General features: G+C 46.7%; 2 protein-coding genes across 3 annotated transcripts; both read right to left on the reverse strand.

Moving 5' to 3' along the window:
• Positions 1-29,923: 29,923 nt before the first annotated feature.
• Positions 29,924-115,036, reverse strand: LOC147736746 (uncharacterized). 2 transcript variants are annotated; one of them, XM_086953462.1, is made up of 6 exons: positions 114,958-115,036; positions 114,365-114,418; positions 41,957-42,017; positions 39,172-39,244; positions 38,496-38,549; positions 29,924-35,247 (listed from the first exon to the last, which is right to left on the reverse strand). In XM_086953462.1, the coding sequence occupies exon 6, from the start codon at positions 34,120-34,122 to the stop codon at positions 33,178-33,180; it is 945 nt and encodes a 314-aa protein (XP_086809588.1). In that variant the 5' UTR covers positions 34,123-35,247; positions 38,496-38,549; positions 39,172-39,244; positions 41,957-42,017; positions 114,365-114,418; positions 114,958-115,036; the 3' UTR covers positions 29,924-33,177. The 2 variants fall into 2 exon arrangements, with proteins under 2 accessions (XP_086809588.1, XP_086809590.1); XM_086953464.1 differs by lacking the exons at positions 114,365-114,418; positions 114,958-115,036 and adding an exon at positions 55,181-55,639.
• Positions 108,803-115,040, reverse strand: LOC147736747 (uncharacterized). Its single transcript, XM_086953460.1, has 3 exons — positions 114,958-115,040; positions 114,365-114,418; positions 108,803-113,885 (listed from the first exon to the last, which is right to left on the reverse strand). Exon 3 carries the CDS (start codon positions 112,790-112,792, stop codon positions 110,933-110,935), a length of 1,860 nt encoding a protein of 619 aa, XP_086809586.1. The 5' UTR covers positions 112,793-113,885; positions 114,365-114,418; positions 114,958-115,040; the 3' UTR covers positions 108,803-110,932.
• Between the last annotated feature and the right edge of the window lie 6,856 nt (positions 115,041-121,896).

The raw sequence follows: 121,896 nt of genomic DNA on the forward strand, positions 1-121,896 counted from the left end.
TGCTGGCTTGTGATTGGCTGGAGCTGGCTGGTGTGCCAGGCTGCTAGAGTCAGGATGGGTCTGCCCCGGTGGTGAGTGGAGAGATCTGCATGACTGATGTGAGGGAGGAGTGCACCTGGGACCTGAATAGGGCTGGGCTTTCCCCACACAATGCTGGCTCCAGACCCTGTGGTGTGTCTGATGTCCCTGACCCATCCTGTGAATAGAGAGAGGGGCTGAGCAAAACAAAGTGCTCAGGAACCAGTTGTATCTGGTTCGCCCCTTTCCTGCCTCTTTAGACAAAGGAATTGTGTGTGTATTAAAAGAGGCTGTGACCTCTTGTAAAATGTTCTTGTTTTTCCTGACTAGAATCTACCAGGGGCGTGCTGCTGCTGGGGCCCAGGGGAAGGCTTGCCTCCTTGAGCCCTGCCCAGCCCCTAGATGCCCTGACCATGGACGATGGAGGATTTCTGGGGACCCTGCTACTGGCTTAATGAGTCCCTAGACCTTAGAGAGACTTTGGGGCTGTGGGCCGCCCCAACGTTGTTACCGGGTCTCCGATTACTCCTAAGATGGGGCACACCTTGTTTAAAGGCCCGTGTCCCTCCCAACGCTCCACAGTATTTTTGGGGCCTGATGATTTTAGGAGTCCGATTGGCTCCCCCATTTTCCGCCCCCTTTTCTCCCGAGCCTGAGAGGATCCCAGGGGGCACAGTCATTTTAAAAAGGCCCCAGTGGGGGTCCCGAGGGCCAGAGAGGAGCCCGAGCAGAGCCTCGGTGGCTCCAACATGTGGGGGCATTGTTTTTGTTCAGAGTCTGCGAGGTCCCACGTGATTTGGGCCGCAGCATTGTTCCCAGAGCCTAGAGGGCTCTAAAAGTGCGCCACATGTAATCCCAGAGCCAGATGGCTCAGTTTGGCCCAGTGTTTGTTCCTAGGGCTAGTGAAAGCCCCTGTCACAGTTTGATCCACAGCTGCCCAGCAAGTAGTGGGCAGCTGCACCGTTTAGGTTTTGCTTTCTAGGGACTTGTTCTTGGGACTCAGGAGTGAGTTGCACTCCTTCATCCCTCCCTTGGCCTTCCCCAGCTGCACAGCACTTAGTGCCAGCTGCAGCGTTTAGGCCCCGTTCTGTCCCTGTCCTCAGCTGCCCAGCAAGTAGTGGCAGCTGCTACGTTTAGGTTCTGGCGAAGTGACGCTACCTGGACTTTGATGTGAGTTATGTACTATTATGATTTCTGCGCTAAATGTGATTTATGGGATATTATGATTTATGCGCTGATGCTTTGGGTGTTAGGAAATTTACTGTGTGTAGTATGTTTTGTGCACCCTGTTTTCTGACACCGCTGAATGTGTTTTTATGCGTCATGTGTCTTCCCTACACCGCTGAATGTGTTTTTATGCGTCATGTGTTTTCCCTACACCTCTGAATGTGTTTTTATGCGTCATGTGTTTTCCCTACACCTCTGAATGTGTTTTTATGCGTCATGTGTTTTCCCTACACCTCTGAATGTGTTTTTATGCATCATGTGTGAAGCTTCTGCTTGTTCTATGTTCTAAGTGTTATTCGTACAAAGTGCTATTTCTACCAAGTGCTAGTTCTAAAAGTGCATATTCCTGACAGTGGCCCATGTGGCACTGTCCCATGTGTATAATCCCTTTTAAATTCTGCCGGTGCCTCTGGCACATTGTAAAGTGGTGTTTACTATCTAATGTGTTTTGTAATACAAAGGCTATTTTTACATATACCTTGTGTGGAGTTCCTTTTGTGGGGGGCTTGGGATGTTGTTGCTGGTGTGCGCAGATGCTTCACACATCACCTCTGAGATAAGCCTGACTGCTCGTGCCAAGCTACCAAAAGGGTGAGCAGGGGTTGTCTTGGCGGGTGACTTCCTTACCCTGACTTAGAATGGTGGTTTCTGCCTGGCTTTGGCGCAAGCCTTAGCCAATCAGAAATCCCATTTCTAACAAAGGTGAAGGAGAGGTTCACCAGGAGAGGTGGCCAGAGCGCTCCCTGGTGGGCAAACTGGAACCCATCTCTGTCTGGCTCCACTTGAGAAGGACGCCCTCTCCACCATGCACCCCCAAGGCTGCATGTGCTGCCTGTGACTGATGCCTTGTTCCAGTCTAAGGTAAGAAGTGATGGGTAAACAACGGACCCAATTCACAAAGATCCTTTGAACTCTCGCCAGAAACTCTGCAGTGAGGAGCTGCAGTGCAAAGATTCATCCACGACTCCGGGCGCTCTTTGTGAATCGGACAAAAGGACTTTATTAGAAAAATGTTTAATAGGAAGTGCAGATGTGACTATGAGCTTTCCCTGGGGGCCCAATAAATCCAGCTCTGTTCTGCAGAGTCTTGCTCTCGTGACCTTGAATAAATCTTAAGCAGATCGTTTTAAATAAGGTTTATCTTCAATTCCTTTTTGATGTCAGTGAGGTATTGGAGTCTATTACTTACATTTTGTAGAGAAATGTCTTTATGTTTCATGCAACATCCATAAAAAAGTTTCTTTAAGATCAAAACAGGACCGAACATATGCGAACTGGGAGGGTGCCACAAAGATTATTTTCAGTAATATTAGTGAGCTGCTGCTGTGCATTATTGAAAACAGACGTCACGATCCCTGGATATTAGATGTAAACACATTTCGACTTTGAACGAGTGTGCTGTGCACGGTCAGTGACCAAAGAGGCCAAGAAAGAGATGAAATTCAATCGAAAATTCAAAGCTGGCCCAGACAAGGGCCCCCAAAATACACTTGTGCCGGGCTCCAAAAATCCTCAAGATGTCCCAGCATAAGAGTATACTACCGCACAACATGTTGGCTAATGAAAGTATGACCCAACATTATAATTGAACTTTTAACGTATATACCTACTTGCTTATATTTTATTATCTAAAGAGAAGAAGCGCTAACTGTGTTGAACATGTTTTCTTATGTCTAATACGTATAGATTAATACACATCATGTGTATTGTAATATGCATAAGTTTGTGTCATTACAGCTGCTGTCCGGAGCACCTCAGTGTTAGAAACGGGGTTGTTGGCTGACATGGGTGGGAGCCCTGATCAAGCAGTAACCACAACTCTACTCAGGGTGAGGCACAAGCAAACCCCATATCCACCTGTGCCCAACCCTCGGTGAGCTTGTCGCAGGGCACTCAGGCTTGACTGAAGAGGCAATGTGTAAAGTCTTTGTGCAACACTTAAAACAGTGAAACGGTGGAAACACCACAAAAAGATCCCACACCAGGGTTAGAAACATAGTAGATTTTAGTAAAGAAAAAATCCAATCGGGGAAACCCTAGATAATGAATTTTAAAGTTTTAGAGTAAAATAGCGCAAAAAAGCACCAAACGCCAACAAGGTATATCTGGTCACACCACGCCTGGACAAAGGCACGAGTTCAGGCCGTCCGTGATGGAGCATAGGCCAGCTACAGGCACCCAGTTAGGCTGCTCAACTGTGGGCCAGGTGTATCAACCTTGCATTTTGCTTAGTCCCTAATAGCGAATTTTACTGATTCGCTATTAATGACTCGCAAAATGCAATGTATGTAGGATTCACATTTCAAATAGTGATTCCTACGTATTCCATTTTTTCGACTCGCAAATCCAACAAGATTCCTTGGCTGGCCTATTTGGCCAGGGCATTTTCAGACCTAGGCCGTCTGGAGCTTTTCACCTCCCCAGAGAATATTAGGATTCAAGATCTTGACCTTGTGAAAAAGTCTTTTATGGGAAGGAAGGAAGCATGCCGCGAAGAACGCGAATTGGTAAAACCGGCAGTGAGGGATCATTGCCTATTGGTTAACTCGCCATCACTTGCACCCTACCTTGGTTTTGTCACAATCCTCTTCCATAGGTTTCTTTTAACCAAATTTAGATTTAATTTGTTGCATTTTTATTTAGGTTCCTTTAATAATTGGCAGAAGCCAGAACTAGCCCCGCCCTGCAGCTGCGACCAGTTTTCAGTGCAAGATACAATGCATTTTGTTATGTTTTGTGGGTTGTATTTAGAGCCAAGGAAAAAAATGTTGTTGCCTATTCTTAAAGAAGCCGGCTTCACTCAGGTGAGACCGGCTCTGCTCTTTTTACAATTACTGCCTAATCCCCACATTACTTTTTGCATTGCTAACTTTCTGGTAGCCGCCTCAAGGGCGAAAGCTGTCTGTCAAGATTAGTTATCTATGTCAAACAACTTTTTTAATTGTTTGTCACATTTTTAAAATTTGTTGTTAACATTCAATGTTTTGTGTAAATAGGAAAAATTTTGTATGAAATGTATTTTATCCTTTTTCTCTCTTTGTATGGTTTTTAAATAAGCCGAATAAAGATATTTTGACTGACTGACTCGCAAATTGCAAGTCGCAAATAAGGAATGGCTTCCCATTCATTTCCATGAGCCAGGAGGCCCATAGAAATGAATGGGGATTGCACGCGCGATTTGCGAGTACCCAATAGGTACTCACAAATAGCGCAAGCAATTTCAAGGGTGCAAGGGTTCCAAAAGGACTCCTTGTTGTACCCCTGAAAAATGCATGTGTGCACATGTGGCGCACATACATACCTTAAAGGCATGTATGTGCACCACATGTCACTTCAAAAAATTAAAAAAAGTGATTACTTCAGAAAACTTGAAGTTGGTGGTAATTTGCGATTCCTTAAGGAGATATTCACAATTTGCGAGGCCTACATGAATGGCATTTAGGTAAACGCAAATCATTGTGATTATCCATATTGCAAATTCAAAATGCTTGATACATTGCAAAACGCTTCTGCAATTCTGCGAATCGGCTCGTTTGCGATCGCATCTGGCCCTAAGTACCTTAAATCCTGGTTGTGGAGTGTTGCATGGATCCGAAACATAGAAGTGGCACTCAGCTGAACTGATGCGTTGGTTCTGAGATGCAGCGAGGCTGCGGTCCAACATCATGTTACATCGTCATTGAGGATGTCATCGCCAGGGCTTGAGAAGCGAAGTTCAGGCATCAAGGATGGAGCGCGGAGCTGACAATGCATTTGTTCCGAAGAGTTACAAGACTGCAATGCGGAGGCCAACGTCGTCATCGAGCTGCCATCAATGAGAGATGCGGAGCCTGGGCTGAGGATCTGCCGTGCCATTGTTGCCAAAGATGCGAAAGCGATGCAGACCTTCTATGCCAGGCCCAGTCCACGCAGCGGTGGCGATACATGGGTGCTGCTCGAGGATACGCTCCTTAGCCAAGGAAATACATCAGTCTGGCGCAAGAAGGGCCGCTCAGCTGAGGAGATGTAGCAGTCCAGAATAGTGGCAGTCCTTTCGGCAGCACAGCAGTTCTTCTTCCTGGCAGAGTATCCACCTTTTCAGAAGCGTACTGAAGTCGTCATGTCGGAGGCCCTTTGTTAGATTTGGGGGTCTCTGGTTGGCACAGGTAGGGACTTGTGACAAGCAGGTACCTTCTCCTCTAGTCAGGATCAGGGGTTTACCCTCTTAAAATAACCCCTGCTCACCCTCTAGGTAGCTTGGCGTGAGCAGACAAGACTTATTCTCAGAGACGTTATAGGTTAAGCATTTGAAAACACACACACAGTAACCATGTGACAACACAACAAATAGACACCACACTGGGAATATATCAAAAATATGTATCTTTTATCTATGTTATGTTATGATTAGCGCTCCCGGTTTTATGGTATTTATTTTTTTGCCATTTCCGTCTGTATTTATCCATATTTATTTTTTGGGCATTTTATCTGTATTTATCCACATTTATTTTTACGACAAGCAGAAGGCAACGCTGCAGCTAGTATTTTTCCACATTTATTTAAATTGACAATGCACACATGCACTCAGTTGTTATTGGTCAACACAATACATTCATCGGAAAACTTTGCCATTCGCAGAATGTCCCAAATACGCTTAAAAGTGCTATCACAAGCCATTTGTCTCAGAGCCTTGCAGTTTCTGTCATCGGCAGGAGTGCTACATCCTCTCCCCCACTGAACACCATTCTGCCCCACTGAAAGAAACTCACACTCACTTCAGCTACAACCCAATCGTGTCCCGCTATAAACACCTAGAAGCAACTCAATTCAAACTATGCACTAGACAAGAGTAATTTGCTGCCTGAAAAAAGTAACAACATTCAGGCAAAAATAAACACTCATAGGGAATACAACTTAAAGCTTTTACACTCATTATTCAGAAAGCTAAGGACATGAAAAGAAAAGTAGTGCTTGACTGGCAAACTCTGTAAGGTGGCTCTAATGTGTTTGGGTCTGAATAAAACCAATCTGGCCACTTTTGCAACCACTCTGTCTTGTTTTATTTAGTTATATATTTATTGTTCTTATTTTTAAACCCATTTTCTTTCCTCCTAAGGCCGCGTTTTGGAATAGTTTTATTTGAGAATGTTGGGTTTGCACAACAAAGAACTGGGGTCTAGACACCTTGCATGGAAAATCGTCACTGCATTCTAACCTCTGATGGTGTATGTGGGGAGCTTGAATCGGTGAGAGCGGTAGGTGAGGAATGGAGGATGGGCCTCAAATTAGCATCTGTATGATATGCTTAGCTCCTCCTCCGTTAGAGGTGGTGCATAACCGACCAGCCAACAGCTTTACCAACATCTCTGGTGTACACAAGCAGTGGCATGAAGCTAGTCATGAGACGTGCCAGATGCAACAAGTTCAGTAAGTAGGTGACTAATGGATTCACCATAGATGTGTGTGTCTCAGGTCTGAATCCTAATGAGTCTTCGCAGCCTTCTTTCCTTCTAAAGTAAATAAAAGCGATACCACTTACGTAGTAGGCCAACAGTAGCACCACTTTATCATTCTTTAACCATCTGAATTATGGTCAAACGCAGGGCATGATGAAAGGTGGGGGGGGGGGGTACCTGGGAACCCGAATTTCCCAACTTGATTGGTGGTGAACTCTTTTTGTATAATGTTTCTAATATTAATTAGTGTTAGCATGTGATTTAAGGACACATCTTCAAAGTGCAAAACTTAGGGGAGTTCATTGACTATGTCAGTGTGTGAAGCAAGGTGTGCTTTGCGCAACAGAGGGGGTCTGATGTCATGGTGAGCCTTTGGTTAATGGGGCAGCGGAGTTGCAAAGGTGGGTGATTGTAACAGGGTCGGGAAGGGAGGCCTTGAGGACTGGCGGACCCCTGACCCTAACTCCCTTCCTTCCCCGCAGACTGACTCTCCAAGGGCAGAATGGGAAAGCCTTCTGGAACGGGACGGTGAATATGACCCCGGTGCCTTTAACTGGGCGTATGACGACCTAGACGAGACTCCGCCCCTTGCTGACGTCGGAGGTTCCAGATTGGTGAAAGGGCAGGAAGTCCTGTATGCGTGTTGTGACATCACCCCAGAGGTCGGAGAAGGAAGCGGAGAAGAGGAACCGAAGGTGAAGCGAGGAGAAGACGGAGAGGACGAGAGAAACGAGAGCGGAGGAGAGCCAGGAGGCCAATGACCCCGTGAACCTCCGTGCCACACACCCGAGGGAGGAGTGTGGCTTTCTCAGGTACGGCGGCGTTGGGCAACCTGGGTGGGGAAAAAGAGCACCCCTTTGTAAATATTGTAGATTCCCCTGTGTGTGACTTTCCTGTGTTCTTTCCCATACCCTCCACCCCTCCTGAACCATCCCACGTTCCTCACGACACTCCTCCTACCTGAGCACGAGCACGTTCGTCTTGTACATACCACTGGTGCTCCCTCACAACCACTCGGTCCCAAATCGGGTAAGCCGGTAACAGGCAACAAACTAACGGCTTCCCTCTGTTGGTCTCTTTTCCCTCGCGGTCCGGAGACGGCGAACCGGAGTGGGAGGAGAAGACATCTGCCAGGAGCCACCTCGGCCAAAAGACTCCGCCACCACGGACAATCTGGATTTCGCAAGAGAGAGACTCACCTTTCGAATCCGGCGAACCCTGAAAATAAAACCCAGTTTGAAGAAATACTCTGGTCTTCAGCCTGTTACTGTTACCGCGCCCATTTCCACCTCCCCTCCCACGCCCACAGTGATCCATCCGGATTCCTCAACTGGCAGATAGTATTGAACCAATTTGGGTATCCTAGCTGGCGCCAGTGAAAAAAGCTAACCATGTCCTGGTACAATTTTCCGACACCGGGACATATTGGGCGCAGCACATTAAGGGAGTGAGGGAGACCTCTTGTTTTCAACTCCAGCGGCCTCAATGCAGATGCCAGTTCTTTTGGTTTCATTTTGGATGAGAAAAAGTAGGAACCTAACACCTGGATGCGATGCCATTGAAGAAACAAAGTCCAGAACTGAACAGGGAAGTTGTCTTACAAGATCCCTCTGCTGCCTTTGTTCTCGTTTTGCAGTTACCATGACGTCATCACCCCATATCACTTATAAAGATGGACAGCTAGACAGACATATGCGTCCTAGATGATGTTGGATATAAAGCTGAGTGTGGGTATAGTGGAAATGCATCATTTTCGCTGCTTAAAATCATCAGGCCTTGCGCACTCCTTAACCCCTTCGAGGCTAATGACGAGCTGGCCTCGTCATGGCGCTTACCTGCCGTGCGCGGATGACAAGGCCAGCTCGTCATAAAACAATAAAAAAGAAGAAAACCCAGCGCAGGACGGGAAAACGCCTAGCAGCCATGGGGTTAAACATTCATGAAGAGGGCAGGTTTTTGGCTTCTTCTTTGCGTAGGCTGAAGTAAATATTGGGAACCTTAATACAATATCCTCTTCCAGCTTATTGTAAAGCCTTCCAGCGCAGCCCGGGCTGAAATACAAGAATTGGTTTTTTTTCCCTCCGCTGCCCACTCCCCCCTGTCCACCCAGGCATGTCTGAGAGTGAGATCGCCGCCCGAGACACGGGAAGGGAGGGGGCTGACTGCGGTGTGTGTGAGAGGGATTCACCTCAGAGGTGGGGCGCTGAGAGCAATGCAGCCGCGGATCATCTGGGAGCTCAGGGCACTGTGCCTCCTGCCAGGACCCCCAACGTGCAGGTACTTACTGAGCGCTAACACAATTAACAGGAGCAGCAGGCGTTGTGAGAGTGAGATGGAGGGGGGCTGCACACAACACAATCCGAAGAGCTGAATGGGACAAACAGCAGCAGCACCAGAGTGAATTATTTAGAAGTGGCCAATGTGATTACGCTGGAATCTGTGTGCCTCGGGCTCAGCTCTATGCGCTACCTTCCGATTCCTGCTTTTGCCACCCCGCCCCAAACTGCATACGCCACTGACTCCAGCCCAAGCCCCCCCACTCCCCGTACTTGCCTTTCTTTTGGAAATGGCTGGCCACGCTCACTCGACCGGCGTAGTGGAGCCCCAGGCAGGCCCGGCTCCAGGAATTTTTATTTGGGTGGGACAAGGGTGCATTTGGGTGGGCCACTGGGGCTCGATTTGTCGCATATATTTCTGGGCAGGCCTACTTCGCGGCCCTCCTTTATCTCTTCTTAGTCTTACAAGGCCCAGCAAAACGCACTCTTTTCCAAATTCCTTTCTAAATGTCATCACTCTCAAAAAGTGTTTTTTCCATGTAATGTTCCTTTGATGGGAAGAGGAGGTTTCTGAGGTGGGAGGATCAGGCAAGTGACACTTCTCGGGCTCCCCCTGTGCGAGCCTTCATGGAGAATCCCTCTTCATTACTACCTCCACCTGACCATGGACTCTGCAACACACTCCCTTACAGGCTTGGATATCCACTACTCCTCTCCAGTGCACCTTATCTCACAGCCGACCTCGGGCCCCAGCCCCATATCAGGCACCATCGGGCTCCACTTTCATTTTGCCCAGTAAAAACATTAGTAAAATCACCTTCAAACTTAAAACATTGAATATAGCAGTAAAGTGGAGAAGTGTGGCTCACTGGTTAGAGGAGGCAGACCTGGAAGCAGAGGTCAGCCCGGGACCAGGGTTCAATTCCCGGCTCGGTGGGGTCTTGAGTCCTAAAAAAAAATGTCCATGGACTCGACAATTCTTGCTCGGGTGCCTACTCGATTCACGGGTTCACACTCTGCGACTGTGAGCAATAGCTTGCTTAATCTCCACAACGGCCCCTCGCGGCGGGATGCCTGGCTTTCACCTTGCGGATACCCTGCCGGGGTTATCTCACAGGGGAATACTAGGATGGGTTCCCTAAGCAAGCGCTTAGAAACTGCTTGGTAATTTGCGCTATATAAATTCCTGTACATTTACATTTACAAATATAATTAGCACACACTTTAATGTATGTTCCACAGTGGCACTTATGACCCGGCTGCTAATTAAATAAACAAAAAACGAAAGGCCATGACTGATGCAAAAGTCTTTTTTGGCACCGTACCATTAACCTCTTTTTCCGTAAATACCTTTACTACTACCTTCCAACAGTGCCCCTCATCCCTCCATTACCGACCCTATTGACCTCCTCCTCGGATTTCCTCACACCACAAGTGCCGCTCATATCCCCCATAGCCCCTCCCCTTCATGACCTCCTCCTCAAAGACCAGTACCCCTTATCTCTGTAGCCCCTCCCCCTCATGACCTCCTCATCTGACTCCCTCGCTACCACCCCCACCAGTGCCCTTCATCTCTCCCTAGCTCCACCACCCCATGACCTCTTCCTCAGATTCCCTCACTGTCATCCTCTACCAGTGCCCCTCATCGCTCCTTAGCCCCTCCCACTACCTCCTCCTCGGATTCCCTCACTGCCACCCTCCAACAGAGCCATCCCCTCATCTTTACGTAGCACTTCTCTCATATGCATTTCATTTGTTGTATAGCGCTACTCATATCAGTGTAGTGTGTCAGTAATTTACATCACACACACATTATACAGAGACAATGAATCATACAAGTATGTAAATCAGTCTACAGGGAATGTTACTTAAGTAAATGAGGTTTACAAGGTGTATGAATCACGTCATCCATACTGGTGGGCAGTATATTTTAAAAGGGTTTGATATGGGGAAAACTTAGGATTTAAAGAGTATTCCATGGGGGTCAGCTTTACTGATAAAAATGTACATCTGCCCAAACATACTCATTTTAGCAACATTAGAATTTATTTTGTCTTAAAACTTAATAAAATCTTTCTGAACTTAAGAATAATGAAAGACTGAGTAAGTTCTAACTATATCACAAAACAAAAAAAGCGAAGTTTTAACTATACCATTCATGTTTGTAGGCAACTCTTTGGTGACAGTTCATTGGTCACCGTCCTATGTTAGGATTGTAACTTCTGAACTGCAAGTAACACAAGGACCTCTGTGACAAAGGCAGTAACCCACTGAGCTATCCACATAAAATTCAGTTCATCTGCATTTAAAAACTACTAACAGACAATTGATTGCTCTCCAGCAGGATCTTTAATCACCAGCGGTATCTGGGCATTTTGTATCGTTTTATTGTTGTCCTGCATTGGCCACAATATTGATAAAAACTTTTAAATGAAGCACACGAAGTATGTGTCCTGCTGGGCCTGTGCAGATTTTAAAAAGAAAAAAATGTAGTAAAACATTCTCTTACCTACTCGATTAGTCAAACGTTGTGTCACAGCCTTTGTGATAAGCCACTGCAGGGTTAGGAAAGGTGACTAAGAATAAACAAACTTCTTTTCTCCTGCGCCGCATAGAAAAATAAATAACGCAGCAGAACAGTAGATAAAGGTTACCAAAGGTTACCGTTGTCAAAGAAAGGATTTGTCACCTTTCACCATACAGAGATGAAGGGGTGAAAAAATAAACAAAGCCTCATTAACATGTTAATGGTCTTTAAAGACCTGTTAAGTACTCGGGTGGGGGGCTATGATAATCTCTAATACTGTCTCTGCGTGCGCGCCCGGGAATCTGTCTCGGCCCGGGCTGACAGACACGACCTGTGCGTTGCACGCCTGCCTTCAAGCCCTCACTGCCAGGGCCAAGGCTCCTCTTTGGGTGGGACAGGCTCATGTTTGGGTGGGCCTGGCCCACCCGGCCCACCCTCTAGAACCGGGCCTGGCCCCAGGCATGGCTGGGGCAGCTAACAAAAGGCCAGAAAAACTAAAGCTGGCGTTTCACTTTACTGAAGGCAGCCACAGCCCTTGAAACAGCAGGAGGGCGTGACGAGGCAACTTTGCTGAAGCAAAGCAGCGCGCAAAATGTGCTAGTATTTTCCCGTTTTTACATATAAATACAGACAAAGGAAAACATGTTTTCCGTCTGTATTTATATGTAAAAATTCGTTTAAATGGAAAACCAGGAGCCCTAGTTATGATTTTGTTAAGCGCGCAGCTGCCCCAACTAAGGGGCGTCCCGGCGCTGTCAGTGTAATTGTACAAGGTAGCAGATGCAGCCCAAGGTAACAGAGTCCCTAAGTCAGTGGAAAAAGAAAGGTCTTAATGGCTTTCTGGAAAATCAATATGTCCTCTATACCACGAATGAAGACTGGCAAAGAATTCCACAATTTAGCTGCCAAGAGCCGAAATGAACAGCCCCCGGCACGGCATAGTTTAGTACTTGGTATAGTTACCAGATGTTGACCCAAAGAGCGCAAGCTACGTTGGGGAATGTATGGGGTAAGAAGAGGGCGGAGTAGCTCAGGGCTGGTACCTTTTAGGATTTTAAACGCAATACAGAGTTTTAAACTGGATTCTTACTTCGATCGGTAGCCAGTGTAAGGCTCTGATTGTGGTTCTGGCAGAACATCTATGTGGGAGTCCCACCAGTGCACGGGCTGCCGAGTTTTGGACTCGTTGGAGTCATAAAATCTCGGCTTTGTTTGCGCCTAGAAGAAGAACGCTCGGATAGTCCAAGTGCGATAAAATCGTAGCCTGGACAATGAGCTGCCGGACTGGCGCATTAAAAAACCTCAGGATAGGATGGAGACCTCTCAACAAGCCCACACAAGTCGCTGCCACCTTCTTCGTGTGGGTCTGAAAGTTGAGACCCGCGTCCATCCAAACTCCCAAGTTCTTAACCACTGGCTTGGATGTTGGCATGGTGCCCAGCGAGGCCGGCCACCAGTGCTCATTCCAGAGGGAGATGTTTTTCCCTACCAGCATCACTTCCGTTTTACTGGCATTTAGTTGTAAACAGTTGTTAGCCATCCACTGAGCAACTGTAGCCATCCCATCTCTAAACCTCGTGGCTGATATGGAAGGTCCGTCTGCTAAGGTAATAACCAGCTGAGTATCGTCAGCGTACGATACCAGCGTTAGGGCCCAATCTCTTGCCACTACCGCAAGCGGTTATACATAAAGATTGAACAAAGTCGGGCTCAACGCAGAGCCCTGCGGAACCCCTTGGCCAATGGAATGGGATTGAGATAAGAATGGCGGAGCCGAAACCCGGAAGGATCTGTCAGACAGGAATGCACAAAACCATTCCAAGGCCCGTCCCGTAATCCCTATTACCTCCAGGCGATACACCAAGATGTCATGAGACACCGTATCAAAGGCAGCGCTAAGATCTATAATATAAGCGCTGCACTTTGACCGGCGTCAAGAATCGTTCTTAAATGCTCAGTGGTGGTTAACAAGGCAGACTCGGTACTGTGACCCGATCTAAAGCCATTTTGCGACGGGTCCAGGATGTTGTTAAGGGTCATGTGCCGAGATAGCACCTCGTTCACATGTGCCTCTGCCAGTTTAGCGACCCACAGAAGCAAGGAAATCGGCCTGAAGCTGTCTGGAGAGGATGGATCCAGTGTGGGTTTTTTAATAATAGGAGAGACCCAAGCCTGTTTCCAGGCCAAGGGTACTCTGGCCGGGGCGAAAGATAGATTAAGTATATGGCCTAACGGCTGCTGGACAAGCTCCATAGATTCCATAAATTGCGCCGGCCTCATGGGGTCTGATGGAGATCCCGATTTGACCTTATTACAGAGTTTCACGAGTTCCTCACAAGAAATCTCGGGTATAGCAGTCAAGGTAGAGACCCCCTCACAGACCGTGACAGACCTCGGGACAGAGGAGAGCTGTGGGAATGTATCATAAATTTTCTGCACTTTATTTATAAAGAAAGAAGCAAGCTCCTCACAGTGCTGTGCCGATTTTACATAGGAGCCCGAAACTTTGCTGTTCTTCAGCTCCTGGACACTCTTGAAAATGCATTTCGGGGGGTTGGAACTATCCCTAATTTCTTCAGCATAAAACTTGGCACGTGTGGAGCAGATCATTTTGTGGTAGTATTTTAGTTTGGCCTAAGACTTAGCACAAGACCAAGATAATGACAAAAATAATCCAAGATACTGTTAGCAATGCAGTTCTTGTTTAAACTGCGTAGTTGAAAGTTCTGTGCACTTCGCACTGTCTGTGCGGCTCTCCCGGGGATGAAATGTGCCTAGAAAGAGTCTAATAGGCGCAGCGGACGCTCCGGTCCGGTGTGCACACAAATGCAGTGCGAGTCTCACAGTACCTTAGATCGTTGTGTCCGACACAGACAATGCGTGTAAAATTGAAGGCGAACCAGAAGCGTTGTTGGCCCCTCTTTGGTGCGAGCCCTGGCTCGTTGCAGGTGTCTTGTGCGAGGTGTAGAGCGGGGGCCACGGGGAGCGAGGCGGATGGTCCTGGCTTTCATTCGTTACAATGCGGCGTGCGAGTCGGGCCTTCAAGAGCGGGGCGCCTTTCAATCCCGGACAGCGCGGTGCGAGGCGGACGGTACGCTGCAGGCGTGCGAGCGGTTCTCAGCCCTGCGGTGCGCTCGTAACTTCAAATGCCAGCGGCAGGGGCACGGTGAGTAGTGCGGCTCGAAGGGGGAGGGTGAAGCGTTGTGCGGTGCGGCCATTTTTCTTACAGTGCAAGCTACGGCTCGTGGGGGAGCGGTCTCACTTTGTTCGGGTCAGACAACTGGCACAGGGCTTCACTGCAGGTGAGTCTTCAAGGCGCACACAGATCCCGGTTCCAGCGTTACAGGGAAATCGGCAGTTTCCAGCAGCTCTTTTTAAAGCGGTGGGAGTCCAATAGTCCTGGGACTCCATTCAGGGGGCAAGCTCACCCACAAGCCCTTGGAGATCTTTGAAGCACAAGTTGAGCAAAAGTCTTTTCCAGTCTTTTCCCCCTCCTTCAGTAGCAAGACAACCACTGCAGGCCAATCACCCAGGTCAGGGACAGTACTCCTCCTTACAGCTTTCCCAGTTCCTTCTCGTCGGGCAGAGATTCTTCTTGTTTCAGCAGGATCTGATTTCTTGGGCTCAGGGTCCCAATACTTATACTGCAATTCTTTTGTTCTTCCAGGCCAGGGGGCCTTTGCCCAGTTCAGCCCAGTTCTGGAGCACTTTGTTTACAGGACTCTGGCTTGTCTTTTTAATGTGCAGGGCAGAGACATCAGACGCTCCACAGGAGGTGGAGCCAGCATTGTGGTGGCAGAGCACAGCTCTATTCAGAGTCCAGGTGCACTACTCCCTCCCATCTGGATGTAATCTTCCTATTCACCACCTGGAATTCCCCAGCCCTGCCACTCACAGAAACCAGACAGCAGATACACATCCTAGCAGAGGCGGGCTGAAAAGGTTAGGCAAGCAAATACCAACTTTCTAAAAGTGGTATTTACAAACACAGAATATTAAAATAAACTTTACTAAAAGATGTATTTTATTATTCTGAGTTTAGGCATACTAAACTCGAATTTCTACCATGTTCTCTGAGTCTGTTAGGATCATAGAATGCAATAATTCTAACAGCCCATTCTGACCTATGGAGAACAGGTAGCCTTGCAATAGTGAAAAGCAAAAATTGCTGTAATTCACTATTAGGACATGCCCCACACATCAGGGCTTGTACACCCTTATACTTACAATGCACCCTGCCCTTGGGCCTACCATAGGGGTGACTCACATGAAGTAAAGGGAAGGTTTAGGGACTGGCAAGTCGGTGCACTTGCCCAGTCAGCATGACAGTACCACACTGCACGCAGGTTCTGCAATGGCAGACCTTAGACACAGTTTACAAGGCCGCTTCTGTGGGTGGCACAACCAGTGTTGCAAGCCCACAAGCAGCATTTGGATTTACAAGCCCTGGGCGCTCCTGGTGCACTGTACTGGGGTCTGACAATAAACCAAATAAGCCAATCATGGTATCCAATCAACATATACATTTTATACAGGGAGCACTTGCACTGTGGCACTGATGGGCAGTGGCACAGTGCTCTGAGCAGCTAACACCAGCAAAACACATGAAGTACAGTAACAAAAAGTGGAAGGGAGACTCACGCCAAGGTGCCAGGTCTAACACCCTTCTTTTATACACAGCTGTTTTTTTGAAGTGGGGAGAAACCTCTAGAGACTTGCCTTTGAAGTGCACAGATGCCTGCCCTGCCATCACTGGCTCCAGACTAACTGCAGGGCGTAGGCAGCCCTTTGTGTGGGGACAGGGCGCAGCCTATTCAGGTGTAAGTGAGGCTGAGTCCAGCTCCTCCCTCCCATCCTGCCAGGATAGCCCATGCAGTCACATCTAAGCTCCAACCGGGATAGGGGCATGTAGGTGGCGGTTCCTTTGATGATTGTCTTGACATCCGTGAGGATTAAGAAGTTGAGGTGCTCCATGTCTGTTGGTGTGTGTATCATCTTGTAGCTGTGGGGTGTTGCTGCTACATTGTCCGGGGTTTGAGGATGGGGTGATCCGGGTTTCGGTGATGAACATCACATCCAAGGTGAGGGCGGTGATGGTGTCCAAGATTTCTGTGTCATGTTTGCAGAGAGATCGGGCATTGAGCAGTATGCAGTAGAGCTGTTCCTTGGTAGTAGGATGATGGTTGCGTGAGGGTGGTAGGGGTGTCTGTGTTGCAGGTGAAGCGGAAAAAGCAGCAGGTGTAGTGCCTTTCTGTGGTTCGTGGAGATGTGATGCAGCAGTTGCTGTTGCGCTGTTTGGGGCCAGGAGCTCGACGGCGGTGTAACAATAGACGGCCAGGGTTACTGGTGCTGGGCATGGTCCGGGCGTGGAAGGGCGCAGATAGGCTTGCCTTTGGCATGGCACGGCCATGCTGCTGCATCCTTTAAGTAGGCAAACACAATAAGATGTTGGACAGATCGTTGAAACCTTTCAGACACTCGCCTGCAGTCACTATTAGATTTCGGTTAAATCCATCAGCAATGTCGTCGCCAAATTCATCACCCCCTAGATTGTGGCTCCAAATAATACATCTACCTTGGCGACCTCATCTCCCACCTCGACGACCCGAACAACACCAACCCCACCAGTCTCCTTGAAAGCATGAGCAACACTGGCCTCAAGCAGCTGGTCACCAGCCACACACACAATGCAGGACACACACTGGACCCGATTTTCACAGGCAGTGACAATGTCAAGTTCAGCCACGTCACTGACCTTACATGGACCGAGCACAGCATAATCTATTTCACTATCACAAGATCTCCATGGCCCACCAACAAGATCCCCAACCCCTCCACCACCCATGGAACAAAATCACTGAGACCCAGTGGACCGCTGCCCTCAGCACCTCCAGATCTGACACCACAAGCAACCAGGAGCAGGCTGTCCAGAACTTCTCTGACTGGATCTCCAACAGAGCCGACACCACCATCCCCATAAAACTGTCCAGCACCAACAGGTCCAGCAAGCACACCAGTCGGTTCACCCCGCACTCTGGACCATCAAAAGTGAATATAGGTGATTAGAAAGACAATGGTGCTCCAGAAGGAATCTCATGGACCTCACCACCTTCAAATCGGCCCTCAGCGATTATCACCTTTGCCTCAAAGATGCCATGAAGGAATTCCTAACAAAGTGCTTAGAAGTTAGTTCCAATCACACAAAGGAACTCTTCAACATCATCAGAGAGTGTGCCTGCCCTTCAGCCTCCGAAAACACCATCAGCCCCCACAACCTATTTGCGACAACCTGGCGGACTACTTCTATGACAAAATATATGACATCTATAGCAACTTTGACCCAAGACCATCTGACTTCAGCCAACTCCTAACACCCGCGGATGCCACTACCACTTGCTCATTGCCTGGGAGCCACACACAATGCCGAGTTCATCAGCCACCAAGACCCCGATCCACTCCGGAGCACGGACTGACCCCTTCCCCCACCACGATTTCAACCCAGGGCAGAAAGATATCAGCACCGCACTCTCGGACTTCCTCAACCAACCATCACCAAGACCACCATCCCCAACATATGGAAGCACACAAAGGTTAAATCCCTACCGAAGAAGCTCTCCGTTGACCTCAACAAACTCAAGAATTACCACTCCACCCCCCTGGTCTCCTTCCTCGCCAATCCTAAAGCCAGAAAAATGAAGTCAGCAAAATGGGAGGTCAGGAGGCAAAGAGTCACGGGAAACCACACCCTGGATGCCAGATCTAACAGTTAGCAAGTTCTATCATCCCACCACCCTGAAACTATTACCAAGCTCTAAGCTAAAGCTTAGCACAAGCAGTACATAGCAGCCCTGTAAATCGAGTCTCTTAAGATGGATCGCACATCATACCTTCTCTCAGCGTTTAGCTGATCTCTATCACAGCTTTGCCCAAGTATGATACCCAGGGCAAGGCTGAAGGCCACTACTCTGCGCCACTCCCGGAGCCCGTCTTTGACTGTTTCTCTCTGCAAACCAGGGTGACTCCTGGCAGGATGGTTCCATTGTGAAGCCCTCTAGTATTGAGGGGTGCATGGTGTGTCTAGGTATTGGAGTAAAGGTCACAAGAGTATTGCCACCTTGAGGCACAAGTTGTGTCTAATCTCACCCTCGCCTCGTACACGTGGATACAGCGCAAGAAGGGCATCGCCACCGAAAGGGGTGAATACAAGTGGTATCCATTCTGATCCTCACCCCATACAGGAGATAAAGGAACAGTAAATAAGATGATCACTTTAAAGGGATTTGTCTTATTCTCAAGCAGAAGAGGAATTAAGGGCACAGCAAGGGAACTGCATCCTTGGGGGCAGGGGCTCACAAGGTGTGTGTAGTCTGAAATCACTTCCTGCGCAGTACTGCTCAGTGGGCTGTGTACAAATCAGGGTCCAAGTGGATTTCTAATTGGCATTGGTGCACTGAACGGAGTTCTTGCACCAGAGGGTATGAAATACAACCCCCGCAGCTTGAGGGGGGGGGGTTTCAGATCGTGACAATTTAATCCATGGAAGTTTGAATTTTGCCAGCATCACTCGACAGCTTTCCCACCCACACTAAAGGGAGCGTTGATCTGTCCAGCCGATGAGTTATGAGTTAGGAAACCCCTTCAGCTGTGCATTTCGTAGGATATTTCAAGACACCTCTGCTTTCGATGACGTTAAAAAGGAGGTCTGTCTCCAGCTCCGCTCTTCCATATAGTCACAGGACTCCTTTGTGACCTGGAATGTTCTTTTAATGTATGGCAGATGGTACTTTATCCCTTATATAGCCTGCCTGCTTTATATGTTCATCACTTGGTGCTATCAGAAACCATCAACACTGGCTTTAGATTAACATCACAACATTTATGAAGCAAATAATTAGCCCGGGTGGTAATGGGGAGATTTACATAATGAGGAGAGATAGGAGCCTGGTGTTACTGATTACCGAGGGTCACCAGATTGTTTACATAGGAACAATAGGATTGACTGTTCTATGAATATTGTAAAGGACACAACACCCCTGCTTCGCTTCCCCACCTCCAGAGCACTCACTTCAGGTGTAGGTGAGAGACAGCATCGACCTATCTAGGGAGAGAGGCACTAAAATGGTGTTGAGGACTTTTATGGCATCAGGGACACAATGAATGGTGCGAATTGCTTGATGTCACACAAGTGCTATCAATTTGGTTATAAAACTCTTGTATGCGATTGGCTGCTGTGAACAAAATTGCAATAATTTGGGAAGTAAGAGAAGCATAGTCGAAAGCCTCTGGTCCTGAGAGAGAATCAGCTCTGAAGACAGTTACAAAGACCCCAACTGATTACATACGCGGGCGAAACCCCCCGGTGACTCCCGCTGAAGCTCTACATCTGATTACAAGATGGACACATACCTGGCCACGTACGTTTCAGCGCGAGTGCTTCTCTTCTTGAGGATACCCTTTCGCTTGACTTGATGACTACAATTTCCTCCTTATTCCCATTTATGCAGTGGGGATCTTGTTCCCATTTCAGGGACTGTTCCACTTCCAAACTGTGGTCCGACTTTACTTAGAAGTTACTAGGTGTATTGTAACTCTATTGTTTCTTCTTGTGACTTTGATTCAATTTATTTCACATTCGTCATTTTACGGAACCCTCTCATTCATCCCCAGATGAAAGGGCTTCATATTGTCTAACACATACCGATGCTGCAGTTCCATGAGGCGGATTGCTCTCAGTTATTCCTTGATCAAATTAAGGCCGAGGTCAGTGCTGTTTTCATTTTAAACATTCCACCTGGTTATTTGGAGCTAGCAGGCAATAGCTTTCATCTGCACAGTGAAGAATAGTATAGACCCTCGCGCCGATACTTGTATGTCCAAATTGTTCTGCATTGAGCCCTGCCAAAATAATCTGCAGTTCTTTTTTCCACGGGCCTGATGCCGCAAGGTTGTCTTCACTCTTCAGAAGCCTGCCACAGTTATTCTAAGGGCCATCCTTGGACCACAAATGGGGCAATAGCAGATGTGTTTGTGCATTAAGTTAAGGGTTTTGCTATCTCCTAGAATCTCTTCTCTGGGAAGTCTCAGGGCCAAACAGTATTTTCCACTGTGGTGCCTTTCGTGCGCATCCTGTCTAGTTCAGCCTGAATAATGCGAGGCTCGGTGAAAAGGTATAGAGCCATTGGGTTGGCCTCGCACTTGCTCAGATTCACCACAACTCTTTGGGGTTCTACCTCGTTGGGTTGGATTTTGGCCCAAATTCTACAGAGGTATAAGTGGAGAAGGTATTTTGCTTTTTACAGGGTCCACTTCTTAGGACAAGTAAAGTCTGTCTGCGCCTACTGCATGCGTTAAATGCTAGTGTTCGGGTTGCTGTAAATGTAAGTAACATGGCAGCGATCCCTGCACAAGCACCGTCATAGCTTTTGAATGGAATTCATTTGGCAAGGCAGATCTTTAGCAGTGAATAGGTGCAGTAGAAACCAAAATAGACAGAGGGTACATAGAAGTGCAAAAATACATAACTGGTTGTTGAACATTGCAGGTCTTGGTATGGATGGCGGGGAGGTTTCTGTGGTCTTCTGGTGATGGCAGTTTCTCATTTAAGAGTTGTACGAAAGGCGGATCTGCTTTCATGGTCACCCCCACTTTTTGCTGGTGTCATTATGTTTTTCTGACTAGTCTGACGGGGATCCTGCTAACCAGGACCCCAGTCTCTGTACTTCTTCCCTAAATTGGACAATGTGAGTACTTACGTACACCTCCGATTGGCTGCAGATGTAGCCTTGTAAGTCCCTAGTTTATGGTATTAAGTGACCAAGGGCATAGGTACACCAGGGGTCCCCATGGGCAGAAGCATGTATTAAGCTACCCATCGGAGACCCCTCGAATTGTGACTACAGGCCTGCCATTGCAGCCAGTGTAACTTGTGCTAGTACAACTTACGACAACAGATACAGGTTTCCTATATGTAAGGTCACTGCACTTAAAACCTATAAATCACCCCTAAGGTAGGCCTTTCAATCCCAAAGGCAGGGTGCTTGGTTATAAATGTGAGTGTGCCCCTTCATGAGCAGGATACCCCTACAATCCACGGAGTCCATTATCCCAGGTTGTAAGTGCATCAGCCATTACCATATTCAGATCGGCCATGCGTCATTAGGCGATGGCCATGTCTACACTGCCTGTAATGAACCCTGTCATGTTTGGTATCTGGAACGCTCATCGAGGAGGCCCTCAGTGCTCCCGGGACCAGTCTTCCAGACCCGGACAGCAAGCTAGTGCTGCTGCCGACCACAGACACGATTCTGCCCTCCTGCTGCTGAGCAAAGCTCGAGCAGGGGAAGGCAAGACAATAGGTTTCCTGTCACAGGGAGGTGTGACCACCTCCCAGACAGGATTTAGTGTATTGGGACAGGGTGGGGGCACTTGCCATCGCCACTACACTGCTTTGAAGGTCACATTTTGTGCCCTCCTTGCATACTCCAGTTGGAACCAGTTCAGGGAGCCATTGTCTCCCTCTCTGGTGTGAAACTGGGCAAAGGACATGGGAGTATCCTCCCCACTGTCCAGCCCCCCCTGTGGGAGGAACCCCTGAATTATCCCAAACGTTTCCTTACGGTACTTAAGGGCTGTGTGTGGGTCCATAGATTCATTGTGGGACAAGATTCAGATCCAAAACCACTTCATCTTCAAACGTCTGGGCACTCTGAACTTCACTGGACTTCGCTTTGGGAACCAAGACTGCAACTGGGAAGAATCCTGCTGCTCCTGGTCTCGTCGTCCGGCCGGTCTTCTGCAACGTCTGCACCCATTCTCCAAACAGGTTCTTCACAAGACCTGTGGACATCAAAGACACCCAAAGGAATCTGCCTTATGTATTGTGATTATATCTCCAGGGAGGAGATATTGCAATGTGTTAGTGAGTGTTTATAATAAATACATATTTTTATAAGTACACTGAGTGGTTCTTTTTCACTTAATTTGTTCTTATAAGATTATGTTCTGGTAAAACAAGCTGCTTTATACTCCTTTTGGACTAAGCCTGAAGGCTGCTCTCCACAGCTACAGATTAGAGAGCTTTCTATGGTGGTCTAAGACCACTAAAATCACCATGAGGGTTGTCTGGATTAGTGTAGGGTACTACACTTACATAAGTGAGCAACATATGCTAAGCCCGTCTCCTACAAGAGTTCTATCAAAAAAGTTCACAATGCAGTTCGTAATCTTGACTCGCACACTTGAGATCGGTGCTGGGGTGTTGATGTGGCAGCTGAAAAGGTGGTGCCCTTGGAGGTTCCATTGTAGAACTGTTGGATAAGAGCTTGGCTCATTTTGTTAAATTAGAAAACATTGCATGTGCCATTGTCAGTGATTCCTCTTTGGAAATAGAGATGATATCATGGATTAGATGGGGATTGTGAATGAGAAGGAGGAGGTCCCCGGCTGCACTGGCGGAGTGTGGGGCGGCTTTGGAATGTTTTCTGCAGTTTATGGACCCATGGAAAAGCAAGGCACAGTCCTGTCAGGATGATGGGGAGAATATGGGCTGGCGGGAGGAGGGGGGAGGGTGGATGGAAGGAGGGATGTGGAGGATGGTTATATATGACATGCCTGTTTTGTTTATGCATCATAAAAAAGCAAAGTTTTTTTTTTTTTAAATGATTCCTCTTCGGGGTTCCTTTACTTCCCTTCAGGGGTGTGTTCTCCACAATCCATTTAAGCAATTTTTAGTGAGTTATCGGACAGTGGCCCGATTGTGGTAGCATCTTCATCGCTTTTTTTCTTACACTCGTCTTTTATTTAATGTCGCACAGACACTACAATACACGCTGCCAAGTGCTCGGCTCACAAGCGTCATTGCTAGGCAGACATCAGCGTGCAGGACACTTAGGACAACTCCCATGGATGCTGATCAGGCGCGACAACAAACTTAACAACTCAAAATGATGAAAATAACTTGGCAGCGACAGCAGTCAGGCGATATTTCCTAAAAGAATCCTCGAGAAGCAGGTAGAGAACAATTATATGTGGGTTTAAAGCCCCCCCCCTCTCTCCCACGGGTAGAACATCATCTCATCTGGCCGGGGGGAGGGCGGAGATCGGATATGTGCCCAGGGGATCAATCAAGAGTGGCACAGTCTGCCGAGTGAGTTGTATAAACCAGCTATTTCGACATGGCAGAGGGGGCAAGGGGGGGGGGCATCCCATGTTCGTCCCCCATGTCTACTCTCCAGGGCATGATCTGTCCCGCAGTCTGCTCAGTCTGAAACGTTTCTACCGAGGTACCTCATGCTATCATAGACCATACACCAGCTCCCTGAACCAGTCAGGGGGTCCTCCTCCGATGTCCCTGCGTAAGCATCGAGAGCCCCCGTCTGTGAAGAGGTCACGCCCTCCGCACCCAGACCTCCATTCATCCGCCGGCCCTCTACCATAGCGCCTCACACCTCTCAGCCCTCCATTCATCCGCTGGCCCTCTACCATAGCTCCTCACACCTCCCAGCCCTCCATTCATCCGCTGGCCCTCTACCATAGCGCCTCACACCTCCCAGCCCTCCATTCATCCGCTGGCCCTCTACCATAGCTCCTCACACCTCCCAGCCCTCCATTCATCCGCTGGCCCTCTACCATAGCTCCTCACACCTCTCAGCCCTCCATTCATCCGCCGGCCCTCTACCATAGCTCCTCACACCTCCCAGCCCTCCATTCATCCGCTGGCCCTCTACCATAGCTCCTCACACCTCTCAGCCCTCCATTCATCCGCCGGCCCTCTACCATAGCTCCTCACACCTCCCAGCCCTCCATTCATCCGCTGGCCCTCTACCATAGCTCCTCACACCTCCCAGCCCTCCATTCATCCGCTGGCCCTCTACCATAGCTCCCTGAACCAGTCAGGGGGTCCTCCTCCGATGTCCCTGCGTAAGCATCGAGAGCCCCCGTCTGTGAAGAGGTCACGCCCTCCGCACCCAGACCTCCATTCATCCGCCGGCCCTCTACCATAGCGCCTCACACCTCCCAGTCCTCCATTCATCCGCTGACCCTCTACCATAGCTCCTCACACCTCCCAGCCCTCCATTCATCCGCTGGCCCTCTACCATAGCTCCATACACCTCTCAGCCCTCCATTCATCCGCCGGCCCTCTACCATAGCTCCTCACACCTCCCAGCCCTCCATTCATCCGCTGGCCCTCTACCATAGCTCCTCACACCTCTCAGCCCTCCATTCATCCGCCGGCCCTCTACCATAGCTCCTCACACCTCCCAGCCCTCCATTCATTCGCTGGCCCTCTACCATAGCTCCTCACACCTCCCAGCCCTCCATTCATCCGCTGGCCCTCTACCATAGCTCCTCACACCTCCCAGCCCTCCATTCATCCGCTGGCCCTCTACCATAGCTCCTCACACCTCCCAGCCCTCCATTCATCCGCTGGCCCTCTACCATAGCTCCTCACACCTCCCAGGCCTCCATTCATCTGCTGGCCCTCTACCATAGCTCCTCACACCTCCCAGCCCTCCATTCATCTGCTGGCCCTCTACCATAGCTCCTCACACCTCCCAGGCCTCCATTCATCTGCTGGCCCTCTACCATAGCTCCTCACACCTCCCAGCCCTCCATTCATCCGCTGGCCCTCTACCATAGCTCCTCACACCTCCCAGCCCTCCATTCATCCGCTGGCCCTCTACCATAGCTCCTCACACCTCTCAGCCCTCCATTCATCCACCGGCCCTCTACCATAGCTCCTCACACCTCCCAGCCCTCCATTCATCAGCAGACCCTCTACCATAGCTCCTCACACCTCCCAGCCCTCCATTCATCCGCTGGCCCTCTACCATAGCTCCTCACACCTCCCAGCCCTCCATTCATCAGCAGACCCTCTACCATAGCTCCTCACACCTCTCAGTCCTCCATTCATCCGCCGGCCCTCTACCATAGCTCCTCACACCTCTCAGCCCTCCATTCATCCGCCGGCCCTCTACCATAGCGCCTCACACCTCCCAGCCCTCCATTCACCCGCTGGCCCTCTACCATAGCTCCTCACACCTCCCTGCCCTCCATTCATCCGCTGGCCCTCTACCATAGCTCCTCACACCTCCCAGCCCTCCATTCATCAGCAGACCCTCTACCATAGCTCCTCACACCTCCCAGCCCTCCATTCATCAGCAGACCCTCTACCATAGCTCCTCACACCTCTCAGTCCTCCATTCATCCGCCGGCCCTCTACCATAGCTCCTCACACCTCTCAGCCCTCCATTCATCCGCTGGCCCTCTACCATAGCTCCTCACACCTCTCAGTCCTCCATTCATCCGCCGGCCCTCTACCATAGCTCCTCACACCTCCCAGCCCTCCATTCATCCGCTGGCCCTCTACCATAGCTCCTCACACCTCTCAGCCCTCCATTCATCCGCCGGCCCTCTACCATAGCTCCTCACACCTCTCAGCCCTCCATTCATCCGCTGGCCCTCTACCATAGCTCCTCACACCTCCCAGCCCTCCATTCATCCGCTGGCCCTCTACCATAGCTCCTCACACCTCTCAGCCCTCCATTCATCCGCCGGCCCTCTACCATAGCTCCTCACACCTCCCAGCCCTCCATTCATCAGCAGACCCTCTACCATAGCTCCTCACACCTCCCAGTCCTCCATTCATCCGCTGGCCCTCTACCATAGCTCCTCACACCTCCCAGGCCTCCATTCATCTGCTGGCCCTCTACCATAGCTCCTCACACCTCCCAGCCCTCCATTCATCTGCTGGCCCTCTACCATAGCTCCTCACACCTCCCAGGCCTCCATTCATCTGCTGGCCCTCTACCATAGCTCCTCACACCTCCCAGCCCTCCATTCATCCGCTGGCCCTCTACCATAGCTCCTCACACCTCCCAGCCCTCCATTCATCCGCTGGCCCTCTACCATAGCTCCTCACACCTCTCAGCCCTCCATTCATCCACCGGCCCTCTACCATAGCTCCTCACACCTCCCAGCCCTCCATTCATCAGCAGACCCTCTACCATAGCTCCTCACACCTCCCAGCCCTCCATTCATCCGCTGGCCCTCTACCATAGCTCCTCACACCTCCCAGCCCTCCATTCATCAGCAGACCCTCTACCATAGCTCCTCACACCTCCCAGCCCTCCATTCATCAGCAGACCCTCTACCATAGCTCCTCACACCTCTCAGTCCTCCATTCATCCGCCGGCCCTCTACCATAGCTCCTCACACCTCTCAGCCCTCCATTCATCCGCTGGCCCTCTACCATAGCTCCTCACACCTCTCAGTCCTCCATTCATCCGCCGGCCCTCTACCATAGCTCCTCACACCTCCCAGCCCTCCATTCATCCGCTGGCCCTCTACCATAGCTCCTCACACCTCTCAGCCCTCCATTCATCCGCCGGCCCTCTACCATAGCTCCTCACACCTCTCAGCCCTCCATTCATCCGCTGGCCCTCTACCATAGCTCCTCACACCTCCCAGCCCTCCATTCATCCGCTGGCCCTCTACCATAGCTCCTCACACCTCTCAGCCCTCCATTCATCCGCCGGCCCTCTACCATAGCTCCTCACACCTCCCAGCCCTCCATTCATCAGCAGACCCTCTACCATAGCTCCTCACACCTCCCAGTCCTCCATTCATCCGCTGGCCCTCTACCATAGCTCCTCACACCTCCCAGGCCTCCATTCATCTGCTGGCCCTCTACCATAGCTCCTCACACCTCCCAGCCCTCCATTCATCTGCTGGCCCTCTACCATAGCTCCTCACACCTCCCAGGCCTCCATTCATCTGCTGGCCCTCTACCATAGCTCCTCACACCTCCCAGCCCTCCATTCATCCGCTGGCCCTCTACCATAGCTCCTCACACCTCCCAGCCCTCCATTCATCCGCTGGCCCTCTACCATAGCTCCTCACACCTCTCAGCCCTCCATTCATCCACCGGCCCTCTACCATAGCTCCTCACACCTCCCAGCCCTCCATTCATCAGCAGACCCTCTACCATAGCTCCTCACACCTCCCAGCCCTCCATTCATCCGCTGGCCCTCTACCATAGCTCCTCACACCTCCCAGCCCTCCATTCATCAGCAGACCCTCTACCATAGCTCCTCACACCTCTCAGTCCTCCATTTATCCGCTGGCCCTCTACCATAGCTCCTCACACCTCTCAGCCCTCCATTCATCCGCCGGCCCTCTACCATAGCGCCTCACACCTCCCAGCCCTCCATTCACCCGCTGGCCCTCTACCATAGCTCCTCACACCTCCCTGCCCTCCATTCATCCGCTGGCCCTCTACCATAGCTCCTCACACCTCCCAGCCCTCCATTCATCAGCAGACCCTCTACCATAGCTCCTCACACCTCCCAGCCCTCCATTCATCAGCAGACCCTCTACCATAGCTCCTCACACCTCTCAGTCCTCCATTCATCCGCCGGCCCTCTACCATAGCTCCTCACACCTCTCAGCCCTCCATTCATCCGCTGGCCCTCTACCATAGCTCCTCACACCTCTCAGTCCTCCATTCATCCGCCGGCCCTCTACCATAGCTCCTCACACCTCCCAGCCCTCCATTCATCCGCTGGCCCTCTACCATAGCTCCTCACACCTCTCAGCCCTCCATTCATCCGCCGGCCCTCTACCATAGCTCCTCACACCTCTCAGCCCTCCATTCATCCGCTGGCCCTCTACCATAGCTCCTCACACCTCCCAGCCCTCCATTCATCCGCTGGCCCTCTACCATAGCTCCTCACACCTCTCAGCCCTCCATTCATCCGCCGGCCCTCTACCATAGCTCCTCACACCTCCCAGCCCTCCATTCATCAGCAGACCCTCTACCATAGCTCCTCACACCTCCCAGTCCTCCATTCATCCGCTGGCCCTCTACCATAGCTCCTCACACCTCCCAGCCCTCCGTTCATCCGCTGGCCCTCTACCACAGCTCCTCACACCTCCCAGCCCTTCATTCATCCGCTGGCCCTCTACCATAGCTCCTCGCACCTCCCAGCCCTCCATTCATCCGCTGGCCCTCTACCATAGCTCCTCACACCTCCCAGCCCTCCGTTCATCCGCTGGCCCTCTACCATAGCTCCTCACACCTCCCAGCCCTCCGTTCATCCGCTGGCCCTCTACCATAGCTCCTCACACCTCCCAGCCCTCCGTTCATCCGCTGGCCCTCTACCATAGCTCCTCACACCTCCCAGCCCTCCATTCATCAGCAGACCCTCTACCATAGCTCCTCACACCTCCCAGCCCTCCATTCATCAGCAGACCCTCTACCATAGCTCCTCACACCTCCCAGCCATCCATTCATCCGCTGTCCCTCTACCATAGCTCCTCACCGCTCCCAGCCCTCCATTCATCCGCTGGCCCTCTACCATAGCTCCTCACACCTCCCAGCCCTCCGTTCATCCGCTGGCCCTCTACCATAGCTCCTCACACCTCCCAGCCCTCCATTCATCCGCTGGCCCTCTACCATAGCTCCTCACACCTCCCAGCCCTTCATTCATCAGCTGACCCTCTACCATAGCTCCTCACACCTCCCAGCCCTCCATTCATCCGCTGGCCCTCTACCATAGCTCCTCACACCTCCCAGCCCTCCATTCATCCGCTGGCCCTCTACCATAGCTCCTCACACCTCCCAGCCCACCATTCATCCGCCTATGGTACCAATATCAAACTTGTAACACAGCAGGTTCAAAGGTCAATCAATGGTTCGATCCATATCTCATTTATCCAAGTGGAAAGAAGGAATACCAATAAAGACTGATCAAGGTGCAGGAATCTGAGAATGTTAGTGTTCGGTGCCTACACTGTGGCTGTACAGCGAGGGAAAACAACTGTTCATCGTATAAAAATGTACATGAAGAATAAGACCTCAGAACCTTTCAACAGCAAAGTACATTTCAATGCCAATGTGGTTGCAAACACAACAAAATCAGGTGACAGGAAGAGGATCCTACCAATGTAACATCAGGTTATTTCTCCTTCTTCTACTCAGGAGGCTGAGTGATGTGGCAAGTCCAGGAAAATGACTTCAAGATATTCGTTGCCGCTCCTCAGTTAAACAAACACATTGGACAAGTGCTGTGGTCTTCGTGCAGGATCCTCCCATTCGCTCTAATAACAGCCCAAGTACCCGCGTCCAATTGAGGTTTACTACAAAATTAAACACTCAGGTCGAGATGGACGCCTCAAGGGCTATTCACAAAGGCATCTTACACATGCTAGGACGCTCAGAGTAACTGTGCTACTTTTAGCTATTCACCAATACGAGTGTAAAGTTACTCAAAAGTGTAGACCTGCTCGTCTCCATGTCATTAAACTGAGGTGGGGCAAAATTTACAAATGTAACTTACTACAGCAACAGTGGAGCAATAGAAAGTGAAACACCAGACATAACCCTCCCTTAGAAAATATTGGAGACAGACACTTAAAAATAGAACTAAATAGGAACTAAAGATAAATTGCAATTATTTATTTTGTTTGCATATACATATATTCAAAAGAATGTTACAAAAGTACATACATTTTAAAAATAATTACTTCATGATAAAATATGAACCTTTTAATTTTAAAAAATATTGTAACAATTTCTACAATAATTTCAAATCATTCTACACATAACTTTTTGTAAAGCAGTGTCCACTCAGCAGATACATGAAGCAATTCAGTAATTCTCAGTACATTACGAAAAAATACAATAATTAAATTTTAGGTGGTATTTTTCAAAACAACGCTTTAAAAAATAGTTTATTTAACACATTTAAAATTAATTAACTATTTAATTAAAATACAAGTTCCAAGAGTTGTAGTATTTTTTATTTTGTTCTATATTTAAAGTATCTAAAATGTATTTACATATATATTTCACATAAAAAGGACATTTATTTCATGTTTAATTAACTTTTTACATTTTTCTTATGTTTTTACAGAGAGAGCTCCACTCAAGTTGAATCTATTCAAAATGATGACTTTTTCGTAAGCTTACATTAAAATGTTCCTACCTAAAGTAAATTTGTATTATGTATTAATAACTATTAAATTATACTTTACAAAGAGCGGAAGGCAAGGGGAACATGACGACAGGCTGACGCCAGTCACAGGGAGCTCCAGGGATTCATCCTGCTTGTCTCACACATTCCACTATCTACTACTGCTGAAGACCTACCTCCATTACCCTCTTCTAGACCGTTCTCCAGATCCTCACCTCTTTCTGGCTCTTCCTGCTGTTAACTTAATTTTTCTGATTAATTCATTGGTATCCTCTCCCCTCCCTAAGATTGTGCATCTCGTTATAACACATAACCTTCAACTTGGCGGGGAAATTAAACTTAACAGAGGCTCCCAGAGCTATTCGCTCCTCCATTGTCACGCCCAGCTTAAGCCTCGCCAGATTACCAGATCTCCTGCTTTGCTTTACAGTTTTAAAAGGTTAGCTCTTCAGCTAGGACGCTAGATCAGTCGCAGCTTGGCCATGTGTATTCTGTTATGTTGACATCCCTGAGTGCTGAGAAATGTTTATATACGTTTGGGGATCCAAAATGTTCTAAGCAAGTGAGTCTGAAAGCCCCTTTGTCAGCACTTAAGGGCTGGATGCACTTAAGGAAGACTCTTGGGATCCACTGCTATACAGACTCAGCTTCCATGGGACTCCCCGGGGACTTCTGCGCGGCTGAGGGATAAACTCAGTTTCCCACTACAAACGGTAAACTTTAGCACCTGGGGGGATCGGAAGTCGAGTGACACCTCTATTGTATGGTAGGCCCTCAGTTGTTAATGCAAAGGGAAATCTCCAAGTTGAAATATCTGCAGCTTTGTTCATGGTGGTCAGTTTAGGGAGTAGCAAAAATAGAGCACTGGGAACACAAAACCCTCTTACATGAGAAGAAATGGATTCAAAAGGAATTATCTTTGCGGTACTGGGACATGGTGGTGGCAGAGGACAAGAAGAATATAGATCAAAACCAGACATGGGAGAAAGACCTGTTGTAGCTGGCTGTGGAAGACCTCTGGAAGTATCTAGAAATAATGTTGCTAAACCAGTAAAGTCTGTACCGCTGAAGCAAAAGCCTCTCTTTACTCTCCGCAGAATCCACTGGACACCCCAGAGATTCGCTAAGTTCTCAATAGTGGTCACAGGTTGCAGGAGGCGCAATGTGACGGGAACAGACAACAAGCATAAGTTCATGGCATGTGAGTCAACTAGACCTAGCGCGTAACAATAACGAAGTTTCAAAGCATAGGACTCCTTTTGTAACCTGCAAGAGAATCCTATTTGTCCAATGATTACTCCATAACTTTGCTGAGTTGAGGCCGGACCGTCTAGTGTATAATACCATTTAGCAAGACATGCTGTCATACCTAGAGTAAGGAGTATCTGAGTCAATCAACTAGGATAACTGGAGTTGGACAGCGACTGACAGTGGAATGAGGACAAAAAAGATAAATTATACTCTACTAAAATTGAATGCTATATTGATATTTTATGCAATTAAATTCCATTTATTCAGATTTGTAACTAGTTTACAGTATTAAATGTAACATTATTTCTTATGAGATTGTATTTAACGCCCCTAACTCCATTATTATTTAGGGAGGGTGTTGCAGTTCCAGCGGATGGCTATGTGTGATTTGGAGTACATTAAAGACTGTTTTAGGTACATTATGGCTGGAGTAACGTAATAGTGTGTCTTGTAAATAGAAATGGGCTCACTCCTTTGTGGGCGAGTGCTTGTCCTTCCCTAAACTCCTCCCTTAGCCTCTCACCTTTATTCATGAGTATTTTCCATTTTACAGCCACTCCCCACTGTCCCTCCCACATTTACTACTAAAAGGTACGCTAACATGTGGAAACTGGGCAGTCAAGGCAGACAACTCCGCACAGAAAAAGATGGGAGGTGCAAAACGTCCGCACATAGGTTTGTGAACCGCATTTTGATGTACTTTAGTCACCCTATTGTAGTTCATGAATAGGCCTGATTATGGGTGAGACTCTCTTGGATGTATCTGATTTGATTCTAAAGCTCGTGAGAAAATCCCAAGCAGATGGGAAGTAGGTTCCATTTGTGGAAAAAAGGAAACGATAAGAGGTCACTCGTGTGGATCTTTGTAATACAAGACTGTTTCCCCTCAGAACAGAGGTGTTTAGGACTATTTAAAGTGGGGTCAAGAATGGTTTGCATAGGGTTGGCCCTGACTGTTGTTGCACAAAGACTAGAGAAAGATGTGGCGGGATGTTGCAGTGATTAACTACCAGTCCTTCCATCACCTTTAGTCTTTCTCAATGATCAGCCCACGTCGCACAGGCATGAACAGACGTTGGTCCCATAGAGACCTACGGCAAAGGGACTCCTGCTGCAGCTCCCTGGTGAGGCTCATTTATCCTAGAAATAGTTTGAAGTTACTTAAATTCCTGATCATAGGGGTGTGGCCTCAAAGTTCAGGATTAACTCGCCCTTGTGGGTTGGTGCCATGACTTATTAACACTGGGAGCAAAACACACTGAATTGAATGAAGCCCCAAATAGTTACTAAGGAATAAGGTTAATTCAAGCGTTTCCATCCCTCTAGGTGTGCTTTTCTCAGTAGACGGTTTGTGGGACAATCAATGGATTGATGTCTTTGAGGCTGCCTTATGTGAATGTTCTGCAATAATGAAACGTCCTCCCCAGGGGTTGACACGGAGCACCTTATACTCTCCCACACTGACTCTCTCATGTACATGGGTTGCATTTATAACGGACGTTTTTTTCACATTCAGTGCACTGATAAGGTTTTTGCCCGGTATGGATTCTCTCATGTTGAATGAGACTGGTCTTATAACTGAAACGTTTTTGGCATTCTGAGCACTGATAAGGTTTGTACCCAGTGTGTGTTATCTTATGTCGAGTGAGATTACTTTTCTTACTGAAGCTTTTCTGGCATTCAGTGCACTGATAAGGTTTTACCCCAGTGTGAGTTCTCTCATGTTTAATGAGACTGTTTTTTTGATTAAAGCTTTTCTGGCATTCAGTGCACTGATACAATTTTAGCCCAGTGTGAGTGTGCTCATGTTGAGTGAGTGCAGATTTCTGCCTGAAGCTTTTCTGGCACTCCGAGCACTGATAAGGATTTAGCCCAGTGTGGACGTTCTCATGATAAATGAGCCTGGCCTTACAACTGAAGGTTTTTTGGCACTCTGAGCACTGGTAGGGTTTGTCCCCAGTGTGTGTTTTCTCATGTTGAGTGAGATTAGCTTTCTGACTGAAGCTTTTCTCGCATTCTGAGCACTGATATGGTTTTTGTCCAGTGTGTGTTCTCTCATGTTTAGTGAGAGTACCTTTCTCACTGAAGCTTTTCTGGCATTCATTGCATTGATAAGGTTTTTCCCCGGTGTGGCGTCTCACATGTACAATGAGAGAGGTTTGGTAACGAAAGTCTTTCTGGCATTCTGAGCACTGATAAGGTTTTTGACTGGTGTGGATTCTCACATGTTGAATGAGAGAGTATTTGTGAGTGAAGCATTTTTGGCATTCAGGACACTGATAAGGTTTTTGTCCAGTGTGAGTTCTCTCGTGTTTAGTGGGGTGGGATTGATAACTAAAGCTGTTCTCACATTCATTACTCTTATTCGAGTTGTGTGAATCTTTATGTTGGGTTTGCTCCTGGACACCGGCCATGTTAAGACTGAATCTGATTCCAGAGTACGCGTTTATGTTATACTCCGCATTAACCTCTAAAATAAACTGCAGACGCTCTTCTTAATATTTGTATTAAGCTAATTAAAGCTTTTATCTGGAGATTATTTTCCTATTTTCTACTTTTAAAGGCAGCCTGGCTGACCTGTTTTATAAACTTTCACTGAGGAGCCCCTTATATTTATTAAGATGGATTAATTTTCTCCAAGGTCTGCCTTGGTGAGTTCCCTCAAGTTGAATTAAACTCAGTGTGTGAGTCCAGTTGATCAGATTTGATTTCTGAGCTTTAAAAGCCCTGATAAGGTCTTTGGGGTTTAGTGTTTGTCGTTTAAGTATATTGTTCATACAAGTAATGACAGGTGATTAGGGCACGCCAGGGTGGCTTTATGAATTAGCAATACATAGCCGTGCCCCCTTTTAAACTTTGTGCCAGGACATGCTTTGCCACTCTATGGCTAAGGCAGGTACATGATCGACTTTGGTGGTCCGGTACACTTTGAAAGTACTTGGATCAACCCAGGAGACCGAGTTGGTGGGGACAATCTTTCTATATTAAAATGGAATGACACTTGACACAGAGCATTTACAATTCGTTTTTTTAAAACAATGTCTTCTCTCTACAAAGACGTAGACAAAAGCTTGCTCCTTTAAACTGTTGTTATTAGTCTTTCTGACAATTCTGTCACTCGCACAAACCATCAGACAGAATTTACAATGCTGATTATTCTCAAGTGCACTGCATGCGTATCCATTGTTGGCCAGTGTTCTTTGTTCAGCCGATCTTGAAATGTTTCTTTTAAGCGAAAATGTTTTTACAATTAGTAGATGCAGACTTTCAATTTACACTTGAGTTCTATTCATATTTCAGAGGTTCCTCAATCTCAGTAACTGACTCTTGGTAAACATTTATCATCATTTTTCTTTAAATATTTTACAACAAATTCACATTCAGCCATTTCTTCCGTTCTAAATTCATCACCATTACTGGCACTTAGAATACGTTTCTCCTCTCGAGCTCGAGAATGTTTTTAACTTTCCTTAAAATAATCTTTTTTGTTGTGTTTCACTAAATTAAAACCTTCATTTTTCTGTTCACGCTTCAGTCACCTGTAGAAATGGAGATAGAGATTGTAAATGAACACAAATAAAAAATATTTATGACTTCATACCTTGCAGCAAGAAAGCATTTACATAAGCAAGATGGGTAATCCGTTTGAGTTGCATTTCTGATAGTGGTGGTAAAGCTCTTGGACACTTTGTAGAAAGGGAGCTTGGAACCACTGGAACTCAAGTATGTGGGAGCAAAAGAAGTGAATATATTAGGAAGAAACACAAGTTAGACATATATTCTGACACAGATTCTGAGATGCAGCCAACACCATCAATTTACACTCTCTATGGCAACGGCTGGCATCATATTTGTAATAGTTTTAATGAATTATCAGATGTTCTTTACTCCACTGCACACTTGGAGTGATCATCATTTCCTTTTTCTAGTTGTGAGAAGTTAGCCTGGCATATGATGTCCACTAGTTCTAGTGGGCACCTTGCACCAGTCCAAACGACCCTTATTGATGGTGGTTGTAAAGTCAACTTTATAGAAAGCTATCCTAGTGGTAGCATGGACCAGCAGTCTTCAGGCTAAGATTCAGTAGGCGAGTTAAGCAAGTTGTTTTACCATATATAATCCCTTGAATACCAAATGAATGGACACCACACAAGGTATATATCAAATATATATGTATTTAATCTAAACACAACCCCTCTGCACTCTTCATGAGGTCAGAGGTAAAAATACAATACAAGTCACACAGTTAATATACGGTAAGTTGCACAGTATACGTTATGCCCTAGGGGCCTCTCAAACCATATGCAAAGAAAGTGGTATAAGTACCACGTGAGAGTTAGAAAGCAGGCCTGGGGCCTGTGGAATCGCTGGGGCTATACTAAACAACCAAAGGTTAGGAAGTAGGAGGCCCACGAGAGATGCGTGCAGTGTCTAAACACAGACGTGGGTTACCATGGACTTTCTATGGGAAACGAAGAAGTTACAAATATGCAATTTAAGGACACTTTCGGATGGACTAGGTTGGAATCCTGTTAAACTAGGAACTTCGAGAGTCAAGACCCTCGGGAGCACCCGAGTACTTGTGTTACCTCACCCAGGGAAGTCGGGTGCATAGGTGTCTTTTTGTGTCTGGTTTCGTCGTCGTTTTCTATGGAGAGCTGCAAAGAAGTGCTGCAGGTGACCAGAGGAAAAGTGTCCGGGTGGATCCAAGGATGGATCGGTGATGTGAAGAACCTGAAAACAGAGGGGAAAGAGTCTGGGTCACTAGCCAGTGACCAGGAAGGTACCAGGAAGTAACCAGGTGATGTCGGGTGCTTGAAGGTGAGTTTGTCTCTTCAGCCACAAGGTCCAGGAGGCATCGACGATGACCAGGCACTGGATTCGAGCTGTCCCACAATAAATCTAGATGACTGCGGTGTCGGTATCGGATTGGACCCAACAAGCCTTCGCAACCACAACCCATGCAGGATGTCGAAATTGGCTCTGTTGCAGACCAGCAAGGTCTGTGGCACTTCTCCTTTTTAGGAAAGCTGGAGCAAGCCTGGAGCAACCAGGAAAGCAAAGTAAATTCAAGATGGCATCTTCAGGGGGCTCACTAGCCAATGGGCAAGGAACCGGGAAGACGTGTCGAGCTCAAATGCAAAGGCGGGGCCCACGGGACACTCCCGAAGTGTGAGGGCCTGGGCTTCGGTGCAAATGGTCCACGGGCTGGGGCTTCACGGACCCCAACGCACAACTTACTGAGGCTTCAGGAAAGGTGTGCAGGTAGCAAAAGGCAGGATGTCCAAGATGTCCGGTCCCACGTCTCTCGTGTCCGCCACGGGTCTCAGCTTTGCTGTGGATGTGGGTCGGGGTCAGAGAAGTCTGGAAGTCCAGTTCTTGTGTCGCAGAGTCTTCGGGTTCCGAAGGGAGCCTTGAAACTGCAGACCGGCAAAGTTGCTGTTGGTGCCTGTTTGCACAGGGTGGTCACTCCTTGACCACAAGGGAGATGTCTTCCATCTTCCAGTCAAAATGGAATGTCGAAGGTCCAAGATATGTCTTTCAAAGATTCGTTCAGGATAATCTAAAGTCCTGGGGACACAGCTCCTATACTTATACTAAGAAAGGGGGTTGAATTACCTGACTAGGTCCCTCCTATGGGTGGACCCTGAGAAGGGAGTGGTTACACCCCTTTCCCTTTGTCCAGTATCGTGCCAGAGCTGGGGCTGGAGTGCCTCAGCAACTGGTTTGAACCGGGCTATGCATGGAGCCCCTTGTGTGCCCCAGGCAGTGTCTAGATGCATTCACTGAATGCAGCCCTCCCTGCCCCAATGCACAAAACCCCTGTCGGGAGAGGTGCTGGCACCTCCCTGGACAGGAAGCCTATTGTCCACGCGGCCCTTGATGGAGTTTCCCCCAGCAACAGGAGGTCAGACTCGTGTCTGTGGCAGCAGTATCCATTTTGTGATGCTGAGGCTCTGTTTAACTTTAACCGGGTAAAGCAGTAACATACATGTCTTTTCCCTCTAGAAGGGTGGAATGCTACGGGGGGGGGTAGTATTCCAAAGTGTTTGACACCTTACACGACATGTTTTGATAAAGCCAAACCAAAGTTAGCATTAACTGCAAGGGTTATAATGCACTTAAGAGTATATGGTATAGAGCAGCTATAAGGAGATGGTTCCGAAAGCTGCAGAGGGGCTCAGCTCATGCCAGAGCACCCTCTCACATAAAACCAAGCACTCTGCCTCCAGGATTGTCGAGGCCTACCATAGGAGTGGCTTATAGGTGTATATGTGTCTATATGTAAAGGTATATATAGGTATACTATATCTAAGTAAGAGGTGATTACACCACCTTACCCAGGCTGTGTGAACAGACCTGTGGTGTCAGTTTGGAAGGCAAACCAGGGGTGGCACAATACATGCTGCAGCCCCTAGGGTACACCTATGCCCTGGGTACCTATGGTACACTATACAGGGGCTCACAAGAGTGACCCAGTAACCAATCTGGTATGTACCTAAAGTACATTGTATCAATTTAGAGAGTGAACAGCAGGCTGTGGGTCTGATTAGCAGGACCACAGCCACACTAAAGTTGAAAAACCAGAGAATCACAACAAAAAGTGGGGGTGACCATAGGAAGCAGACCCTACTCTCCTACACTAGTGATCTAGGAAAGGAATTTTTTTAAACTGAGGAATCAGCCTTGTCGTAACCACTGCTTCAAATGTCACCGTAGACTGAGCCCGTGTCCAGTTAGCTCAGTGGAATTCACCATTTCAAATTGGGGGATGATAAGGACTTACCTGGTGGCCCAGAACTCATCACACTCCTCCGACAGGACCCGGTCACTGCAACACCTGACAATGGAAAAACATCACAACTGTAAAGGAAACCAAAAAAGTACAAAAAAGACAGAAACTAAACAAAGAAACAGAGGGGAGAGAAAAAAACACTCTCTTCCACTATCACTACAGGTACCCAAAACAACCCCTGAAGTGGCAAAGAAGACAGAAAAGGGCAGGAGGGGAGGACGTAAAGAGGTGGAAGTCAGAACCAGAGAGAAACGACGCAGAAAGAACAGACAGAGGGGGCACAGTGTCACATGGTGTAGAGGAGGAAACAAATGCAAAATGTTTTATTTATTTATTTTTGACATTTATAAAGCGCTCTGAAACCCTACGGGCATCCTGGTGCCGAAACCCAAATAGTGAAGGAATTGCTGGGCAAACAGGAGGCGAGTGCTCACGGCCCAGTGCAGCCCGACCTGAAAAGAAACACGAGCTGCACGAGGCCCCCAACATGCTCCAGGTGGAATGTAGCTCCGTTGGGTTATTATCAGAAGTCTGATAGCAACAAGAATAGTGTACAGAGGGAGTCAAATGTAGAAGTTGGAGAGACATAAATAAATTGAGATAGAGAGAGGGAATAGAGAAAGAAGAGACAGGGGAAAAGGAAGCTTAGGGTGCTAAGAAACACTACCTGACAATGATTTTTTACTTCTTTCAAGGGTTTCAGTCTCACGTCACAGCACCGTCTGATCATCCAAGAATACCTTGAAAGGAAGTAAAAAGATAGTTTTAAATCAGCCAACAATCACACTTCACCCTATCTTCCAAGTAACCGTCCTGAACTAACAAAACTAAAGGAACTCTTGTTCTCTGGAAGCCATTGAGAAGCAACTATGGTTGTGAATAAATAGACTTTTGTTTGGTCCCAAAGCGCCTTGAGACCCTCTGGGTGAGTAGTGCGCTATATAAATTCTTGAACTTGAACAGTCTCAGAGAACAGACCCCAACAACACAGGCCCTTCTTCATAACTCCCATCTTTCCATTTATGTCCCATTAAACTTGCGAAGCAAAACAATCTGATCCACAAACGGCATATTAACGCCCTTGTACATAATTGTGCCCACACCTCATAAATCAGTCAACCAGACTCTTAGAATTATAGATAACCTGGTTTCTGAGTAACAGTGATTCAAGTTCAAACTGATGCAGTGTGCAAATGCTGCGAATGGAAGCAACAAGGCATCAATGTGTTGGTGTAGGAAAGCGCCCCTTTTTGAATGGGTACCACCCACTTTTTGCCTGACTTCTGATGCAACCAGACTTGATGTGCTCTGGGTCCCTGCCAATCAAGCTCCCAGGGCCTGTGTTCTTTCCCAAAATTGGAGCTTTGTACCCACAATTGGCACATATCTGGCAACAGGTAAGAGCACTGTGACCATGGAAGGCCTCTAAGGGTTGCAGCACATTTTGTGCCACCCTTAGAGGCCCTGTACCTTAATACACACACACTGCCATTGCAGGCTGCATATTTTGGTGCAGAGAAATGTGAAAAGTCGACATGACACACATACCTGTGTGCCATGCTTGCAGCCCACTGCCTATGGTATAGATAAGCCATCCCTCTAGCTGGGAACACTATACCAGTGGTGAGGGTACGTTGCTTGAGCCCTCCACCCCTACAGTGTCTAAGTCCATTCTTAGACATTGTAAGCGCAGTGCTGCATTAAAGAGTCTATAGGCTGGGAGTTTGTCAATACGAACCCCACAGCACCATAACGGCTTTACTGAATTCTGGGAAGTTTGGTAGCAAACTTCTCAGCACATTAAACCCACGCTGATGCCAGTGTCGGATTTAATGTAAAATACCCCACAGAGGGCATCTTAGAGATACCCCTGAAAAACAACCAAACCTGGGGTGGTTCCTGATTGGCTACCCACCATTTGCCACCACCAGACAGATTCCTGGATCCCTGGGTAGAGAGCCTTCGCTCTCTGGGTCCAGAACCAAAGCCCATCCTGGGCAGAGATGTCATGCCTCCTGCCCCCATGATAGGCTGGGACCATGAAGGAGAAGCTTCAAAGGCCTGCCACCTTTGTAAGCTGTCTCTGCCTTTAGCTGCCCCAGCATCTTTCTCCCTCTGGTTGTGACCCCCACTTTAGGCAGGAGAACCGGCAGGAAACCCCAGTGAGAAAGAGAGGTGTGCCCACCTTTGCCAACCTCACCATCAAGTGGGGGAGTTGAGGTGAGGCACACATCTCAGTCCCCGTCATCTTGAAGATGGTGGTCACAGCAACTTGGAGAGAGGCTCAGGCCCCACTCTCACTTAAGGGTGGCATAGTAGGGGGTGTACTCACCCCAAGGAAGGAACCCATGGGTCCCGACCTGCACACCTCTGCAATGCCGCTAAATTTAGTATTTAGGGGCGACCCAAACCTTGCCTCCTCAGATTTGTGGAAGAAAGAACAAGGACCGAATAAGCCATGCTGACCCAGAAAGTAGAGGACGCCTACTTCCTTGGCCACAGCCCTGCTGGCCTGTCCTGACTCCGACCTGCCTACAGCGAATAAACTGGTGTGTCCAGCAGCAGCAGCTCCCCAGAGCCCAGAGGACCTGTCCTGCACCCATCTTACAGACTCTGTCTCCTGTGAGCACCGGACTTGCTCAAGCAAAGACTCACCCACAGAATTCTGATCCAGGCAGCTCTGCGATTTTGCACCACTCTCCACCCGACACCATGGCCGGAGCTCAAGTGCCCCAACACCCAGAAAAGGTCACACCCCAGCGATCCTGGCCTAGGATATGGTGGTCCCCAACCTCCCTAAAGCTTTGAGACGACACCTGCAGCTTCAATCTGAAGGGTCACCACGACTGGAGCGGGTAGGAAAACCTGATGCCAGAAGACACCTCGGCACCCGATGCCCCATGGCCTTGGGTGGCCCAACCGATGGTGTCCAGGCATCCCCCAAGAGTCCAACTTACCTCTCGAGCGGGTGGTTGCCTTCAGGAAGTCTCCATGCCCGAGCCTGCAGGATCTTTTCCAAACTGAAAGTCCCCATTGAGAAGCACTGGGTTTCCGCCGTCTACTTGGCACCCTGCACCCAGCCGCCCCTTTGCCACTGACGGTGCACCTTAACCCCAGGAACTTGGATCCCACACCCGAGTGGCCTGCCAGAGAGCAGCTCCTAACCAAAGGCCCTCTTAGCCCGGTTGGCTAACGTTGAGCCCCTGCACTCAGCACCCGGACACCCAAGTGCCGCTGGTGGTGCAACTTGAGTGCCAACCTAGACCTTAGGGAAGCTTGGTCTGAACCCCCCAAAGCTCCCACTCGTGAGTCTCGTACTTACCTGTGAGACCACTATTCTCTCACAGGAACTAATGTTGTGTATTTTTGTTCCTGAAATGTTTTGTGTATAGTTGATCTTTTGTATGGGAAGAAAGTAACTAAACTGCAAACTTTAAAAAAGTCTTACTTACCTTGCACTGTGAGATCCCAGGCATGGTATCTAGGCATAACACCACAAGTAGTTGATGTAATCTGAAAGTAATCCAAAAGTAGTCCAAAAGTAAATACTGTGTAATTTTAACTACTTTTTGAACCAATACCAACTTGTACGGATTGCAAATTAATCTACAACTGCATTGCCTTATAAAACATAGCACTTGAGAAATATATTTGGCTTACCTGGACCAGGTCCTGCTTGGTTCTAAAATAAAACATAAATATACCTTTTTTGTACTTGCCTAATTGGTCTGGATTCAGTCTCTGAGTGTGTGCCATCAGTCTTGATTGAGTGAATACAATAAATGCTTAACCCCTGCCTAAATCCTGGAAACACACCAGGTTGGTTCCTTTACTGCAAAAAAAACAGCAGTGGATGCATCTCTGCCGGAAAATTTCCGGCTTTCTCTCTGCTTCCTTACTTGGCCAAGATTATGGAATCCCATGTTAAGAGCATCCTGACCAAGTAATTGGAAGTTAATGGGATTTTGGGCAGGTCACAAAGCGGGTTCCGGCCTAAGCATAGTACGGAATCCGCCCCGTTGGCAGTTACCGAGCAGCTAAGGGCGTCGCTGGACATGGGCAACACCTCGTCACTGATCTTACTGGTACTGAGTGTGGCCTTCGAGACGGTCTCCCATGAGCGTCTGCTCCAACGACTCAGGAAGATCGGGTCAGTGGTGAGGCTCGGGCAAGGTTTGCGTCCTTTCTATCCAATCGCTCCTTTCAGATCCACGCCCCTCCCTACCTGTCTAGTATTTATCCCCTCAGCAGTGGTGTCCCTCAGGGCTCTGCGCTAAGCCCCACAGTGTTTAATGTGTACGTCTGTCCTCTAGCCCTCTTGGCCAAAGCTTGGCAGATCAATATGATATCATACGCGGATAACACGCAATTGATATTCACTTTCACCAGCAACCCAGCCCAAGACCAACTGAAATTCGGTGAAGATGTCCTGGCCATCTCCAGCTGAATGGCAGATAACTATCTTTGCCTTAACTCCTCAAAAACTGAGGTGCTTCTGGTAGGCCGGGACACTTATAAACGGGACTACCAGTGGTGGCCTGCTGCACTGGGCACTCCTCCCCAACCGAAAAGTGCAGTTAAGAATCTAGGGGACCTGATGGACAACTCCCTCTCTTTTGAACTGATGTCAGGTCTTGATTATTGCAATGGACGGTTACTCTGTGTTAATAAAACAGTCACAAAGAGACTCCAAAGGGCACAAAATGCGGCTACCTGCATTCTATTTGCCCTCCCTATGCACTGCCATACATCCTATCTCCTGCACTGTCTACACTGGCTGCCTATCGAACAGAGAATCCAGTTCAAAACTCTCGGTACCACCCATAGGATCTCACACGGTTTGGCCCCCCAGATACTGCAGTAGCTCTGTACACGATATGTTCCAACGCGAGCATTGCGATCAGCAGACCTGTATCTGGATTGTACTCCTAGGGTAAGCAGGAGTAGAGCGGGGGAGCTCTCTTTTAGTTCCTTGGTCCCAGCCCTATATTCCTCTTTCGGCACGCAGCACACATGATCACTTGGCATTTAGAAAACACATCAAAACCTGGTTGTTTTCGTCCATCTAGTACACGATATGTATGCTTGCTCTGCCCGTGTTCCCTAGTCTTTCAGTAACAGACTATACCTTGCTGTCTTTCCATCCAGCTAGCATCCCTTTTCCTGGTCTCCCGTCCGCAAGCGCTGGAACGCCCTGATGTTGTGGTAGCTGTATGCTACATAAGTACAACTAACATAACATAACACACCCTCTGGATAAGCCTAACTGCTCGCCCACACTACCACAAAGAGAGCTGTTAGTACTTACCTAATTTAGCCTCTGCTATAACTCTGGGGACTCCCTGGACGCTGAGCACACTATACCTTACTTTGGTATAGTATATGCAGAGCCAGCTTCCTACAGTTGGCGCTTTTTATTTATAAATTATCTAAAGGAATGATGTGGAGGGTCGGTGTCTTGGGAGCCCCACAGGACGGCGATCAAGAACTGGAATTTAGACTCAAACCTTCGCAGGACAAAGCTTAGAACAATGAAATGCTGAGATCTCCATTGAACACAAGGAGCAGCATCAGCCTCTAAAATCTGATACAGGCCCGCTGCTCTCAACATTAAAGTGTCTTAATACACAACCTCTCTTTCCCCGGCCTCTTCAAAATATATGGATTGGGCAGAGAAAAGCAAAAGATAGAGACTGTGCTCGAGGGCACACAGGAGTCTTCCTCCCTTCCTTCTCCAGTGGCTCGAAGTGTCACTGGTGCCTGGGAAGGAGAGCTGGGATTGCTGCTCAGCTCCTGCATCTCCCTGGCTCACCTGAAAGATGAAAAGCAGTTTAGCCGAGCCTAGGGAGAACAAGGGGCGGACTCCACCCTCCTTTCATAGCTACTGCTGTGAATGTTCAATAATTAAACATCGTGGCCCGGCATGCACTAACTATTGAACATTCACATCAACAGCTCTAAAACAGAGATTTCGGAGCCGCAGGGGAGTTTTACCCCCCTCAGTCTGTGGGATGCCTTTTTTTTAAATTAATTAACACATTCTGGCCTCCATCTACAAATGTTTTAAAATCAGAGAGATATACATAAGAAAATATGGGGACGTTTTCAATAAGCATTTATTGAACCAGCGTCATGCTAGTATAAAATGCGTGTGCTGCAACAACCATTAGACAGTAACAGATGTATCCTGTGATAAGCACCAATAAAGTAAATAGAAAGTCAAATTCTACCGTAGTGCTAAAACAGTGAATATATGCAGCCATATAGATACATGACAATAATAATGCGTACTACTACAATGCAACCCTAACTAGATGTACCTAAGTGTACCTAGCATGCATGTAGGTGTATAGCCAAGAATCCCCCTATGAAAGAGCCAACCCCATTACCTGATGTGAGAGAGCAAAGGACCTCGTCTTGGTCTCGATTGGACACCCATTGAGAGATGTCAGACCACTCTGTGCCGGAGTGTCTGTGGGCAGGGACTTCAGCGTCTCCTGACAGCATGTCAGCATGGAAATTTGTTCTCCTATGGCTGCCTAGCAAAGATATGGTGCTTAAATACCCAAAAGGTACCCTCAGGGGTTCTACCTAGATGTGTCATGGTACTCTGGGCATGTCGGCCAAGCATGATAATAGTGGTGACCCTTGTATAGAGTGCAGAAGATGGTAATCCTGCTGTGATACTGAGAATCTTCATGCACAACAAATGAGGCTAGTTTTCGGAGAAAACCACACAACATTTACGCACCGCCTAACTAGGTAAAAGGTCAGCGTCAGACCTGTTATGTAGAACAATGATAAGACAAATGTAGGTAAAAGGTTGTGCAACTACAAATGTAGGGCCTATATTAGGGTACATTGGGGTTCATAACAGGATCTATTGGTGGCAGTAATAGAAGATAAACATTCATTTAGAAACGCCTCCAGAGCTTCCAATCCCGGAGAGGTCATTGATTCCCAACTAATGAAACAACAATGGTGGAAGAAAAGCACAAGTGACAAGGACAATTTTGAAGGGCCTTTGCAGGTTGAGGGGATATTCCCCTATCTGGACTTTGTAACAATCCCACGGCACAGGTTTCTTTTCCTAAGTTTTCGGCTTAATTATTTCCCTTGCATATTGGGCCACCCTGCTGCTATCTTTTCTTCGAACGATCTCCCGTGTTGCCCATGTGATGACACTTCACGACAGTCTGATTTGCACATCCTTTTTTTCTGTAAATTTTATTGTAACCACCGGAAAAGGTTTTAATTCCGCTTTTACTAAAGCACAATTTTAGACAATGTCGTTTGGCTCTGTATTTTTTACGTATGCTGCCTGATCCGCTAGCCTGTTATAGTGTTGCCCCTTTTTTATGTATGTGTCTCAAATCCAGGAAATCATTTATTGACTGATACTGATAAATTTCTTCTTTTAACATTTTTAACAGTGATGTATACTATTATGATTAACTTGTATTAATCGAATAAAGTAATTTTGATGATGATGACAAGGACAATTAGTCTATTTCGTGCAAATAGTTTATTTAGCATACTCCGAGAAGAACGTGAAGTGTGATCATTTTTATTGACAATTGTGTTAAAATAATAAAGGATTGCTGCAGGGAATCTGCTCGGGAACAGAACTATGCTTGGGACCATAGAACATCAGCATGTAGAGACCAAGGGGCATATTATCAAAGACCGGTGTTAAAATTATCGCAGTTTTATCGGCAGGAAACTGCCGATAAAACGGCGATAATGGGCTTGATAATACGCCCTTGTTAATTCCCACAGAAGCCCATGTTAACATCAGAACATGGCCTTCTATGCTAACTATGCCATCATTTTCTGCATAGAGCTAATTGACAGTGTCCACTATATAACTAGACTCAATGGGAGCATTGTCCAATTCTGCCTCAGAATAGCTCCGAAACACACAAGATGAAATATACGTATTTCATGAGTTATGACACTTCGGACCCAAGATCCTACTATATTAAATGGTAACCGCTACTTAAAAAAATATATGCTTTCTTAAACTAAGTTATTATATACGCCTTGACAACCTAGTCCTGAAAGTCTACAACTATTGGAAGGATAATATTGACTTGAAATTGATTTGGGGCACTAAGTCCTGGCAAGTCCAACGTACAGAATCTCTATTTCGTGCATGTCTGATTCCCAGGCAAAATATTTTTCTGAATGACACTGTTTTTCTGAATGACAACATTAATACATTTTCACCTCGTATTTATACTTTCGCTAATATTGTATCATCTGTAATTGATATTGTGCAAAATTGTATCATGATCAAAATCAACTTAAATCAATTATGCAATTTAGCTGGACATTATAAACACTTAAAAAAGGTTGCGTACCTTGGCATTATCTCAACAGTACCGCTTTGTTCTTACCCTTTTATGGACACAAACACAGCAATCAATGGCAATGAAAGACGCTAGTTACAGGCAACACCATTAGCAGTGTTGTTAATACAATGGGTTATCTCATTGCCAATCTCAACCTTTCAGTTCACTGCCTGCATAAAACACTTCCCAATAGGTAGATACGAACCCCTTGGGAGCAGCTACATATATGAGTTATGGTCCTTGCCCTTTACCTGTCGTCAACATGCTGAAAGGTACGTTTTCCTTACAGAATGGGAGTGTACTTCGCCTATTGGTCGTCATTCCCTTGGATGTCAACATGTTAAAATTCAAAGCGCCTGTAATGTTTCAACCCCCAATTTGGTATGTTATTTAAAAGAAACTTGAGTTCCTATAATAATTCCCACTATAACTTTGCTTTTGAATGGAAGCCATTTAGTCCTTAATAATCAGGACTGCTGTGGAGTACGGGTGGGTATTCCGTATGTGGTGTTTGTTTCTCGGATAGTCAGAAGCTGCAACTATGTCCTGTTTATCCCCCCAGATGGGAATGTATATAGCGCTCTATGGCCTTTAATTCCAACTTTGAAAAAACAGATTTCAATAAGCTAATCAAACTCAAAGTGTTATTGTTTCAGTAAGAAGTGGCTCTCATGTCGGCTCGCGATACCTTCGATTGGCAGGTGTGAAGAACTTCCAGAGAAATACAGCCATTGTTAAATACAAATCTCTCCCCATATTTCAGCGAACTGATACACCAAATATTTAACATTTCTTTTAGAATGGGCCTGGCACACTTAATGAAACTTGTAGGCTTCAGCCATGTGACATCTTTTTAAACTATTTTGGAGTAATCCCGCTTTTATACATTCCATTTTTTCCAGCGTGTTCGGTGGGTTACCACTGATCCTCAATGTACTTTGCGAAATTTTTGTCCTGTTCCTGTTATGCCTCAATGAATGCTTCATTTGTGGTCTTGCCAGTGAAGGTATCACTGCAGCTGTACTGTGATCGAATGCTGCAACTTTTTGGAATGGTGCCCTTAGCAGCTTTGGATGCTGAGCTCTGCTTAACCTTCCACCACGCCTATTTCACCTGTGGACAACCCGTGTTTCATTGTATCAGGTGCCCCTTTCAATGGGCCATGGACATCTGCCTGGCTATGCCACCACAAACTGTTGATGGATTCCTTTGTGACCCATTACAGTACTATTTCTTGAGTATGCAACTGGTTTGTAGCCCTGCATTATGGCTGATGACCGGAGGTGCTTCCTGTGCAACAGCACAGCGTCTTCTGGATCTCTGCATCATCAAACTTAACACAGGTTGTCCTTTGTTGGTCCTACCGACGTCTGGCACTGAAGAGCTTGTTTGTTCTTTTGACCTGCTCAATTGGATTGCTAATGTCCCCAACTCAGAAGCTTATGATTTCTTACTGGAATGGCTGTCTTTCCACTTGGGTATCCCAGTTCCTGGGTGCCAACGACACGCTATAACTGGGCACTTTCTTTAAACTAATTTGTTTGCCTGGCTGACATGACAACTAAATGAGAAATGTGTCAAACGCATGTATTCGAACACTTTTGCCTACCTGCTGAGTTCTGTCATGATCTTGGGTGCTTCTATCCTTACCAAGGTGAGGGCGTCAATTGTCCCATGCAGGCCGATTGTTGTTTTACCAATGGTAGCCTAAGCAGGCTGTACTCTGCATTGCACACGTTACTATACAAACGCACTTTGCTTTGTGCCACCCTGTACTTTCACATGGAATCTGCCGTTGTTTTTGTGCTCTGTCCTATCCTGGGATCTCGTCTGAACACATTGAACAGGGTCAAACAACAATACCCCTTGTTATTGTTTTCTGGTCAGGCACTAGCACCAAGACAAAACATACAGATGCAGCCGTCTTTTGGGAACACATACTTTTTGTCATATAGGTATGCACAGACATGTGAAAGACACACTTGGAGGGAGATTTTCAGAGAGAAGAGAGCGGCTACAACTGTGATGTAGAACTTTCATCTGTGCATGCTAAGGTACGGGGTCTGCTGCAAACACCCAGAGATCTTCTGATGCGCAATGCTTCAGTGGGAGGGTGGGGGTTATTTTACCCTGTCAGATATCATGACAGCTCCTTTTATGATTTATAGATTACTTGCTATACTGACCATATTTGTGTTGGGCTTTCCGTTGCTTATTTTGGCACACATACTGCATATGTAAATGTAAATGTATTTGAGCTTATATAGCGCACAGCTACCCGCAGTGGGTTTCCCGGCCCTTGCTTAGGGAACCCGTCCTGGTATTCCCCTGTGAGATAACCCCGGCAGGGTATCCACAAGGTGAAAGCCAGGCATCCCGCCGCGAGGGGCCGTTGTGGAGATTAAGCAAGCTATTGCTCAGAGTCGCAGAGTGTGAACCCGTGAGTCGAGAAGGCACCGGAGCGAGAATTATCGAGTCCGTGGAATTTTAGAGCCCAAGACCCGCCGAGGCGGGGAATTGAACCCTGGTCCAGGGCCAATCTCAGCTTCAGGGTCTGCCGCCTCTAACCCCTGAGCCACACTTCTCCATATTAGAGCACGATAGTTAAAACAAACATTTCTCATTGAGCTTGGAGCCCAAAAAAAAAACCTTTTATCTAAGAATGTTACAGCTCGCAACTGGAATCGGGTTGATCTCAACCTTCTTTGTTCCTCTCTAACTGCTTCTCCCCCGGACCTAGGGACCCTCTCTCTTGATCTTCAAGTAGATGCTGTGAATCAGTGGTTGCCCTCCGCCTGTGATCGCGTTGCCCCCCTTAGAAAAGTCAAGATCTGCCGCCCCCATGATGCCCAAAAACGGTTCACAGATGATTTGAAAACCCTTAAACTGGACCTTAGACGGTCCGAACGTCATTGGAGACGCAATTACTGTCCTTCTTTGCGAGCCAAATATAAGCTTCTTTTGATGAATTACAAGAAGGCTATTCTCTCGGAGAATATCTCTATCAGCTAATAAACCTAAGGAAATTTTTTCCATAGTCCGCAACTTAGTTGCCTCAGACAGAGCCAACTCCAATCCCGTCCCCTCTCAAGCCCTTTGTCTGTCTCTTCACGACTTCTTTTTAGAAAAGATCGCGAAGATCAAATCTATTATTCCTCCAACAAATCAACCCCCTCTCTCCCCTCCTTCCCCCTTACCGCCTTTGCCCTCTTTGTTCCTTGAGCAGTTTCCACCCATTTCTCTAAATACCTTTCTGGCTCTACTCCGGAAAGTAAAGTCAGGCTCTCCGGCTGATTGTGCTCCAGCTCATATTCTAAGGGAGCTCCTCACTCATTGTCCTGATCCCATTCTTTTCCTCCTTAACTCCTCTATTTCCTCTGGTCTAGTTCCGCAATTTTTCAAATCTGCTATAGTTCGCCCCATCCTAAAAAAGTCTGGTGCAGACCCCTCCCTTCCTTCCAATTTCAGACCCATTTCCCTTCTCCCATACCTTGGAAAGATATTGGAGAGCTATACTACCTCTCGTCTCTCCTCCTTCATTGAGGATAACCATCTCTTGGCCTCCCACCAAGCGGGTTTCCGCCCAGTCCACTCTACCGAGTCAGTGGTCCTGTCCGTCCTAGACGAGCTCAAGAGTAAGGCGGATTCCAACCTGCCTCAAGCCCTGGTGCTCCTTGGTCTGGCAGCTGCATTTGACACGGTCGACCATTCCATCCTTCTCGACCGTGTCAGCGCGGTGGGCGTTCAGGGCACCGCTCTCTCTTGGCTCGCCTCCTTTCTTAAAGGGCGGACACAGGCCGTTCATCTGTCCGGCCATATTGCACCAACCCGCCTGGTCCCTTGTGGGGTCCCCCAAGGTTCCTCCCTGTTTCCTCTTCTTTTTAATCTTTATATTCGTCCCCTTATTCTTTCTCTTCTTGACATGGGGGTCTCCATATATAATTATGCGGATGACCTCCAGCTTGTCTTTGATCTCTCTTCCCCCCTGCACTCCCTACCTAAATTTCATTCCACTCTTGTTTTCATCTCGGAGTGGATGAATTGCAACCAAATGAAGCTTAATCTGGACAAGACGGAGTTGGTCCTGACCGGCCATTCCATCTCCCCTTGGTCGTCTGCCTTCTGGCCCTCCACCTTTGGCCCTTCGCCCATACCAGCGGCCTCTGCAAAGACCCTGGGCATTAAAGACAGTGGAGACCTCTAAAAGCATGCCCAGATTGGCTCCGTTGTCTCCTCATGTTTCTTCTCCCTCCGTATTATTCGGAAAGTGTCCCGTTTCTTTTCCACCGATGTTCTCAAACTTATCATGCTAGCTATGATTCTTTCCCGCATTGATTACGGGAATAGTCTCTACGTGGGCATTCCGGCTTATGAACTACGCCGATTACAAGCCATCCAGAACCAGGCTGCCCGAATTATTCACCACCTGCCCAAATCTTCCCACATTACACCTGTCTTGAAATCTCTTCACTGGCTTCCCATCTGCCAGATATCTCTCTTTAAAATGGGATTCTTGGCCTTCATGGCCCGCGCGCGTATTGCCCCAGCCTTCATCAATTCACTCATCATCCCTTATACTCCCATCCGTGCTCTTCATTCTTCCAACCAATTCCTCCTCTGCAACCCCACCCCTGGACAGGCCTCATCTCCTCTGCACCCCAACAGATAGACCTCCTCTACTCTGCACCCCTCCAGACAGGCCTCACCTCCTCTGCACCCCTGGACAGGCCTCACCTCCTCTGACCCCTGGACAAGCCTCTAGGTGCTTCTACCAGGAGCTCTCGGTGAAGGATTCTCATTAAGGACAGAGAAGCCCAGAGTTCATTCCACCCCATCCAGCGCATCTGACTCGCCCTGAGCCTCGGGGCACTATGCACTGGCCCCGAAGAGAGACACTGCTCCCCTGGACAGGCCTCACCTCCTCTGCACCCCTGGACAGGTCTCACCTCCTCTGCACCCCTGGACAGGCCTCAACTCTTCTGCACCTCTTCTGCACCCCTGGACAGGCCTCACCTCTTCTGCACCCCTGGACTGGCCTCACCTCCTCTGCACCCCTGGACAGGCCTCACCTCCTCTGACCACTGGACAGGCCTCACCTCCTCTGCACCCCTGGAAGGCCTCTCCTCCTTTGCACCCCTGGGAGACCTCACCTCTTCTGCACCCCTGGACAGGCCTCATCTCCTCTGACACCTTGACAGGCCTCACTTCCTCTGCACCCCATGGACAGGCCTCGCCTCCTCTGCACCCCTGGACAAACCTCGCCTTCCCTGCACCCGGGACAGGCCTCACCTCCTTTGTGCCCTCTGGACAGGCCTCACCTCCTCTGCACCCCTGGACAGGCCTCTCCTCTGCGCCCCCTGGACAGGCCTCTCCTCCTCTGCACCCCTGGACAGGCCTCTCCTCCTCTGCATCCCTGGACATGCCTCACCTCCTCTGCCCCCCCTGGACAGGCCTCACCTCCTCTGCATCCCTGGACAGGCCTCACCTCTTCTGTACCCCTGAACAGGCCTCACCTCCTCTGCATCCTCTGGACAGGCTTCACCTCCTCTGTCCTCTGGACAGGCCTCACCTCTTCTGTACCCATGAACAGGCCTCACCTCTTCTGCACCCCTGGACAGGCCTCACCACTTTTGCACCCCTGGACTGGCCTCACCTCCTCTGACCCCTGGACAGGCCTCACTTCCTCTGTACCCATGGACAAGCCTCACGTCCTCTGCACCCCTGGACAGACCTCAGCTCTTCTGCACCCCTGGACAGGCCTCACCTCCTCTGCACCCCTGGACAGACCTCACCTACTCTGCACCCCTGGACAGGCCTCACCTACTCTGCACTCCTGGACAGGCCTCACCTCTTCTGCACCCCTGGACAGGCCTCACCTCTTCTGCACCCCTGGACTGGTCTCACCTCGACTGCACCCCTGGACAGGCCTCACCTCCTCTGACCAATGGACAGGCCTCACTTCCTCTGCACCCCTGGACAGGCCTCTCCTCCTCTGCACCCCTGGGCGACCTCACCTCTTCTGCACCCCTAGACAGGCCTCACCTCCTCTGCACCCCTGGACAGGCCTCACTTCCTCTGCACCCCTGGAGAGGCCTCTCCTCCTCTGCACCCCTGAACAGGCCTCGCCTCCTCTGCACCCCGGACAGGCCTCCCCTCCTCTGCACCCCTGAACAGGCCTCGCCTCCTCTGCACCCCGGACAGGCCTCTCCTCCTCTGCACCACTGGACAGGCCTCTCGGTGCTCCTCCCAGGAGCTCTCGGTGAAGGATTCTCATTAAGGACAGAGGAGCCCAGAGTTCATTCCACCCATCCAGTGCATCTGACTCCGCCCTGAGCCTCAGGGCGCTATGCACAGGCCCCGAAGAGAGACACTGCTCCCCTGGACAGGCCTCACTTCCTCTGCACCCCTGCACAGGCCTCACCTCCTCTGCACCCCTGGACAGGCCTCACCTCTTCTGCACCCCTGAACAGGCATCACCTCCTCTGCACCCCTGGACTAGCCTCACCTCCTCTGACCCCTGGACAGGCCTCACCTCATCTGTACCCCTGGACAAGCCTCACGGCACCTGCACCCCTGGACAGACCTCACCTCTTCCTCACCCCTGGACAGGCCTCACCTCCTATGACCCCTAGACAGGCCTCACCTCCTCTGCACCCCTGGACTGGCCTCATCTCCTCTGACCCCCTGGACAGGCCTATCCTCCTCTGCACCCCTGGAGAGGCCTCACCTCCTCTGACACCTTGACAGGCCTCACCTCCTCTGGCCCCAGGACAGGCCTCACCTCCTCTGACCCCTGGACAGGCCTCACCTCCTCTGCACCCCTGGACAGGCCTCACCTCCTCTGCCCCCTGGACAGACCTCACCTCCTCTGTACCCCTGGACAGGCCTCACTTCCTCTGCACCCCTGGACAGGCCTCTCCTCCTCTGCATCCCTGGACAGGCCTCGCCTCCTCTGCACCCCTGGACAGGCCTCGCCTCCTCTGCACGCCCCTTGACAGGAACCTCCTCATCTGCACCCCTGGACAGACCTCTCCTCCTCTGCACCCCTGGACAGGCCTTACCTCCTATGGAGCCCTGGACAAGCCTCTCCTCCTCTGCACCATTGGACAGGCCTCACCACCTCTGCACCCCTGGACAGGCCTCACCTCCTCTGCACCCCTGGACAGGCCTCACCTCCTCTGCGCCCCCTGGACAGGACTCAACTCCTCTGCACCCCTGGACAGGCCTTACCTCCTTTGCCCCCTGGACAGGCCTCACCTCCTCTGCACACCTGGACAGGCCTCTTCTCCTCTGCACCCCTGTACAGGCCTTGCCTCCTCTGCACCCCTAGACAGGCCTCTCCTCCTCTGCGCCCCCTGGACAGGCCTCTCCTCCTCTGCGCCCCCTGGACAGGCCTCACTTCTTCTGCACCCCTGAACAGGCCTCACCTCCTCTGCACCCCTGGACAGGCCGTACCTCTTCTGCACTCCTGGACTGGCCTCACCTCATCTGCACCCCTGGACAGGCCTCACCTCCCCTGACCCCTTGACAGGCATCCCCTCCTCTGTACCCCTGGACAGGACTCACCTCCTCTGCACCCCTGGACAGACCTCACCTCTTTTGCACCCCTGGACAGGCCTCACCTCCTCTGACCCCTAGACAGGCCTCACCTCCACTGCACCCCTGGACAGGCCTCGCCTCCTCTGCACCCATGGACAGACCTCACCTCCTCTGCACCCCTGGACAGGCCTCACTTCCTCTGCACCCCTGGACAGACCTGACCTCCTCTGTACCCCTGGACAGGCCTCACTTCCTCTGCACCCCTGGACAGGCCTCACCTCCTCTGTACCCCTGGACAGGCCTCGCCTCCTCCGCACCCCCCTGGACAGGACCCCCCTCCTCTGCACCCCTGGACAGGCCTCGATTCCTCTGCACCCCTGGACAGGCCTCACCTCCTCTGCACCCCTGGACAGGCCTCTCCTCCTCTGCACCCCTGAACAGGCCTCTCCTCCTCTGCACCCCTGGACAGGCCTCGCCTCCTCAGCACCCCCTAGACAGGACCCCCCTCCTCTGCACCCCTGAACAGGCCTCTTCTCCTCTGCACCCCTGGACAGGCCTCAATTCCTCTGCACCCCTGGACAGACCTCACCTCCTCTGACCCCTTGACAGGCCTCACCTCCTCTGCACCCCTGGACAGGCCTCACCTCCTCTGCACCTCTGGACAGGCCTCTCGTCCTCTGCACCCCTGGACAGGCCTCTGCACCCCGGGACAGGCCTCACCTCCTGCACTCCTGGACAGGCCTCACCTTCTCTGCACCCCCTGGACAGGCCTCTCCTCCTCACCTCCTCTGGACAGGCCTCTCCTCCTCTGCCGCTCCTCTGGACAGGCCTCTCCTCCTCTGGACAGGCCTCTCCTCCTCTGGACAGGCCTCTCCTCCTCCTCTGGACAGGCCTCTCCTCCTCTGCCCCTCCTCTGGACAGGCCTCTCCTCCTCTGCTCCTCCTCTGGACAGGCCTCTCCTCCTCTGGACAGGCCTCTCCTCCTCTGCCCCTCCTCTGGACAGGCGTCTCCTCCTCTGCCCCTCCTCTGGACAGGCCTCTCCTCCTCTGCCGCTCCTCTGGACAGGCCTCTCCTCCACACCTCCTCTGTCCCTCCCCTGGACAGGCCTCTCCTCCTCTGGACAGGCCTCTCCTCCTCAGCCCCTCCTCTGGACAGGCCTCTCGGTGACGGATTCCCATTCAGGACAGAGGAGCCCAGAGTTCATTCCATCCCATCCAGCGCCTCTGACTCGCCCTGTGCCTCGGGGCGCTATGCACAGGCCCAGAAGAGAGACACTGCTCCCCTGGACCTGCCCAGAGCCCCGGATGCAGCTGCGGCTCGAGGCGCTTTAATCCCAGGGTCTCCTCAGCATTGTTCAAAGCCTCGGTTTAAAGCTCCCTCCAGATACGAGGCGCTACACACTGACAGGTGTCACTCAAAGTGATGGAATGACAAATGTCGTGATTCAGCCCAGGGCCCTGATCCGCTTAAATTAATGATCCATCTCCAAAAAAGTGACCTTTGACCCTTGAGTGGCCTCTCCTGGAGGGGGCAGATCTCTGCACCCCGCTAATGTCTGTCCCTCTCGGGAGGTCACACCGTGTGTATCTCTTCTTGTAAATAACATATGATATTAAATGTTTAATCCGAGGCGCCTCGACTCCCCCCTGCCATGTTCACGCATTATAAACCTCCTAAAATAAATACAGAATAAACGCCCCCCCCCAGGGGGGACAGCTGCTGCCTCTCCCTGGGGGCCCTGTAGAAGGTTAGGAGGGGCCCCTCTGCTTCTGTATGAGGAAGGGGCCCCTCTGCATCTCTATGTGGGAGGGGCCCCAGCTTCTGTATGAGGGAGGGGCCCCTCTGCTTCTGTATGAGGGAGGGGCACCTCTGCTTCTCCTTTAGAGAGGGGCCCCTCTGCTTCTGTATGAGGGAGAGGCCCCTCTGCTCCTGTATGTGGGAGAGGCCCCTCTGCTTCTGGATGAGGGAGGGGCACCTCTGCTCTTGTATGAGGGGGGGCCCCTCTGCTTCTGTATTAGGGAGGGGCCCCTCTGCTTCTGGATGAGGGAGGGGCACCTCTGCTCTTGTATGAGGGAGGGGCCCCTCTGCTTCTGTATGAGGGAGGGGCCCCTCTGCTTCTCTTTTTGGGAGGGGCCCCTCTGCTTCTGTATGAGAGAGGGGCCCCTCTGCTTCTCTTTTTGGGAGGGCCCCTGTGCTTCTGTATGTGGGAGGGGCCCCTCTGTTTCTCCTGGTGGGAGGGGCCCCTCTGCTTCTCTATGAGGGAGGGGCCCCTCTGCCACTAGTTTTTGGAGTGCCGCTCTATTTCTGTTTGTGGGGGAGAGATGGACGGACGGACGGGTGGATGGACGGATGAATGGATGGATGGATGGATGGAAAGAGAGGGAGAAGAGGGGGGTAGAGAGAAAGCGATCAGAGAGGGAGGAGAGAAGGGGAGGGGGAGAGAAAGCGAGGAAAGAGTGAGAGGTAGAAAGTGGTAAGAGGGGCGAGAAGGGGAGGGAGATTGGTGGATGGATAGAGAGGGAGAGAAAGAGGGGGAGGAAGAGAGAAAGCGATCAGAGAGGGGGAGAGCTGGGGAGATGGATGGATGGATGTATGGGTGGGTGGATGGATGGATGATGGATCAATGGATGGTGGATGGATGGATGATGGACGGATGGATGATGGATCAATGGATGGATGGATGATGGATGGATGGGTGGTGGATGGATGGTGGTTGGATGGATGGATGATGGATCAATGGATGGTGGATGGATAGATGATGGATGGATGGGTGGTGGTTGGATGGATGGATGATGGATCAATGGATGGTGAATGGATAGGTGGTTGATGGATGGATGGTGGATGGATGGTGGTTGGATGAATGGATGGATGGTGAATGGATGGATGGTGAATGGATGGGTGGTTAATGAATGGATGGTGCATGGATGGGTGGATGGATGGTGGATGGGTGGATCAATGGATGGATGATGGATCAATGGATGGTGGATGCATGGATGGATGGTGGATGGAGGGATGGATGGATGGATGGATGGTGGTTGATGGATGGTGGATGGATTGAAAGGGAGAAAGAGGGAGAAGAGAATTTTTCATGAAGCTTAGCAGGCGAGACGATGGTGGTTTGGGACCTCGCAGTCTGGAGAGGACTCTGTGATACACTCCTTGACCCCGAGGCCGCTGTAGCCTCTTCTGCTAGTGAGAGCATGGCGGATGATGGTCGGCAGGCAGCCGGGGGAGGGTCTTCAGTTAGGGGTGTGGCTCGAATGGAGTGCCGCTGTGCGGAGGGCGACTGTCTTCTGATTGGGAGCTCAGAAACCGTGGACTGGATGATTGGCTCTTGATGTACCTCCCCTGTAATATTCCTGCTATGTGACATGTTTTATAGACTAATAACCGCTGTAGGTTTGTATGATATAAATCTGAAAAATAAAGGTTTAAAAAAAAAAAAACATACCTCCTCCGAGAGGTAGGACATTGGGTGCTGCACCCGCGGAGAAGTGTCTTCCCAGTAAGTGTACAGAACCGGCATGCGGAGGCCTTTTTGTCTACGGCATCCAACCCCAGAAACCAGCACTCTTGAGGTAATATCCTGGTGGCCGCAATCCTGCAGAGGCTTTCGCGTGCGAGGTCTGCGACTTTCTGTCGGAGCGACCAGAAAGTAACTATTCTGGTTCCTGTCAAGAGGATTCTTTGCTTAGTGCCGCATTTCTCTTACTGTGTGTTTTTGAAAGCCAGCAAGTCTCCTCTGTGGACTCCTTTGGGGTGGTCACTCTTGGGGTCCGATCTACAAAGGTAAAGTTAGACCAAAAGTCCAGGTTAGACCAAAAGTCCAGCTTAGACCAAAAGTCCAACTTAGACCAAAAGTCCAACTTAGACCAAAAGTCAAACTTAGACCAAAAGTCCAACTTAGACCAAAAGTCAAACTTAGACCAAAAGTCCAGCTTAGACCAAAAGTCCAACTTAGACCAAAAGTCAAACTTAGACCAAAAGTCCAGCTTAGACCAAAAGTCCAACTTAGACCAAAAGTCCAACTTAGACCAAAAATCCAACTTAGAACAAAAGTCCAACTTAGAACAAAAGTCAAACTTAGACCAAAAGTCCAACTTAGACCAAAAGTCAAACTTAGACCAAAAGTCCAGCTTAGACCAAAAGTCCAAATTAGACCAAAAGTCCAACTTAGACCAAAAATCCAACTTAGAACAAAAGTCCAACTTAGAACAAAAGTCTAACTTAGACCAAAAGTCCAACTTAGACCAAAAGTCCAACTCAGACCAAAAGCCCAACTTAGACCAAAAGTCCAACTTAGACCAAAAGTCAAACTTAGACCAAAAGTCCAACTTAGACCAAAAGTCCAACTCAGACCAAAAGAGTAACTTAGACCAAAAGTCCAACTTAGACCAAAAGTCCAACTCAGACAAAAAGTCCAACTCAGACCAAAAGTCCAACTTAGACCAACAGTGTGAGGAGGAAGAAAAGCTCCACAGAGGAGAAGACAGAAGGCAGTGCTATGGCAGCCGTTGGCTAATGCCGTCAGTGCATTGGGGGAGGATGTCCGGTTTATCACCGACATCAAATAGAAGTGGCAGGATGAGAGGAGACGGGTGATGGAGAGGTTCACCAGGAGAGGTGGCCAGAGCGCTCTCTGGTGGGCAAACTGGAACCCATCTCTGTCTGGCTCCACTTGAGAAGGACGCCCTCTCCACCATGCACCCCCAAGGCTGCATGTGCTGCCTGTGACTGACGCCTTGTTCCAGTCTTAGGTAAGACATGATGGGTAAACAATGGGCCCATTTCACAAAGATCATTTGAACTCTCGCCAGAAACTCTGCAGTGAGGAGCTGCAGAGCAAAGATTCATCCACGACTGCCGACGCTCTTTGTGAATCGGACAAAAGGGCTTCATAAGAAAAATGTTTAATAGGAAGTGCAGATGTGACTATGGACTTCAATTCAATTCAAGTTTGTGAAAATATCCATGGGTTTATTCTCCTCTTGTGCGTTTATATCGTCTATCACAATACAAGAGCCAGAATCCTAAGTCCTGCACATTTTAACTTCTTAAGAAACAGTTGAGCATCTCTGCTGGTGCTTTCAATTAGGTTTTGAAACTGGGTCATTAAATTGAGCATGAATTAGGAAACATCATAGCTGTATGTAAATGAAATTAAGTAACTATGTTAAAAGTTGTACACAATCATCATTTGTGGTATTTGACTGCTGACTTCTTCATTTAATTTCTACGTACCGCCAGAGTGGATCCCCCCACCGAGCAGAGGGTCCGCCCTTGCACGAATGCAACGTCATGGGGCACATACACCATATTTCCAGATGTGGGTCCCATGTACTACATTATTATCAGACAATCTATAGATATTTTTCTTAAACTCCATCATCTGTTTCACGCATGTGATCTTGATTAGTATATATTGGTTTTATCATGTGTCAATGAGAGCCGTAATGAAATTATACTCACATCCTTTTAGGCCGTGGCCGCGACAACAAATACGACGGTGACCTCTACTCCGAGCACGGGTGTAACAAACGGTCAAGCACAGGGTTGTGCACCACTCACCCACACCCCAGGCAGTCATGGCCCTCATGGAGCCTAACCCGCTAGCACAACTCCAGTGACTCAACTGTGATTACTGACTGTGAGGCATGGGGGAGGGTCTGCAATTCACCAGCCCTACAAGTATTCACACCTGGTGTTGAGCGCGAGATACCCGGGCTGCCAACAGAAATCTGTACCTTATCCCCTGGTTGGCGCATGACGCAAGGCTGGACTGCCTACTCGAGGTACTGCTCACTTGGCAGCCAAACCACCCATGCCTTCATCAGTAACCCACACGGCCCCCCTGGTCACAGAGTGGCCCCCCTGGTCCGCGGCGTGCTGAGGGGGGATCCTGCTGAGCATTGTTGCTGTGCCCCCACTGGAGCATCTTTCTACCTGCCATCCCGCCACTCGTGGAGGGGCTGGGCCCCCCCCTGCATCACGACTGGAGACAACGGTTTATGCAGCCCTTTTCCCACATGGTGAGGCGGTCAGCTGGAGGTTCTTGGCACACGGGAGCAATAGGTTGGGAAGCCCATGGCCATAGACTGTCCCTCACAAGCCACCTCTCACTGTCGACGGACCATTTGTTGCACCCCTGAGCAGCCTGGGTAGACCCACTGCAACCCAAGAAGTGTTCACATAGATGCCATTTCACCTCTTTCGGTCTGACCCGGGGCTCTTGGTGTCACCATCCCCTCCTTTCCTGATCCACCACGGAGAACCCACCAGCTGCAGGGCAGGGGATGTGATCTGGTAAGACAATGGGCAAGCCCACCGAACAGTTGCTTTTCTCTGAGGCCCTCAACCTGCCTAGCTCTACATCTGCCCCCACGGGCAGGGCCTCCTCTGCTTTGGACCTACTTCGATCCACAGTCATCAGCGCCACAGACCCCACCATGGAACGTATTTTGCATTAAATCACAGCTGTGAGCTGGCGACGTGAGGGCATGAATGCGAATATCTCTGCATTAACATCAGAATCCAAATCCATCCGATCGAACACGCAAGCTGCCAGACCAGGGTGGACGGACTGACACAACAAGTCTCTTTGTTGTTGGACCATGTCCACATGCTGACGGAGCGAGGCCAGGAACTCCTAATCCTATGTAGCAAAGTGATCGATTTGGAAGATTCCAGTCAGCGAGATAATTTGCGCTTGTTTGGTTTCCCGAAAACCACAGAGGGGACTGACCCAAAAACCTTCCTCAGATATACACTACTGGCACTCACCAGCATCACCTCCCCCTCTTGGAAATACAGCAAGCCCACCACATAGGTCCACCAAAGAGGGGGTCGTCCTCAGGTCCATGACCCCTCATTGCCTGCTGCCAGCGTCATGAGCAGTGTAGACAGTTACTTTCGGAAGACCCAATCCATGGTACGTACATGAAGTTCGATTGGCGGTGGCCTTCTCCAAGGAAACAAATGAACGTCGAAAAGCCTCCCTATCTCTCTGCCCTAAGCTTCGACAGCTAGACATCAAAGACAGTCTCTTCAAACCGGCTCGATTCGAAATCACGAGGGGAGGAGACTCAAGGTAGTTCTTCGGCCCGGAGGAGCTGCGCTGCTTCCTTGCTGGCCTCCCCACACAAGACATGGACACTACCTCCCCCGCCCCCTCAGAGGAGCAGGCCCTGTATATCGGGGGCTCTCATCACCGGGGCAGAGATCTAGACAGAGCGGCGCTCTCTCAAGGAGATCGAAACTAGGGTCTCCAGGGGGTGGCTGCACTCACAAAAAAGCAGGACAGAGACAAGTCCTCCTCCCCCTTGAAATCTGCCTTCACCCCGGAGGTCGGACCCTGAGGGCCCCAGCCAAGACAACTCTGAAGCCGGAGGGGGCCTTCATCTGGAGAACTAGCGGTTGAAGACGGCAGATGGCTGAGTATCAGCATACACTTCTGCATTTTCATTCTCTCTTTCAGTTCTATATGGTTGTTAGATGCCTTTCTTGTTGTTCATCTCCTACTTCTTACATACCACTATTGTGTTATATCCATATACTCCCCACTATTTCTTGCTGCATTACTCCCTCCCCCCTCATGGAACCACTCATACGTTATCCTGACAGATTTTCAAAGGGCCTTCCACAGGGACACACCCTTACTGCGGGCACCCTCCTCTTCCCACCCCGCTCTACAACTCCCTCCCACGACACTGCTATACCAGGACTATCTTCCTCACTAGGAAAGATGGCCCCATCCCATAACTATCTATTTTAAACAACAAGGGGACCCCAATTGGTATCAGCGAGGGACCTCGGGGAGCTTATCATATAAACACAACAATGGTCCCTGGCAAGAAACTAGATAAGTGCCAATGAATATAGACTCAATCAGTACTATATTGGTGAAAACGTACCCAGCCGGGCAGAGGTTTTCAAAGTTTATATTTCAATCAAGAAAAATGTCAAACATATTAACACCTTCAACAAATCACGTAGGTGGGGCACAAGCCTGTACCCAACCACGAACATACATAGACAACAACATACACAAAGGGCTTGCAAGGCAAAACAAACAGTCTCTGTAAAGTTCCAATTGTGAACAGAGAATTACTTGTGGGTACCATTACATAATTATACATTGATAGTTCCAAACGTATATGGTACACAGTGGGTCGACGACGTTTCGGACCCCCTTGCTAAATAATGGGGTCCATCATCAGGACAAAGCAATGGTTGCCTTTTTTAGTTTTAAGCCTCTTTAGCCAGAACAATACTGGGCAGGCTCAAATAAGAGCTGGAGGTTCGTTATATAGTTAGAATCCGGGGTGTGGGGTTCGGGGGTTAATTACACGTATCAAGGGTCCAGGGGCGGAGGAGGATCGTTCCGCTTGTACCTTGTGAGCCGGAAATTGCCGGGAGCGCCGGATCGCGCTGGGGTCCTGGAACCAGGGGGGGAGCCGGATCAGTCGGCAATGCTTGACTTCCTGGTCAACCTCCAGCTCTTATTTGAGCCTGCCCAGTATTGTTCTGGCTAAAGAAGCTTAAAACTAAAAAAGGCAACCATTGCTTTGTCCTGATGATGGACCCCATTATTTAGCAAGGGGGTCCGAAACGTCGTCGACCCACTGTGTACCATATACGTTTGGAACTATCAATGTATAATTATGTAATGGTACCCACAAGTAATTCTCTGTTCACAATTGGAACTTTACAGAGACTGTTTGTTTTGCCTTGCAAGCCCTTTGTGTATGTTGTTGTCTATGTATGTTCGTGGTTGGGTACAGGCTTGTGCCCCACCTACGTGATTTGTTGAAGGTGTTAATATGTTTGACATTTTTCTTGATTGAAATATAAACTTTGAAAACCTCTGCCCGGCTGGGTACGTTTTCACCAATATAGTACTGATTGAGTCTATATTCATTGGCACTTATCTAGTTTCTTGCCAGGGACCATACCCATCCCATAACTAAGCCCTGGGATCTCTAAATCACAACCTCTTGCCATTACCCCTGCACGTCCCTACTATACGTAGATGCTCGCAAGCGTGTTTGCTCTCTAGCCTGCCTCGGCATGGACGGGCCCCCTGGAGCTGCTTCCGTGAGCTTAGACCAGCAGCACAAAGTCAAAAGCCCTGAGTGGTGCACTCCTCGTTGCACTCCCCCACATCACCTATTCACCAACCTCCTCTCAGCCCTTGCAAATCGCTGCCTGCTAACGTGGTGAAGGTATGGGCGAATCCATGAATATACAAAGGTACCTCTCCACTCATAGTACAGCCCAACTCTGGGCCCACGTCTCCACATGCATGGCCTATAACAAGCATTCTGTGGACTCCCACAGATTATTCTTGACCACCTGAAGGCAACCTTCCAAGGCCAGTTGATGAGGGACGCAGCCATGGACAATAAACAGGCTCCCTTCACAGTGCTGAGCTGGAAGGAAAGCTTGCCACCCTCAATCGCTTGTACTCCTCTTACCCCACTATCCCCAACTAATGACACCTGGAACAGGCCGGTATGACCCTCAACGGCCTCTACACCTCCAAAGCCAAGTTCACCCTACAACGCATGAAAGGGATACATTAAGAACAGAGAGAGAAGGCGGGTCGCCTACTAGCAGCCCAGCTCTGGTAACAAGAGGCAGCTTTGGCTATTCAGGGAGATACTTACACAACCCAGGCCATCACTGACAAATTCGCAAAGTTCTACGGCACGCTCTATACACCAGACATGCTGGCGAGTGAGGTTTGGGTCAGCGAGTTCCTGGAAATGGTAAGACATCCCATGCTTGATGGACGAAGGCTGTGAGCTTCTAGCAAGAGACATCAGCAAGGAAGAGATTGCGACAGCCAGGTCTCAGCTACCCTATCACACAGCCTCGGAAGAGGACAGCTTCCAGGCGGAGTTCTATCACTGGGCTTGAGAGGAGGTGATCGACCCCCTTCACCGGCCTTCCAGGAGACAGAGCGGATGGCTTCCCTTGGATCCCTCTCCATTAAGGCGGTGATTGCAGTCCTACCCAAACCAGGTAGAAGCCTGTTGTTACGTGGGAGTGACCGACCAATCTCTCTCCTGAGCGGCGACATCAAGATCCTCGCAAGCCTACTGGCAATGCGTTTAAAATCGGTCCTCCTCTCCCTAATGCGCAATATACAGGTTGGCTTAGTACCGGGCGGTTCTTCTATGCACCCTAATGCATACCCACTGGGGACTTGTGGGAGGAGGCAGTGGCTCTCTCACTGGAAGCTGAGAAGGCATTCGACCGTATTGAGTGGGGGTGCCTCTTCGCTACCATGAAAAGGTTCGGCCTGGGAGACTTTATCTCCAAAGCCCCTGGCTTCCGTCATCCACTACTTCCCACTTATTACTAGCATCCCCTCTGCGGACTGCCTCTCCAAGATATACCTGTATGCCGATAACATCCTACTCACCCCACAAAATCTAAGTCGCTCTCTCCCATCGCTGCCGGACATCATAGACAATTTTGCATCATTGTCCTGCTAGAAGGTAAACTGGGACAAGAGTGAAGCACTCCCACTATCGACTTGTAACGGCAATCCATGGATTCCGATTTCGCTGGAAAGCATCTGGACTCAAATACTTGGGCATATTGGTTAACAGGGGCTTACACAAGAAGGTCAGAGACAACTTTACCCCCCTTATCACATAAATAAAACTGGATTTTAAGAAATGGTCCTTGCTAGGCTTCTCTATATGGGGCATGGTGCATGCAGTAAGGATGGTCACTCTGCCGTGCTACGTCTCATTGATAGCTGGATACAAGCCATCATATGAGAAAAACACTTGCCTCAAACTTGCCACCACCAAACTGAAGGTGCAACGCTCCTGAGCGGCTTGGGCTTGCCTTCAGTGGAAAACTATTCACTGGCCTCCTTGGAGTAGACTACCAACTGCATGAAAGGGCACCACTATGGGACAATGATGACCTCTACATCGGGAGCCAGCCCATCCATAGGCCGAGCTAGAAGGAGGCGGGGATCCATACACTGGACAAGCTACTGCTGGACAGACACCTGAATTCCTTTAACCACCTAAGGGAAGAGTTTGGACTCCACCCATGACATGCCTGGCAATACCTACAACTGCAGCATTGTCTATGGCGATGTTTGGACCCCCGTCCGTGGACCCTGTTGTCTTTGCCAATGGTGGAATACCTTTGCACGTAGGACTGTTACAGTGGCATTATGCAAGGCCTCTATGGCACACTCACAAACCACCTTTTCTCACAACCCCTCTCCCGCAGTCTCCGCACCAAATGGCAGAACCGTCTTCAGATCACGATTGAGGAAGAGGATTGGCCTGAAATCCTTGAAGCCCTGGACAAGGGCGCTCAGGACATCAGACTGAAATTGTATCTGTTCAAAACATTCCATGAGTGGTATTGGACTCCGCAAAAGCTACAAAAGGCTGCCCTCCTACGTCACTTGAATTACTAGAGATGTCCGGCATCCAATACGACCTTACTCACATCCTAAGGTGGCAACTAAACAATCATCACAATCTTCATTAACAAGATCATTAGATTTAACATTCTCATTGCAACTGACAGAGAATCTAGAAAGAAAATCTGGCCTGAACTTGTTTCCTCCAGAAATGTATTTGACGTCAAACAGAAACTGCAAGAGTCTAATGACCATTCTGAGAATCCTGGGCATGCAGCACTTACTCATGCTGCCACCTAAAATGCTCACAAAAGGTTTGTGATCGGTAAGAAGCAAAAAACCTTTACTCCATACATAGGGGCAAAACTTCTCTCTGGCCCAACAACAAGCCCATAGCTCCTTTTTGATAACAGAATACTGATGGTCTGCTCCTCTTAACAGTCTAGAGGCAAAACCAATAGTTTGTTCAACACCCTCAACCTTTTGAGTTAGCATAGCCGCCAACCCAACTTGGCAGGCATCAACAGTAATGCAGCATTCTGAGACGAATCAAAAGGTTTGAAAGTCTGACAACTGCTCAACAAAGACCGCACACGTTCTAGGGCAAGCACACACTCATTGTTCCATTCAAGCACAACACCCTTTTATAATAGTGCACTTATGGGGCGAACAATAGTTGCAAAATCAGGAATAAATTTGGAATAGTTTTCACAAAGTCCTAATAGAGAATTCACACCACACTTATCAGATGGAGCAGGAGCATTATTGATGGATTCTAATAAACCAGACTTGGGACTCACACCTTCCTGAGAGCCGACATGTCTAAGGTATTCCATCTTATTACAAGCAGACTCACATTTCTCAGATTTAAGAACCACACGATGTTCCTTGACTAAGTATAACACCTTATGAAGAACAACATCATGAGCTTCGGTGTCCTTACCAAAGAGTAGAACATCATCTTGAAAAACTAAGACAGACTCTACATCTCGACGAATGTTACTCATTACCCTTTGGAAAACGAAAGCCGCAGATGCGAGCCCAAAAGGCTTTCTGCGATATTGAAAGGTGCCTAAAGGGGATATGAAGGCAGTGAGGTGTCTGGATTCCGGGTGAAGCTCCACCTGGTGATACACACTTGCCAGATCAAGCTTGTAAAAACGCTTAGCTCCCTTGGTGTCACCAAATAAATCAGAAATTTTAGGTAGAGGATGAGAATCGACCCAAATTTCCTTATTGAGGGATCTCAAATCAACACAGACCCTGATTTGACCATTCTTCTTTCGGGCCACCACCAAGGGAGAAAGCCACAAGGAGGACTCAGCAGGTTTGATGAATCCTTTGCCACATAATTCCTTGAGCTCCTTCTCCAAATCTGACCTAACACTGAAGGGCACGCCCCTTAGTTTGTGTTTAACATGTGTGACATCGTATTTGACCACAATTTTGTGTTTGAAACCACTAATTTTACTGAGATGTTCCCCAAAGACAGAAGGGAATGTTGCTTTCCACTTTACTTTTATGTCGTCAAGACATTCCACCACTAACACTTGTTCAAGAGTGCCAGGTTTCAATACCATCCCAAACAAGCCCTGGTGAAACCACGCAAGGATGTTTAATCCTTTATTAGCAACATATATTTTACCTTTTAATGCATCTCCCTTTCAAAAACATTTTATCTTCGAAAAATCCTAGCAGATCAATCTTCCGCCCTTCGTAGGAGACAGGAGAATGATCTGGAGGAGATAACACTATAAAATCGCCCCACGTTTGTTAAAATAATTTTTGGGTAATCATCTTGATGCAGACACCTGAATCCACAAGTAGAGGAAGAACTTTATCACCCACACCAATATCAACAATTGGATCTATACATGTTGAGGGATCCCCTTCAATGGCTTCAGATGAAGAACCAATATGCTCAGTGGCATCATGCAAAGAATTATCAGCCTATTCACAAATTACAGAAATGACTTCAGAATCATTTTAGCAGTCATAATCAACTACACACACAACAGTTTTTTTTTAGTTTTTCCTTTTTAGGCATACTTTCGCAAAGTGCCCTACTCTCTTGCAGTAATTGCACGTGACGGCAATGGCAGGACACCTCCCATTCTTACCATGAGGAGAATTACCACATCTAAGACAAATATTGGAATTAAACCCTGCAGGCTTTACAGATTTATAAAAGCGTTTGGTATTAGTGCTAGTACTTTTGCTCTTGGTATTTGCTTTCCCTCTCTTAACAACATAAATGATGGCCTCATCAGAACTTTTGCCCTCTAAGTCTTTTAAAAATGACATGGAAATCTCAATGCTTTTAGCAAGTTTTAAAGTTTTGTCAAGAGTAGGATCACTTCGACTCAAGAGTTTTTGTCTAATGCTTTTGTCTCTGCATTGACACACACATTGGTACCTTATGAGCTGAGCCGTAAAATTCTCAAATGTGCAGACTGAAGCTAGGCTCCTCAAAGCACAAATGTAAGAATCAAAATCTTCATCATCCATTTGCTTTCTTTTGAAAAAGTATGTCATAAAACCATAAGATTAGACTGCTTGTCAAATCTTTTTTTGAGTTTCAAAACAGTCTTGCGAAATTCATCAGTACCATCATTTTCTTCAGGTGTTAAATTGGGCAAGTGTTGGAAAATTGACCTACCTTCAAAACCCAATAAGTTTAGCAAAAGACATTTCTTTTTGTCAGCAGTATATCTTGTTGCCCCTATAGCTCCTAAATAAGTTTTGAATGCGTCAAACCATATTTCCCATTGGACAGGAGGTTCGCCTGGAGTGTCCAGAAACGAAGGAGGTGGGTTAACAGCTTGCATGGTACAAATGTTTAAATTGTCATTGTGATGTATAAGATGAAAAACTAATAATGAATTTAATGTGTGTATGTATCACAGTATAATACACCAACCATGGACAAGATGAGGAAACGTACATAATATACGAGTTTGTTGTTTGAAGGAAAACAAATGGTGTGCGTATCACCATGTGATACGTAGGAGAAACATTGCTAAGGTAGGCTTGTACATATGTTGGTGGGTGAGTGTATCACTGCATAATACACGACGTCCAAGAGATTGATTTTTTACTCTATTTGTATGTTGCTCCAATAAAATAAAGGGTGTGCGTATCACCGTGAAAAATGTAACATGACATGTGGTAAGGATAAATGTATATAATGATTAAACAGCCTCAAAATAGCAAATTTGGTGTTCGCATCACCAAGTGATGCACAAACGACGATCACACTGCTGGTAGAATAAAGAAGCATACAAACAGTAACAAGGTGCGTGTATCACCGCATGATGTGCAACAAGCACTAGGCTCCCGGTATAGAGGAACAGAAGGAGTATACAAGCTGTCAAATGTTTGCATGTAACAGTAACAAGGTGTGCGGGTCACCGTGAGATGCGTAACAAGCACTAGACTCCCGGTATGGAGGAACAGAAGGTGTATAAAAGCTGTCAATTGATTGCGTCTAACAGTAACAAGGTGTGTGTATCACTGCATGATATACAACCAACACTGGACTCCTGTTATGCAGGAACAGATTGATTGCATATAAGATGGCTTGAAACGCAAACCAAACTAAATTGAGCAGAGGTTATGCTTCCAAGATGGCCTGCCCAGCGTAGTGTGATGATGTCACTGAAATGCAAGTGACGACGCAAAGGGGCGGTTATTGAGGAAGGAGGAAGCTTGCACTATCTCTCGTGTCATCCTGATTGATAGAATGCGAGAGATTGGCGTGACAGACACAGCCTTGGCATGGGTAAAATCTTTCTTGTCCAATAGGTCCCAATCAGTGTCCTTGGGTCCCTACCTATCCAGCGAAAAACCCATTACATCGGGTGTACCGCAGGGGTCCATATTAAGCCCACTTCTTTTTAACATCTATATGGCACCCCTCCTCGCTGTGATAGAGTCCCATGGGATCCTTGTCACGTCATATGCTGACGACACCCAACTTGTCGTCTCCATTGACAAAAACTGCATGGATACAGAGCTGCGATTTCGGAATTGTCTCACCGAGGTATTCCAGTGGCTGAATAAAAACCACTTGAGATGCAACAGTGGGAAAACCGAAATCATACCATTGGGTAAAAATGTATCCTTCTGCCCGAAAGATTGGTGGCCCAAAGACTCAGAGGCCCCGCCTAGTGCGGTGTCTTCTGCACGCAACCTGGGCGTGCAATTTGATGCATCCTTTTCCTTTGACGATCACGTCAGGATTACGGCTGGTTGCTGCTTTGGACTAATTAATTCTCTAAAGAAATTCTTTGACTTCCTCCCCATCACCGCTAGGAAATCGGTCGTGGTAGCACTAATACTCTCCCGACTCGATTACTGCAATGGATTAATGGCAGGAGTGAAAAAGTCCACCCTTAAGAAGTTGCAAAGTATACAGCACGCGGCTGCAAGATTAGTGTTGAAACTCCCCAGAAAATCTTCGGCCTCAGCAGCATTGAACTCCCTCCACTGGTTGCCACTTAATAAGAGAATTCTTTTTAAACTTTTACTTACAGTGTTCAAATCCCTGAAAAATACAGGTCCTCATTACCTTGTCAATCGCTTCACTCATTACAACCCCGTACGATGTCTGAGATCCTCAGGGGCCAAACTCACGAAGATCCCGAGGTTCAAGTACAAAACCAGGGGTGGAAAAACCTTCACAGTCCTGGCAGCAAAGGCTTGGAACAACTTGCCCGTAAATCTCAGACTGATCGAGACTGAGAGTCTCTTCAGGAAACAACTGAAGACATGGGTATATCAGAAATCAGATACCTATGTATTGGCAGCTATTTAGATCTTTCACCACCTATCTCCCGCACGCATGCTCAGCGCCAAGATGCTCCTTCCGGAGCGAAAGTTTGCGCTTTACAAATACCCACAAATATCAAATATCAAATATCAAAGAATGGAACTGAAAGTTCCAGTGCTTCCGTGGTTGCCAAGAGAACAATGGAGACGAGTGAGTAACCGTTGAAAAACTAAGAGTCGTTCCGGTTTGAAAGATGGTCAATCCAATTTCATACGGAGGGGCCCAATAACATATGCGCCACTGAAAAAACATGTCCAAAAGTAGGTGAACACATAGAAAATGCTGAGCCAAATGCGCAAACTGGGGCAAAGTCACAAAGTCATTGGGTGAAAAATAACTAAGCGCAAACGCCCTACCAATTCGGTGTTTTCTGTGAATCAAATTCAGAACATGCAGGGCTGATGGGAGGATCACAGGAGCACTTCAGACTGCTGTGATTCTTCATCAAAAAGGTCAATCAAGTTGTTTGTCTTCTCTGTCTTCTCTCTTTTTCCAGTGGAGTGTTCTGCTTGAGAATACACTGCTCAGCCGAGGAGATGCATCGGTTTGGCTAAAGAATGTCTACTCAGCTGAGGAGTTGTAGCAGTCCAGTAAAGTGTCAGTCTTTTCAGCAGCACAGCAGTTCTTCTCCCTGGCAGAGTATCTGTCGTTCCAGAAGTGTACTGAAGTGGTCATGTCTGAGGCCCTTCTTGTATACACAGCTGAGCTTTTGAAGTGGGGAGAAACCACTAGAGACATGCCTTTGAAGCTAACAGATGCCCCACCCTGCCTGCACTGGCTCCAAACTAACTACAGGGAATAGGCAGTCCTTTGTGTGTGGACAGGGCATAGCCTATTTATAAAGTAAGTGAGGCTGAGTCCAGCTCCACCCTCCCATCCTGTCAGGATAGCTCATTCAGACAAATCTAAGCTCTCATTGTGTGTGACTTTCTAGGCGGAATACAGGAAGCCCAACTTCCAACTATGCTCAGTCATGTGATCAGAGACAGGCTGCAGGCACCAAATTGGTATGACAAGAAAATTACAACTTTCTAAAAGTGGCTTTTTCCGAATTTGTATTTAAAATTCAACTTCACCATCAGTGTGGATTTTAAAGTAGGATTCTAGAGACACCAAACACCAACCAGTTATATTGTCCCAGTTGGAAATTACACTTAGAAAATGTAATACGGTAATCTCAGCGTTATCCTATGGGAGATTTATGCCTTGCAGTAGTGAAATACTAATTTAATCAGTCTTCCCTACAAGCTCATGCAAAACCTACAAGTACATGTCCTGCTTTTTCAATACATTGTTGCATGCTCTCTGGGCCTGACAAAAGGATTATCTTGCCAAGTTAACATGGCATTTCTAAACTGCACACAAAGGCTCTGCAATGGCAGGCCTTAGACATGTTTACACAGCTACTTAAATGGATGGCATATTCAGTGGGTGCAGGTCAACTATAGCATTTAATTTACATTCCCTAGGCACCCGAAGTGTGCATTCCTAAGGGTATATAAGTAAATTAAATATGCCATTTGTTAATAAGCCAGTGTTATGGTGTTTTAGGGAAAGAGCACAAGTATGTTAGCACTGGTTAGCAGTGGTAAAGTGGGCACAGTCCTAACGCTAGCAAAAATGAAGTCAGCAAAACCAGGAGGTCTGAAGGCAAAAAGTCAGGGGAACAATGCCAAAGCTGCCAGGTCTAAGCTGTCACATGTAGGTTTACACAAACCAGATCACACTTTAGGTAGATGTAAAGAAGAATAAACTGTGCAAAGTAGAATTGTTCAAACTGTGCAAAGAAAACTGTTCAAACTGTTGTGTTGTAGCACACTGTATACCATGGCAAATATTTAATATCTTGCAACCTCTGCCTTGCTGGTGAAGGGGACAGTGAGCCACTTGATGAAGATGAACCATCCACCAGTGGAGGACAATCCGAGGAGAGAACCTGATCCTTTTCCAAGCAGCAATATCAGCAGTCAGCACAGCTCAACAAGACGAGAACGTGGCAGAAGAAGTTGAGCATGTGCTGGTTGAGGAGGAGGACATAGATGAGGGGGGAATGGATTGTTGGTCCACTGGCCACAAGAATGAAGGCAGCATAATTTCCAGCCAGCATTGTACCTCCCACTCCCCTTCTAAGGATTGCCCGTTCGCATCAGTCAGCAGACCAGCCACAGAGTTCTCCTCCCCAACACAACCATCACCTCCTCAGATCACTCACATCGAGGTTGATGTGTTGCTTCTCCTACACACTCCTCCCATGACAATGTATTCTAGGCCTTCTCTCAAACATCTGAAGGACAAAACACCCCTGGTGAGGAGCAGGCATCCCCTAGGAATGAATCATCTCCCCACAGTCTCCGACATGCCACCTCTCCCTTTTCTGGTTATGTTATGTTATTTTAACTTGACAAACTCCTACCCGGAGCTAAAACTCAGCACACGGCCAGCACATAACCAACATCCAGGATCTAAAACAACCAGGTTTTCAGCAATTTCTTGAATTTGATCTGGTACACCTGACAGTCATATCGACTCTACACGGAGGGGGATGGCAAATGCTCATGTTGGCCAGTGGGAGGAAGATTTTTTCCACCAACAGTCTGACGTGAGTAAAGACATTCATGCAATAGGGGCTACTCTATCTCACATTTCAGACTCACTGCAGAAAATCCCTCAGATGATTGAAAGGCAGAACTGTGTCTTGGACAATGTTGTGAAAATATCCCTCTATTGGGAAGAGAGTGCAAGATATCATACCCTGGCCACGAAGATGATGGAGGGCATGTGGGAAATGTCTCAAAGTCTTCCTTCATGGTCAACACATGGGGAAACGGTCACACCAACCTGCCCCCCACCCAAACCAGCCACCTGTACCACCACCACTCAACGTCTGAGCATACCCTGCCAACTTATAGCGAACAAAGTGGTACAAAAGGGGGTGGTGATGAACGGAGGCTTGGCAGTTCGGGCTGGACTGTTCCCATGAGGCACAGGGTCAGACTGATTTGCATATGGCCATGTCTGAACTGGGGTGGCAGAGTGGGCTACAGAACGGTGATAGATTCAACCCAGATCTCTTGAATGGGTGTGAGAGTTTGATTGGTTCAGGTGCTCCGTCCATCACCACCCCTTTTTGTACCGCTTTGTCGCCATAAGTTGGCAGGGTATGCTCAGACGTTGAGTCCCTTGCTCACTTTGCCACTGGATTCAAGCAAGTCTGGCTGAAGACGGCTGGAATGCCAGAAAGGGGTCCCAGGAAGCTTGATTCCGGTCCAGGGAAGGCATGGCTTGGCAGTTCGGGCTGGACTGTTCCCATGAGGCACAGGGTCAGACTGATTTGCATATGGCCATGTCTGCACTGGGGTGGCAGAGTGGGCTAAAGAACGGTGATGGATTCAACCCAGATCTCTTGACTGGGTGTGACTGTTTGATTGGTTCAGATGCTCCGTCCATCACCACCCCCTTTTATATCGCTTTGTCGCCATAAGTTGGCAGGGTATGCTCAGACGTTGAGTCCCTTGCTCACTTTGCTACTGGATTCAAGCAAGCCTGGCTGAAGACGGCTGGAATGCCAGAAACCGGTCCTAGGAAGCTTGGTTCCGGTCTAGGGAAGGCATGGCATGTAAGTTCGGGCTGGACTGTTCCCATGAGGCACAGGGTCAGACTGATTTGCATATGGCCATGTCTGAACTGGGGTGCAGAGTGAGCTAAAGAACGGTGATGGATTCAACCCAGATCTCTTGACTGGGTGTGAGTGTTTGATTGGTTCAGATGCTCAGTCCCACACCACCCCCTTTTGTACCCCTTTTTCGCCAAAAGTTGGCAGGGTATGCTCAGACGTTGATCACTTTGCCACTGGATTCAAGCAAGCCTTGCTGAAGACGGCTGGAATGCCAGAAACCGGTCCTAGGAAGCTTGATTCCGGTCCAGGGAAGGCATGGCTTGGCAGTTCAGGCTGGACTGTTCCCATGAGGCACAGGGTCAGAATGATTTGCATTTGGCCATGTCTGAACTGGGGTGGCAGAGTGGGCTAAAGAACGGTGATGGACTCAACCCAGATCTCTTGACTGGGTGTGAGTGTTTGATTGGTTCAGATGCTCTGTCCATCACCACCCCCTTTTGTACCACTTTGTCGCTATAAGTTGGCAGGGTATGCTCAGACGTTGAGTCCCTTGCTCACTTTGCCACTGGATTCAAGTAAGCCTGGCTGAAGATGGCTGGAATGCCAGAAACCGGTCCTAGGAAGCTTGATTCCGGTCCAGGGAAGGCATGGCTTGGCAGTTCGGGCTGGACTGTTCCCATGAGGCAAAGGTTCAGACTGATTTGCATATGGCCATGTCTGAACTGAGGTGGCAGAGTGGGCTAAAGAACGGCGATGGATTCAACCCAGATCTCTTGACTGGGTGTGAGTGTTTGATTGGTTCAGATGCTCAGTCCATCACCACCCCCTTTTGTACCGCTTTGTTGCCATAATTTGGCAGGGTATGCTCAGACGTTGATCACTTTGCCACTGGATTCAAGCAAGCCTTGCTGAAGACGGCTGGAATGCCAGAAACGGGTCCTAGGAAGCTTGATTCCGGTCCAGGGAAGGCATGGCTTGGCAGTTCAGGCTGGACTGTTCCCATGAGGCACAGGGTCAGAATGATTTGCATTTGGCCATGTCTGAACTGGGGTGGCAGAGTGGGCTAAAGAGCGGTGATGGACTCAACCCAGATCTCTTGACTGGGTGTGAGTGTTTGATTGGTTCAGATGCTCTGTCCATCACCACCCCCTTTTGTACCACTTTGTCGCTATAAGTTGGCAGGGTATGCTCAGACGTTGAGTCCCTTGCTCACTTTGCCACTGGATTCAAGCAAGCCTGGCTGAAGACGGCTGGAATGCCAGAAACCGGTCCTAGGAAGCTTGATTCCGGTCCAGGGAAGGCATGGCTTGGCAGTTCGGGCTGGACTGTTCCCATGAGGCACAGGTTCAGACTGATTTGCATATGGCCATGTCTGAACTGAGGTGGCAGAGTGGGCTAAAGAACAGTGATGGATTCAACCCAGATCTCTTGACTGGGCGTGAGTGTTTGATTGGTTCAGATGCTCAGTCCATCACCTCCCGTTTTTGTACCGCTTTGTCGCCATAAGTTTGCAGGGTATGCTCAGACATTGATCAATTTGCCACTGGATTCAAGCAAGCCTGGCTGATGACGGCTGGAATGCCAGAAACCGGTCCTAGGAAGATTGATTCAAGTCCAGGGAAGGCATGGCTTGGCAGTTCGGGCTGGACTGTTCCCATGAGGCACAGGGTCAGACTGATTTGCATATGGCCATGTCTGAACTGGGGTGCAGAGTGGGCTAAAGAATGGTGATGGATTCAACCCAGATCTCTTGACTGGGTGTGAGTGTTTGATTGGTTCAGATGCTCCGTCCCTCACCACCCCCTTTTGTACCGCTTTGTCGCCATAAGTTGGCAGGGTATGCTCAGACGTTGAGTCCCTTGCTCACTTTGCCACTGGATTCAAGTAAACCTGGCTGAAGATGGCTGGAATGCCAGAAACCGGTCCTAGGAAGCTTGATTCCGGTCCAGGGAAGGCATGGCTTGGCAGTTCGGGCTGGACTGTTCCCATGAGGCACAGGTTCAGACTGATATGCATATGGTCATGTCTGAACTGAGGTGGCAGAGTGGGCTAAAGAACGGTGATGGATTCAACCCAGATCTTTTGACTGGGTGTGAGTGTTTGATTGGTTCAGATGCTCAGTCCATCACCACCCCCTTTTGTACCGCTTTGTCGCCATAAGTTGGCAGGGTATGCTCAGACGTTGATCACTTTGCCACTGGATTCAAGCAAGCCTGGCTGAAGACGGCTGGAATGCCAGAAACCGGTCCTAGGAAGCTTGATTCTGGTCCAGGGAAGGCATGGCTTGGCAGTTCAGGCTGGACTGTTCCCATGAGGCACAGGGTCAGACTGATTTGCATTTGGCCATGTCTGAACTGGGGTGGCAGAGTGGGCTAAAGAACGGTGATGGATTCAACCCAGATCTCTTGACTGGGTGTGAGTGTTTGATTGGTTCAGATGCTCTGTCCATCACCACCCCCTTTTGTACCACTTTGTCGCCATAAGTTGGCAGGGTATGCTCAGACGTTGAGTCCCTTGCTCACTTTGCCACTGGATTCAAGCAAGCCTAGCTGAAGACGGCTGGAATGCCAGAAACCGGTCCTAGGAAGCTTGATTCTGGTCCAGGGAAGGCATTGCTTGGCAGTTTGGGCTGGACTGTTCCCATGAGGCACAGGGTCAGACTGATCTGCATATGGACATGTCTGAACTGGGGTGGCAGAGTGGGCTAAAGAACGGTGATGGATGCAACCCAGATCTCTTGACTGGGTGTGAGTGTTTGTTTGGTTCAGATACTCCGTCCATCACCACCCCCTTTTGTACCGCATATCGTGCAACAGCAGATGATTTATCGTATTTGTGGTGGTACTTCTGATCTTATGCCAGCAGATGATGTAAGATCCGTGCCTAGCCCGAGGTTGCTGTAGAGGTCTGAACTCCAGCCTTATTTGAGCTGGTGAAGTGTAATGTAGGAGGAAAAACATGGTCCTGTATACTTTGACCAGTGTGCTGCCTAATACCTCAGCAGATCTCCCCCGCATTGCCTCACTGCTGTAGGTGATCGTGGGGAGCAGTTTATCCTGGACTAACTTCAGAAGCGGACTCAATGTCGGCCCTATCAATTTGTTTGCAAGGTTTTTCATCGATAGAGATATTAACAGCTCTTTCCTTCTTGTTTCCTCTTTTTGGTGCGCAAATGACCCTTTCTTGTCAATAATGACTTCAAGGTACTTGTAATCCTGTGATGGTTCGAGTTTAGTGCCGCCCAAAAAACAATTTCTCTGGCGGTTTCTTTTGTTATTTATTGTTATTGATCGAGTCTTACTAAGATTGATTTTTAGGTTGTTTTCTATGGCGTAGTTCTGCATTTCCGTTAGTAGATGTTGGAGACGAACGTAGGTGTGACTAAGCAGAACTACTTCATCGGCATACATAAGTTTGGTCAATGTTTTGCCTCTTAGCTTGGGTGAAAGGGAATTACAGGCATCACGTGTCTGTGGAACGTCGGCTATAAATAAGTTAAACAGGGTGGGAGCAAGCATGCAACCCTGTTTCAGTCCTTTGATTGTGGTGACTTTTGAGGAGAGGTGGATGCTGCTGCCTAGTTTCACCTAAACCCAGGTGTCTGTGTGAAGAAGGGACAGAGGGGCTGATTTATGACGACTGGCACATCCCTGCAAATCAGTAGGCATTTACTATGCGGCGCATCATGGTACAAGGATGAACAGATGTGTGACGCATCTTAAGTCGGAAGCGTGGCACATTGCTGGAGTCGTGTCACAAGCAGGACTCAACTCCAGCAATGCTCGTGGCCTGCCCATACATAACATGGTGGCTCATGCCTTATACCTGCTTCAAGCAGGTGCAAGGTTCTGACGCAGTGGTGTCGAAAAAGTGACTGAGAGGAATCTTATAGATTTCACTCAGGCCCTTTACCAAGGCTTTACTGAGCCGGAACTCCCCCACCTGCGCCGGAATGCCCACATGAAACCTGATGCAGGTTTCATGTTGCATAGGGCTTTACAACATGACGCATCTGCCTAGATGCATCACGTTGTAAATAGGGCACAATGTGGAACATGGTTTACGCCGGTGCTGCATCACTAAAAGAAAGTGTCGCACCGGCGGCGCATAAGAGGCACAAGACAGTCGTAAATCTGCCCCAGAATGATTAAGATAGGCTGTGGGATTCCCCAGAGCGCCAATTTCCCCCACAGTCTGCCCCTCTCAACATTGTGAAATGCAGTGCTGAAGTCGATATAGCATAGATGTTAAGGAAGGTTGGAGGTTTTTGTTGCGTCGACCAGTAGAACTTGTGAGAATGTTTGTTGATGTACCAGCCATTTTACAAAAGATGGTCTGGTTCAGCGGTATTATCTTTTTTGCCTCTGCCTAAGATGTGAGGTCCTCTAAAATGGTACCGCAAAGTATTTTGCTTCATTATCTATCAGAGCAACTAGACGATAGTTGCTTGGCTCTGCCTTATCTCCTTTTTTTGTGGATTGGCACAATTGTCAAGCCCTTGCAAGATTCAGGTACACTGGTTAGAAGTCTCCCTTCCAGAAACAGAGGTTGCAGACTTTCAGCCCAGTCCACCGCCTTGGCTTTGAACGGTGCGGGAGGAATGCCGTTCAGTCCCAGTGCCCCTTTTCTCCTCCCTTTTGCAATCTGCGTTTTTATTAGGAGTGAAAGGGGGCTGCTATCTTCTCATGAAGGTATGTTTTCTGTGGCTGGCATGTTCTGCTCCATCGTCTCATTATCGCGTGCTCCAACTTGTTCTTCTATTAGCCAGCTATTAGTGTTTTGTGCTGCAATGCTTCCAATTTGGTTATTAAAGTGTATAGTGAGAAATACCACCCAGATTTCTTCCGAGATATGTGACATGATGCCGTTGTGGAGAGGGTTGATATTCCCATTCATGGTTTTCCAGAAGCAGGCACTGTCGCTGCAATTTATGTCATGCAGAAGTTTGCCCAGGTTGCGTTCTCCTGACCTTAACTGATGTTCCATTTCAATTTTTTGAATGTTAACCTTTGGTCCCTCAAGAGTGAGCGTATACTAGAGTCATCCAGAAGTCTTCTCAGCCTGCACATTGTGATGTTTATTGATTTTTTGAGGAACTTGAGGCAATCTCTTTGGCCTTTCGGTATTATATTTTTCTGAAACATAGCCTGGGAGTGGTTTCTTTTGCAGGGAGTGGCCGCATGGTGTTCTAAGAGTGTGGCAGTGAACTGACCCTAATGGGCGATTGGGTCTTTTGAGCTTGACGCTTGAGATTTGAAGAATTCGATTGCAGCTTCAGCCTGATGATCTGGTATATAGGGAAAAATTGATCCTTCTTAAGTTGGCGGTGTAGATGGGCTCCAGGGTGAGATCTTGCTTGATGGATCTGGGTGCAGTGGCTGTTAACTGCAGTTCTTGTGGGCGGTGATCACTGTCCCCCTTGTCCCCCATTCTAAACCATTCCATGTGGGAACAGAGAGCGACTCGCAAACGTGTAGTCCAGTATGGAGCTTGTTGTTGCGGAATAGAATGATTCGACTAGAGGTGAGTCGTTGGGGAACCTGCCGTTAAGCGCTCGGAGGTTTAGGTGTCATCTAGAAGACGATTCAGTTCTTCCTACCCTCCAATGGCGCACATTGGATTGGGATGTTGTAGATTCTAGTTTGTATGGATGCCTCCTCTCCATCTGCTGAGCCAAAGAGGTATTGGCTTAGGTCATCTGCTGAACCAAAGAGGTATTGGTTTAGGTCCCCTGCCAGGATGAACGTTGGTGTTTTAATCTCTGTTGCGTACTTTGCCACTTGGTCTGTGAGCTTTTTAGAGTCTTTCGTTTTGTGTTTTGGATGGATGTATGTATTGATAGGCCCACCTCAGTTTCTTCGCCCTGAAGGAATATGGTTATTGTAACTGCTATTGTTGCTGCTGAGGACGAGCCCCCAAGAGTTGCTGGATGTATGCTTGTTGTAGACACATAGGTAGCAACTCCCCCTGACCAATGTATGAATTTGCCACCCCCTTGTGGCTAGTGTGGCAAAGCACTCAAAGCCCTGGATGTGCAGTGGGTCCGTAGGCTAAGTTTCTTGCAGCAGGATTATATCGAAGGTTCTGATGTATTTCAGGAAGTACAGATCCACTATTTCTGTTGCTAGTCCATTAATGTTCTACGAGCATAGTCTAAGTGGGGTCCCCTTTGCTCTGCTGTGGCCTACGTCCGATGAATAGCGCTAGTCCCCTTCTATGCGTGTGGTTATAGTTCGGGAAACGAGTTCCTTATCAGATAGTTGGCTCCAGGAGGCTGATACTGTCTGGGATCTTTCTTGTGGGTCCTGAAGTCTGCCAGCACTCTTTTGTAGCGATCTTCCTCAAGACCCTCTACGTACGGAGTATGTGTGTGCCTGATGTGATGTTGGTCCAAAGCTTGAATTACATGGTAATGAGGGAGATGGATAACCTGGTTTTTGGAAAGGGGAGATGTCAATAGCCCAGTCTTGAAAAGTACCCTGTTCTGCTAGGATGATCTCTATAATTGTACTTGATTTCCACGTTGCCTTTGTGGCCTCTGGCCTTTGAAGCTTTGCAGTGCATAAGAACTCTATGGAAACTAGATACTCTGAGCTTAGACCAGACAGATTTATAACAGCAGCCTTCATTAGTCTTATGATATGGCCTCTGTTTAGCGTGTCCTGATGGCCCTTGGAAGTGTACAAGGAGTGGAAAATCAGGGCCTGAATTTCCTGCTGCATAGTTCCTACTGTTTGTATTGCCGGCAGATGTGCAGTTGCTAAAGCCATCGGCACGGATTGGTGTATGGTGCTAGTTGCTTCTTTGGGCTGGGTTTCTACTTGATTGCTTGATGTTCCTGACATAGCGTTCCATGTTTTTTTTTTAGATGTTATTAGCTCAGGGGGTGCTTGTTTTATGTCTTGTGCACCGTTCTGGTCGTCTTTATCCGGGATCCTCCGGGTTGGGCAGTCGTTGGTTGGTGGCAAAGGCCGGTTGAGCTCTGTGAGCCATGGGTCCCTGTTTGGCCTAATTTTATTTCCTATACGTTCCCCACTGGATGCATAGCTTGAATTCAGGTTAGTTTTTTTGCCCATTGTTTCTGGCAACCTTGGGACCCCAGAGTTGTCTACAGCTCCATTTGGCTGTTGGAGAAGTTCAAGCGGTGTGGTGACTGTTGACTGTAGCCAGTAGAAGGCTTTTTTGTTGTAGGGTGAGATGTAATTCCTTGTCCTTCTTTCTTCCCTGGCTTCCACGTGTGCCCTAGCTACATCTGTCCGGGTTGAGACGCCTCCTTGTTCCGGAGAATTGTTGGAGCTGTTAGGCGACCATTGTGCTTGATTTTGTGGACTTGATTCGCCTAAGTTGATGTCCCATTTATTGTGAGGACCTGAGAAGATGGAAAAATAAGCTGTTGCATTTAAGGGGGGATTCTGGTAGCGCCCTTTCCTTTTCTGTTGACAGCGTTGTTTGGCATTTAGTGTGCTGGGTATACTCAGACGTGAGTCCCAGGCTCTCCACACCACTGGAGTCAAGCTATCCAGGCTGAATGAAGGCTGATAGCCAGAAACCGGTCCTTGGATGCTTGATTCCGGTCTGGGAAAGACATGCCTTGGTAGTTCGGACTGGACTGTTCCCATGGGGCACAAGGTCAGAGCTGATTTGCATATAGCCAGTGTCTAACCCAGGGTGGTGTGGAGTGCAAAAAAAAGATGGATTTAGGCCCAGATCCTTGTACTGGGGTGAATGTATGACATTGTTCTACATTCTGTCCATCAACTGTGTTTTTTGCAATTTTCACCCCGAGTGTGCTGGGTATACTCAGACGTGAGTCCCAGGCTCTCCACACCACTGGAGTCAAGCTATCCAGGCTGAATGAAGGCTGATAGCCAGAAACCGGTCCTTGGATGCTTGATTCCGGTCTGGGAAAGACATGGCTTGGTAGTTCGGACTGGACTGTTCCCATGGGGCACAGGGTCAGAGCTGATTTGCATATAGCCAGTGTCTAACCCAGGGTGGTGTGGAGTGCAACAAAAACGATGGATTTAGGCCCAGATCCTTGTACTGGGGTGAATGTATGACATTGTTCTACATTCTGTCCATCAACTGTGTTTTTTGCAATTTTCACCCCGAGTGTGCTGGGTATACTCAGACGTGAGTCCCAGGCTCTCCACACCACTGGAGTCAAGCTATCCAGGCTGAATGAAGGCTGATAGCCAGAAACCGGTCCTTGGATGCTTGATTCCGGTCTGGGAAAGACATGGCTTGGTAGTTCGGACTGGACTGTTCCCATGGGGCACAGGGTCAGAGCTGATTTGCATATAGCCAGTGTCTAACCCAGGGTGATGTGGAGTGCAAAAAAACGATGGATTTAGGCCCAGATCCTTGTACTGGGGTGAATGTATGACATTGTTCTACATTCTGTCCATCAACTGTGTTTTTTGTGGATAATGGGTGTTGCATTCTTGCTGGGGCTAAGATTGGTGTCAGTAATTTGTCCCACTCTTATTCTTCCTATTGCTCTTGTGGCGCCACTCGAGCGGGCATTATCCCCTATTCTGTACCCAGGTGGTACCGGCTGAATAGTTATTTTTTGATCCGTGTCTTCCAGAGAGAAAGCCCTCTGTGACAGTCCCTGTTGACTGGTTTTTATTAGGGGGAGCCCAGAGCTCATGGTCGCTCCAACAGGAGCCGGAAGGTATGTAGTCACTGCTGCTTGATTCCACACAGGCCTCCTTGGGATTCGGGGCTTGAGCTGTACTTGTTGCTGATCTTGTAGCTGGGCTTGTTGCTGTACTTGTTGTTGTAGCTGATCCGGCAATGTCGGGTGTCCGACAGGACAAGCTAGTTGTGTTGGACTCAAGTTGTCTCTTGCGCCCAAAGGGCAGGCACATTGGACTTACCAGTTGTTCATGGCCAGCCATGCTCATAGATGTCCAGGTGCCACCCGCCTCTTGAGCTATTGGGCTATGTTTTAGGATGTGTTGGTTGGCTGTCCAGTTTGCCATGGCATTACCAGGCTTAGGTGAGCTCTTTAGGTTCCTAATGCCCGATCTGACTTCCTCTGATGATAATGTGCATGGAGCAGACACCTGCGGCTGTAGGGGTTGCAGCGGAGTTTGCAGACCTTTGATGGTGGCAGTGCTTGAGCAAAGAACAGGTCCTACAGCCCTTAAGAAATGTAATTTTGTGAACATTTTGGGTTGATTTGAATATGCTGCACAGGTTGGTCCCGTCGGTATTGGCATTTCACTTTGGTCCAGGTCTGTGGCTTTGAGTTGCGGTTCAGCGCTGTGCTGAAAGCATGAGTTTTGATTCTTTCCTTTTCTCCCCCCTGTCCCGGGGGGAAGGCCACCCTGGTTCGCTCTGACCTAATTTCCTTGAATGTATAGTACTTAAGATCGCTATGGGTGACCGGAGATTGCCAACAGCTAATACATCAGAGGGCGCTTCAGAGGCCCCGTCTTTGTGCCTTGTTTCCCTTAATGGGGCTTTGCTGACTTTGGGAGGCAGAGCTGTAATCTGGAGATGGGAGTGGGTAGCCCAGTTGTTGTTGATATTGTTGTATGTGTTGTGATTGGTAGGGCGCAGTCCTTATCCTTGTCCCTCCTTGGACCTTCTCAAGGCCTCCTGAAGAATCACCCTGGTGGTCCGTCGTGCCTGAAAAGTTGCTGCTGGTGTTGTATTTTATCCTAATGAGTCCCTCTACTCCCTTATATCGCTTTTTCCGATGGATTAGGTATTAGGGCACTGGGTACCTGGATGGGCGGAAGGCTGTGTCTGCAGTTATGCTTATAGTGTCCCTGGAGATCCTAGGCCGATGGATGGAGGCCCACGGGGGTGCTGGGTGAGGCTGAATTAGCTGAACAAGACTGATGATGATGCCTTGTTATTTGGCCATTGTTGACAATTTAATGACTAAATTTAATATCTCTTGTGTGGCTGGTAAACTGGTAGGAAGCTATTCTGGAGGCTATAAGGGAGACCCAATAGAAGGCTGTGGCGCGGTGGAGAAGCAGACTAGGACAATGGAATTGGGTATTTTACGTTGTTTGCTTTATTTACAGCTCAAACTAAATGATTCTGGTAGATGTGGTTTGGTACAGTTCTTCTTGTGATAGTTCCTCCCTTGAAAAGACTTCGGGATTGGTTCTTTCTGGTCCAGGTCTTTGCAGGTGAGATCGGAACTTGTGCAGGCAATAAGAACACAAAAAAAAACAAAGGGGTCGTAAGGAACATGATCTGGGTTTGACCTGAGTGTCGCGGGAAGCAAGGGCGTGTATAGTGGGGTATTTTTACACCTTAGCCTTCACCAGTGCTCTCGAGTGGTTGTGCAGCCGGACGGTCCTATACGGCGGCGGCGGCTTTACGCTGCCTACAGGCTTTTCACCCCCTCCCTGCCCCTCCTCAGTTGCGCGGCCCCAGGCAAGCTGTAAACTCCCCCGTACCTTGTGCAGCCACGTCCCTCAGGGGCCGTGGCTGGAGTGCTCGCGTTGCCAGGTAGGGTCTGGCTGCCCGTTTGTTCCTTCTGGAGCTTTTCTGGCGTTGCAGGGCTCCTCCGTGGTTGTCGAGTCCTTTGCGTCCTCTGCTCCGGTTCCTGCGTGGTCCCATGGCGATACCAGGAACGTCCTCACCAGCGTCTCTTCTTGGCTCGTGGTGTGTCTTGGTCCGAGTGAACGCCGTCCTCCTCTCGTGTCTTCCATATTGAAGGCACCTCCGGTACCACGTGACTCCGTCACCTGGTACACATCGTCCGGAACCTTAAAGGGCCAGTCCTCTCCGTGCCCGGTCCGCAAATACAGAAGGAGAGACGGGGATAGGAAAGGTGGAAACTGTCCCGTAGTTTCGTCCACAGACTGCGCATCCTCACAAAGCTCCTGTGCAGACCCCACCCTGCTGCTCTTCACCCGTCACACTGCAGCCTGCACCCTAGTCTGAATGGCTGATGTAACTGGTACATCTAGGCTGAAACTGGCTGCCGACCCTGTGACTTAAGGAGCCTTTTTGAGGGAGAAGATCCAAGAGGGTGCACTCGTGGACCCCACAGGGCGCACCCAGCCTAGCCGTGCTGCTTCCGCGGAGATCAAACAGGCTCACCCTTTCGCAGGAGGGGAAAGCCCCCCCCAGAGCTCAGACCCCCTTCCTTGTGCCCAGCCACTGACGCCTTTGCCAATACGGTGCTCTAGAACCTGCCATAGACAGCAGCAATGAGCAACGGCAACTGAGGCACGGCTAAACAGTGGTCTTCATACACCCTCCCTCACCCGCCTCGCAGCGTCTCACAGACGCAGTTCGGGAATCGGAGCGAGAGCTGGAGCATCACCTAGGGCCCGTTGTAGGGATGAATGTGGCTGCCTCCCGTCACGGGTGTCGAGTATCAGAAGCGGCGATCAGCAGGAACGGCAGCGGCAGAACGGCACTGGGCAGCTGGCGGGGCTGTGGGAACTTTGGAGCTTCCGGCACAGTGTTTGGCGGTGTTTGACATCTGAGGTCAAAGCAGACAGAAGCTTGTGATGCACAAATGGGTTTGCAGAAAAATACAAGGCTAGATGCACTGGAACAACCATGCACCACCCATGTAATGTCTGCCTGACGCAAGGTAACACCAGGCAGTCCTATGTGCTTGCTTGCATTACTTTTTTTACAAAGACTTGCAAATCAGGATCTGTGTGGTTGTGTATATCCCAAAATGGACTTTGTATTGAGGCTGCGCCAATTAAGTGACACAACAAAAAACAAATACTTAGTACATCTGGGCCCGGGTGTACAGTAAATATTTTAGAGTTATTTACCCAGGTAGTTGGTATAAATATATATATTGTAGAATCTGCATGTAGAGGGTAGCTTTCAAAGGGTGCTCCACAAGTACAACATTTGTGGACAGAATAGATACACGGTGTTCCTTTCAGACAAGTAGTGATCAATGGGAAAAGTCTAAGTGATGGCAGATTCTCCTGCTAGATATACTGATTGGTAAAAATATGACTAAGTGTACGTTGGTGAAGAACTTAAACCATCTGATGTAAAATGTATTTTGTATAGTAATCATCAAATTGAAGTGTTGGGTTGTTACAATGAGACCATTTAATTCCTGAGTTATAGCATTCAATCCAAGTTGCATGTAGCCAAGGATGAAAGGTGTTTATTGGGTTGACCACAACTAAGAGATATTGCAATCATGTTATACCCTGACAATCCTGACTATCGAGAGTAATGTGAAAACATACAGAATATATCAAGATAAGTGGAGTACTAAATATCCAGGGGTATTCCTCAAAAGCCTTGGTTTGTAAAAAGCATTTAAACATAAGATACATTTGCAGGTAAGGTATGGTCCCCAAATTACATAAAGTTTTAAGCGTGTCTTTATACTTTACAAAGGAGCTGTAGTGAGAATTGGAAAGGTTATGCAAGGAAGGAGTCATAGAGCAGATGAAGCCTCTGAATGGCGTTATACCGTGGTTCTAGAAAGAAAGACAATGCATAGGTTAAGAATGTGCGTGAATTTGAGGGACCTCATGTAGAGAATTTGAGTTGACACTTAAAACAGTTATCATCTTAGATCTTTCTTCCTCGTACCAACAGATAGCAATGGAACAGGGTTCAAAACATGTTACATCTTTTATCACCCCTGAGGGGGGGCGTGGCTTGTGCGCCGCTGTGACATGGCGAGTCGCGCTTGAGCTCAGGAGCGACGAGGGCCAACAAAGTCACTAACGGACCTCACAGGCGTGTGAACCTACCAGGAACCCGCGCTTTAGCATTCTGAAGATGCAGTGAGCAGCCTTGTCACCTTTGCGCTGCTCCCGCTGCATAATTCAGGAGCCTTGTTACCGCGACGTTTTTCTCCTCAGTGATTTCGCGGGCACCCACCATTCTTTTCAAAGCAATTTTGTAGCAGACAAGCATTGGAGAATTATTATGGACTGCTGTTACTGCCGGTCAAATGCTACAACCTCAGGTACTCTGCAGTCTAACTTCAGCCTCGCCCAATGACTTACTCCTGGGATATGGCAATTCTGTGACCCTCCCAATTAATCGCTTTAATTTTCCTCATCTGCGCCAAAATTTGCTCAAAATGCTGATGTCGCAATGGTTTAAAAACCCCTGGTCTAGGATGAGGTGAACACTTCGGTCTAAATGTATGAACCCTGTGAGCACGTTCTATTTCAAAGTCCCTCTTAAAAGACATATTCAACACAGGGATCCAATTGAGAAAAAATTCTAGCATTGATGGCGCTGATTTCTCTGCATCCTCGGGCAAGCCAAAGATACGTAGATTACTTCTACGATTTCTGTCTTCCTGCTCCGAAAGATCTCTCCGCAAAGCAGCCAAGGAACGTTCCATATGTTGCGTTGATTTAGACTATTGTTGTGCTGAATCTTACACTGCACCTATCCGTGATTCAGCATTAGAAACACGAAATGTTAAGTTCTTAAAGTCATTTCTGATTGCCGCAACTTCAACTGGAAGTAAATCAGTATTGGTTTTAGTACTCTGCGCAATATAATGAACAGCGTTTAGGCGAGATAGAATAGCATCCAAAGTAGTAGCAGAGTCTTTTGGTACAAGTTCTGGAGTAGGAGAAGTTTGTTTAGATTTTTTAAGGTTTCCTTTAGTGTCCTTGGTTTTTGGAGAAAGGCCCATGTTATCTGCCACGAGAAGAGGCAATAGAGATAATAAAGAAGCCCACATTGTATATTTGACTCTACTGAAGTAACACCAGACACCTTACCATTCGAGAACAGCTCTCTGGTAAGCAGCAGAGTGGGCAACTCAGGGCGTGAAATATAAAAACTCTTACTGCCCTTCAACAGTGAAATCAGCACAGCGTAGCCATCTCTGAAAAGAGCAGTGAAATGTCAACAATAAAAGATTCATCAGACCCAGATTCAAGAGGCAATAATTCACGCAAACCGGTGTCTTTTTTAGAGAGGGGCCAACAAGGAAGAACCAGGTACAAAGTCATGTGGGAAATGCGAACACGCAAACGGTTTTACCGATCATAGAGAAACCTAACGTGGTTGTTAATCTATCTGAACGGGTGTTAACAGGGCACGAAGAATCCTTATTAAATTTAGGCCTGAAATTTGTTCCGTGCAAACGTACAGACTTTACCAGATTGAAAATAGAAACCCTAGATTTTTTAAGAAATTGAGGCTTAAAGCCTTCTTTTTCAACCAACCGGCTTCCCAAAATACTGAGACAACAGGATTAAGGAACAAATCTAAATTTGTTCCGTATCAGACCATTCCGAAACAGATACAGGCGTTCGAGCAAATCCTGCTATCTTCTATTAATAAAATGGAAAGAACCAAGAAATATGTGCCTCCTAACTTCAGTAAGGGACAGCTACAGGCAATACAAAGTCTTAAGGAGGACCCCTCCCTTGTCATAAAACAGGCTGACAAGGTGGGGAACGGTCGTCATCTGGCCTCGCGATAAATATGTCGCTAAAGAGCTTAAACAGGTTAACAATACCATATGGTACCAAGCTCTAAATGATGATCCAACAAGGCAGATCCAGTGACTGATCACTGAAGTGTTGGTACAAGGAAAAGAGGAAGGCTTTTTGGGTTGTACCCCCATTTCTTGTTGGTTGACAGATGCAGTGACTGCTCTCGCCCCTCGCTCTAGTAGCAAATGTAGATCTTGCGCCCCCCAGCACCTTGGTTCTCTGACAAGTTGAAAATCCAACGTGCTAAATGTAAAGCCCTGAAGAGGAAGTGGAGGATGTCATACTCCGCTCCTTCTAAAGTGACTTACAAGGAAGAGTTGAAATTCTATCATGCAAATTGCAAACGTGCCAAGGCCTCCTACATTGCCTCTACCATTACTCTAGTGCAAAATTGTCCTCGGACTCTTTTTGCCACTGTAAAGAAACTCACAGGAGCTGATACCACTCCCGCGCTACCGGCTTTAGATGGTATACAATGTAATGCCATTGCAGACTTCTTCATATCTAAGGTCGAGGGCATTTATCAATCCTTGGCCTCCCTTCCACCACCAACTGATTCCCCCCAACCTGGTTCTTCCTGCAATGTTTCCTTCTCTCCCACTGAGTTTATTCACAACTGGCTACCATTTGATGACTCTTCCTTCCTGTCTTGTCTAAACAGCACCAGGTCAGGTTCCCCGCGGGACCCAGTCCCTATGAAGATATTAAAACAACTAGACCTTGAACCACGGAGATTCCTAATGAGGCTACTAAACATCTCTCTTGCCGAATCTCGGGTGGCACAGGAATGGAAACATGCCATGGTCGTTCCTTTGCTCAAAAAATCTGGTGCTGACATCACAAATCTTGCTAACTTTAGGCCTATATCCCTGCTGCCAGCTTGCTCCAAAATATTGGAACGCCACGTCAACACCCAGCTTAACGAGTTTGTTGAAAACGTGGGATATCTCCATCCATCCCAATCAGGCTTTCGCGCTAACTATTCCACCGAATCCGCACTCCTTGGGGTGACCGAGCGACTCCGACACGGTATCGATAGCGGTGAGACCTTTGCGCTTATTCTTCTTGATTTAAGCGCTGCTTTCGATACCGTGTCTCATTCCACTCTTTTGGAGTCCCTCCGCTCCCTTGGTGTTGATGGATCAGCGCTTGCCTGGGTGGCCTCATTTCTCAATGAGCGCATCTTTCCTTCTCAAACAAAGCTGAATCTGCGATTCATTCTTCAGCTTACGGCGTCCCTCAAGGGTCTATATTAAGCCCTCTGTTGTTCAATATCTACATCAGACCGCTTGCTTCCATCGTAGAGGACGCCGGTCTGTCTATATATTCATATGCAGACGACACGCAGATTGTGTTTTCTCTTACCAGCAGCAGGGCTCAGGAAATTTCTGCCCTTAAAATTGGCCTATCTCGTGTTGCAGCTTGGATGCAAGCCCATCTGCTGAATCTCAACGGAGACAAGACCGAGGTTATCATACTAGGCAAGCATAAAGATCTGTGGGGCTCTAGACACTGGCCCTGTGATATGGGCCCGCTGCCTACCCCTGTGCCTGTTGCCCGTAACCTCGGTTTCCTGATCGACGATAAACTTTCGATGAGGCAGCAGGCAACCAAGGTCGCTGCAGTCTGTTTCAACACCTTACACTGGCTGCAGAAGATCATATGGATGTTGCCTGAGTCCACTCGAAGAACTGTCGTCCAGGCCCTTGTGATGTCTCGCATCGACTATGGCAATGTGCTTTATCTTGGAGCGGATAAAGCAACAATTAATAAACTCCAAGTGGTACAGAACTCAGCCGCTCGCCTCTTGCGCAATGTTCCACGGAGAACGTCTGCAATGCAAGCTTTGCGTTACCTACACTGGTTAAGAATTTCAGATCGTGTGATCTTTAAAACTTTGTGTTTCTTGTTCAAGATCCGTCAGGGTTCTGCCCCCATCTACCTTCACAACCTTGCCCAGCCTTATCTACCTGGCCGCTCCCTTAGGTCATCTAACAATGGCAATCTCTTGATCCCAAGAATCCGACTGGCAAAAATGGGAGGCCGCTCATTCGCATATCTTGGACCAAAGATGTGGAATGCTCTCCCGCTGGCGCTAAAAACAGAAACTAATCTTCTGGCTTTTCGCAAAAAATTGAAGACCTTTCTGTTTTGATTTCCCCTGCTGTGATCTCTTCCTTTGCACCTGCTTGTTTTCTTCTTCAGTCTGTCCCTGGCGCCGGGAAACCCATTGCGGGTAGCTGAGCGCAATATAAATTCAATAAAATAAAATAAATAAATAAATAAGGAATTTGAATTTTTAAATAAAAAATTTCCGCGAATACCTGTCTTATACCTACTACCCAAAAAACACAAAAACCTAGCTGAACCACCAGGGCGCCCGATTGTATCGGGCTGTGACTCCTGTTTGGAGCCAATATCCAAATACGTGGATTTTTTCTTAAAGCCCTTTCTGACGGAGGTAAAATCGTATCTCAGAGATACTACAGATTTTTTATCAAAGGTGGAAGGAATTAGTTTTGATCCATCCAAACAAATAATGGCGACTATGGACGTTACGTCCCTTTACACACAAATTCCTCAGGAAGAAGCCTTAGAGGTAATTGAGTTGTATTTAGACAAAAGGGACAAGCCACACAGGGTGCCTACTCCATTCATCCTAAAACTTGCAGCGATAGCACTACAGAAGAACTATTTTCTATTCAATGATCGGTTCTATATGCAAGTCAAGAGCACTGCCATGGGGTGTCCTTATGCCCCAGAAATGGCAGTGCTTTACATGGCACAGTATGAGACCATGTTTGTAGAGAACAACAACCCGTACATTAAAAATATCATACAATGGTGGCGCTACATAGACGACGTCTGGCTACTGTGGCAGGGGAGCCAGACTGAGCTCTTGGCGTTCCATGAATGGATCAACACTAGACATGGGGACATCAAGTGTGGCTCAGGGGTTAGAGGCGGCAGACCCGGAATCTGAGATCGGTCCTGGACCAGGGTTCAATTCCCCGCCCCGGCGGGTCTTGGGCTAAAAATTCCACGGACTCGATAATTCTCGTCCCGGTGCCTCCTCAAATCACGGGTTCACACTCTGCGACTCTGGGCAATAGCTTGCTTAATCTCCACAACGGCCCCTCGCGGCGGGATGCCTGACTTTCACCCTGTGGACACCCTGTCGGGGCTTCTCACAGGGGAATACCAGGACGGGTTCCCTAGGCAAGCGCCAGGATGCCCTTTGTGGTGACAGGTTGCGCTATATAAGTATACCTACATTTACATTTACATTTACATCAAATTCTCTATTGAGACAAGCACCGTGAGAATGACATTCTTGGACGTTGAGGTGACCTGTGAGGATGGGAGATTGAAAACATCCCTACATAAGAAACCAACGGACAAAAATACCATTCTACACCACAAAAGCTATCATCCCAGAAGTCTGAAGGCAAATTTGCCGTATGGTCAAATGCTGCGTATTCGGAGAAATTGCTCCGAGATAGGGGATTATGACTATCATGCTCAGGTATTCTGCAATGAGATGATCCATAGAGGGTACCCAATGAAGCTTTTGAAGCATTCCTACAAAAGGGCTCGGTTTACCCCTTGGGAAACCTTATTGCAAATCAAAGAAAAGAAGGAATTAGACCGAATGGTATGCGTCACCACCTTTGGGCCTGACACGCACAAGCTTAGACAAGCGGTGCTCAAAAATTGGCACCTTTTGGAGGACTTGGAATGTCCTTTCCCCCGCCCTATTTTTGCATACAAAAAGAACCGGAGCTTGGGACAACAAATTGTGAGAGCTGATCTCCCGAAGTCCCAACCAAAACATGACCTCCTGGCTTTGTGGGACATGAAACCAATAGAAGGACACCACAAGTGTGGAAATTGCGTTTCATGTGGTAGTACTATTGAAGGAACTGAGTTTCAACATCAGGGAGTGAAGTGGAAACATCTTGGTTTCTCGAACTGTAAAACCAAAAACGTAATTTACGTGATCATTTGCCCTTGCTGGAGGATCTATATTGGCAAAACAAACCAGCAGGTCAACCTCCGCATAGGCCAACACAGGTCCAGAATAAAGAAGAAAATACTCACAGCCCCCATGGTTGAACACTTTGTCGAAATGTCCCATAATGAGAATGACTTTAGATGGTCTGTACTTTATACAATGAACAATGTACAGCGCCCTGCCGACACTGACAGGATGCTACTTGAGAAAGAAGCATACCTAATTTTGAAATTTAACTGTATAATGACTGGCTTAAACAATATGTCAGAACTGTCAAGAATTTGAGATTTGGGGTCATACTGTCTGATTGTAGATGCTCAGGCTGCAGAAACATTCTGCAATAAGTAGAAAGCAATTGTTTAATATCTGCTTTCTGCTATCAGAATAAAGAGTGTGCGATTTAAATTCTATTTCCAATTACGTCATACAGCGAGCTATGCTTGTAACCACCTTTTCCAAATAATACTGGGGTCAATTGAACAACCTCGTGTTATTCACAGTTACACCCATAAGGCGCCTCAAAACTTCAGCTCCCATAATGCACCTATTGCAACAGCAGACTTTTTATGCATCTGAAAATGGCCGCCGGCTTCACAAACGATTAGTGAGTGATCGAGAAGCACCGGCTTTACGTAGCAGAGCAGACCGCACTAACAGGTATTGTGGCAAATACGATCGTGCGGCCCAATTCGTGTTTAGTTTAAGCCTTAAAACCGCGACTCATCCAATATTACGTTTCTCTCCTCAGAGAGCGATTGATTTATTGCACAATCGGAACTCGCGAGTAGAAAGAAAGGTGAGCCTGATATACGTGCGGCCCCGGACAGGCCACAGACGGGGGCGAGAGGCGTCTCCTCGTTCTATATCAAAACAGGTAGGGAAGTCTTCGAGACCTGTTAATAATGTTACACGAACTGTTTTGCAAGAAAAGTATGCCCTGACGAGTGCATTGTCCAAATAGGTGAACGAGGCCACCGCTGATGAAAAGATGAAGTAACCCATCTGTATTACCACAGCGGATTACACAACAGGTATGACGAGCATACAGTGTATAGAAACACAACTAAAACTCTTACTGATATATACAAGGTTGCTAAAAGCATGTTACGTGTTTCTGTTTAAATAGGATTAAAGTAAAACAGATACAGATATTCCTCCCCCCCCCCCTTTTTGCAGCGCGAGCCCGCCTAGACGGAGGTATGAATTCCTTATTTTATTTCAATAAGTTGCTCCAACGTTTCATGAGTATTTCCCACAAATGCGGACAATATGTTGTTCATCTTTAGATTTTTTTAAAAAAGGTGTTCCACCTGAGACCTGAAGAAAGGAGTGCATCCACCAATAGAAGTTACCACAGGTCATCCACATAGGAAGATACAGGTACATATATACCCTATCCAAACGGTTTGGTTTAGAGAAGAGGCGAACAGGTTGTCATTAAAATTCCGTTTTTTTGCATCCTAAACAGACGATTAACAGAGCCCTGATGATGGTTTGGGGATTCATGGCCCGAACTTGAAACGCGTTGGCAAATCCTTCAAGAGCCAATTATTACATCTAGTGCCTTTTTGATAAAGTGATACATGTTTTGTTGCTCTTGTTATGAATCAGTTTGTTTCTTTAAGAAAAATAATTGTGACTACAGAAATGGTTTAGTGTATTGCAAAATCGATCAACTGTAATTTGCATTGTTTGTTGGATTTTTTGTTGGATATTTTTGTAATGTTTTATGTTAATTGTTGATTGAGTAAGACTGTAAGTAATCCTTTGTATTGTGTATTCTCTTTCTGCCATAGAAACATTTTTTGTATGAAATTAAATGACTAAGAGGTATAAATAAATATACCGGACCAGATTTAATGAAATTGTTTATTTGGTCCTAGCTGAAATTATACTATAAGTAGTCTGAGAAGGGGGCACTTTTGTGTGTGTTAACAATAAAAGACAAGCAGGCAGAGCTATCCAAAAGCGCCAAGGTCAATCAAGTCAAAATGTGTATGCCGCCATTTTGAGGAGCAGATCTGAGGAGACAGCCGCCATAAAGAATATTGAGTCTAAAAGACATCTCAGCCTCACCAAACACGGTCAAAATATCATCTGCGTATTACGCCAGCAAAGACCAGACCTCTAGTGAGTGCAGGATGAAGTGGAAAGCAGCAAAAGAAGGCCAAACTGCACAAGTAAAAAATGGTGGCAATATGTCCCCCTGACCGCGGTGTTCAACCTGGACTTACATAAATTGGACGAAATGTCCAGGGAATCTATTCCGCCTAATTTAGTAATATCAAATGATGAGCGCCACCTTAAGTGGTGTCAAGTTGCAGAGCATCAGAACATTATGACTGATATTGAGCTAGGTTTGGAAGCTAGCAACTAAGGAGGTGGCTACAACGCATGGGTCCTTGTATAAACCTTTTATGGATGCCCATGATAACTTTTTCACCAAATTGAAATCATACTTCAGTAAACCTAGTCACGGTAATAGAGCCCAAACTCGAAAAGTGGAGAGTTGGTATGATGGCACCTGCCGACAAGCCAGGGGGGAGCTGGGCCAAGCACTAAAAACTAAAGATTCTAGCGAAATAAAGGCGGCTCGAGCAAATTACAGGCATAAACAGTACATTGCTAAAAAAGCATGGGGAGAGAGTAGGTGGCAGGACCTTAAAGCGGCATGCGAGTCCAAGAACCCAAACATTTTTTGGAATCTTTTTAAATGGGACAGGGTAGGGCACCGTGAGAGCCCTCAAAATAATGTTGCCCAAAGCTCAAGGGTTGATTACTTTAAGCCACAATACGCTAGAAGTGAAGCTGGCAATAGCGAGGGGACTAATGTCCACACCTTTTATAATAAGGCCGCCTTCACTGCAAGAGAAGTAGATAGGGCACTAGATTCAGTGACTGAGGGACGCGCTCCAGGTATGGATTGTGTCCCCGCCGACCCATTCCTAAATGATAAAAATAGATGGCGGCTTTACATTATGTACCTGGCAAATGCCATAGCTCAAGGGATGGAAGTTCCCCACTCGTGGAAAGGTGCTGAAATAGTGCCTGTTTATAAAAAAGGGGACAAGTCGTCAGCAGGGAATTATAGACCTATTAGCCTAATTGACTCCATCCAAAAAATTATGAGCCGGCTGGTACTGGGGAAAATCTAGACCTGGATGGATGATGAAAACATCTTGAGTCACCTCCAGGCTGGTTTTCGACCCAAGACCAGTACTATAGATCAGGTTTTCCGGTTCATTATCCTATATTGGCATACTGTGGTCTTGTAGAAAGGTACCCTATATGCCGTTTTTGTTGACCTAAGGGCGGCCTTTGACCTGGTTCCCCGTAACAAATTGTGGCGAGTCCTGGCGGAGCTAGGGATGGCCCCTGAGTTGTTAAGCCTGATCGTCCGCTTACATGAGGACACGTTCGCTCGGGTTCGGTGGGGACGCCAGGGAGAGGTTACGGAATCCTTCCCTGTTGAGCGGGGAGTGAGGCAAGGTTGCGTTATGGAGCCTACCTTGTTCTCGCTCTTTGTCAATGGGGCTGCGGATTTCCTCTCCTTGGTCCCGACCGATGCCCCTGCGATTTCCGGAGAGCGAGTTCCAATCCTCATGTTCGCGGACGACACCTTGATAATCTCAAAAACGCCAAGTGGGCTTCAATGTGCCTTAAGGCTCTTTGAAGATTTTTGCTCGGACCGGGGCCTTGAAATAAATACAGCGAAAACAAAGTAAGCCTCTTGGGTCTGCAAAACCTTTCAGAGGGAGGATATATATGAATACATCCCCGCTAGAGCGGGTTGACGCCTTTACTTATCTGGGGGTTACCCTCCAGAGAAATCTGGGATGGACTAGACATTTAGACCTTGCAGTGCAAAAACATCACCAGCAGGCAGGTATTCTTCTGAAAAGGTTTAACTCCTCAGTATCAAAACCCATTAGCCCATTATTAGAGATAAACGGAATGAAGGTGCTAAGTTCGGCCCTTTATGGAGCTGAACTTTGTGGGTTTGAGAATCTAAGAAATTTGACGTTAGCGGAAAACAAATTTTTGAGAAAGGCAAGTAGTGTTCCGCTAAGTACCCCGCTGACACCATTAATGTGGGATCTTGGAAAAAAATCTGTCCAAGATCTTGCTTCCCTACGTCCGCTACTGTATTGGCGTAGGATATGGACCACAGAAGAACTACAGCACTATGCGGGGGGTCTAAAGGAAATAATTGCCAAAGATTCCTCCCATAAAATACACTGGCTGAAGGCCATTAGGTCCCTGTTATTCCTGGGAATGGGGGAACTCTGGGATGACCCTGCAAATGCTGTATTGCACTCCAAAAAAATTCTGAAGGCAAAGTATTGGGAGATGGTTAATTTAAAAGCATGTACAATGGGTCTTTCTTCACATCTAACATGTCGTTTTCAGGAATTTAAAGCCCACCCGAAGCTGGAATTATATTGGGATGCCATAGAGAAGCAGTATGACCATAAATTCTATTTCCAACTTAGAGTAGGCTCCCTTCCAACAAGGTCATTTACAGCTAAATGGGCAGGAGAAAACGACAATGATAAATGCCCTAGCTGCAGGGACGAACAAGAGTCTATAAGTCATCTACTCTTTTTTTGTCCCCTTTATGTTGCTCCTAGATCGATGTGGGTGAAACCTATTTGTAAACTGATTGGCACCCGCAGACATGAAGAGGCATTAAGAATTTTATGTACAGACCCCAGTCCCCCAATTGCTATAGCTGTGGCCAAGTTTTGGAAATGGGCATGAGTAATTCGGGCAAAACAATTACGGCAGTGAAATGAGAATCTAAGATCCACCTACTTAATTTAGCTGTAAATATAGGGGATGTATCATTTAATTGAGCTTTGTGTAATATCACCCTGGACTGTATACATTGATGAGTTTTATGGATTTTATGAATGATATTCGGCAATAGTCCTTTGTAGTTTAATCCTTTTTTAAAATATTTATTGTATACATTTTAATGGAATTTTATGTATTGGGAATTGTGTATTTTATGTACTGCTTTTATGACTTAATTGTCAAATAAAATTTATGAATTTTAATTTGAGGTGGAGCAAAATTCACAAATGTAACTTACTACAGCCAAAGTGGAGCATTGGAAAATAAAACACCACACATCGCCAACCACTGACAATGCAAAACCCTCCTTTAGAAAAAAATGGAGGCAGAGACTTAAAAATAGAACCCCAAAGGAAAGAAAGATAAATTGCAGTTATTTATTTAGCCTGCATATAAATGCAAAAGAATGTTACAAAATAACATTTAAAAAATAATTACTTCATGATAAAATTTTAACTTTTAATTAAAAAAATATTGCAACTATCAAGAAAATAACTTCAAATAATTCTATGCATAACTTTTTGGAAGGCAGTGTCCTCTCTGAAAAGAGATGTGTAAGGCAATTCAGTAATTCAGAGTACATAACAAAAAAATACAATAATTTCATTTTCGGTGTGATTTGCTAACACAAATTTTAAAGACATTTTTATTTAACACATATAACATCAATTAAATATTTAATTAAAATACAAATTACAAGTGTTGTAGCATTTTTCATTTTGTTCTACATTTGAAGTACATAAAATTAATTTACATTGATATTGATTCATTTTTTTCAAGTATAATAAACTTTTCAAATTTGTCCTATATGTTTACAGAGAGCGCCGCCCAAGTTTAAGACATTGAAAATGAAGTCTTCTCTTAAGCTTTATTTACAAGTTTTCCACCTAAATTAACATTTGTATAATGTATATATAACTATTTAATGTGATTTAGAGAGATAATTATAACAAATGGTATTATACTTTACAAAGAGCAGAAAGGAAGGGGAACATTGCGGCAGGTTGACGCCGGTCTAAGGGAGCTCCGGGGATTTATCCTGCTTGTCTCAGAAACTGCACTACTACTGCTGAGACCTACCCACATGAATAAGGTGTAAGAGAGTTGGGTCTGCTTCCTATGGTTACCGCCACTTTTTGCTGTGACTCACTGGTTTTTCGACTTTAGTATAGCTGTGGTCCTGCTAATCAGGCCCACAGCCTAGCTGTTCTCTCTCTAAATTGATACCATGTACTTTAGGTACATACCAGATTAGTTACTGGGTCCCCTTTGTGAGCCCCTGTATATGGTACCTTATTTACCCAGGGCTTAGGTGCAGCCTAGGCCTACCAGGGGCTGCAGCATGTATTATGCCACCACTGGTTAGCTTCCAAACTGACACCCCAGGTCTGCACCTGCAGCCTGGGTAAGGTGGTGTGATCACCCCTTACTTAGATATAGTATACCTATATTTATATATATATATAGACACATATTAACCTTTAAGTCACTCCTATGTCGGGCCTTGACAATCCTGGAGGCAGAGTGCTTGGTTTTGTGTGAGAGGGGGACCCTAGCATGAGCTGAGCCCCTTTGCAGCTTTCGGAACCATCTCCTTATAGCTGTTCTATGATATAGCCATACCACATACTCTTGAGTGCATTATAATCCTCGCGGTTAATGCTAACTTTGGTTTGGCTTTATCAAAACATGTTGTGTAAGGTGTCAAACACTTTGGAATACTACCAGTTCTGGCAGCGGGGGTAGCATTCCACCCTTCTAGAGGGAAAAGACATGTATGTTACTGCTTTACCCGGTTAAAGTTAAATAGAGCCTCAGCATCACAAAATGGATGCTGCTGCCACAGACACGAGTCTGACCTCCTGCAGCTGGACGAAACTCCGGCAGGGGAGGCCTGAAGAATAGGTTTCCTGTCCAGGGAGGTGCTGGCACCTCCCCAGACAGGCTTTAGTGTATTGGGGCAGGGTGGGTTGCATTCAGTGAATACTTTTCAGACACTGCCTGGGGCACACTAGGTGCTCCATGCATTTCCCAGTTCAAACCGGTTGCTGGGGCACTCAGCCCCAGCTCTGGCACGAAACTGGACAAAGGGGAAGGGGGTGTAACCACCCCTTCCCCAGGTCCTCCCATAGGTGGGACCTTAGAGTTAGCCCAACCTCTAATCTTGCTATAAGAATAGGATCCCAGTCCCTAGGAATTTAGATTACCCTGAACGAAACTCTGCAACATATATCTTGGACCTTTGTCATTCCATATCGACTGGAAGACAGAAGAAATCTCCCTTTTGGTCAAGGAGTGACCACCCTGTTCAAACAGGCACCAACTGCATCTTTGCTGGTCTGCATTTTCAAGGCTCCCACCGGATCCCGAAGAATCTGCGACACAGGACACGGAATTATAGACATCTCAGACGCTGACCAGAGCTCCCAGCAAAGCTGAGACCCGTAGCGGACACGAGAGACGTGGGACTGGAACCCCTGGACATCCTGCACTTTTGCAACTGTACCTACTTCCCGAGGTATCTCAAAGTTGTGCATTGGGGTATTTGAAGCCCCTGCCCCGAGCACCTTTTGCACAGAAGCTCAGAGACCTGCTTTGTGCATTTCAGCTCGAGGCTCCTTTGCAGTTCCTTGTCCGTTGGCTAGTGAGCCCCCACGAAGGGCCATCTTTGATTTTGTGAGCTTTCCGGGTTGCTCCAGACGTGCTCTCACTTCTCTCCAAAGGAGAAGTCCCCCAGACCTTCCTGGTCTGCACCAAAGCCAATCTCGCCATCCTGCGTGGATTGCGTTTGCCAAGGCTTGTTGGGTCCAATCCGGATTCCGACACCGCAGTCAACTAGATCCTTCGTGGGACAGCTCGAATCCAGGTCCTGGTCATCATCGACTCCTCCTGGTTCACGTGGCTTCACCTATTTCACCTTAAAGCACCCGACATTGGCTGGCATCTTCCCATCGCCTTCCTGGTCACTGGCTAGTGACCCAGACTCTGTCCCCTCTGCTTTCAGGTTCTTCAGATCTTCGATCCACCCTTGGAGCCACCCGGACACTTTTCCTCTGGTCGCCTGCAGCACTTCTTTGCTGCTCTCCATTGGAATCGACGACGAAACCAGACACCAAAAGACACCTTTGCACCCGGCTTCCCTGGGTGAGGTAACACAAGTACTCCGGTGCTCCCGTGGGTCTTGACTCTCGAAGTCTTCTAGTCTAAAAGGGTTCCATCGTAGTTAACCTAGAAGTGTCCTTAATCTGTAAAATTGTAACGTGTTTGTTCTCCATAGAAAGTCAATGGTAACTCGCAGCGGTGTTTAGACACTGTACGCGTCTCCCGTGGACCTCCTACATCCTAACCTTTGGTGGTTCTAGGTAGCGCCAGCGATTCCACAGGCCCTAGGCTTGCTTTCTAACTCTCACGTCGTCTTATACAACTATTTTAGTATATGGTTTGTAAGGCCCCTAGGGCATAACGTATACTGTGCAACTTATTGTATGCTAATTAAGTTCCTTGTATTGTACTTTTACCTCTGACTTCATAAAGAGACCAGAGGGGTTGTGTTTAGATTACATACATATTTATTTGATATATACCTTGTGTGGTGTGCTTTCATTTGATCATTCGAGAGATTATAATTGGTAAAACAACTTGCTTAACTCGCCTCTAAGTCTTAGCCTGAAGGCTGCTTTCCACAGCTACCACTAGGATAGCTTTCTATAAGGTTGACTTTACAACCACCATCAATAAGGGTCGTTTGGACTGTTGCTAGGTGCCCACTAGAATAGTGGACATAATATACCAGGTCAACTTCTCAAATAAGGCATAAAATTGCCCTCCTCTAGAACGTTCTCCCACCAGATACTCAACTCTTCCTGGCCCATCAACTGTTAAAGGCTGCCGTTCACTTTTTGGATTAATCAATCTGCATCATCTCCCCTCCCTAAGATTGTGCATCTTATTATTCCACATAACCTTCAACTTGGCGCTCTTCGCTCCTCCATTTTCACGCCCTGCTTGCTTTACCAGATTTCCAGATCTACTGCAATGCTTTCAGTTTAAAAAGGTTAGATCTTTACCTAGGACACTAGATCAGTTGCAGCTGGCCATTCCTATTCTGCTATGTTGACATCCGTGAGTGCTGAGGAATTTGTATATAATTGGAGATCCAAAATGTTCTAAGCAAGTAAGGCAGGAAAGTCCCTTGGGCAGCACTCAAGGGTTGGGTGCACTGAATGAAGAATCTTGGGTTCCACTGCTATACAAACTCAGCTCTCATTTGGGACTCTTGAATGGTTGAGAAATAAACTCACCTATTACAAAAGGTAAACCCTGGTACCTGGGGGAACTGAGGTCGAGTGACACCCCTATTGCATGGTAAGCCTTCCAGTTGTTAACGGAAGGAAAATCTTCAAGTGGAACTATATGCAGCTTTGTTCAAGGTGGTCAGTTCAGGGACTAGTAAAAATAGAGCACAGGGAACACAAAACCCTCTTAAAATTAGGATAAATGGATTAATAAGGAAGCATCTTTGTCGTACTGAGACATGGTGGTGGCAGGGGGCAAGAAGAATATAGACCCACACTGAATATGGGAGAAAGACCTGTTGCAGCAGGCTGTGGAAGACCTCTGGAAGTATCTAGAAATCTTCTTGTTAAAACAGTAAAGTATGCACCACTGAAGCAAACCCATCTCTTCACTCTCCATAGAGCCCATTGGACACCTCACAGACTGGCTAAGTTCTCCAAAGTGGCCCCAGGTTGGAAGAGGTGCTGTATGATGGGAGCAGGCAACAAGCATAAGTACATAGATTGTCCAGTGATGGAACGTTACTGGAATAAAGTAAGTGGATGTGTAGAGGTACTCACGGGCTGTGCAGTCAAGGTAAGAAGTGGAGAAGTGTGGCTCACTAGTTAGAGTGGCAGACCCTGAAGCAGAGGTCAGGCCCGGGACCAGGGTTCAATTCCCGACGCGGCAGGGTCTTGGGCTCAATGTCCGCGGACTCAATAATTCTCGCCTTGGCGCCTACTCTCATCATGGGTCCCACGCTGCAACTCTGGGCAATAGCTTGCTTAATATCCACAACGGCCCCAACAACACTGGGATGCCTGGCTTCACCTTGGGGGTGCCCAGGAGGGGCATCTCACAGGGAGAGCCAGGAAGGGTTCCACAGCGTTATACAGCGCCGGGACGCCCCGTTGCTGGGGCAGCTGTGCGCTTTACAAGTATACTACATTTACATTTACATTTATAAGACACTCTATGATATCCTTTGGGGTAGAATTGGCTATGAATAACCCCAATGAGCACCAAAAGAGCCTGTAGTTCTTACTTGCAAGAACAGAAATGTGCAAACCCTGAATTTCTTTGGTTCTGCCATCTGAACTACATTAAGTCAGTAAGGCATGTGAGACAACTAGACCTAGCGGGTAACAATAAAGAAGCCCCTTTTGTAACCTGGCAAGAGAATCTTGTTAGTCCCAATGATTCCACCATAACTTTGCTGAGTTAAGGCCGGACTGTATCGTGTATAATACCATTCAGCAAGTCAAGCAGTCGTATCTACGGTAAGGAGTATCTCAGTCCGTCGACTAGGATAACTAGAGTTGGGCAGCGTCTGACCGTGGAATGAGGACAAAAAAGATAAAGTATACGTTACTGAAAATGAATGTTATATTCACGTTTAAATTAACAAAAACATTTTAAAATAATAAAATGCTTACTTTAGTTATTTTTTGCCATCAAATTACATTTATTCTGCTTTTAAACTAGTTTACAATATTTAATGTACCATTATTTCCGATGGGATTTTATTTGACGTCTCTACCTCCAGTATTATTTAGGGAGGGTGTTGCAGTTCCAGCGGATGGCCATGTGTGATTTTGGAGTTACTCCAGCTGAGAGCTGGAGTACATTTAAGACTGTTTAGGTTCATTAGGAATGTTGTAACTTTAGAAGTGTGTCTTGTAAATAGAAATGGGCTAACTACTTTGTGGGCGAGGGCTTGTTCTTACCAAAACTCCTCCTTTAGCCCCTCCCCTTTATTTATATGTATTTCCCATTTTATAGCCACTCCCCCCTCCTCCGACATTTACTACTAAAAGGTATACTAAAGTGTGGAAACTAGGCAGACAAGTGACAACTCTCCACAGAAAAAGATGGGAGAGGCGGAACGTCCGCACATAGGTTTGTGAATCACATTTTGATGTACTTTAGTCGTCCTATTGTAGTGTATGAATAGGCCTGACTATCGGTGAGACTCTCTTGGATGTATCTGATGTGATTCTAAAGCTCGCGAGACAGTGCTCAGCAGATAGGAAGCAGGTTCTATTTGAAGCAAAAAGGAAATTATAATAGTGGATCATTATAATACTAGGCTGTGTCCCCTCAGAACAGAAGTGTTTAGGACTACTTATGGTGGGGCCAAGAATGGTTTGCATAGGGTTGGCCCAGTCTGTAGTAGCATGCAGCTGTGGTTTTGAGCATTGTCACGTGACAGACGAGCGGAGCGGAGCGGGCGGACTGACGAGCGGAGCCTCTGAGCTCCCTTCAGGATCCAGGATCCAGGATCTGAAATCGAATCAAGGAGCAGCGAGGAACGAGCTGCAAACAAGAACTGCACGGCGGGGGCGGGGGCAGAGGCATAAGGCGTGAGGGGTTGAGAAAAGCAAGGAGGCTTTTACCCCTGGTAGCCGAAAAGAAACTGAAGCCTAAGGCTGAAAACGGCCGAAAACGGAACGATCCCAGTGCTTGGCGTTAAGTGTTGGTGCCTGAGCCTGTGCTGGCACCCGTGACTCCTTGAGGTCCATTTGCGGTTTGATGGGCGGCGTGCAGTGAACGTGGGCAGTGAGGTGGGTTTGCCGTTGATTCTGTGTCTCTCTGCTCTCTGCTCGCGGCCGCTCCACTCTGCCCCGCCTGCCTGCTGAGCTTGCACACGACATCTGGCTTTCGCGCTCGGCGCTGTCACTGGGGGCCCTTGGACTACAAGGTCAGAGCAGTCTTTGACGGAGTTCCGTGCCGTGCCGTGTTATCACGCCAACCGAGCAGGACCTCAGTGAGCCAGAGAGCTAGAGAGCAAGTGAGGACATCCAGCGAGGACACTGAGGTCGTTACCTGCTTTACCTGCCTGCCTGCCTCCTCCCCCCGGTTCTCTGCTCCCTGCCCTAGCCACCAAGCCCCTTGTCTATGCCCTAACAGCTCCAACAGTAGCCAAAGCCAGAGCCGCACACCTAAGGACAGCGTGCGGCGGCGCATTGTGAACAGAGCGGGTGCGTGAAGGAGGGTGAAGTAGGGTGAGCTGACTTGCAGACTCACCCCCCAACCAAGCTCGATTCAAGCCGGCTGGGCCCCTATAGCACCGCTGAGTGAGTGGATTGCACAGGCTGAGTCGGTCGGGCCTGAGGAGGGAAGAGAGCCGTGTCTTGCATTGGGCAATCCTCCTGCAGGCACCTGAGCGGGAGCTGAGGCAGGCTGAAGTGTGTGTGGCCCCAAAACAGCCGGCAGCTGACAGCTGGAGGGTCGGAGCGGCGGGACCCTTGCGGACAGCAGACAGCGGAGCTGGACAGAAGACCAACAGCCCTCCGTGAGTACTTGCAGGGGGGACGAAGGGGCTGGCTTGACAGCCCATTAGCCTAAAAAGAAGCACCCCAGGGAACACCAAGCACTTAAGGAATCCCAATGGGGCTCTAAAAGGACCACATAGGATACCACAGGGCTCCAAGGCACGCCACCTGCGCAACTATTAGAGGGGCCTTGCAGCTGTGCTTATCTGCCTCCCACATTACTATCAAACTACAGCTACTTCGGCAACTGCTGCGCGGTGGCACGGTGCTTTGAATTAGTGGCAACCGGAGTAGGAATCATTTGAATTAAGAACAACAACCCGCACTACGAATGCCTTGGTTATCCTTAGCAGCAGCAGCAAGACAGTAGCAAGACAGTAGCCGATATCGGCCGGGCCAATTGACATTAGTCATCAATTACCACTTGGAGTAGAACTCTATTAAAACTCCATTAAATCCCTAGTGAAAAATAAAATTCAAGCACCTTCCAACTCTTTAACTATCTTTTCAACGCCAGAGTGAGTAGACATCACTCCACGTCAAATAAGCAATATCCTTGTTTCTCCTCCCTGACGGCAGGTGTTCCTACTTAGAGGGGGCAGACAGGCTTGGGAGGAGGAGGATGAGTAAATATAGCGGGGTGGTGAGGGTTTGCGCTTACAGAGACTTAAAGAGACTAGGAAACACCTGGTTGTTAGTGAGATCTCGCAATAGAGCAACATTGCTAATCAGATACTAGCAAATCACACTGACAAGCAAGGTGATAATAAAATTATTCAAGAGGTCCATTTAGGGACACAAGAGCTATTAATCAAGGATGTCGAAGAAGGTAATTTGCCGACGGAAAGAGATGGGTCCCCAGTTATGGAAAATATATGCCCCCCTGTTATTATGAAGAAAGAGAATAGTGAGTATTTAAACCTGTCGCCCGAAACAAGGAAAGTAGCCTTCAGCCCCCAATACATATCTAGAGGCCCGCACGATATTTTAAACCGTGGTAATATTTTGAAATTACTACGTGTTATTACAGATCTTAAAGATGTGGTAACTACGGATCTCGATTCAGTGGAATTTAAGGAAGAAGATGCACACTCCGATAAGGAGATAACAATTACAACTTGGCTAAACAGGGACATTGCAGACAAAATAATGGCGAATATTAGTGTATTTGAGAAATGGGGTATTAAAGTTTGGAGACCACTAGAATCTTGTTATCCAATGGTGTTGATTCCAAATGAGCCCAATGATATAATGCAGCAAAAAAGTGATGAGAATAAAATATGTCTGGCTAGTCAAAAACGAGATGATAAAAAAACAGCCAGAACAGAACAGGTTAGAGTTTAAAAAATGCATCAGGCGCAACTAAGGAATTAAACATAGCATACGGCATTAAGATAAGGAGTAGCCAATCTGGTTTGCGGACCTGTGAAGCATTGAAGAAAGTCCCAGAGTTACAAGACGATTGGAGTAGGCTTCCAGGAATATTAATTAAGCAAAATCATGAAAAGAAGGATTGATGTAGTTCAAATCCTCTGACTCTATGTTCCTGGAACACCAATGGCTTAAAATCGCTAATTGAAGACCAAGGGGTAATGGATTTCCTGAAAGCGTCCAGTATAATAATTTTGCAGGAAACCTGGTCGACGTCTAATGAACCCCTTCTCGGCTACATAAAATACTGTAATAATGCAACACATGAAGCCAACTCAGGTCGCCCACGTGGGGGTCTTTCTATATACATCTCTACAAATCTTAAAGCATCTCACTTTGAAATTGACCTCCATGTTAAATGGCTCCAGTGTGTTAAACTAATAGCCAGTCACTCAATTATATTATTAAATGTGTACTTAAGTTGTAAAAAGAAAGTTAGATCTTCTCAAATAATCCTGCTTTGGGGAATGGTAAAAACTTTATATTATGAGCATTTGGATTCAGTATTTATTATTTCAGGTGATTTTAATATGCACTTTGATCCTTTTAATGGGCAGACTCTTGACTTAAAACGGTTAGCTCAATGGACAGAATATGAGTTCAAAAAATACAACTTAAAGATTCTGCATGATTCTGATAATATTCCTACATGTAACAAGGGTGAATGTTCCTCTGTAGTAGACTATACTATACTGTCTGAGAAATTAAATAATTTAGTAAAAAATTACGAGATTGTCCCAAGGATCGAAAGCGATCACAATCCACAAGTCATTCTCTTTGACATTGACCCGGAGTATCTGCCAGAAACTAGGACTATGATAAAAGTTCCAACAGCCTTTAATCTTAAAAGGTTAGTTTGGAATGGAAAAACTGAGGATAAAATCTTGGCCGTTCTTGGCTGTTTAATTCAGGATATGCACTCTGCCTATGCTGAAGGGCAGTCTATGGTGGAGCTTTGGTCTCATTTGTGTGATAAATTAGTAGCTAAATTTGCTAGAGATGAGCCCTGTAAGGGTATAACACTAAATCCCCGGAGACCAGGATGGTATTCTTTCCACTTAGTTTATCAAAAAAGAAAACTTAATAAAGAAATAAGATTACTTCACAGGAATAATACCAGGCTACCGCGTCTCAATATATCATGTAAAATTAGAGAGTTAAAACAGAGATACAAGAAGGAAATATGGATAGCAAAACAAGGCTATTATGAATCAATTTGGGCAAAAGTCCATCATGCATGTAAATCCAAAGATCTTCGGTTATTCTGGAGCATCATTAATGATATTGAGAATGGTAATAATAGAGGTAGCAGTGCTAATGTTGATGAAGTTAGTTGGGTGAGTTTTTTTAATGAAAAAATTGATACAGAATATTTAGAAAATGATAAATATAGTAATAATAGATTAGTTGACATGCAAAAAGTGAAAGATAAGGGGAGTGGGGGCGGCATCTCTCCTCCTCATTGTAGAGTGGATATGGAACCCTGGTCGCTCAATAAAGTAAAAAAGGCGATAAAAAGGATCAAATCCAACGGAGCACCGGATCCAAATGGTATCCCGAATGCAATATTTAAGGCTGAATTGAGTAATTGGCCTGAGTTATTAATGCTTTTATTTAATGAAATTCTTAAATCGGGTCTTCTTCCGTTATCCTGGCATGGGAGTATTATCCAGCCGATTTACAAATGTGGCCCGCAGGATAATCCGTCTAATTACCGTTTAATTACACTTACTGACGTAGAGGCAAAAATATTTGCTAGTTGCTTGCTGGAAGAGTTAAAGATTTGGGCCTCACAGGAGGAGCTGATTCCTAAATTTCACACAGGGTTTAGAAGGGGCGAATCAACCCATACGAATTTGTTTTATTAACGTTATTAGGTGAGAGAGCCAAAAGTAGGAAGCAAAGATTATATGTTTGTTTTATTGATTTAAATGCCGCTTTTGATTCTGTACCACGAAATAGACTTTGGAGGAAGCTACAGAATTGGGGTATTCCAGAGTCGCTATTAAAAATGATTATATTGCTATACTCCAACACCTGGGTGCAAATCAAAATAGGCGATGGTAAACACATGACCCAACGTTTAGTTACAAATGTAGGACTAAAACAGGGGTGTGTCTTGGCTCCTTGCCTTTTTAATCTTTTTATGGCTGATTTACCAGCCCATTTTAAAAATATAAATTCGCATTTGCCTTCTATTCATGGTCAGGAAATCAAATATATGCAATATGCAGACGATACGATTTTAATGAGCCAAACAGAAATAGGATTAAAAAGGTTAATTAACTCTTTTAATGGTTATGTTACACAAAACGGTCTGACAATTAATATAAAAAAGACAAAGATAATGACTATGGGAAAAGGGAAGCCTAGGATTAAAGAGTGGAATATTAACGGTATGATCATTGAAAATGTGAAATTATACAAATACCTTAGAATCATGTTTGACGATGGTTTGATTTTTAGACAGCATTTTAACAGTCTTGAAGCTAGGGGTTGCTCACTTGCATTTGCTTTTAGAAAATTAAGAGACAAACTATTATGCCCCAATTACGACCATCTGAGAAAGGTGATGCGAGCAAAATTAATGCCATCTTTGGAATATTGCTCATTCATCTTTAGGGGCAAAGACACTAAAGTGCTCGACGATATAGAGATTAGAATATATAAAACTGTTTTTAAAATCCCCAAATATATTAGTCGAGCAAACATAAGACTGGATTTGGTTTGAAAAAACAATCTCTGGCGCGTCAATCTACATTCTTGAAGTCTCTTTTAACATTAGTCCGTTCAGAGGAAGGCTCACTGGCAAAGTTATGCTGGCTTGAAATCTCAGAAGGGGAATATTCAAAAAATTGGAAGCTGTATTTTAATGAATGCATAAGTAAATTTGACTGCTCTATTTTGGCTGATGAATTGAGGAGCAGGATAATTTTTCAAAAAGAAATGAATCAAATGGCCGCATTATTAACGACTATAGCGGACAAGGAGGAATTAAGAAAAAGAAGTCATTTCTGGACAGTTGCTAACTCTTTCGGTAGGCTGTCACCTCAATCGTACTTGTCTTATCATTTAAAACCTAGGATTAAGAATAAATGTATGTATCTAAGGCTGGGAAGATATCCGACAAAGGATGGTATACCAAAATGGGAAAATCAATGGGCATCGAGCATCTGCAGGCTTTGTAGTCAAAGGGAGGAAACACTAACACACATCATAACCTTATGTCCAGCTTTGGCAGAGGCTCGGAAGTTGATCCTAAAACCAATTTTTAATGAATTAGGAATTAGAACATGCAGGCAAGCAATTATTACCTGTTTGAGTGGGGCCAATATCAAAGTTACCTACCACTTTGTTAAGTTCATTATTATTGTTGAGAAGAAACTCAAAGACGAAGAACAAGTAAATAACTGTTTATTGTGATCCAAATAAAAAAAAGAAACTTATTTTAGGAATTGTTTAAATCAAAATGTATGCCAGTTCAAAGGTCTATTAGTATAATTTACTATAGTTATGCACATTGCACTTTACTATAGCTAGCAAATGGAAAACAGCAAAAAAATGTATTATACTAGTATTTCCTACTGCTAACACTGTCACTTTGTGTTAAATGCTGCTATAACAGTGATTGCTGCTAATATATTGTACTCTAGTTAATACCTGTATTTTAATCAGTGTGTAAACGCTTAAACATTATTATGGAATTGACTGTATTAATGCAATTTTAGATGATTATTTTAATATGATTATAACTCTGTGCATAGTATATGTTTGTTTATGTAGGTTGCTTTTATCTATTCTTGTTTGTAATGATTTTAATTAATCAACAAATAAAATACTTACTACACTATAGAAAGATGTGGTGGGATACTGCCTAGATTAACTACCAGTATTTCCATCACTTTTAGTTTTTCTCAATGATCAGCCCTATGTGGCACAGGCATCAACAGAGTGTCGTTCCCATAGAGACCCATGACAAAGGGACTCCTGCTGCAGCTCCCTGGTGAGGCTCATTTATCCTAGAAATAGTTTGAAGTTACTTAAATTCCTGATCATAGTGGCATGGCCTCAAAGTTCAGAATCAACTCGACCTTGCGGGTTGGAGCCAGGGATTAACATGTAGGAAGCAAAACACACTGAATGGAATGAGGCCAGAAATAGTTACTAAGTAATAAGGTTAATTCAAGCATTTCCATCCCTCGTTGTGAGCATTTATCAGTAGACAGTTTGTTGGCCAACAATTGATTGATGTCTCTGTGGCTGCTTCATGGGAATGTTCGGCGATACTGAAACCTTCTCGCCTAGGTTGACACTGAGCACCAATTTATTCTCCCACATGGTCTCTCTCATGTAGAGCACTGATAATTTTATTTCTCATTGTGGGTTCTCTCATGTTATATCAAACTGAATCTCCAGCAGACACCTCCTTGGCATTTAGAGCAATAACAAGGTTTTGTCTAGTATTAGTTATTTCATGTTGAACAAGAGCAGATTTTTGGCTTAAGCTTTCTTGGCATTCAGACCACTGATATGGTTTTTCCCCAGTGTGGATTCTCTGGTGTTGAATGAGATAGTCCTTAAAAACAAAGCTTTTTTGGCACTTTGAGCACTGATAAGGTTTGGCCCCAGTGTGTGTTTTCTTATGTTGAGTAAGATTACTTTTCTGACTGAAGCTTTTCTGGCATTCAGAGCACTGATAAGGTCTTTCACCAGTGTGAGTTCTTGCATGTTGAGCTGAACTAGATTTCCACCTGAAGCTTTTCTGGCATTCAGGGCACTGATAAGGTTTTGCCCCAGTGTGGATTCTCTGGTGTTGAATGAGATAGACCTTACAAACAAAGCTTTTTTGGCACTTTGAGCACTGATATGGTTTGTACCCAGTGTGAGTTAGCTTATGTTTAGAAAGATTACTTTTCTGACTGAAGCTTTTCTGGCATTCAGTGCACTGATAAGGTTTTTGCCCAGCGTGGATTACCTCATGTTTAATGAGACTAGCCTTACAACTGAAACTTTGTTGGCACTTTGAGCACTGATAAGGTTTGTACCCAGTGTGTGATATCTTATGTTCAGTGAGATTACCTTTCTGACTGAAGCTTTTCTGGCATTCAGTGCGCTGATAAGGTTTTTGCCCAGTGTAGATTCTCTCATGTTTAATGAGACTGGCCTTACAACTGAAACTTTTTGGGCACCTTGAGCACTGGTAAGGTTTGTACCCAGTGTGCGTTATCTTATGTTCAGCGAGGTTACCTTTCTGGCTGAAGCTTTTCTCGCATTCTGAGCACTGATAAGGTCTCTCACCAGTGTGTGTTCTCTCATGTTGAGCAAGCCTAGATTTCCAGATGAAGCTTTTCTGGCACTCTGAGCACTGGTAAGGTTTTTTCCCAGTGTGAGTTCTCTCATGTCGAATGAGACTGACCTTACAACTGAAACCTTTTTGGCACTCTGAGCACTGATAAGGTTTGTACCCAGTGTGTGTTATCTTATGTTGAGTGAGATTACTATTGCTACTGAACCTTTTATGGCATTCAGTGCACTGATACGGTTTTAGCCCAGTGTGTGTTCTCTCATGTTGAATGAGACAGTCTTTCAGACTAAAGCTTTTCTGGCATTCAGAGCACTGAAACGGTTTTAGCCCAGTGTGAGTTCTCTCATGTTGATTGAGACATGATTTCCGCCTGAAGCTTTTCTTGCACTCTGAGCACTGATAAGGATTTAGCCCAGTATGGATTTTCTCATGATAAACGAGACTGGCCTTATGACTGAAGCTTTTTTGGCACTCTGAGCACTGGTAAGGTTTGTACCCAGTATGTGTTCTCTCATGTTGAGTGAGATTACCTTTCAGACTGAAGCTTTTCTGGCATTCAGTGCACTGATAAGGTTTTAGCCCAGTGTGTGTTCTCTCATGTTGAGTGAGATGACCTTTCAGACAGAAGTTTTTCTGGCATTCAGTGCACTGATACCGCTTTAGCCCAGTGTGAGTGTGCTCATGTTGAATGAGACATGATTTCCACTTGAAACATTTCTGGCACTCTGAACACTGATGAGGTTTGTGCCCAGTGTGGAATCGCACATGTAAAATGAGAGAGGATTTGTGAGTGAAGCATTTCTGGCATTCAGGACACTGATAAGGTTTTTTTCCAGTGTGAGTTCTCTCGTGTTTAGTGGGGTGGGATTGATAACTAAAGCTGTTCGCACATTCATTACTCTTATTAAAGTTATGGGAATCTCCATGTTGGGTTTGCTCCTGGACACCGGCCATGTTAAGACTGATCCAAAGTCTGTACTCGTTTATGTTATACTCCGCATTAACTTCTAAAATAAACTGCAGATGCTCTTCTTAATATTTGTATTTAGCTAATTATAGCTTTAATCTGGAGACTATTTTCCTACTTTTAAAGACAACCTGTCAAGCCTGTTTTATAAACTTTCATTGAGGAGCCCCTTGTATTTAGTAAGATGGATTAATTTTATCCACTTTTTTCCCTGGTGAGTTCTTTCAAGTTGAGTATAACTCATTTTGTGACTCTGGTTTATCAGATTCAATTTAGGAGTTTTAAAAGCCCTGATAAGGTCTTTGGGGTTTAGTATTTGCTATTTAAGTATATTTGTTCATACAAGTAATGACAGGTGATTAGGGCATGCCAGGGAGGTTTTATAATTAGCTTTGTTGCTCTAAGTCTAAGGCAGGTACATGATCGACTTTAGCGGTCCGGGCCACTTTTAAACTACTCGGATATTGGAAAGGCTAATGCAGCGTCTTTGCTGTAATGACACTTGAGGAAGATTATTTACAATCTGTTTTTTTCAAACAACATCTTCTTGCTATAAATCATTTGAGACGTAGACAAAAACTTGCTCTTTTAAACGGCGGTTATCAGTCTTTCTGACAATTCTGTCACATCACGTTCGGAGATACCGTTTTTTAGGATGAGTTTGGGTCTCCAGGGCATTTCTCATAAACCATCAGACAGAATTTACAACACTGATTATTCTCAAGTGCACTGCGTGGGTATCAACTGCTGCCAATATTCTTTATTCAACCAATTTTGAAATGTTTCTTTTAAGTTAAAATATTCTTACAATTAGTAGATGCAGGCTTTCAATTTACTGTAGTGTTCCATTCATATTTCAGAGGTTCCTCAATCTCAGAAAGTGACTCTTCGTAAACATTTATCGTCATTTTTCTTTAAATAGTCTCCAAATTCATCACCATTCCTGGCACATAAAATATGTCTCTTCTTTAAAGCTCAAGAATGTTTTAACTTTCCTTAAAATAATTCCTTTTGTTGTGTTTGGCTAAATTAAAACCTTCTTTTTTTCTGTTCATGCTTCGGTCACCTGTAGAAATGGAGCTGGAGATTGGAAATGAACATAAATAAAACATATTTATGACCTTATACTTTGAAGAAACAAAGCATTTACAGAAATAAGATTGGTAATCAGTTTGATTGCATTTCTCATCCTGGTGAAACAGCTCTGTGACGCTGTATAGAAAGGGAGCTTGAAACCACTAGCATTCAAGGTTGTGAAAGCTAAACAAGTGAATATTTAAGAAAGAATCACAAGTTAGACATATATTCTGACACAGATTCTCAGATGCAGCCATCATATTTGTAATACTTTTAATGAATTATCAGATGTTATTTACTCCACTGAACACTTAGAGTGTCCATCTAATCTTTTTTCCAGTGATCTAGGAAAATAAATTTTATTGAACAAAGAAATTGGCCTTGTTGTAGCCTCTGCTTCAAATGCCACCATAGGCTGAGTCCGTGTCCAGTTAGCTAAGTAGAATTTATCATTACAATTTATGGGGATGATAAGGACTTACTTTGTGACCTGGAAATCATCACACTCCTCCGACAGAACCCAGGCACTGCAACATCTGACAAAGGAAAAACATCACAACAATAAAGGAAACCAAAAAAAGGGTGAGAAAAGACAAACACAAAAGAAACAGAGGAAAGAGAAAAAAGGCTATCTTCCAATCTCACCACAGATACTCAACACAATCTCTGAAGTGGCAGAGAAGACAGAAAAGGGCAGAATGGGAGGACATAAGGAGGTGGAAGGCAGATCCAGAGAGAAAAGATGCAGAATTAACAGACAGAGGGAGGATAGTATCACATGGTGTAGAGCAGGAGACAAATGCACCAATAGTAAAGGAACGGCTGGGCAAGACAGGAGGCTAGTGCTCACGGCCCAGTGCAGTCCAACCTGAAAAGGAACATGAGCTGCACTAGGCCCACAAAATGTCCCAGGAGGAATGTAGCTCCATCGGGTTATCAGAAGTCTAATATCAACAAGAATAGAGCACAGAGAGAGGCAAATGTTGAAGAGACATAAATAAACTGAGATCGACAGAGGGAAAAGAGAAAGAAGAAACAGGGGAAAAAGTAAACTTAGAGTGCTAGGAAACATTACCTGACAGCTTTTTTTTCTTCCTCCAATGGTGTCATCCGCGCCTCACAGCACAGTCTGATAACCCAAGAAAACCTTGAAAGGTTTATCCCATCTTCAAAATTACCGTCCTGAAATAACAAAACAAAGTGAACTCTTATGCACCCACAGTCTCAGAGAACAGTCCCCAACAATACAGTCCCTTCTTGATAACTTCCATCTTTCCATTTACAGACCATGAAACTTGCAAAGCAAAACAATCTGGTTCACAAACGGCATGGTAAAGTCCTAGCACATAATTGTGTCCACCCTTCATAAATCAGTCAACCAGACTATTAGATTTATAGAAGCCATGCTGTCTGAGCAACAGCAATTCAAGTTCAAGCCAATGCAGTGTGTAAATGCTGAGAAATGGAAGCAACAAGGCATCAATATGTTGGCGCTTTTTATTTATAAATTATCTGAAGGGATGATGTCGGGGTCGGTGTCGGGATCTTGTGAGCCCCACTTGAAGGCGACCAAAGTGCTGGAATTTGGGCCCAAACCTCCGCAGGACAAAGCTTAGAGCATTGGAATGTTGAGATTTCCATTGTAGACAATGGAGCAGCAGTATTCTATAACCTATAAAACCTGATATAGGCCCGCTGCTCTTAACATTACAATATCTTTATACACAGCCTTCCTCTTTCCCCTGCCTCTCCATAATATATGGATTAATTAGAGAAAAGCAGGACAGACCACAATACCACTCCAGTTCTGTATCAGGGTGGGAGTTTGTGGTGACAGAAGAACACAGTAATGTGACCTCCACACCCTCTGCCAAAAAGCGAAAGGGCTGCTTATCCAAATGAGAGGGGAAGGCAAGGGAGGACTAGAGCTGAAGTGCAGGATGTGCAAGCCAGACAGCCCTGGCAGCCTGCTAGTGCGTGGGCGCCCCCTACCTCTTGCTGACCACCCCAGCCAACCATAAAGCCCATTCGGGATCATATGCCTCAGAGTTCACAGTCAAAGAATGATTCACCCCTTCCCTCCTCCCTTGAGCGTCCTCTCCCCACCTTGCAATATCCAGACAAAGCCAAAGAAGGGGGCAGCCAGCACCTGAGTGGACTGTACAGCTACGGGGGTTATGGGTCGGTCCCATCTTTACCTTACTTGGTGTGTAACTGGGGCTGTGCAGGCAGAATGATGGGACGAAGACTGCCGCTGCTCGGTGTGTTTTTGCAGGCAGATCTGTGGAACCTCCGTGACCTGCCTGACTCCGTGTGAAGCGGTCGCTCCACCCTTGTGATATTTAGCACTGCAGCTTTAATAGAATCTTAAGGACATCATTATTCATGTCATCGCATGTGTCACATAAATGTTCTATTTGATGTCAGTTGATGTCTGCTGGCACTGTATGTGGATGGGATCTTTTATTCTTGGATTAAACTTCATTTTATGAACCATATCCACTCCTGGAATTATTGAGAATACTTCACTGGCGTAGTCGGCTTGGAACTCCATTACCAAGAACAGATCTCAACACAAATCTTCATGAGGAAAAGAATCATCTTTATTCTTTGGCATAAATTAATGTCAACCCTCACTTAACTGCCAAGATAATGGACATCAATGAAAAGAAAGAACTTAATTGACTTGTGAGTAATCCCCTTGCTTTCTGTGCTTTGCGCTTTTATTTATTCATTTTACTCTTATGCTAACTGGATAAATCCTCCTCGCATGTTAAGTGCAAAGCTGGAGTGTGCTTCCTACGTTGCGATTCTTCTGCACTTTAAACTATTTTTTTATAATTTCCAAGTGCAGCCAAGCGCGAGCAGCCAAGCTCTAATTATCAGCTTAACCAAAGCGCCAGCAGCCGTGCCTAATGCAACTTAATTGAAGTAAATAGCGAGCGAGCAAGAAAGAGGAAGCTCTATATTTATATAACTAAATGACAGTATTTGACTATGTTTAATTTAAAAGTGTGACCTTCCATCTCTATTTAATAAATTGTAACGTGTGCAAGCGGCGCTTAACAAGCTGTTATCTTCACCGCGTGGCTCTCAATTGAACATAAACAAACACGTTCAATAGATCCAAGCGCGAGCAGCCGTGCACGAGGAAACTAAGCACGAGCCAAACCCTCCGCGTGGCTCCCAATTGAAAATAAACAAACGCGTCTTCAATTACCAAGCGCCAGCAGCCGTGTGTGAAGAAATTAAACACGTGCCAAGCACAAAGCGTCAGCGTCAATCATCGTAAAGAGCACACTTTCCAACAAAATATACGCGCGTTTCAAATTAAGAGGCACAAAGCATTTGTCATCGTAAAAAACGAGCGCACTTTCGAACGAAATAAACACACAGCTGAACTTCATCGGCAACCTGTTAAGAAACACGTCATCTTGTCAACATTAAACAAGGACCGTGTGCAGTCAAGTTTAACGGGGAGCTCACATCTTTCTCATTAAATAAACACTTTTTGACTTAATCGAGCATTTCTTCCCAAGCTTGAAGGCGGCGTGCTTGCCAATTGACAGTGATTAAAACACGATCACCAGAGCGTTAAAGCCTGCTGCTTCTCACTATATAGAGATCTTGTTGTGAAAACGTGTGCAGCTGAATTTGTAGCTTCTTAACAATTTAGCGTGTGACTAAAACGTGTGTAGCCAAACTTGAGGAAAATTACTACTACGTGCAATCAAGCTTAAAGAAAGGGATTATCATTGAAGAAAACAGATAGCCTTTTCTACGCTATTGGCACATTTAAACTACAACCAGTACTTACAAAGTAATACCTATTGTTTGAAGGATTTTAAATATTACCTTCTCTTCTTTGCTATCTTCAGCCATCTGCAGCTATACTGAAAGATTTCAATACGAAGCATTTGATTGGCTCATACATTTTTGGTTTGTGCATTTTGATTGGGTATTGTATTTCCTGTATATTTTGTCAAACAAGGGCAATAGTTCGCAAAAACAAGTCATAATATTTTTTTGTTAGTTGTTTTACTGAATTTAACACTATGCAAAATGTTACAGCTGCTCCATTCTTTTTGTCTAGCCCTGGTGAACCTCCAATTAAATGGAAAAAATGGAAAGTGGTTTTTGAACGTTATGCCAAGGTCTGTGGGACTTCTCTCAGTGCTGAGAGAAAATGTTCTTTATTGCTTCATTGTCTAGGATCTGAAGGCCAAGATATTTTTGATGATTTGCCTGATCTTTCTCCTGCAGACGCAAATAATTTAAATGAATATGAGATTAGCATAAAGAAATTAGATATACACTTTTTGCCCAAAGTTAGTACTATTCTTGAAAGATATCAATTCACTAAATGTATGCAAAATGATGAAGAAACTATTGAATCCTATGTAACCCGTTTAAGAAAGCTTGCATCTTCATGCAAATTTGGAGCATTAATTGATGAACGTATTCGTGATCAATTTATGTTTGGTTGTGGGATAGAAAAAGTTCGAGATGAGTTATGGCTAAAGGATGAGCCATCCCTTGATGAAGTATTAACTATTGCCAAGCGTATTGAGCATTCTCTTAAATGTGTGGCTATAATCAAAAAGGATGCTGAAAAAGAAAATAAAGTCCAGGTGGTAAGAACTAAAAATGATAAATATGTTAAAAATGCCTCTAGACCAGAGTTCAAAAAATCTGGTTCTGATTTCAAATGTTTCAGATGCGGGAAACCAGGTCATCTAGCAAATGACAAGAAATGTCCTGCTCTAAAACAAACATGTTCCAAATGTAAGTTAAAGGGTCATGTTTCTTCTCTGTGCAAAACAAAAATTAGATCTAAGGTAAAGGAGGTAGATATTTTTGAAAGAACTTCTTCAGGATCTGATTGTGATATTGAAGTGGTTAATGCCATTGGCGATGGTGGGGTCTCACGTAAAAAACCTGATCCTATTGATGAAATATTAGTTGAGGGTGAAAAAACTAAAGTTTTATTCGATTCTGGTGCCAAAATTACCATTGTTTCTGATGAATTTTTCACCAAGAAGTTGAAAGGTAAGGTTTCCCTTATGAAACCTGACATTATTCCATTGGGATATGACAAAAAACCTATAAAACTACATGGTTATTTTATGGGTCTCATAGAGTATAAGTCTAGGTATGTAGCCGGTAAAGTGTATGTCTCAAAGAAAGGTGACAGTTTAATCAGCTGGTTTCATTTAGGTGATATGGGTGTATATTTAGATCCTAATGCCACTCCTTGCATACAATTAAGAGATAGAGTTCTCAATGTGACTAATGAGGAGGAAAAACATGTTATAAATGGTGAAGAAAAAGTAATTGATGACAAGAAACCAATTGAAGAGAAGTCTTTAGAAGATAAATTCACATGTGGATTAAAAAAGAAATTTCCTAATGTTTTTAAAGAAACTCTAGGTTGTCTTAAAGGTTATCAACATAAGATAAGAGTTAGAGATGACTCTGTTCCGGTAAGCTGTAAAGTCCGGAGTGTACCTTTAGCTGTAAAAGAAGATATGAAAGTAGAAATTGGAAAACTCATGGAAAATGGCATAATTGAAGAAATAGAAGGCTGTGAATGGATGGCCCCAGTTGTCGCAGCGCGAAAACCGAATGGAGATTTGCGTTTATGCATTGACCTCAGGCAATTAAACAAATGTGTAATTGTTGATAGATATCCTTTACCTAACATTGCAGAGTTATTAGTTTTATTAGGAAATGCTAAAGTCTTTAGCACAATAGATCTTACCTCTGCCTATCACCAGATTGAATTAGAGGAGTCTTGCAGAGATCTTACTTCTTTCATTACGCCTTTTGGCACCTATAGATTCAAAAGGATGCCATTTGGCTTAGTCTCTGCTTCTTCTGTGTTTCAACGTGTTATGGAAAAGGTGTTAAAAGATGTTTCAGGCGTTTGTATATATCAAGATGATGTGTTAATCTTTGCAGATAATACTTCTGACCATGATGCAACATTGAATGTGGTATTAGAAAGATTCAGTAAACACAATCTCACTGTAAAAGCAAGTAAATGTAAGTTTAGGTCTGATTCCATTAATTACTTAGGACATAACATTTCACGTGATGGCGTAAAACCCAAATCCGAATTGGTAGACACTATAGACAAAATGGTGGCACCAGAAAATAAATCGGAACTCATGAAGCTGTTAGGCATGATAGAATATTATGCAAAATTCGTCAAAGGATTTGCTGAATTAACAGTAAACATGAGGTGTTTGTTGAGGAAAGGTGTGGAATTTGAGTGGTCTGAGGAATGTCAGAACGAGTTTGTTAAAATCAAACAAAGATTAAATAGTGCCCCTGCGTTGAAAAGCTTTAACCCTAAACTCAAGTCTATTCTAGTCACTGATGCGAGTGAAAAAGGATTGGGTGCCGTTTTGAAGCAGAATGGTCCAGAAGGCATGCAAACCATAATGTTTCTGTCTAGGAGTTTGAGGGATGCTGAGACTCGTTATTCTGTTGTAGAGAGGGAAGCATTAGCTGTGTTTTGGGCAATAAGGAAGCTAAAGAAATTTCTTTGGGGTTTGGTCTTCGATGTTTATACTGATCATAAACCCTTAGTAGAGATTTTTAGCAAGAAAGGTTTGGATCTGGTTTCTGGGAGGATATCAAAGTGGGTTATTGGTCTACAGGAATATAGTTTTGGTATTCAATACATCCCAGGTGTTGACAATGGAATAGCAGATGTTCTCTCTCGTTTGGTTCCTAGTGGAGAATTGGAAAACGATTGTTTGGATCTAGATGATGAGTTGGTGTGTGCTGTGGATTATGAATTTCTATCTGAGAAGAAATGGTCTGAAGAGTTAGCAAAAGACGTTACTCTATGTGAGATTATATCTTTATTGAGAACTGGTTGGGTCAGCTGCAAAGTTGGTTCTGCTTTGACTAAGCCTTTTTGGACGGTACGCAGTGAACTATCCGTTGATAATGATCTATTGTTTCGTGGGACGAGGTTGATCCCTCCATCTAGTCTCAGAAAGGACTTGATAGATTTGGTCCATGTTGCTCATTCAGGTCTATCCAAAAGTAAGGAGAGGCTTCGCATGTCTTATTGGTGGCCGGGAATGGATAAAATGATTGAAAGAGTAATTAGGGATTGTATTCATTGCAATGTCAGTGATAAGTCTTACAGTGCACACACTCAACCCATGTTCTTAAGAAGAAGACCAAATGGTCCTTGGCAGGACATAGCTTTAGATCTTGTGGGTCCCATACAACATAGAGATTCTCAAGTTTTCATTTTAGTGGTTATAGACATGTACTCAAGATGGCCAGAGGTGTTTTTTTTGTCAGGAATCGATTCGAGTAAAATCATTCAATGTTTGAGTGAGTTGTTCTGTAGAGAAGGTCTTCCGGCAACCATTTTATCAGATAATGGTGTTCAATTTGTTTCCAAACAGATGGAACATTATTTATCTTCTAGGGGTATTACACACAAGACCTGTTCTCTTTACCACCCCGAGGCCAACGGTATGGTTGAGAGATTTAATAAAGTAATCAAGGACACTATTAGTTTAGCCAAAAACTTGTCATCTGATTGGAAGAAATGTGTTTTGGAAAAGATAGAAGAATACCGCTATACTCCTCATGCCACAACTGGTAAGACCCCATTTTTGTTGTTTCGTGGGAGGATTCCGAACACGCAGGTTGAACCTTTCTGGGTCAACAAGTATGAAGTGTCTAAGGGTAAAGAATGTGTGTGCAACAATGATGAAATTCTTGAAAATGAGAAGGACAAGGCAGAACGCAGAAAAGCATATTTTGATGCTAAGAAAAACGTCAAAAAAACAGTTGTTTGTGTTGGTGATATGGTCATGGTGAGAAGACCTGGCATTGTGGGTTCTTCTGAAACAAAGTTCATGAAGCCTATCGAAGTAATCAAAATTTTCAACAATGCAGTGCAAACCCAAGATCATCGCATTTGGAACTTAAATAGAATTGTTATTGTTAGAAGGAAATTGCAAGATGAACTGATTTTTGA

Source organism: Lissotriton vulgaris, chromosome 1_2, assembly GCF_964263255.1.
Source record: "Lissotriton vulgaris chromosome 1_2, aLisVul1.2, whole genome shotgun sequence".
Taxonomy (NCBI): domain Eukaryota; kingdom Metazoa; phylum Chordata; class Amphibia; order Caudata; family Salamandridae; genus Lissotriton; species Lissotriton vulgaris.

Bases quoted from the DNA above. Each gene is read 5' to 3' on its own strand.
- LOC147736746 (XM_086953462.1), bottom strand. From the start codon at position 34,122: ATGGCCGGTGTCCAGGAGCAAACCCAACATAAAGATTCACACAACTCG.
- LOC147736747 (XM_086953460.1), bottom strand. From the start codon at position 112,792: ATGGCCGGTGTCCAGGAGCAAACCCAACATGGAGATTCCCATAACTTT.